Source organism: Dermochelys coriacea, chromosome 11 (assembly GCF_009764565.3).
Source record: "Dermochelys coriacea isolate rDerCor1 chromosome 11, rDerCor1.pri.v4, whole genome shotgun sequence".
Taxonomy (NCBI): domain Eukaryota; kingdom Metazoa; phylum Chordata; order Testudines; family Dermochelyidae; genus Dermochelys; species Dermochelys coriacea.
Window position 1 is genome coordinate 17,067,161 of NC_050078.2, and position 102,020 is coordinate 17,169,180.

At 41.6% G+C, this 102,020-nt stretch overlaps 1 protein-coding gene across 6 annotated transcripts; it reads left to right on the forward strand.

The window, feature by feature from the left end:
- Window positions 1-22,230: 22,230 nt before the first annotated feature.
- On the forward strand, window positions 22,231-85,165 carry SLC35F5 (solute carrier family 35 member F5). 6 transcript variants are annotated; one of them, XM_043505019.1, is made up of 19 exons: window positions 22,233-22,376; window positions 24,049-24,117; window positions 26,691-26,765; window positions 37,203-37,285; window positions 37,727-37,818; window positions 42,332-42,476; window positions 48,635-48,778; window positions 54,232-54,294; window positions 55,164-55,245; window positions 56,541-56,731; window positions 58,704-58,785; window positions 60,590-60,677; window positions 62,160-62,224; window positions 62,611-62,715; window positions 64,988-65,147; window positions 75,075-75,165; window positions 83,289-83,443; window positions 84,402-84,490; window positions 85,079-85,165. In XM_043505019.1, exons 5-18 carry the CDS (start codon window positions 37,772-37,774, stop codon window positions 84,481-84,483), a joined length of 1,500 nt encoding a protein of 499 aa, XP_043360954.1. In that variant the 5' UTR covers window positions 22,233-22,376; window positions 24,049-24,117; window positions 26,691-26,765; window positions 37,203-37,285; window positions 37,727-37,771; the 3' UTR covers window positions 84,484-84,490; window positions 85,079-85,165. The 6 variants fall into 6 exon arrangements, 5 of the variants coding, with proteins under 5 accessions (XP_043360954.1, XP_043360956.1, XP_043360955.1 ...); XM_043505021.1 differs by having other exon boundaries at window positions 62,160-62,215; XM_043505020.1 differs by having other exon boundaries at window positions 42,335-42,476.
- Window positions 85,166-102,020: the final 16,855 nt, after the last annotated feature.

The following is a 102,020-nucleotide window of genomic DNA, read 5'->3' on the forward strand; positions in this document are numbered from 1 at the left end:
TCCATATAAATATGAATTACGCATTAAATGCAGAAGTGTATACTGCTTGGTTCTGTTTCTGAAGCACCCAAATGCAAGAGCAGACAGATGTAGCTGTCTCCCAGGAGTACATTTTGTGAATCATGTACTCATTGTGGTAGCTAAGTATATGCATTTTTTTTCCATTGGTAAAAAGCAAGTAGCTCTTCTTACAATAAAAAAATTCCCTAAAAATAAGTGGGAAAATAATAACAATAAGTTTTAAAAAATTTGGCAGTGTCCTTTTATTAGTTATTTATAGCACTGCCATATGCTTCACATTAGACATAGAAAGACAATTTCCCTACCCCCTACACCCAAAAAAACCTGTACAATCTAAGAAGTCAGGGGGTCAATTATGGCAGCTTTGCCACAAACCTGTGTTTTATCACCATCGTCAGCAAATCCCAAAGGGATGTGGCCTCCTTGGAAATTAAGCACCACCTTGATCGACCTCTTGCAAAGTGCTTAAGGTGGCCTAGTTGTATATTCAATTTATATCCATCACTGGCAATTTTCTCACACCACCAAAGCTTTTGACACCCACATGATTGCCAGCCATGTAGACACATTCCTTGGTACACATGCTTTGAAATTCATTGGTCTGCCATTCTAATAATATGTCCACCCCAAGAAAACCTCTGAAACCAAACCAGTGCTGATGAAGGCAGTTGCTGGATTCGGTTTTGAATATCCTAATTTCTAATCCTGTCCTGCCACTTGATGTGGAGCAGCTGATGAAAATGACAAGACTCATCCATCTGGGGTTCTTCAGCCCTCCTCTGTGCCCACATTTCACTTCTGTACAGTAGAGTTGGTGTAACTGTGGTTCTACACATCTACAGCTTTGTAGCAAGCTTGATGTCATGACATCCCCATGTGGGTGGAATGGTAACTGGGTTCAAATAATAGTTCTGGGGAGGTTTTGGAAGTGGGAGAGAGCCTGGCCTGGTTTCTGTCTCATTCAGGGCCTCCTGAAGGTATGGTTCAATGGGACCATGTGCAGTGGCTTGGGGATGGGGAACCTATCCCAAGTGTCTTTCCTACCTCACTGCTAACAGCTGCTTTCATAGTCCCCATGTATTCTCAGGACAGTGTCCGTTGCTGTTTCTTGAGAACATTTGGGTGCTGCCAACATTTTCCTGAAGAAGGCAAGTAAAGGGAAGGTAAAATTGAAGGTTTTTAAGGGTTAATATCGCAGAAAAAGCAGAATGGAATTTCATGGGTAAAGAAAAGGCACTTCTATAGCCTGAGTGCTGACTTCCTTCCAAATATCAAAGGAGACTGTGACCCAGGGAGCAAAATAGTATCCCTTGCAAGTACTTACTTGATCACATTTTGCTGTAGGGACTTTTGTCCAGGAAAAACAGTGAAAGCATGATAACTGACTAATAGCTCTAAAGCATCCAATATCCTAACATAATGGTTCCGATTAGTCTACATAAGGCACTTTAGAACTACAGCTGAAATGAAGAAGAAATAATAAAAAAGCTGCTATAAGAGTATATTGATTATTTCTTTTCAATAATAGTGCCATTTACTAGTAAATGTAAAATCAAACCCACAAGCACTTACTTTAATGCAGTCTATGGAAAACGTCCAGTAGTTTTCTTCTGTTGGTCTAAGCATTTTCTGTGGGTTGACAGCACAAAGACGAGGAAAAAGTAGAGTAGCTTATGTGGAAAGTGATACAAATGTAGCAAATAATTCCATTGCAGTCCTTTCCTATCAGTTTATGTGTTGTTTCTCTGGTCTGAGTCTATATTAAAAATGACATTGCAGAAGAGCAATGATATTGCATTTTCCGTTTTACTAAATGACAATGGGATTTACATGCAAAAAGCCAAAAGCACAGATTTTATCTGTATACCGAGATGTCTTCGTGTTTACAAATAGAGTATGTGTAATTTGCAGCATTTTTCTCAGTACCTTGTGATATATTCTAGGTTCCTCTTTTTGGAATACAATGTAAAGTAGGGGTTGGAGTCCTGCAGCTCTTGCTCAGGCAAAACCTCCATTAAAGCCAATGAGAGCTTTTCCAAGGGAAAAGGCTGCAGAATTAGGCCCTTCAGCTGTGAGCTGAGTTCTTATTTTTATTTAATCAATTCTTCAAAGTTTTGAGCACTCTGGCCCCAATACAGCAAAGAATATAAGCATGTGCCCACCTTTTCAGCTTTAAGCCCTGTATGGTTGTATAGTAATAGCATGATTTTGATGTTCATTGCCAAAATCCAGACGGACCAAGCTGGACATAGTTGCTGGATATGTGTTTTTGTGGCACTGTTAAGCCATGATACAGTGGTATCTAGACTATTTTGGTGGATAGGGAGAAGTTACATATATACCAACTTTAGATGGTAAAAATGGATGGTATTTATACGAAAATTATCCAGATTCAGAAGGATATTAGTGCCAAATTAGAGATGTGTCCAGACCAGATTTTTTTAATGTAATTGTAGAAGTAACCCTTATTTCTATTTTGATGGTACAATTTTGGGAGTTTGTCTCAGGATTTTGCAGGATCCAGATACCAGAGCCAAACTTTGGCAGTGTTGATGCCATTATTAAACTGGATGGGATGCTTTTCAGAGTCCCAAACATGCTGGGCCATTCCCCTCCAGCTACTGACCTCCTCTCCGGGATACAAAAGGAGTAGCTATGTGTGTCCAAATACAGATTCAGGCCCAAAGAGCAAAATGAAGAGAAAGATGCAATGAATGGAGAAAAGAAAGGCATTAGAAATGTATCCCTGGAATTGCACTTTGTGTAACAAGGTGCCACTGCTGGATGGTGGGGAAGCACTGTGCAGATATACATGAATGATAATTTTTGGAGCACGGATGTGTACCTCTTATGATCCAACAGAGTGCTAGCTCAGAATTTAACAGGCCCAGGTTCAACTGGCTCTGCCATGGACTTCCTTTGTAACCCTGGGCAGGTCACTTAGTCTCTTAGTTTCCTGTCAGGAAAATGGCAATAATAGTACTTTACTACTTCATGAGGTGTTATGAGGATAAGCACATTTAAGATTATCTGGTGCTCAGATACTATGGTGATGGAAGCCAAATAAGTACCATATGTAGATTTTGAGAGCTACTTCATACAGGTCCAGAATTTGTCCTTTTTGTAATAAAAATAAAGTAATTAGCAGGAAGGAGAGCAGTTATTATCTTTATTATCGGTGTGTCCACAAGTGGAATATTTAAGGAGTATATCATTTTGGTATCTAATCATTATTTAGTAGTTTGTCTTGGATTTAGAAAAATCAGTTATTGTTTAATTCTATCAGAAATACATACAAAATTTTTACAACCCACAAATTAACCTTGGTGCAGGGATATGTTCCCAAAAGACGACTGAATACATTCCCTTGCTAACCTACAGCTTTTCTGTTTGTATTATTCCTCTGCAAGCTCAATGATTTGCAATAGTGGAGAACTCCTGGAGTCTGTTTGACTCTGTATGTGCCTGAGATCTCCAGACAGAATGTGCAGTTTGTGATCACTGAAATCAAAGGAACAATGACATTGGGTTCAAATGCAGTCCTAAAGACAGGAATATTTCACTACACCAGCAAAGCAGAAATATGTTCTTTCTGTTATAGAACCTCACTTTTCCTGGAACATTTGAAAATAAAACACCTTCCTTTTTATTATTAGTTTATAAGAAAACATGTATATACAGCTAAATATTTACACAGTGCCATGTGCATTTTGTCTTTCTGAAACAAATGTTGATGAAGCCAATAGATTATTTCTTCCAAAATATTTAAAATTAAAAATGTTTAGTGTGTGTGCATACATTGGAGAGCAGGGAGGGTGTGTGATCAAATTTTACTGAAATTCATACTATTTTAAAAAAGATTGAATCTCATTTTAATATACTTATTTCCATAGTTGCTTGCCTTTAGTGACTGATTGGACTCTTTAGAAATCCCCATTAGTTTTCTGATCATACCCACTTTGAACTAAAATTCCAAAGGCCCAGATCCTCAAAAGTATACAGGTATCTGACTCCAGTTGAAATCAGTGGAAGTTAAAGGCCTAAATAGAGAATCTGGGGCAGATTTCCTATTTGATGCAAGTAAAGTCACTTAATCCAAACTTTTCCCAGGTGGTCACTGAGTATTCCTGATTTTCCTGGATGCGTGATTAAGATACACTGGGGTCTGATTGGCAGGAGTGCTGAGCGCTCACAGCTGTAAGTGAATTAAACAGAAGCTGTGGTTTGAACATATAAAGGACTAATGCTAAGTCTTCTGAAAAATCAGGTACTATACATCTCACATTGGCCACCCAATATTAGGTGGATACTTTTGACCTTAATCTTTCTCTATCTCGGTTCCCTTAATCTTATAAGTGCATTGTGAAAATGAATGCATTAATATTTGTGAAGCAATCAGATACTATAGTGCTGAGCATCACAGAAAAGCCCATAAAGGAAATTTATAATTCTGTCTTCAGAGCAGGGTTTCAACAGTAAATAAGGCACTGGGCCACATATTGCCCAATTAGGAGAAAACAAAATATTGGATTGCTGAGCATTAAGTGAGCACTGTCCACTCTGCACACTGAATGAGGTAGAGGTTTGTGGGGAAAAAAACAGTATGTGATCATGTAATTAAAAGACTGTATCATAATACATGTGTGCAAGGGAGGGGCAAATTAAGGTTGTACTGGTGACCTTAACTCTGGCATTTCCTAATTTTTGAGTACTTGACTTTGCAGCCTTAATAATGTTCTTTTAACATAGATTTGTGTATGTATATGTGTATAATTGCATATCATCTGGACATTCCAAATATAGGAACATAACTGTTTCTAGACTATGAGTTGTAAGACATGCCATATATCACCCAAAAGATAATTTCCCCTAGATTTACAATAAAGTCTAAGTCCTAAATTTGTCCTGATGTCACAATGATTTTCTCTTTCTTATTATGCTTTCTCTAGTCTGTGAGTAAAAATCCTTTTTTACAAAGCTTATTGGAAATTAAGCAACCTGTAATATCATGAAGAAGCAGAAAAAAAGCAGCAACAGGTAGAGTTTCAAGCCAGCCAACATAGGAACGTTAGCAGCTAGTAGAAAGTGAGAAAAGGGCCCAAGACCTTGTCAGAACCTCTAGCAGAGGAGAATATAGTACATCGGACATTGTCATTGCTATTGTATCAAAAATTGTATACTTTAAACAGACGATCAATTATGTGCAGCCTGGAATTTCAAATGTGATTGCTTCCTTACGTGGCAAGAACCTAAAAAATAACATGCAAGGTTTATGTTACATTTTGCTGCATATACTTTATGCAGGATAGCTAGACATCCAATCGTGAGTTTTGGAAGAAGTCCAAAGACCCCAAATAGGGAAGTGGCGAAGAAGAAGTTGATGATACACTTAACCATGCAAACTGAGAAAAACTACATGTGAAGAGAATTTTCTTTTCACTTTATTCCTCATTCTCTCCAGTAAATTTCACACAATATTTAAATAGCAAAGTTTTAATGTCACTGTGCTCATGATTCACGTGTATGTTTGTTGAGACAGAAGGAATCTGCATGCCACTATATCTTTATTCCTTTAGCAATGTTGTCAGGTAACAGATAAGCCTGGCCAACTGGGATGTCCCAAAATGGCTATCAGTTCTTCTCCCTATTTCTGTAATTTTGCTGGCGGTCATGTGGTATCCTTATGGACCCAATGTGGAGCTCTTTGTTTTGTACATGGAGTTCCTTCTGTGTCACTTGCTCAGACTTGCAAGGGAGAAGAGAGAAGTTCTGTCTTCCCTGATCACCTCCTCAGCTGCACAGAGTAGCTCCTAATGCTACTCTCTTATCTCCTTGGCCTGCAGTTCCAACCCTGACACTTTCAGTGGAGCAATGGTAAAATAATATGCTATTTTGAGTCCTAAGGCATCACAGCAACTAAAGATACATCATTACAGCATGGAGAATGAGAGACACAATGGTACACATAGCCCCTTGCACAACCTCCCTCAATTACGCTCCATTCCTAAATTTAAAAGATGGAAAACCCACAAAACCTTGTGTCTTCCCCAATCTTGGCATAACACCACTAGACTTAATATTGTCCCACAATTAATTCCTTTTATAAAGTAAACCTTTCTCTTTCCAATGCTAGGAAATTAGTTATGAATGAGCTGATACTCTATCCCAGGGGTCAGCAAACTTTGGCATGCGGCCCATTAGGGTAATCCGCTGGCGGGCTGCAAGATGCTTTGTTTATGTTGATCGTCTGCAGGCACAGCCCCCCGCAACTCCCAGTGGCCGCGGTTCACCACTCCCAGCCAATGGGAGCTGTGGGAAGCAGCATCCTGCACTTCCCTGCAGCCCGTGCTTCTTCCCACAGCTCTCATTGGCTGGGAATGGCGAATCCTGGCCACTGGGAGCTGCGGAAGGCCGTGCCTGCGGACAGTCAACGTAAACAAAACGTCTCACGGCCTGCCAGCAGATTACCCTGATGGGCCGTGTGCTGAAGGTTGCCGACCCCTGCTCTATCGCATCCGCAACAAAGAACAGAGACCCTGAATTAGTGTCCAAGCATGCCCCTTTCCTGAGATTGGCCTTTATTGATAACAAAAAAAAAATACAATATAACCCCGGCCTAAGGTTCCTCCCCAAACTTGTTTTATTGTGAGAAAGTAAGGAGTATCTATCTCTACTGTTATGGTACAAATTTGAAAATTACATAAGTCAGAGCTGCATTGGGTCAGTTCTGACTTTCATAGCTGATATTTATGTGACATTTTCTGATTTTTCCAAAAAGAATGCACATGCAAAATGCTGAAATGCTACTGGTTGATCTGGGAATAACTATAGCAGCAATCACAGAGGAGGCATATGGTTTAAAGGAGTTGTGGGTGGTAATAAAATAAAATAGCGGAGGATCCTCAGGATCTCATTCAGTATGGTCATGTTCAAAGTGCTCACATTTAGAGCAACAATGCAACAAATAATGAACACAAAGATAACTAGAATCCTCTCTGTCGTATCCTTACAAAGGGTAAAATTCACCCCTGTTCAGAGAGCCAGCACAAACACTATGTACCACCTAATTCCCACCTAAGACCTCAAATTTTCATTCAAATTCATTAAATGTAGTGCTTTTACCATAATGCTGCCACCCTGTGATTGCTCATAGCAAATATACTGTTTGTTGCTCATGTATAAAGTTCCTGTCAGTGAATAAACAGAGTTGCTGCTGGAATGCTCCCAGCACAGCAGAAGGGTGCATGTCTCTTTGCTTTTGGCTGTCTCCTATTTATAACCAATAGACCCCACTTTGTCCACACTGGGAGCAGACTCATATTAGTAACAATCATGTTTACAGTTTGGCTATGATCAGACAATCAACATCTTCTTATGCAGCAGAATGGCTCCTTGTGAGTATTCTGAATTATGTCTTATTTCACTGGCAAAAATAAGCTTGCACTACTACTTGCTTGGTTAGTCTCGCACAGTCTAAACAGCTATGAAAGACTGAGCTAGATACTATTGACAGGTTTCAGAGTAGCAGCCGTGTTAGTCTGTATTCGCAAAAAGAAAAGGAGTACTTGTGGCACCTTAGAGACTAACAAATTTATTAGAGCATAAGCTTTCGTGAGCTACAGCTCACTTCATCGGATGCATTTGGTGGAAAATTTGGTATTTTCAAAGAATTTTCAAGAATTTTTCAAAGAATTGCAGAATCTTTATTACTAGTTATGATGCACAAGCAAGCAAGGCTACATCTTGACTTTCAAGAAACTCTCAAGTTTCTAGGTAGAGCTTCCAGATCTGGCAGTCAGAAAAAAATGATTTGGCTTGTAAAGTGAGCAAAACTGACATAGGCTCATTAAAGGACTAGAAACATATAACCTTATAATCAGGGCCGGATTTACACTTTACATGCCCATAGGCACAGCAACCGCCCGGCCTACAGCAATCTTTGTGTTTTCCATAAAAAATGAAACTCTCCCCTACCTCTGCCTCCCCAGCCCCAGAACTGGCCCTGTTCCTCCCCACAGCAGCCCCTCGAAGCAGGGATGCCCGCCCCTAGCCCCCATCTCCACGGGCAGAGCAGCCCCAGAGCAGCAGGGGTGGCCAGACCACAGCCTCCCCAGGAACGCACGAGTCCTGCCACATATGGTGTTCCCAGCCCTAGCCAGGGCACAACCCACCTGCCCCAGGCAAGGCGCAAGGGGAAGACTGTACCTCTCCCCATGGCAAGCTGTCCCCAGGTGTCTTCTGTCCCTCCTGCAGCCCGGCACAGTAGCTGCGCTCCAGCTCTGCCTCTGCAAGTGAATGGGGCACTGGCTACACCTCTCCCTCTAGCTTCCCAGCACGGGGCGGAGGCAGCAGAGTGGCCGAGATTGCGTACTCCCAGTACCTTCACCCCGCCTGGCTGAGACTCACAGTGCCCCCAGGCAGGCTGACTTGGACACTCACCCTGCTCCAGCCCCACACGCTGGGCAGCCACCAATCCATACCAGGAGCCTGGCCAGGCTGCCCACAGGGGAGCTGTGCCCCCCTGTAAGGCAGTACGAAGGGATGTGGCGGGATGAAGGGAGCATCTCTTTCCCAGGGAAAGTCACTTTTAACTGCATATATATTAACTTTTTAACTTTTAACCTAATTTTTAGGTGTCCCTAGAATGCCAGTGCCCCTAGGAACATGCCTACAGGAAATCTGGCCCTACTTTTGAAGGTATTTTCAGTGTCAATTTTCAGAATATAATGTCAGCGTTAGCATACATGTTCCTGAAGGATTCTAGGTGGTTTCTCTGAACGGTGTTACCAAGGCTATTTTGGTGATTAACTGTGTAAGAATATTTCATAAAATCATGCTAGAGAGTACTTAGAAAGAGGTACCATATGGCATAGTTGGGCTAGGACAGTTCTCAGAACAAAATTTCTGGTGGAATTTTTTTTTCAGGGAAATTGTACTAATACCCGTCTAGCAATAATTGTATTTAAATATGGTTGAGGCTAGAATAGTTTTGCTCCCAATCTTAACAAGATCTTAGAAGTTCCCTTTTTATTTTGGAATGATGATGAGAAAAGAAAGGAAGATACATTTTAAGGCTGTGTCTACACTACAAAATCTAATCAATTATCCATGCCCTTGTCCCCTTCAATTAATGTTGACAGTACTGTAATTGTATTTCTGGTGAGAAAAGTTCAATCCAGTTTAACATCCTTTGTAAGAAATCATAGTTAACCCCGATAGAAATGTTTTGTCAAAACAGGAGTTGAACTCAGTTTATACTGTCTACATCAACAGGAAAACCACTGTCTGAGTTGGTTGGAACAGCCATATTTTATTCTAATTGTGAAACACAGTAGGATTTTCTAATGTAGACTAAGCCATATTGTTGAGGCCTTTTAAAAATTAGATATTCTAAATCATATTCTTACATGCTGCATGATAAATATAACGTTAAATACCCACAATAGAAAGGGTTTGCATCCCCACTTGTACCAAAAATAAATCCAAAAATAAAAGGAAATTCAAAAGGATAAAAGGTATCTAAAGCAAAGTTAGATGTTTTTAAACTTCAGGAGCAGTCATTTACCATAAGAAAACCTCCATTGCATGTTGTGTTGTTACAGATTGTCATAAAGAAAACAAAATAATGGTGTCTCCAGACACAATTTTCCATTATCCTATTGGGACCTGTAGTGGGGGGTGCCCCACCCCCAGGCAAGATTGGGCTACAACAGGCCAGAGCGGCTATGCGGAACAGCAGCCAATCAGAGAGGGCCTGTGGGGGAGCCAATCAGTGCCGAACCAAGGGCAGCCAATCAGAGCCAGTCTAGGCTCTATAAAGGCTGTCCAGGAAAGAAGCAGTTAGTCTTTCCCTGATCTTCAGAAGGGAAGGTCTGTCTCCTGAGCTAAGGAGACCAGCACCTTGGACAGTGTAATGCTGAGCAGGCTCAGGGGAGCAGAGGAGAGTTCCAGCCTGATACCTGTCAGACTGTGGACCCTGACCAGAAGGGCCTAGAGGGTTCAAGGGGTCAGAGGGGAAGTGACCCAGGGAGGATGGACAGATGAGGGGAGAGGAGGAGGGTAGAGAGGCTGCCACTAGAGGGTCCCTGGGTTGGGACCCAGAGTAATGGGTAGGCCTGGGTCCTGCCCTTCCCCCTGGTACTGCACCTGGCCATGGAGGAATGGCTGTGATAGACTGCAACTGCTCCTTGAGCAGAGAAGCTAGACTTTAGGGGTTGTGGTTGGCCACTGCAGCAGGGGTGAGTTGAAAGACTGCTGTTAGCTTGCCCCCCTGCCACACAAGGGGGTGAGGATGGACTAAGGGGTACTGTCAGAGGGCAGTGACCGGAAGCAGATGTTGCTGAGCAGGGAGCAATGTAGGTCCCAGGGCAGCAGAGCAAATGATGGGCCCGACACCATGCATCGAGGGTGCTCCGCAGCGGTCGAGAGCTAATTCATGGAGTGACTGTCAGGAAGCAGTGGTGAATTGACCCCTCTCATAGGGCCCAATAAGTGAATGACCAGTCTAATTAACTTTAGAATGGTCTTCACTAATGCCCTACATCTCTTTTTATAATAAGTCATTGCTGGAGCTGTGGGAATAAACATAGAAGTATGTGTTTCTTTGTTTCTCATGTTTATAAGCCTTTCTTATGAGGATATTTAAAAACTATCCTGAAACATCTGCACCTACACCAGGGGTCGGTTACCAATAACTGAGGGGTCAGATTTTGATTCATTTTGAGTAATAAAGTATTTGCAAGTAGTCCCAATGAAACCAATGGAACTAATTGAGGAATAACATGCCCTTCATCATGAATAAGGATATAATAATCAGGCTCTCCAATATGCCTCAGAAATATAAGATCAGATTCTGCATCCTTATTTATCCTGTAAATAGCCCCATTCACTTGTATGGGGCTAGCTACAGAGTAAGGTGCTCGGCATGAGTAACAGGATCAGAACTGGCCTCTGATCTAAGGCCTGGTCTAAACTATGGGGTTAGGTCGAATTTAGCTGTATTAAGTCGATTTAAAAATGACTGCGTCCACACAACTAACCCCCTTCCGTTGACCTACAGGGCTCTTAAGTTGACTTCCCTACTCCTCCCCGACAAGGGGAGTAGCGCTAAAATTGACCTTGCTGGGTCGAATTTGGGATAGTGCAGACACAAATCGACTGTATTGGCCTCCAGGAGCTAACACTTCCATTGTGACTGCTCTGGACTGCGCTTTGATCTCCGATGCACTAGCCAGGCACACAGAAAAGCGCTGGGAACTTTTGAATTTCATTTCCTGTTTGGTCAGCGTGGCGAGCTAGATAGTACAGGTGATCATTCAGTGCCCCCAGAATTGTCGAGGGAATCGTTTCTATGCTCCTATCATCTCCATCCCTGAGGTTATCACAGATTAGAAGGTGGAAAAAATGCACTCACGTTTTCCAAGCTCATGCAGTCCTCTCGCACTGATAGGGCACAGCTTATTGAATGCTTCCATGCATTGGCAGAGGCCAGGAAAGAATTAAGTGAGCATGAAGAGCGGAGGCAGGACACGATGCTGAGGCTAATGGGGAGCAAACTGACACGATGAGTCTCTTGGAGCTGCAGGAAAGCCAACAAGAGCACAGATTCCCCCCCCCCCCCGCATCCCCTGTATAACTGCCTCCCAATGTTCCGTAGCCTCCTCATCCAAGAACATGGCTGGGGAAGGCTCCGGGCACCCAGCCACTCCACTCCAGAGGATGGCCCAAGCAACAGAAGGCTGCTTATTGTAGCCACGTTAAAAATCAAACTGTTTGAATGACCATGTCCTTCCCTCCTCCCCCACCCCACCTGGTCACTTTATTTTGAAGAGGGGAGGGTGGTTGGCTTACAGGGAATTAAAATCAACAAAGAGGGTGGGTTTGTATCAAGGAGAAACACACACAACTGTCACGCCGAGGCCTGGCCAGTCATGACACTGGTTTTCAAAGCCTCTCTGATGCTCAGTGCACCTTGCTGTGCTCTTCTAATCACCCTGGTGTCTGGCTGCTCAAAATGGGATGCCAGGCGATTTGCCTCAACCTTCCACCCCATCATAAATGTCTTCCCTCCCCCTGTCTTACTCTCACAGATATTACGGAGCACACAGCAAGTAGGAATAACAAGGGGAATGTCAGTTGCACTGAGGTCTGACCTAGTCAGCAAATGGCACCCGTGAGCTTTTTAACGTCCAAAGGCACATTCAACCACCATTCTGCACTTGCTCAGCCTATAGTTCAACTGTTCCTTACTACTGTCCAGGCTTCATGAGCCATGGGAGCAAGGGGTAGGCTGGGGTAGGTGCTGACCGCAAGGTGCTGCCCGCTGGGAAAGCAGCCTGAGGCAGAAGCTTCCAGCTTGCATGATATTCCAGGCAGGACTGAATTTCCATGAGATGAAACTTAAGGAAGAGAATGAATCTCTGGCTCCCGTTTGGTGCTCTAAGACGAGAATAGCCATGTCTGTCCAGGCACCCCTGATCGACCTCGCTGAAGTCTGCCAGGAGATGTACAATGGCTATCAGTCCTACTGCACCATCTGCCGCGAAGGCAAGGAGCTGCTGCTGTGTAGCAATGCAGTACCATATCTGCCAGCAGGATCCAGGAGACGTATGGTGACCATGACCTGAGCAGGCTCCATGCTTACTGTGGTATGGCATTTGCACGGGTAACCCAGGAAAAAAGGCACGAAACAATTGTCTTCCATTCCTTTCACGGAAGGAGGTAGGGAGGAGGGCCTGATGACATGTACCCAAAACCACCCACAACAATGTTTTTGCCCCATCAGGCATTGAGAGCTTAACCCACAATTCCAATGGGCAGTGGAGACTGCAGGAACTGTGGGATAGCTACCCACAGTGCACTGCTCTGTAAGTAAATGCTAGCAACGGTAGTGAGGACGCACTCCGACTTAATGCGCTTAATGTGGCCATATGCAATTGACTGTATAAAATCAGATTCTAAAAATTGACTTCTATAAAAACCTAATTTCGTAGTGTAGACATGCCCTGAGGCCAGATTTTTCTCAAAACAGTGATCAGTCACTCAAGTGAGTAGTATCATTAGCTACAATTAAACTACTCGAGTAACTTTGCACCAATGTATGCAAGAGACTTGAAATCTGGCTACAGATTGCAGGTAGCCCCATTTTATGCTCATTTCCACAGACTGTGGTTTTTACAGATTGAATCCAGAATTTACAAAGCTAAGAATTGTCAATGTCTGATTTTTCATTCTTTTTTAGTTTTGCATGGTTAAGCTTTTGGTTGGTTTTTAAAGTTGTTTTTATTTATATACTGAAAATAATTGGATGGCAGCAATGTCACTATATTTTCAATTGTGGAAAATCGATTACCAATTAGGATACTTGTTTTTCTTGCATACTATAAATCAACAGTAAGGAGACTGAGGCGACAAGTGTGATGTCACTTTATAATAATACTATTGATTAATGTTTAACTGTGTTCCATAGCATACAGGACAGAATAAAACACTCTCAATCCTAGTTTCAGTTCCTACAGTTATGAAGATTGAGTATCAAGAAAGCTAATTTTTGTTTACTAATCCCCATGCTCTATGCCTCAGAGAAAGCTACATAGCCAAAACTGTTTGCATTGTGTGCTTCTTGTGTGTATTGTAATATTTTTCTTTGTTGCATTTCATGGTGAGCATTAGTTTTATTTAAAAAAAAAAAACCACACACATTTTTGAGCAATGATGTTTCTTACCACTTTGCCGTGTAAGGCAAAACAGATAACCTGTACCCAATTTAACACAAATCAGAACCTGGGAACTCTGAAAGGTACACCAAATCACCTGCAGTTTTTTTTCTTTTTCTTTTTCCATTAGGGTTGATCGGTCAGTGGACGTTAAGCACATACTGAAGTGCTTTACTAAACACAGATGGAATTATTCACATGCCTTTTCCACAATTTTCCACAAAGTACAGAAAAGTTCTTCCATAATTGACAGGGAAAGAATCCTGGAGTGCATCAGTAGAAAGAACCATGGGATATGTCCCCAGACATATATGGACAAGTGCAGAAACAGCGAGGACACAGGAACAGCTTTGCTGTGGGGATTCTTACTTCTGGGCTAAAATATCCTGCTCAGACCTTACTGACAATCACCCAGATTAACTTTGCAGGGAAGATATACCTTAATGCCCTGATCTAACTCCCACTGAAGACAACTGCAGAACTTTCATGAATAGAATCAACAGGAATAAAACCCATCACTTTTTATTACTATTAAGATAAAATTGTCATTCCAGTTTCTAAAACTCACTATTGATAAAGGTGTTTCCATTCATACAAGGATTATAGTGTTGTTGTGATGTAGAAATACTTTTACCTTGGCTGGATATGCAGTGCTGTTTTTATGTTGATCTCTAAAATGTAATCAAATGTTGTTCACAGTTAAATATGAAGTACACAAAAATGCAGTACAGAAATTGCCCTCTTTTCATGTACATTCCAAGTAATTTTGCCTCCCAAGAATGCTATTCCCCAATCTTTAATTCATTCTCAGCTAAAACTGAAATAATTTTATAAAGAAAAAATGAAGCATTCAAACAAATTTTAATGCAGTTTAGACATCATGTGAGATTTTATGATGGGAAGCCAAGAAGTTCACTACCAGCTAAAAATGTAGCCGAAGTCCTGTGACCTCTCCAAGGGTATGTCTATACTACTCGCTGGGTCAGCGGGCGGCGATCTATCCAGGTGGGGTTGATTTATCACATCTAGTCGAGACACGATAAATCGACCCCTGAGTGCTCTCCCGTTGACTCCTGTACTACATAGGCACGAGAGGCGCAGGTGGAGTCTACGGGGGAGCAGCAGCAGTCGACTCACCACAGTGAAGACCTCACTGTGAGTAGATCGAAGTACGTCAACTTCAGCTACATTATTCACTTAGCTGAGTTGTGTAACTTAGATTGATCCCACACCCCTAGTTTAGACCAGGCCTTAGTTGCAAACAAATGCAACAACCCTTTGATCCATTTTTTTTTTCAAACCCCTGAAGAACTACAGCTTAAGTGTTTCATCCTGTGAAGGGGAAAAGTTTGGCACTGCAACTCAAACTGTAGTTTTCTACTCTTTGCATGCTTCTCAGACAGAATTGTTTTAAAACAAAACATTCACAGGTTTGCTTCACCCCTGCTGCTGCAGGGCAGTGCAAATTGCATACCCTTCTGAAACCCTGACAAGGGAACACACATCTGTGGAATGACAGGTGTTCCCGTCATTGATGCCTCCACTAGGATTTCTATTATGAGAAAGGCAGTTTTAATTTATGGCTGAGGTTCTGCAAGATGGCTAATCAGAGGATGCTGAGAATACGCTAGAGCAACCTTCTCTCCAGGTGCCTGGCTATGCCCTTGTACTTGCCAGTGCCCTTCAGTTTAGCCACTGTATTCACCAGCTGCAGGGCACCTAGCAGAATAGGACCTGTGGGCATCTTATGCCATGACAACTCACCTCCCCCTACAGGTGGACTTTCCACCACCAAGGTCCAGGGCACCGGGGCCTTCCACTAGTGGTCAGCTATAGGAGCTTCAAAACAGTGGTACAAAGCTACTGTAGTGCAGCTATCTGGTCCCCTACTCTTTTTCCTTAGTGTATGCAGCTTGATTGTGATATAGTTGGAATATTCATCTATTGTTTTAATAGATATTATCAGTAATTTCAATATATCTATACTATGAAATAATAAAGATGACATTAGGCATCACTATTAACAGGCAGTATGTCTAGTGATTAGATCAGGAACTGTGAATCTTAACTCCTTGGCTCTATTCCTGGCTTTGCTACTTACTGACCTTAGGTGAGTCGCATGCTTTCTGAACCTGAGTTTGTTTTTTTTTTCTTCTGTAAAAAAATGTTGTAAGGATCTGTGCAAAACCTGGAAAAAATGCTTTATTAAAGTAGATGCACATTTTTTTGTCAGCTCATTTTACATTGTTTTCACGTTCTCACGATTTCACAAAAAGCACCTTTTCAGGAGTCCACACTTTTTCCAGATTGCCTTGGGAAATTCACTTCTAACTCAGTGTCCATGCAAAATTTTGAGCAGTCAAAATTTCATGTGAAAGTACCATCCCAGTCATTTTTGGTAATTTTGTCTTGAAGGAAGAACACAGTGGGGGGATGGAGCAACACACAATCATTCAGCCACACATTTTAATTACTCAGATTATAACTACTGTGGCTGTAACGGAGAACATAACTTGTTGCATTTATCTCTATTTAGATTGTAATCAGATCAGGGACTGTCTCTTACTATGTGTCTGTATAGCACCTACTACAATTGGGCTCTATCTTGTTTGGCACCTGTTGGTGCTACTCTACTACAAAATAATAAGTACAGAAGTTTTTCTTAAGTAGGAAATAAAGGATCAGGTGAAGAAAATGACAGTTTGACTGATACTGAAACTTTCTTAATGTCATTTCTTTTTCTTTTTTTTCTTTCTACAAAGTAGTTTTAGTTTGTACACAGGAAATCATTCAAGGTCCATAATAACATTAATCCAGGAGGCTATTTTGATCAAATGTTACTTTACAGCTTTTAATTTAAAATTTGTATATAATTGTAATAGTTAAACTGTAGGAAAGACAAAATAGATAGCTTGTGAAGTGTGGATGATCTGATGTCTACTTTTACCACCATACAATATGCATGAAATTAGCTTTTTGAAAAATTGTCAGTAGCAATTCCTTCCCCCATGTGCAAAATTTGAAATGATTTCCTAGAAGATTTTAAAGCTGCCTTTGCCTTCCCACTCAATTTGCTATAGTTGAATTTTTTAATAAATTACATTTTTTTAAAAAAATGAATCCTGAACAAGATGTTACTTTTCATTAGTCACTTTCCAATTCAACTGTGTGAGGTTATCAGTGTTCATGCTATAAGACCAGTTCCTTTCTACAGTAAATCAGTATTAACTCATTCTAGTCATTGCAGATTATCTATCGAGAGAAGAATCTGGCTCTCTATCTAACTCTATGCTGGTGTACTTTTTTTTTTTTTTTAAAGGACAGACACTTTGTTTTTAATAGTTTCTGATTCCTTTTGTGTCTTGTCTAGAAGGTGCATTGGCTAGTGGACAACTTTATATATTTGAAAGCTAAACTTTAGGTATCAGGCACACTGGCATTTGTACTGATAATTAAACAGATGAGTCCTGTAATATTTTGAGGGGGAAGTTGTTTCTTTGGTTTTTACATCACATTATTTTAAATGTGACTTGCAAGTCACACACACATTTAAGTCCTATCTTTCTTCTCTGGTCCTGTCTGTAAATTGTTCTGCATTGAGTTTTCTGTTACCTCTTTTATTTCCCTCTGCTTCTCACTCATCTGTATCTTTCAATCTAACACTATTCTGAAAGGATTATGAAAAGGGCCTATGTACTGGTTCCCATCTCTTTCTCTCTTCCATCAAAGCTACTTGGTTCATTCTTTTGCTGAAAGGTGGTCAAAGCAGACTAAAGAGCCAGTCAGAGCTTCTACTGGGAGCCAGAGGTAGTGCCGCGCCATGGGAGTTCATAACACAACAGTGCTACAGTAGCACAGGCAGCTGACCAAATATTTCCTAGAACTGGTAGGAATTTTCCTCCAAACCAGGACACTCCTGATAAATCCGGGCTATATGGTGTTCTCCTAATTAAATTTCACAAACTATCATAAATATAAAGGGAAGGGTAAACACCTTTAAAATCCCTCCTGGCCAGAGGAAAAACTCTTTCACCTGTAAAGGGTTAAGAAGCTAGGATAACCTCACTGGCACCTGACCAAAATGACCAATGAGGAGACAAGATACTTTCAAAAGCTGGGGGGAGGGAGAAACAAAACTTCTCTCTCTGTCTGTGTGATGCTTTTGCCGGGGACAGAACAGGAATGGAGTCTTAGAATTTAGTAAGTAATCTAGCTAGATATGCGTTAGATTCTGTTTTGTTTAAATGGCGGAGAAAATAAGCTGTGCTGAATGGAATGGATATTCCTGTTTTTTTGTAACTTAAGGTTTTGCCTAGAGGGATTCTCTGTTTTGAATCTAATTACCCTGTAAGATATTTACCATCCTGATTTTACAGAGGTGGTGATTTTACTTTTTCTTCTATTAAAATTCTTCTTTTAAGAACCTGATTGCTTTTTCATTGTTCTTAAGATCCAAGGGTTTGGGTCTGTGTTCACCTATGCAAATTGGTGAGGATTTTTATCAAGCCTTCCCCAGGAAAGGGGATTTACGGTTTGGGGAGGATTTTTGGGGGAAAACATTTCCAAGTGGGCTCTTTCCCAGTTATGTATCTGTTAGACGCTTGGTGATGGCAGCAATAAAGTCCAAGGGAAAAAGGAAAATTTAACCTAGGATGGTAAAAATAAGTTCCCCACATCTGTACCCTAGAGTTCAGAGTGGGGAAGGAACCTTGACACAAACATAGAGGGCAGGTTTCAGAGTAGCAGCCGTGTTAGTCTGTATTCACAAAAAGAAAAGGAGTTCTTGTGGCACCTTAGAGACTAACAAATTTATTTGAGCATAAGCTTTCATTAGCACACGAAAGCTTATGCTCAAATAAATTTGTTAGTCCCAAACAAAGAGGGCAGATTCTCTGGTCCACTAAAGCCCCCTTTTTCCATGTAAACATTGTAAACTGGCATTACATTAATGGATAGCCAGTGGAGAATTCTCCCAGCACAAGGGAATTCTTAGATTCCAAGGCCAGAAGGGATCATTGTGATAATCTAGTCTGACCTTTTATATAACATAGGCCATAGACCTACCCCAAAATAATTCCTTGACCAAATTTTTTAAAAATGCATCCAATCTTAATTTAAAAATGGTCAGTGATGAAGAATCCACCTCAACCCTTGGTAAACTGTTCCAGTGGTTAATTACTCTGTTAAAAATGCACAGCTTATTTCCTGTCTGAATTTGTCTAGCTTCTACACCTGCCATTGGATTGTGTTATACCTTCCTCTACTTGATTAAAGAACCCATTATTCAATATTTGTTCCCATGTAGGTACTTACAGACTATAAGCAAGTCACCCCTTAACCTTCTCTTTATTAAGCAAAATAGACTGAGCTCCTTGTTTATCGATGATTAAAGGATTAGAAAGCATGCTTTACATTCCTGTGGCTCTTCTCTTAACCCTCTCCAATTTATCAACATCCTTCTTGAATTGCGGACACCAGAACTAGACACAGTATTCTAGCAGCAGCTGAACCAGAGCCAAATACAGAAGTAAAATAACCTCTCAACTCCTGTTTGCGTTTGAGGGATTAGCTCTTTTGGCCACAGCATCACACTAGGAGCAATGGGAACTTTGCCAGCAGAATCAACTCTATTGATTCTTGTACCTGCCGTCCCCGTAGCTGTTTTAAAGATTGTGTCAGAGGGAGACTGTTGGCAAGACTGGTACTAGGGAGGAGGCATGGTGGATTAGAGCTCACTACACCTAATCCTAATCTAGCATGTCAGGGTTGACTCTGAGGTTCTAACTTGTGCCGGCCAGGCAGCTCTGAATCAGGAAACTACAACTGTTCCTCTGTGGCTCTCCCATTCAATTCTGTCTGGTGTTTGGAGAGGAGAGAAGAGGCTACATCCTCTAGTGTCTGAACTCTTGGAACTAGTCTTCTAATAGACAGGTAAAATTGCTATTTGCTACCACTTCCCATTCTTTCAAAATTGTCTAGATTAGAATTTAGGCTCATTCTCATTGCTAACATTTCAGTATAATACTGAAACAGGGTGCAGAACTGCTGGTTGACACGACAGCTTTCAGAGAAGATATTAAGGCATTGTTCCTTTTTGCCTATCTTAGTTGGCATCCAAGTGGAAATCATGGATCATATGAAACTTGAGTAGGAGATAAGACTAATGTCCTGGCCAACTTTCCATCTCACAATAAGAAAGGTTGTAATGTTCCTGCTTGCATAAGCTATTGCTGAGTATATAAAGGTTGCTCCACTTGTCAACATGACTGTTGCAGTACTAGTATTTAAAGCATTGAAATGTCTTGATTTCAAAAGGTGCTATATCAGTGGGTCAGAAGAACAAATTTCAATTTTTAGATCTCTTAATTATGCTATTGTTTCTGCTCTCCCTACATCTCTGACTTGTTAATAGTCTATTTGCTTGCTTGGTCAGAGGGCTTCTAAATACAAGGATTGTTCACCATTCGCTAGTTTAACTGGAACATCTTTTATTAGGGGATTCTCTTGCTATATGCTAATAGTCCAGTTTTGCAAATGCTTGATACAAATTAGGTCTTAAGTACATTGAAATCAGCAGGACCACTCAGTCTTAAACACTATCCCTAGTAAGTATTTTCAGCAAGTTTGTAAAGCACATTGACTGAGTCAGTATTCCTGATACCATAAAACAATGTCTTAAAGGCAAAACTTTTATTTATTTAAATTTATAAAGCACCTACCGTATAAATCAAGTAAAGTTATATTGCTGAACCTTAGTTTTTAGCTAAGAGTATAAAGTCTTCCATTTCTTTTATCATAAGTCATAGACTGTAGGCTTTTCAAGGTAAGAACTGAATTATGTGTTTTGTACAGCATCTAGACTAATGGGAGTGCAGCAACATAAAATTAATAAAGAAGGTAGAGATTGGAGGAAAGAAAATGATTAGGTCATCTAGTCTATCTCCCACATATTGCAAGGAAGTGTATAAAAGGTATGAACTGAAGTTGTACTGTATCAATTTTATTTTTATTAGACTTTGGGTTATACTGTTAATATTTTTTATATTTATGTATTTATTAAGCTGCTCTACTACAAAAGCAATGAACAATGCCAGTTGGATTCTGAAACGCCACAATACACAATGGGCAAGTTTTAACAATAAAATACCGTTCTTCCACATACTGGGCTGTAAATGAAATCCGACATCCAATTGCAAATTACCAGTATAGTTGTTTGTAGTATAACCATTTGACCCTGTTTTGTCTTTGTAACATATGTTACCCTTTGCAACAAACTTTGTCTACAGAGGACATATTTTCTTAAAATCTCCCACCATTATCACTATACATAAACTTTCCTGGAGTTCGCAACAGTAGAACTAGCTTTTATTGGAGAGCAGCACAATAGCAGCTCAGACCTTTTCTGAGCTGACGGATGCCATCCTGATTTTAATGCAGGTGGTCAGATGTGCCATTGCTAGCATCAGTGCAACTCCCCTAGGGGTAACAACAGTGGAGAACTATGAGGAAAAAGCCTACTATAGATGACTGAAAAGAAAAAGAGTACTTGTGGCACCTTAGAGACTAACAAATTTATTAGGGCATAAGCTTTCGTGAGCTACAGCTCACTTCATCGGATGCATTTGGTGGAAAAAACAGAGGGGAGATTGATATACACACAGAGAGAACATGAAACAATGGGTTTACACCGATGAAGCGAGCTGTAGCTCACGAAAGCTTATGCCCTAATAAATTTGTTAGTCTGTATTCGCAAAAAGAAAAGGAGTACTTGTGGCACCTTAGAGACTAACACGGCTGCTACTCCAAAAAGAAAAGAAGTACGTGTGGCACCTTAGAAACTAACAAATTTATTAGAGCATAAGCTTTCTTGTTGTTTGTTTTTGTAAATAATATGTGCCCAACAAGCAGCGGAATGAAAGAGGATGGGCTTTCGTTGGCAAAAAAAATTTGAATAAAAAAATTATTAAAGACTCTCTTCTTTTCCAAAGGGATTTTTCTTTCAGGTCTTAGGGGCTGCCCGTAAATTACAGCATTTTTCGGGGGGGGTGGGGGGGCGGAGGTGACTTTCAAGGCTCGCGCCCACCCTTGCCATGGGGCCTAACGCTGAAACAAACACACCCCGTTACAGGACACCCCGCTCCCAAGGCTTTAGGTACTTTACAGCCCGTTGAGCGCAAATCTCGGCTGTGCTCTCCATGGGCCCGGGCCCCCCTCCCACGCCGCCTCCCCTCTCCGCCCCTCTTTCCCTTCCCACCCCACCTGCTCCCGCCCCGCCCCACCCCACCCCTCTGCACGGCCCCCCGCGGCGGGCCGCTGCCTCTAGCGGAGCGCCCGCGCCCGCGCCCCTTCCGCCTTCCTCCCCCGCCCCCGCCCCCGCCCCACCCGTCACCAGCGCCTCCTCTCGCCGCCACCGCGTCGGCGGGTCTGGGAGCGGCAGCAGGCCGGCCAGTGGCTCTCCGAGCAGATCGATGGAGGCCCCGCGCGGCTGGCCGGGAGGGGGGGGGGGCCGCTGGCTCTCGCTCGCGGGCTCTGGGATGGATTTGGCGCGGCCCAGCTGCGACGCCGCAGCCGCCACCATCTTAGAGGAGAGGAGCGGGCCGCATCTCAAGGGGTCTTGGGGCCGGGCCCTGCCGCACACAGGTACCGGTGGGACCCGAGCAAGGGCTTCCGGCCCGGAACCCAACGGGGAACCGATGCCCCGTGTCCGGGGCGCCCCGACTAAACCCTGGCCTGGGGTGTCAGTGGGGAAGGGACCAGCCTCTTCGCCCTCTCGCCCCCCGTCCATGAGTGAGGGTGGGGGCGGTGCCCAGCCTGCCCCGTGGTTGTGTGAAGAGTTCGTCTTCCCCTGACCGGCCTCCCTCTCCGTGGGCGGGGGAGGGGGGGGGAGACTCGTCGCCGCCTTCCCCCACTGTCACCTGCGTGGGAGGGGGGGAGCCCTTCCTTCTGCCCCCGGGACCCACTGGGTGGGGGGCTTAGCTTCCCTTGCACATCCACTTTTCGGGGGGGGGGGGCTGTCTCCTCTCCCTCATCACCAGAGTAAGGGGTGGGGTGGGGAATGGGGGCGCCTCTCTCTCTCTCCCCCCCAGCCTGAGGGGGGGGGGTGTGCGCGCGAAGGAAGGGAGGCTATCTCCCCTCCCCCCGTCCCCAGAGTGGGTGGGGAGTGGGGGCGAAGGGCTGTCTCATTCTCTCCCACCTGATTCCCCAGAGTTGGGTGGGTGTCCGCCGAGGAAGGGGGGCTGTCCCTTTCCCTCTTCCCCGTCCCCGGAGTGGAGGAATGGTGCGGGGGAAAGGGAACTGTTTTCTTCTCTCTCCCCATCCCCAGAGCAGCAAGGGGTGTGTTGGGGGTGGGGAGAGAAGGGTCTCTTCCTTTGCCTCCCAACTGTGGAGTGGGAGTTTTTTTGGGGGGGGAGGGAGAGGTCTCCTGCTTCTCTCCCCCCCCCCATCCCTAGAGTGAGTGGGTGGAGGGGGAAGGAAACAGAACCGAACCCCTACTCTGGAAGCGTCTCTCTAGAAATGCAGCATTGTGCCTGTTCCCGAATGTGTAAGGCTACCACAGTTATGAGGGGGAGGAGTACTTCTGGAGACTGTGCTGGACTTGATCTCACCATTGCTGTGTAGTTGTCTACTCCACTGCAAGCTGATTTCTTTTGATCTCCTATTAAGAAGGATTGGACGGATGATTTCCAAGAAATGATTACATGTTTCTGATAATTCAGTAGCTGATATTCTTCCTCGTGTGTGTATTAAATGCATGATCCAGCATGTTATTAGGGGACACCATTGATCAGATGAGAGGTAAAAGTGAGGTCCTGAGCGGTTATTAAAGATTCCCTAGTACTTTTCACAATTGTGAGTGAAAACGCCTGATGTTTGGGCCAAATTCCATTTGGGTAATTTATCTTCTTCCTAACTAAAATTTCTCTGTATTAATTTTATATTGTACATGTCATATTCAAAATTGTTGTGTAATGTTACCAGTTGTCTGTTTTGCCGCAAAGGTGTCTGCCCTTCAGTGGTAGGTGAAGTTGTATGTGTGTTAGGTTTGTCAGTTAGATAGTAAAGTTTTAGGATTCTTCCATATGGAAGGTGCTACGTAGCCACAAGTGTTCTGTGTGATCTCTTCCTAATGCTTGAACTTGTGGAGTTCATGGTCGGTTTATTCCAGTAATTGTCAGTTAATAATTAAACACACCATGTAATATACCATTTCTATTCACACTTGCAAATTACAATATAGCTGAAAATTTATGTTTCTGACACTTGTATGAGAATTTAGATATATTTGTTTACAAGTATTCCTCTTATTCTTTAGATACTGGGAACCAGCTCTACTATTATTTATATACAGAACATTTTGATGTCATGGAGGTACTGTTTTCAAGTGAGTATTGCCTTTTGTTGGACTCCAGACGTCTCATGACATAAAATAATTGAGCTTATTTTAACTAATTCAAAACATAATGTATGTATTTTGGTCTTCTATTTTTTAATTAATTTTTATTTGGGCAGGTAGACCAGTGACAATACTCAGCACCAGCATATGAGACTTGGGTTCTATAACCTGTGCTTTGCTTCATGATACGGAGATTTTTGCGGAGGAGTCTACTCCTTTTATGAAAAAAGAAAAGGAGTACTTGTGGCACCTTAGAGACTAACAAATTTATTTGAGCATAAGCGTTCGTGAGCTACAGCTCACTTCATCGGATGCATTCAGTGGAAAATACAGTGGGGAGATTTATATACATAGAGAACGTGAAACAATGGGTGTTACCATACACACTGTAACCAGAGTGATCGCTTTAAGGTAATATCACCATCATGTGCCAGCAATGCCCCTCTGTCATGTACATTGGTCAAACTGGACAGTCTCTACGTAAAAGAATAAATGGACGCAAATCAGACGTCAAGAATTATAACATTCAAAAATCAGTTGGAGAACACTTTGGTCTCTCTGGTCACTTGATTACAGACCTGAGGGTGGCTATCCTTCAACAAAAAAACTTCAAAAACAGACTCCAACGAGAGACTGCTGAATTGGAATTAATTTGCAAACTGGATACAATTAACTTAGGCTTGAATAGAGACTGGGTGTGGATGGGTCATTACACAAAGTAAAACTATTTCCCCATGTTTCTTCCCTTCTCCCCCCCCCCCTCCCCCCGCGTTCCTCAGAAGTTCTTGTCAACTGCTGGAAATGGCCCACCTTGATTATCACTACAAAAGGTCTCACCCCCTTTCCCCCCCGCTGGTAATAGCTCACCTTAAGTAACCACTCTGGTTACAGTGTGTATGGTAACACCCATTGTTTCATGTTCTCTATGTATATAAATCCCCCCACTGTATTTTCCAATGAATGCATCCGATGAAGTGAGCTGTAGCTCACGAACGCTTATGCTCAAATAAATGTGTTAGTCTCTAAGGTGCCACAAGTCCTCCTTTTCTTTTTGCGGATACAGACTAACATGGCTGCTGCTCTGAAACCTCTTTTTATGGAGTTTTCTTTGAGTAAGGACTGCGGGATTAGGCCTTTAGTGATTGCAATATCACTCGGAAAGTGTCCCACCCATCTGATTTAAAAATTGCCATTGTCTTATTTGAAGGAAGTCCTCACAACCCCCACCTGCTATTCCTCTGTAGTATGGTGATTAATTGTTATGGAAGTGAATTCTTGAGGTAGTAGAAAGGACAACAAAGAAAACCTGTATGTTTTAAAAATTATTTGCACAACATGCACCGGTTTGTTCTGCTTTTGACTTTTGTGCCATCAAATGAAAAACAGTGAGACACGAGTTAGTCAATACAAAGGCTGACCATTTCTGTATAATCTCCCTGAAATTGGTACCCTCAAATTTTTGTGTGTGTTTGTCCTGGCTGACTAATAGGTATTTCTAGAATTGGAAGAATGGCACTAAAATGATTAGTCAGTCTACTTCTATTAATTGTCTGGTTGTAGCTAAAACATAATTTCTGTGGTCTTCATCATATGACACACATACTTCACCGGTGTGAGTGAAATAAGAATCCACTGAGGCCAGTATCTTTCAAGTCTCTTTTGGCACATTCCCGTATGAGAACAGGCAGTGTTCAATTAGTTGGTACATTTTAAAGTTGTTTTCATGTTGGCCCACATTGTGTTGTGGGTGCAAAACTGTGAAGACTGAAAAAAAATTAAATCTGTTGTGATTGAGCTGCTGTCCAGGTGCCTTTGTCAGGGACTAGCTTTTACATAGAATATCTGTAGTATATACACCGGTTTAGCAATTTTTGTGTTCGTAAAACAGTTTCCCTTATGATCAACAAGCTATTTGGTTACTTCATATTCTCACAGATATCACATTGTTCTGTTTTCACTATTAAATTGTATTACAAATTGAGAATGGTGATAATCTTTAGAGAAACATGTGGTGCTAATGCGGCTTTGCTGTCAGCGATGATGTGACTTCTTGCAAATGAAACAACACTTACAGGATTACACATACTTACTACACTTCTAAATGCACTTTTGACATATGTATCTTAGTAAAAACGGTGTTCTACCTTTTGTGAATTAACATAAAGCCATTCCAGCCCATTGATCCAAATGTAGGTAGCCAAGTAAAAATATATTTGAAATAATTTTAAATGTCCGGGGGTGGGGTAGCATCTTTGATTGGACCAACTTCTGCTTGAAAGTTTGTCTCTCTCACCAACAGAAGATGTCCAATCAAAGATGCTTCATCCACTTTGTCTCTCTAATATCCTGGGGCTGATGCAGCTACAATAACACTGCATACAATAAGGATATTTATGTCTGGGAATATCAACTGTTAATGCGAGTATCTCTACCTAAAATTAAATGATTGAGAATAGTTTAATGGGGGGGGGGGGAGACACCACTGAATTGGGATTTTCACTCTTCACAAGGTGTTTGAAAGGGGTGTTTTAAAGTTTTCGTTCCTTTTTGGCTTTCTACAGAAGGCCTGCACATAACTGGCTGAAAAAAAAATGGTTCCACAAGATGACAATCTCAGCCCTAATATGGCGTAAATGGTAAGGAAAACTATTTTGTGTCTAGGCTACTATCAGCCTCTGTTGAAAAGTGTTTATTAACAAAGGTGGTTTTGAAGCCTATTTAACTGTTACTGCAAACATGACGTATAAAGGAATTCTGATTTTTGTTTCTGATGCAATGAACCAATGTCTGGAAGTTGAAAGCTAGACAAATTCAGACTGGAAATAAGGTGTACATTTTTAACAGTGAGAATAATTGGAACAACTTACTAAGAGTCATAGTGGATTCTCCATTACTGAAAATTTTAAAATTAAATTTGGATGTTTTTCCAAAAGATATCATCCAGGAATTATTTTGGGGAAGCTCAGTGGCCTGTGTTTTAGACAGATGAAATACATAGATGATCACAGTGGTCCCTTCTGGCCTTGGAATCTATAAAAATGTCTTAGACAAGCAGTATGTTTTGCCCCAAATAACAAAGACAAGAGGGACATTCAGTACAATATTGAAGTATATCTTTTGTTTAATTGTGTTCGGGTTTAAAAAAACAATCAACCAAACAAAAACCATATGATCTGTTGCATGCTGTCACTTCCATCTCACAACATGCATACACCACAGGAGCCTTCACATAACCGGGCAGGAGTGTTGGACACATTCTGTGAGAGGAAAGGAGTACTTGTGGCACCTTAGAGACTAACAAATTTATTTCAGCATAAGCTTTCGTTAGCTACAGCTCCGATGAAGTGAGCTGAAGCTCACGAAAGCTTATGCTCAAATAAATTTGTTAGTCTCTAAGATGCCACAAGTACTCCTTTTCTTTTTGCGAATACAGACTAACACGGCTGCTACTCTGAATTCTGTGAGAGGGCTGCAATATATATTTAATCTTTGTTCTTGGCCCTGATGTCCAAAGGTAGGATGCTAAATTGTCCTCAGATCCCCAGTGGATTTCTCACTGACGATAATAGGCATTGAATGGAGTTGTAAGTGCTCAGAACCTTGTAGGAATCTAGCTCAAACACAGGTTTGCACAGTGATAGAGAGTAGAATATGGTCCTTATGCAGTAACTAAATTGTTAGCCCAAATTCTGCACTGTATTACATGGAGTACAACTCCTGTGCACTTAAATGAGAGCTAAAGCTGTATAACTGTGAACAGAATCTACCCTTCGAGTAAACTGTTGCATTCAACTTCAATGGGTTGTGGATGGAAATGATAGAGGGCAGTTTTGGGACCAGTGTCTGTTTTCCCCCTCTGTTTGGTCGCTGGTGTGTTCAGTTACAATTACTGCTATTGTGTGTATAAATCACATAAACATAAAACTGCAGCTGTATTTATTTAGCTTTAAAGTAGTAGATGTGTCATCCTAGCTGTATAAATGAGGCAGTTCACACCTCTCAAATTTATGTAAGGGGTCCATCCACAGTGCAGCTGAGAGGTGAATTCTCATCTTGGGTAGTCGTACATGCACTAGTGTTGCAGCAATGGCATGGGTGGTGACTTGGGCTACTTGCTTGAGTTCAGCCCTAACCAAGATCTTAGATATGCATTTGGTTGGCTAGCTAGAACTACCATCTCTACCATTATAGCCTCACTGCTATTTTTAGCATGCCAGCTCAAGCAGAACTGGGGCATTTGCATCTGCCTGAACTGGGTATTACACCTCCCAGCTGCAGTGTAGACATAGACTAAGACAGGTATGTCAAATTATGTTCTGCAGAGTCTGACTCTGTTATGCGTCTGGAAAAATAGTAAAGGTGGGCAAGATGTTTGATACTACTAGCATAGGTTAATGTAGTTCCTGTGCGTGTATATGTGTATAATTATTTTAACCTATTAAAAAGATTTTGCTTTCTGAAGTGCCAGCCCCTGTCTGCCACAGGGTTGCATAGTAAATGTAAAGTGACCAGCGAGTATAGTGTGCATGCTAGGTCACTGTGGGTCGCAACCTACAGTGGATCTGGTCTCTCTGACCTCTAGAATGCATAAACAAATAAGGTTTTCATCTTCAAAGTAAGCTGCAAGTGCCTCTGAGCCTGGCTTATTAGAGTCATTCAGCATATGTTGCATGTCTTATTCCTGGGGGGAATTCTGTGCCAAAAATTAAAAATTCTGTGCACAATATTCTAAAATTCTGCATATTTTATTTGTCAAAATAACACAATATGATCACAACAGTTTCAATTATTTTGGTTTTTATTTCAAAATATCTGTTAGCAAGTGTGTCTGTTACTTTTGTGAATTGGCATAAAGCCATTCCAGCCCATTGACCCAAATGTTTTTGACAAATAGATTCCTTACTGGACATACGAATACAGAACTTTGAGTAATAATTAGGGTTGTCAAGCCATTTAAAAAAAGTAATTGCGATTAATCACGCGATTAAAAAAAGTAATGGAATACCATTTATTTAAATATTTTTGGATGTTTTCTACATTTTCAAATATATTGATTTCAATTACAACACAGAATACAAAGTGTACAGTGCTCACTTTATATTTTTTTCTTACAAGTATTTGCACTGTAAGAAACAAAAGAAATAGATGAACTGAAAAATACTAATACAAGTACTGTAGTGCAATCTTTTTATCATCAATGTTGAACTTAGAAGTGTACAATTATGTACAAAAAACTCCTGCACTCAAAAACAAAACAGTGTAAAATTTCAGCACCTACAAGTTCACTCAGTCTTACTTCTTGTTCAGCCAACCACTAAGACAAACAAGTTTATTTCAAGGAGCTGACTGAGGAGATATCTGAGCAATTATCCTTGAGAAGTCATGGAAGATGGGAGAGATTCCAGAAGACTGGAAAAGGGCAAATATAGTGCCCATCTATAAAAAGGGAAAGAAGGACAACCCAGGGAATTGCAGAACAGTCATCTTAACTTCTGTAGCCAGAAAGATAATGGAGCAAATAATTAAGCAATCAATTTGCAAGCATCTAGAAGATAAGGTGATAAGTAACAATCAGCATGGATATGTCAAAAACAAATTATGTCAGACCAACCTGATAGCTTTCTTTGACAGAGTAACAAACCTTGTGGATGGGGGGGAAGCAGTAGATGTGTTATAACTAGATTTTAGTACAGCTTTTCTTACTGTCCCGCATGACAGTCTCATAAACAAACTAGGGAAATGCAACCTAGATGGAGCTATTATAAGGTGGGTGCAAAACTGGTTGGAAAACCATTCCCAGAGAGTATTTATCAGTGGTTTAGTCATGCTGGAAGGGCATAATGAGTGGGGTTCCGCAGGGATCAGTTCTGTGGCTGGTTCTTTTCAGTATCTTCATCAATGATTTAAATAATGGCATACAGAGTACACTTATAAAGTTTGTGGACGATACCAAGCTGGGAGTGGTTGCAAGTGCTTTGGAGGATAGGATTAAAATTCAAAATGATCTGGACAAACCGGAGAAATGGTCTGAAGTAAGTAGGATGAAATTTAATAAGGACAAATGCAAAGTACTCCATTAGGAAGGAAGGTTTCAGAGTAGCAGCCGTGTTAGTCTGTATTCGCAAAAAGAAAAGGAGTACTTGTGGCACCTTAGAGACTAACAGATACAAAATGGGAAATGAAGGAGTACTGTGGAAAGGGTCATATGGACCACAAGCTAAATATGAGTCAACAGAGTAATGCTGTTGCAAAAAAAGCAAACATTCTGGGATGTATTAGCAGGAATGTTATAAGCAAGACATGAGAAGTAATTCTTCTGCTCTACTCCACTTTGATTAGGCTTCAACTGGAGTATTGTGTCCAGTTCTGGGTACCACATTTCAGGAAGGATGTGGACAAATTGGAGAGAGTCTAGAAAAGAGCAACAAAAATGATTAAGGTTTCAGAGTAGCAGCCGTGTTAGTCTGTATTCGCAAAAAGAAAAGGAGTACTTGTGGCACCTTAGAGACTAACAAATTTATTAGAGCATAAGCTTTCGTGAGCTACAGCTCACTTCATCGGATGCATTTGATGGAAAAAACAGAGGAGAGATTTATATACACACACACACAGAACATGAAACAATGGGTTTATCATACACACTGTAAGGAGAGTGATCACTTAAGATAAGCCATCACCAACAGCAGGGGGGGGAAGGAGGAAAACCTTTCATGGTGACAAGCAGGTAGGCTAATTCCAGCAGTTAACAAGAATATCAGAGGAACAGTGGGGGGTGGGGTGGGAGGGAGAAATACCATGGGGAAATAGTTTTACTTTGTGTAATGACTCATCCATTCCCAGTCTCTATTCAAGCCTAAGTTAATTGTATCCAGTTTGCAAATTAATTCCAATTCAGCAGTCTCTCGTTGGAGTCTGTTTTTGAAGCTTTTTTGTTGAAGGATAGCCACTCTTAGGTCTGTGATCGAGTGACCAGAGAGATTGAAGTGTTCTCCAACTGGTTTTTGAATGTTATAATTCTTGACGTCTGATTTGTGTCCATTCATTCTTTTACGTAGAGACTGTCCAGTTTGGCCAATGTACATGGCAGAGGGGCATTGCTGGCACATGATGGCATATATCACATTGGTAGATGCGCAGGTGAACGAGCCTCTGATAGTGTGGCTGATGTGATTAGGCCCTATGATGGTATCCCCTGAATAGATATGTGGACAGAGTTGGCAACGGGCTTTGTTGCAAGGATAGGTTCCTGGGTTAGTGGTTCTGTTGTGTGGTGTGTGGTTGCTGGTGAGTATTTGCTTCAGATTGGGGGGCTGTCTGTAAGCAAGGACTGGTCTGTCTCCCAAGATCTGAGAGAGCGATGGCTCGTCCTTCAGGATAGGTTGTAGATCCTTGATGATGCGTTGGAGGGGTTTTAGTTGGGGGCTGAAGGTGATGGCTAGTGGCGTTCTGTTGTTTTCTTTGTTGGGCCTGTCCTGTAGTAGGTGACTTCTGGGTACTCTTCTGGCTCTGTCAATCTGTTTCTTCACTTCAGCAAGTGGGTACTGTAGTTGTAGGAATGCATGATAGAGATCTTGTAGGTGTTTGTCTCTGTCTGAGGGGTTGGAGCAAATGCGGTTATATCGTAGCGCTTGGCTGTAGACAATGGATCGAGTGGTATGATCTGGATGAAAGCTAGAGGCATGTAGGTAGGAATAGCGGTGAGTAGGTTTCCGATATAGGGTGGTGTTTATGTGACCATCGCTTATTAGCACCGTAGTGTCCAGGAAGTGGATCTCTTGTGTGGACTGGTCCAGGCTGAGGTTGATGGTGGGATGGAAATTGTTGAAATCATGGTGGAATTCCTCAAGAGCTTCTTTTCCATGGGTCCAGATGATGAAGATGTCATCAATGTAGCGCAAGTAGAGTAGGGGCATTAGGGAACGAGAGCTGAGGAAGCGTTGTTCTAAGTCAGCCATAAAAATGTTGGCATACTGTGGGGCCATGCGGGTACCCATCGCGGTGCCGCTGATTTGAAGGTATACATTGTCACCAAATGTGAAATAGTTATGGGTCAGGACAAAGTTCTGCCACCAGGTTAGCCGTGACAGTATCGGGGATACTGTTCCTGACGGCTTGTAGTCCATCTTTGTGTGGAATGTTGGTGTAGAGGGCTTCTACATCCATAGTGGCTAGGATGGTGTTTTTAGGAAGATCACCAATGGACTGTAGTTTCCTCAGGAAATCGGTGGTGTCTCGAAGATAGCTGGGAGTGCTGGTAACGAAGGGCCTGAGGAGGGAGTCTACATAGCCAGACAATCCTGCTGTCAGGGTGCCAATGCCTGAGATGATGGGGCGTCCAGGATTTCCAGGTTTATGGATCTTGGGTAGCAGGCAGAATACCCCAGGTCCTGGCTCCAGGGGTGTGTCTGTGCGGATTTGTTCTTGTGCTTTTTCAGGGAGTTTCTTGAGCAAATGCTGTAGTTTCTTTTGGTAACTCTCAGTGGGATCAGAGGGTAATGGCTTGTAGAAAGTGGTGTTGGAGAGCTGCCTAGTAGCCTCTTGTTCATACTCTGACCTATTCATGATGACGACAGCACCTCCTTTGTCAGCCTTTTTGATTATGATGTCAGAGTTGTTTCTGAGGCTGTGGATGGCACTGTGTTCTGCATGGCTGAGGTTATGGGGTAAGCGATGCTGCTTTTCCACAATTTCAGCTCGTGCACGTCGGCGGAAGCAGTCTATGTAGAAATCCAGTCTGCTGTTTCGACCTTCAGGAGGAGTCCACCCAGAATCCTTCTTTTTGTAGTGTTGGCAGGAAGGTCTCTGTGGGTTAATATGTTGGTCAGAGGTGTGTTGGAAATATTCCTTGAGTCTGAGACGTCGAAAATAGGATTCTAGGTCACCACAGAACTGTATCATGTTCGTGGGGGTGGAGGGGCAAAAGGAGAGGCCCCGAGATAGGACAGATTCTTCCGCTGGGTTAAGAGTATAGTTGGATAGATTAACAATATTGCTGGGTGGGTTACGGGAACCATTGTTGTGGCCCCTTGTGGCATATAGTAGTTTAGATAGCTTAGTGTCCTTTTTCTTTTGTAGAGAATCAAAGTGTGTTTTGTAAATGGCTTGTCTAGTTTTTGTAAAGTCCAGCCACGAGGAAGTTTGTGTGGAAGGTTGGTTCTTTATGAGAGTATCCAGTTTTGAGAGCTCATTCTTGATTAAAGGTCTAGAAAACATGACCTATGAGGGAAGATAGAAAAAATTGGGTTTGTTTAGTCTGGAAAAGAGAAGACTGAGAGGGGACATAACAGTGTTCAAGTATGTAAAAGGTTGTTACAAGGAGGAGAAAGAAAAATTGTTTTTCTTAACCTCTGAGGATAGAACAAGAAGCAATGGGCTTAAATTGCAGCCAGGGAGGTTTGGGTTGGACATTAGGAAAAACTTAGTAACTGTGAGAGTGGTTAAGCACTGGAATAAATTGCCTAGGGAGGTTGTGGAATCTCTGTCACTGGGGAAATTTTTAAGAGCAGGTTAGACAAACCTCTGTCAGGAATGGTGTAGATAATACTTAGTCCTGCCATGAGTGCAAGGGACTGGATTAGATGACCTCTTGAGGTTCCTTTCAGTTCTATGATTCACATTTGCAGGAGATAATGCTGCCTGCTTCTTGTTTACAATGTCACTTGAAAGTGAGAACAGGCATTTTCATGGCACTGTTGTAGCTGGCCTCGCAAGATATTTATGCACCAGATGTTCTAAAGACTCATATGTCCCTTTGTGCTTCAACCACCATTCCAGGGGACATGCACCCATGCTGATGATGGGTTCTGCTCTATAAAAATCCAAAGAAGTGCGGACTGACGCATGTTCATTTTCATTATCTGAGTCGGATGCCGCCAGAAGAAGGTTTATTTTCTCTTTTGGTGGTTCAGGTTCTGTAGTTTCTGCATTGGAGTGTTGCTCTTTTCAGACTTCTAAAAGCCTGCTTCACGCCTCGTCCCTCTCAGATTTTGGAAGGCACTTCAGATTCTTAAACCATGGGTCGAGTGCTGTAGCTATCTTTAGAAATCTCACATTGGTACCTTCTTTGCGTTTTGTCAAATCTGCAGTGAAAGTGTTCTTAAAATGAACAACATGTGCTGGGGTCATCATCCAAGCATTAGCATGCATGAGCATTAGGTAGGATAGAAAAACAATATAACATGAAATATGTGGCAGAATGTGGGTAAAACAGAGCAAGGGACATACAGTTCTCCCCCAAGGATTTCAGTTTCAAATTTAATTAACGCATTATTTTTTTTAACAAGCATTATCAGAATAGAAGCATGTCCTCTGCAATGGTGGCCGAAGTATGAAGGGGCATATGAATGTTTAGCATATCTGGCACATAAATACCTTGGAACGCCGGCTACAATAGTGCCATGCCAACGCTTGTTCTCACTTTCTGGTGATGTAAATAAGAAGCAGGCAGCATTATCTCCCATAAATGTAAACAAACTTGTTTGTCTTAGTAATTGGCTGAATAAGAAGTAGGACTGAATGGACTTGTAGGCTCTGAAGTTTTACATTGTTTTGTTTTTGAGTGCAGTTATGTAACAAAAAAAAAATCTACATTTGTAAGTTGCATTTTCACTATAAAGAGATTGCACTTCAGTACTTGTATGAGGTGAATTGAAAAATACTATTTCTTTATCATTTTTACAGTGCATATATTTGTAATAAAAATATACACTTTGATTTCAATTACAACACAATACAATAGATATGAAAATGTAGAAGAATATCCAAAATATTTAATAAATTTCAGTTGGTATTCTATTAACAGTGCAATTAAAACTGCGATTGTGACTATTTTTTTAATAACGATTAATTTTTTGAGTTAATCCTGCGAGTTAACTGCGATTGACAGCCCTATTTCATAATTTATTTAAACTACAATACAGAAACATATTTCCTGCACCCATCAGAAGCCGGGCAAAGGCTTAGTAGTGTCAGGAGTAATGGAGGAGCTGAGGGAGAGGGAAGTAATTGCTGGAAAGGAGCCTGGGAGTGAACCTGGAGGGCAATTGGGTATGGGTGGGGAAAAATAAGGAACTGTTTTGGGGGGGGGGTAGGGAAGGGATTGTTAGGGACTTGGGGACCCTCCCCCATGCTGACCCCAGCCTCTCCCATTCAATCCCTTTGTGTCCCTGCATCCCCACTCAACCACTCTTCTTCCCCCTGCTCATGTGTCCCTGTACTCTCTCTCAGCCATCCCGTCAACATGTGACCCACTCCCATTCAGCCCCTGTCCCAGTCAGTCCTCCCACTAGCCCTTCTGAACTCCAGTCTGTGACCCCCCCATATGACTCCCATTCACCCCATGTGCTCCCCTTTGTCGCCCCCCCACCCTCCCCCCCATATTCCATGCCTCCTTACCGGGATCTGCAGTCATGGCGCTGTAAGGAACGCAGCCTCTCCTCTCTGTCGGCTGCTACAAGGAGCCAGTTGTTGGTCTGCTCAAGTGCCCCAATAGTCCCTGGTGGGCAAAAGGTACCTCCTCTCCAGCAGAATGTATTTTCTGTGGAGGAAAAGAAACCCTGCAGGTCTAAGAGCCTGAATTTGCACAGTGCTGGGCAGTCAACTTCGATGGAGTTTAGTGGGAATTAAGGGTGTTACTTGCTTTGCAGGATTGAGCCCTAATTAGTGTTGATTCTTCTTTATTCACTTTTAAATGTAACTTAGAGTGGTTGGAGAGCATCAGTTAAACTGCGAACAGGAAAGAACAAAAGCTAGTAAGCCTTGCTAGCTAGGGGGTACACCCTTGGCAGGTATTCAAGGTGAAATGTAGAGTTGGAGGGAAAAGTTTGCTCTTCGCTGCTCCCTCTTTTTAAAATACAATTGGGGACATTCATCGACGCAAGGTATCATTGAAGCCAAGAGCATAATCGGATTCAAAAAAGGATTATGCACTGACATGGATAAGGAGAGCATTAGGTAGGATAGAAAAAAAAATTGAGAGAGATTCCTTTGTTTTAAAGCATAAGATGTCTGAAGTTAAAATGAAACTTTCTCTATGGACTGTTTACTCAGATGCATCAATTACAGGATGTTTCACCTTCGAAAGCATCTGGTACTAGCCACTGTCTGAGATGGGATGCCAGATTAGATGGACCAGTGATTGATTGAGTGCAGCGATTCCTATTATCTATGATGTGAAAAGCCTCCCCAAATACAATAAACTGTTTTTTGTTGAATATTTTAAGCGGGGAGGGATAGCTTAGTGGTTTGAGTATTGGCCTGCTAAACTCAGGGTTGTGAGTTCAATCCTTGAGGGGGCCGTTTAGGGATCTGGGGCAAAAATTGGGGATTGGTCCTGCTTTGAGCAGGGGGTTGGACTAGATGATCTCCTGAGGTCCCTTGCAACCCTGATATTCTATGATTCTATGACTCTATGATTTTTGGAGAACCTGATCAGTGATGTGGAGAGAGAGTGATCGAGTCTTTCATGAAAAAGGAGCTATAAAGAGGAAAAACTTTGTTTTTGCTACAGTTTAGGCTTAAAATAATAAACTTAAAATATATACATGCTTTTCCAAATTGTGTTTGAATCTGAAACATTTTTAAGTAAGGACATTTGTTATACTTAAGAATTAAGGTTTTCTCCTTCATGCTATTACATATCTTATGTAGTTTAAATATTATTATTAAGCCCAAGCAGTATGTTCAACCCTGTACAAGACACTGATATCAGTACAGTCTCTGCACCAAATGTAAGACCCAAAAAACAAACCACACTAGGAGAACCAAAGGAAGGAGCCAGTGTAATTAAACTTTTTGAGAAAATTGTTTTCATTTGTGGATCATTAAGAGGGATTTAAATAAGCGAAGGGTTGTGCTCCCACACCTGATGCTGTTTTCACCTTTATGCTCTATATTACTAATGATTTTCAAACCTTAAAATATGGACTGAATTGTTTATATTTGCATCTGTAACATTTAGGGTTTGGGAGTTTTGATATAGCGATATAATTTATTGTTTTCTGTTTAGGAAACTTATTATTGAATGAACATGTATATATTACACAGTATTTCATATTTTATTTTTTTTATTTTAGGAGACAGCTTTCATCTTGACAATGGCAGCTTGAAGTCTATAAAAGTCCAAGCATTTATTTTGTTTTTAAAAATTACTGTGCAGGTATGTAAAATATAAATCTCGGCAGTTTATTTTCTCAACGTTCTTCTTTATTTCAGCATGTTGTTCTCAATGTGGGGAAACAAAATACTGCATATTTTGACTTCCTTTTTACAAATATTCATGATTTAAAATCTGTTTGCATATTGTGGAAAAAATTGAAATAGTAAAACAGTTTAAGATATCCAGAATCCTTATTTTCTCTTCACACACTTTGCATTCCATATTAAATTTTACAAACTTTAATAATGCTGTAATACATTGTGCTATAAGATGTCTTATACTGAAGATATAGAGACGAATCATGGGTTTGATATTGAGGATCAGAACAGATACTCAGGACACTGTCAACTTTCGGTCTAGTCAGTATTGCACCTGTCTGGAGTGCAAACTGAGACTTCACAATCACATTTTCCTTTTCAGATTTTTTTTTTCTTGTTGCAGCATGAAACACAGAAAACAATACACTGCCATATAGGGGAAGTGGAGATGATAAATACACACATTGCTGTCAAATGCACAAGAAAACTGAAAAGATAAATATTTTTTCTTTAATTTCTTAGTTATGATGATCTTGGCTGTTTAATAAGTATTGAAAAAACCCTTCAGACATAAGTGTTTTTTTTTTTTTAGGTTAGTCATTTTAAGTGACGCCAACATGAGTAAAAAGCAGTATATGTATTAAAATGTATCCATAAAATATAAACCAATTCAGAGAACTTGTGATCTCTGAAATATTAGATGATTAATTTTAGGGGTAAATGCTGCCCTCTACTATTCTCTCCATCAGATTCCAAATGCAGGAGAAGTGGGGTGGGTCTGATACGGAAGAGTAGGGCAAGAGGTCGAGAGACTACAAGATGATCTGTTCCAGCTGTGTGCTTTGGAGCAGCAGGGGTATCTGGGATGTGACTAAGTAGTATGATGGCTGAGGGTCAGTGGCTCCACCATTTAGTGGATTTACTGGTTGTTCCTAACCCCAGCAAAGCAGGTATGAGAGAGAGCCTTAGGCTACAGTAGCCTTCAGGCTTCACTAGAAGCTTGAGAGCCACTCTTTTACCAGCTGTCAACCTGGGTGTCGGAGAAAATTCCTTCCCTCTGACTTCCTTGAATTCCTTCACACACAAGTCCTGTTTGGCCTATACATTATGCAAAGGTCTTGGCCCTAGAATATTATTTAAGATAATCTTCTTGGCCCAGTGTTTTCAACATGTATTGTTTTCACCTCTTCGAATTCCTCAATTATTTTCTCCTTCACCACCACATTTAAATAAAAATTTCTGGCCCTCATCAGGTCTTCTGTAAGTGGGTTCCTACCTGCTTTATCCACATTTTTCTCTCTTTTGTGTCAAGCCCTTCCTTCCATCAACCATTCCAGTCTTTATTGTCTTCCAGTTTGCTTCCATCACAAACAACTGCATGCTTTTTTCAACCATTCTTTTTGTAGAGAACACCTATCCTGATCTTCCCTGAAAATTCACTGCATATCTCTTGGATCCTTCCGCAAGGCCCTCTACTTATGGGGAAATTGCCAGTTAATAATGGCTATATGGATTGCCCTCAGGGACTTCTGATATTTATCTTAATTAATTGTCTGTCTTAAATCAACAAAAACATAGCTTTCTGGCTGTGCACATATCTGGCCTATTTAAAAGCATGTTCTTACTGCATCATCTTCACTTACTTATTACTTCTGCTTATTTGTTACACCCATTTTTTGCATATTAATTAGATGTTAAGCTCTTTGGGGATGGGAGAACCTTTTATTCTCTTCAGCTTCTAGTATGATGAGGCCCCAATCTTGACAGGAGCTTCTAGGCATTACTATAATACAAATGAATGTTGTTAATTATTTCTGGGAGCACTAACAATTGACATTTCAAACAGGTGAAGAAATGATCCATGTCTTGCTGACAGTCTAAAGACAGACATACAAACACAGGGTAGGGGAAAGGTATACAACATGTGCTGGCAACAGATACAGTATAAGTGGGGCTGGTAGCACTGCTTGTTTTTTAAGTTACCCAGCACTTCCCATTATTAGACCCTGGTTTCAGTTGCTAGGTCTAGGAGCCGGTGAAGGAAGAATAGGGTGCAAGAACAGGTGATTGGGAGAATTGAGATTGGATGAGGATTGGAATGGGGGAGACTTGGGACTGGCAGGACAAGAGTAGAACTGGAAACCAGTGGGGTAGAGGCAATATATAGAGGTGAGGGAAGATAGATGTGGCAAGGAGCTGAGGTGCATGGGAGAACTGAAACTGAATGGGCAAAGGGACTGGCATAAGTAATTGGGAGTTGAGGACACTGAGGTTGGGTGAGAAGCCTGGGGAGAGGGAGCCAGCGGGGTGGGGGAATGTGGGCAGGTGATGGGAGGCCAGAGACAAGGAGGAGAGACCAGGGAATGGACTGGCTGGGCAGGAAGACTGGGAACAAGGAGTTGGGGTGGGGAAAGATTGGAAATGCCTTGACAAGGAGACCTGGAACTGACAGGAATTAGAAGGGGTGGAGCTAGATTTACTGGGCAGGGCGATTAGTATCAGAAACCTGAGGAGTGGAGACTCGGTATAGCTTCAGTGTCTCTCACCAAACCTCAGCTCCCAGCTTCTCTAGCTGAGGTTTTTTTGCCCTGCTTCATTCTCAGCCCTCACCTGTTTCTAGCCCTCACATGGAGACATCAACAGGGTCACCACTCCATCACTCTCCGCCTTCAGCTCTCTTTGGTTCTCCCGCTCAGAGAGCCAGGAGACATCTCCCTTGGCTAGTGTCAATCTTCAGCCCTCTCTGGTCATGGCTCTCTGGCCTGTGGAAGTTTTGTAAGTGACCACCCAACTGCCTTTCTGCTATCACTAGCCTTATCTGGGTCCACTGCACAGCTTGGGAACTCTTTTTCTAATCCCTCTTTCGGGGATATTCCCTCCCTCATTCAAATTTAGGTTTGCTCTTCTCCTGAGTGCTGTCTCTAGAATTTGGATTCTGAACTCTTGCCTTTGGTTGTCACTCATTTAAAACTTCCAGGGGCATCCCTGCCCTCCTCATCACACCAAATTAGGGCACAAAGCTGGACTGAAATTGGAGAGGGGCCAGCTACCTTATTTCACTATTTCTTTCAGCAAAGCAGGTTGTCTTGGTTTATTCCAGAGTCAGGGTTTGCTACATAAAAGTTAATGAGTTAGTAGTTCAATTCAATAAGGAATCCTTACTATTACAGCTTTTTATTCTAACAAATAGAAAGGAATTTTAGGTATTCCATGACTAAATCTCTTAAATACATTTATTTTCAGAATGTGTATATAGAAGTGCAAGTAGAAGCATAAAGCTTGCTAAATCAATATCTCTTACCAAGGTCCACTAGCGAGTATTTAACTTCTTTCTGGCAATAATAGTCTCAGGTATTAGACTTCCTGTTCAGAATCTAAAGAAAACATTTTGTCATCCTAAATTGATACTTTTTTAAATCATAAAACTTAAGGTCTTGCTGAATTTCAGGTCTACTGATGGGCAGTCTTAGTGCCACCTACATCTATAGATTTAGTTGTATAATAAACTTGAGTCCCCCTTCTGCTCACCTCGGTGAACGTACAAATGTGTGTGTATTGCTGGCATGGTCAAGATAAGACTTTGTTTGGAGTAAGACTAATGCAGCTTGTGATTTCAAAGGCATCTGTAGCAAGGTTTAGAAAAGGTGGGTTGATTTCTCTCCCTGCCATTTAAAATACCAGTATGATATTTTCCAATATACCTTCTTCAACTTCAATATTTATTATATACAGAAAAACTGTTAAAACTATGTTTCAAGGGCTTGACTGTGAAAGCTAAAGTTAGGAATTTGCAGTGACAGCCGGGGACTGGCCATGCAGTATTTACTCTGTTGCCATGTATATCTATCCTGTGCACTGAAGGAGGCAGGGTATTGTGGGGGAAAAAAATAGTATGTGATCATGTAATTAAAGATGGTACAATGATGCATATGCCCAGGGCAGCAGAAATAAATTTGCATGAGCAGCTGTATGTCTAGCATTTTCTGACTGGATTTTGCAGCCTAGATAATGTTTTTAATGCCCTTATTTAACCAGCATGCTCATTCCTGTGCATATGAGCAAGTATTGCCATAGTTCAACATTTAAACCCTTTTATACTTTTGGTATTCTAGTAAATTGCTCATCTCTTCCTTATACTTAAGTCCTGATAACGTAGATCTTGTCAGTACCAACTTGGGTAGGAACTTTTAAATTTGCCAGAGGTCCTCTGTGTGTTAACTTAAACTTGTTTTGTCTTGAAATTTCTAGTAGACATGTCTGCATGTTCTCCTGTTGATTTTTATTTGTTTTAAATACATCTGTACATAAGTCATCTTAATGTCCTTTTATATTACACTCCTAGCAGAAAGCTAGGACAGGTCTACAGTACCACTGAAGTCAATCTAACTTACATCACTTGGGTGTGAAAAAGACACCCTTCTGAGCAATGCAAGTTACAGTGACCTAAGCGCTGTGCATACCGGCGCTTTGTTGGCATAGAGTGTCTTCACCAAACGTGCAGCTGTGCCGATGTAGTACTTCTTTCTAGTGTAGACCTGCCCCTAGTCTACAGTGGTTGTTTTGATAGCTAGATATTCAGTATTCATGCTGTATGAATAATTGACTTTTTTGGTTCCGGGGAAAACCCAAACTGGATTTTTTGCTGAATTGAAAAGTTTGGAAAAAAAAATTTTTTGGGGTCAATTGAAACATTTTGTTTAGATTTGGGGCATTTTCAACTTTTTGTCTTAAGAGCAAAGGAAATTTAAAAACAAAGAGTCTAGATTCACAAAACCATTGAGATTGTTGGGCCCCTCTTATACCTTATAGCCTAGGATCTGGGAAACCTGTATCAAGTCCCTGCTCCAGAACAGTGACTGTAACCTGGGTCTCTCAATAGCATATTACACAGACTTAATGTCTGTTAAATGCTACTGATGGCTTTTTTTCTTACTTTCCTTTATATTTATATATACTATATTTATATTCACTATCTATAACCTGTATTTTGTTCTGTATTGATGTTTAATAGGTTACAAATGGTGTGGGTTTTTATCATGAACCGAATGAGCTCCCAAAGCAGTTCCTCCACTCAGCGTAAGCGAATGGCTCTTGGAATTGTCATTCTTCTACTTGTTGATGTGATATGGGTTGCCTCCTCAGAACTCACTTCTGTAAGCATTGTTTCATGCTTCTTATTTTTAAAAAAGGGGAGAATAATATTACATAGACATTTTTGAAGCTCTGATCACATTTATACAGAGTTTTACTTGACACATTATTTTAATGTTAAGGGCGAAAAAAATCTGAATCCTCCAGGTAGCTAAACAGTACTATAAGCTATGTGAACTGAGAGCTATGAGCCAGCATAATGTAAAAGCTATTGTATTAACTATGGAGGATATTGTTTAATCTAGAAATTGTCACTATCTTGAACCAACAATCATCAGAGGGGTAGCTGTGTTAGTCTGGATCTGTAAAAGTGGCAAAGAGCCCTGTGGCACCTTATAGACTAAGGGTATGTCTACACTACGAAATTAGGTTGAATTTATAGAAGTCGGTTTTGTAGAAAGCGTTTTTATACAATCAAGTGTGTGTGTCCCCACACAAATGCTCTAAGTGCATATAGTCACAGAGTGTGTCCACAGTACCGAAGCAACCGTCGACTTCCGGAGCTTTGCACTGTGGGTAGCTATCCCGCAGTCTCCACCGCCCATTTGAATTCTGGGTAGAAATCCCAGTGCCTGATGGGGCTAAAACATTGTCGCGAGTGGTTCTGAGTACATATCATCAGGTCCCCGTTCCCTCCTTCCCTCTGTAAAAGCAAGGGCAGACAATCGTTTTGCACCTTTTTTCTTGAGTTACCTGTGCAAACGCCATACCACAGCAAGCATGGAGCCTACTCAGCTAACTGTCACCATGTGTCTCCTGGATGCTGGCAGACGTGGTACTGCATTGCTACACAGCAGCAGTTTATTGCCTTTTGGCAGCAGACAATACAGTATGACTGGTCGTTGTCGACGTAGTCCTCGGTACTCTTTTAACCGGGCGCCTGGGCAAACATGGGAGTGCCTCAGCCAGGTCATTTCCCTTGTTTCGTCTCATGGCGATTGAGTCCTACCAGCAGTGCACTGTCTTTTAATCTGCAGCCAGCAGAAGATGATGGCCAGCAGTCATACTGCACTATCTTCTGCTGAGCACCCAGGAGGTGACGATGGCTAGCGGTTGTATTGCACAGTCTGCTGCCAGCATGATGTATAAAGATAGATGAAGTGGCTCAAAACAAGAAATAGACCAGATTTGTTTTGTATTCATTTTCTCCTCCCTCCCTCCCTCTGTGAAATCAACGGCCTGATAAACCCAGTTTTGAGTTCTATCTTTGAGGCGGCCATTTAATTTCTCGCAAAGCCACCCCCTTTGTTGATTTTAATTCCCTATAAGCCAACCCTGTAAGCCATGTCGTCAGTCACCCCTCCCTCCGTCAGGGCAACAGCAGACAATCGTTCTGCGCCTTTTTTCTGTGCAGACGCCATACCATGGCAAGCATGGAGCCCGCTCAGATCACTTTGGCAATTAGGAGCACATTAAACACCACACGGATTATCCAGCAGTATATGCAGCACCAGAACCTGGCAAAGCGAAACCGAGCGAGTAGGCGACGTTGGCGCGGTTACGAGAGCGATGAGGACATGGACACAGACTTCTCTCAAAGCACATGTCCTGGCAGTGTGGGCATCATGGTGCTAATGGGGCAGGCACGTGCGGTGGAACGCCGATACTAGGCCTGGGAAACAAGCACAGACTGGTGGGACCACATAGTGTTGCAGGTCTGGGACGATTCCCAGTGGCTGCGAAACTTTCGCATGCGTAAGGGCACTTTCAAGGAACTTTGTGACTTGCTTTCCCTTGCCCTGAGGTGCAAGAATACCAAGATGAGAGCAGCTCTCACAGTTGAGAAGCGAGTGGCAATAACCCTGTGGAAGCTTGCAATGCCAGACGGCTACCGATGAGTCGGGAATCAATTTGGAGTGGGCAAATCTACTGCGGGGGCTGCTGTGATGCAAGTAGCCAACGCAATCAAAGATCTGCTGATATCAAGGGTAGTGACCCTGGGAAATGCGCAGGTCATAGCGGATGGCTTTGCTGCAATAGGATTCCCTAACTGTGGTGGAGCCATAGACAGAACCCATATCCCTATCTTGGCACCGGAGCACCAAGTCGGCGAGTACATAAACCGCAAGGGGTACTTTTCAATAGTGCTGCAAGCACTGGTGGATCACAAGGGACGTTTCACCACATCAACGTGGGATGGCCAGGAAAGGTACATGATGCTCGCATCTTCAGGAACTCTGGTCTGTTTCAAAAGCTGCAGGAAGGGACTTTCTTCCCAGACCAGAAAATAACCGTTGGGGATGTTGAAATGCCTATAGTTATCCTTGGGGACCCAGCCTACCCCTTAATGCCATGACTCATGAAGCCATACATAGGCAGCCTGGAGAGTAGTCAGGAGCTGTTCAACTACAGGCTGAGCAAGTGCAGAATGGTGGTAGAATGTGCATTTGGACGTTTAAAAGCACGCTGGCGCAGTTTACTGACTCAGACCTCAATGAAACGAATATTTCCACTGTTACTGCTTGCTGTGCACTCCACGATATCTGTGAGAGTAAAGGGAAGATGTTTATGGCGGGGTGGGAGGCAAATCACCTGGCTGCTGGTTACGCACAGCCAGACACCAGGGTGGTTAGAAGAGCACAGGAGGGTACGGTGTGCATCAGAGAAGCTTTGAAAACCAGTTTCATGACTGGTCAGGCTAGGGTGTGAAAGTTCTGTTTGTTTCTCTTTGATGAAACCCCCCGCCCCTGGGTTCACTCTACTTCCCTTTAAGCTAACCACCCTCCCTACCTCCCTTCCATCACCACTTGCAGAGGCAATAAAGTCATTGTTGCTTCACATTCGTGCATTCTTTATTAATTCATCACACAAATAGGGCAGTCCAGGAGGGGTAGTGGAGAAGGGAAGGAGAAGGCCACACAGCACTTTAAAACTTTAAAACTTATTGAATGCCAGCCTTCTGTTACTTGGGGAATCCTCTGGGGGTGGAGTGGCCAGAGGCCCCCCACCATGTTCTTGGGTGTCTGGGTGAGGAGGCTATGGAACTTGGGGAGGAGGGCGGTTGGTTACACAGGGTCTGTAGTGGCGGTCTGTGCTCCTGCTGCTTTTCCTGCAGCTCAACCATATGCTGGAGCATATTAGTTTGATCCTCCAGCAGCCTCAGCATTGAATCCTGCCTCCTCTCATCACGCTGCCGCTACCTTTCAGCTTCAGCCCTCTCTTCACCCCGCCATCTCTCCTCCCGGTCATTTTGTGCTTTCCTGCACTCTGACATTGTCTGCCTCCACGCATTCATCTGTGGTCTGTCAGTGTGGGAGGACAGCATGAGCTCAAAGAACATTTCATCGCGAGTATGTTTTTTTCGCCTTCTAATATTTGCTAGCCTTTGGAAAGGAGAAGATCCTGTGATCCTTGCAACACATGCAGCTGGTGGAGGGAAAAAAAAAGGGACAGTGATATTTTAAAAGACACATTTTATAGAACAATGGGTACACTCTTTCACGGTAAACCTTGCTGTTAACTTTACATACATAGCACATGTGCTTTCGTGCCAAGGTCGTATTTTGCCTCCCCTCCACTCCCCCGGCGTGGCTAACAGCAGGGAACATTTCTGTTCAGCCTTAGGCAAACAGCCCAGCAGGAACGGGCACCTCTGAATGTCACCTTAAGAAAAGCACCCTATTTCAACCAGGTGACCATGAATAATATCACTCTCCTGAGGATAACATAGAGAGATAAAGAACGGATGTTGTTTGAACGCCAGCAAACATACACTGCAATGCTTTGTTCTACAATGATTCCCGAGTACGTGCTATTGGCCTGGAGTGCTAAAGTGTCCTACCATGGTGGATGGAATAAGGCTGCCTTCCCCAGAAACCTTTTGCAAAGGCTTTGGGAGTATATCCAGGAGAGCCACGAATGCCAGGGCAAATTAATCATTAAACATGCTGGCTTTTAAACCTTGTATAATATTTTAAAAGGTACACTCACCAGAGGTCCCTTCTCCGCCTGGCCGGTCCAGGAGGCAGCCTTGGGTGGGTTTGGGGGGTACTGGCTCCAGGGTGAGAAACAGTTCCTGGATGTCGGGGAAACCCGTTTCTCCGCTTGTTTGCTGTGAGCTATCTACAACCTCCTCATCGTCTTCCTCGTCCCCAAAACCTGCTTCCGTGTTGCCTCCATCTCCATTGAAGGAGTCAAACAACACGGTTGGGGTAGTGGTGGCTGAACCCCCTAAAATGGCGTGCAGTTCATCATAGAAGCGGCATGTTTGGGGCTCTGACCCGGAGCGGCCATTCGCCTCTCTGGTTTTCTGATAGGCTTGCCTAGCTCCTTAAGTTTCACGCGGCACTGCTTCGGGTCCCTGTTATGGCCTCTGTCCTTCATGCCCTGGGAGATTTTCACAAATGTTTTGGCATTTTGAAAACTGGAACGTAGTTCTGATAGCATGGATTCCTCTCCCCATACAGCGATCAGATCCCATACCTCCCGTTCGGTCCATGCTGGAGCTCTTTTGCAATTCTGGGACTCCATCATGGTCACCTCTGCTGAGGAGCTCTGCTTGGTCACCTGCAGCTTGCCACACTGGCCAAACAGGAAATTGAAGTTCAAAAGTTCGCGGGCATTTTCCTGTCTACCTGGTCAGTGCATCTGAGTTGAGAGTGCTGTCCAGAGCGGTCACAATGGAGCACTCTGGGATAGCTCCTGGAGGCCAATATCATCTAATTGCGTCCATAGTACCCCAAAATCGACCCAGCAAAACTGATTTCAGTGCTAATCCCCTTGTCGGGGATGGAGTAAGGAAATCTATCTTAATAGCCCTTTAAGTCGAAAAAAAGAGCTTTGTCATGTGAACGGGTGCAGGGTTAAATCGATTCAACCTCAATGTCTAGTGTAGATCAGGGCTAACGGACGTATTGGAGCATAAGCTTTCGCGGGTGAATACCCACTTCGTCGGATGTATGACTGCATACATGAAACGTGCATGTGTCTTCACCGAACGTGCAGCTGTGCTAATGTAGTACTTCTTTCTAGTGTAGACCTGCCCCTAGTCTACAGTGGTTGTTTTGATAGCTAGGTATTCAGTATTCATGCTGTATGAATAATTGACTTTTTTTTTTGTTTTGGTTCCAGGGAAAACCCAAACTGGAATTTTTGCTGAATTGAAAAGTTGGAAAAAAAAAAAAATTTGGGTCAATTGAAACATTTTGTTTAGGTTTGGGGCATTTTCAACTTTTTGTCTTAAGAGCAAAGGAAATTTAAAAACAAAGGGTCTAGATTCACAAAACCATCGAGATTGTGGGGCCCCTCTTATACCTTATAGCCTAGGATCTGGGAAACCTGTGTCAAGTTCCTGCTCCAGAAGAGGATGTAGTCATGCATCCGACAAAGTGGGTATTCACCTGCGAAAGCTTATGCTCCAATACGTCTGTTAGTTTATAAGGTGCCACAGGACTCTTTGTCACTTGAACCAACAAGTATTTTTATTTTTTAGTTAGGGAATCAAAACCTGATTTATTTATTATTATATCGGTTAAAAAAAATGCCAAGTATTGCCACAGGGAGCAGGTAATCTAGTTATATCCTTAAAAGTTAGTCTGTATAATGAACCTGTCATTCTAACTTTACACTTCAGATTTTATGAAACTACTGCCTGTAGCCTGTTAGGGAAAATTATTATGGCTATATTTGTTCCCATTCTGAAAAATCAGCAATGTTGCTGTTAATAGACTAAAAGACTATTATAAGTAGTTAAGGATCACTATTGCTTAATTGTGGTTTTTAAACAATGCTAACATGTTTACAAATGAAGATTGACTTGATACAGCTTTGAAACTTTACCAAGAGGAAGAAAAATGTTGCTTTTAACCATCTTGATTTAAATGAAACAAGCACAGAAACGGTTTCCTTACCTTGTCAAATCTTTTTTTAACTTTTCCTTTGTTTTAGTAGTTAAACACAGTACTGTATTTTTTTTTGTTTTTGTTTTGTTTTTGTTTCCTCTGCTGCTGCCTGATCGTGTATTTCCGGTTCCAAATGAGGTGTGTGGTTGACCAGTCAGTTCGTAGCTCTGGTGTTCATAATTCTGAGATTCTATTGTATGTATTTTGACTTCACGAAGACCTGCTGGGCTGATTTGGCCTTGAAAAGCACTGATTAATTGAGAAGTCACATGAGTCATTAGTAATTATGAAGACTATAACTATTTATTTTCATTCTGCAGTATGTTTTTTCGAAGTACGAGAAACCTTTTTTCAGTACCTTTGCAAAAACATCCATGTTTATTCTATACCTCTTGGGATTTATTGTTTGGAAACCATGGAGGCAACAGTGTACACGTGGATTTCGTGGAAGGCATGCAGCTTTTGTAAGTATTTTTCAATCTAATAACCTACATATACACAATAATTCAAAGTTTTAAAGGGGAGGGGAATTGAGGGTTAGTGTACATTACTTTGCTGATAGTGATATTGGCAAGGCTCCCGACTGGAGATGCCCATTATGCCAGAAAAAATTCTTTACCCAGCATAGTTAAGCCACCACCCTGAACATTAGTTTTACTGGCAACAACAATTTTGACATTATAAGTTGCATCTACATGGGGTTTTTTTACTGTCATATCTGTGTCAGTTAGAGGTTTGGTTTTGTTGGTTTTTTCCTCTCCTCCTTGTCTTGCCTGTCAACATAGCTATGCTGGCAAAACTTTGTAGTATAAATCTGGCCTTACAATAACTTAAGCTAAACTCCAGATGTTAAGTGAATCAAATACTGATTTCATTAAAATACCATTACAAACTGAACAGACAGAAATGGTAATTGCAGGTTGTACAATTGAGTCTATACCTGGAACTCTATACTTTAACATTATGATTTGTCACTTTTTATATCCAGTTTCTTCAGATTAATTCTGACTAGCATGTTTAGAGACTACAATCGCCCTTTTTTCAGCTCATGTTCAGGAACTTGGTAGAATGAGTTTTAGTTTTCTGTCACCAACTAAATGTATTTGTAGGGTTTTATGTTGTTAAACATCTGTGTAGACAAAGACTCTGCTCACGTTATGGTGGGCATGTTTTACATTCAGATTTGGTGTTTGATATTAAATTCAGTGTCTAAATTGGGGTGGGCAAATATTTTGGCTCGAGGGCTACATCAGAGTGCAAAACTGTATGGAGAGCCAGGTAGGGAAGGCTGTGTCTCCCCAAACAGCCGGCCCCCTGACCGCCCCCTCCCAGGACCCCGCCCCTAACCACCCCCAAGGATTCCACCCCCATCTAACCTAACCTCCCCTGTTCCCCGTCGTCCCCCCCAGAACCTCTACCCTATCCAATTGCCCCTGTTCCATGATGGCCCCCCCCAAGACCCCACCCCCATCCAACCCCCCCTGCTTCCTGACTGCCCCCCAGGATTTCCTGCCCCTTATCCAACCCCTCGGCCCCCTTACCATGCCGCTCAGAACAGCATGTCTGGGAGCCATGTCGGAGCCAGATACACTGCCATGCTGCCCTGCATGAGCATGCTGCCCGCGTGGCGGTGTGGCTACAGGGGAGGGGGGACAGCCGGGGAGGGGCTGGGGGCTAGCCTCCCGGGCCAGGAGCTCAGGGGCCGGGCAGGACGGTCCCGCGGGCTGTAGTTTGCCCAACTCTGGTCTAAAGACTCTAAACTCTCATGAGAGGCTTGGAACTAACCTCATGTTGCAAAGGCATAGAAGCAATTCCAGAGGAAATTCCAGAAGACTAGAAAAGTGCTAATAAAGCAGGCAGAATCACCTGGGTAACTGTATGTCCATTAGCCTGACATCAATCCTAGGCAAAACAATGCAAAAGCAATACAGGATTCAATGGATAAAGAATTAACAGATAGGAATATAATTAGTGCTAGCTAACATGGTTTTGTGAAAAATAGGTCTTGTGAACCCTGATTTGAGTCTTTGAGATGACAAATGTGGTTGATAAAGGTAACAGCATAGATGTAATGTACTTAACTTTTGTAAGGTGTTTGACTAATCGTGCAACATTCTGATTAAAAACAACTGTACTATAGAAAGAGAGCACACATTAAAGAGATTAAGAACTACTAACTGATCTCTCAAAAAGTAGTTGTCAATGGAGAATCATCTTTGAATGGGGTTGCTTTTAGTGGGGTGCTGCAAGGTTTGCTACTGGATGTGACGACATTCAACATTGTTTTCAGTGATCTGGAAGTAAATATAAAATCACTGGTGATAAAATTTGTGGATGACACACAGATGGGCAGAGTGGTAGATAATGATGAGGACAAAGCAGTCATACCTATTCATCTGGATGGCTTGGTAATCTGGGCCTGTTCCAAAAAATGTATTTGAATATGGCCAGATGCAAAGTTATGCACTTAAGAACAAGGAACACAGTCCAAAACCTGCACAATGGGGAATGATGTCTTGGAAAAAAGTGATTCTGAAAAGGATTTAGGGGACATAGTGGACAAGCAACTGAACATGTGCTCCATATGCAATTCACATTAGATCTTTTTGCCAGATGCGTGACTGTAGGAACAGTGAAGGGACTTTACCTCTGTATACAGTGTTGGTGAGTCCTAAATAAGAATAATGCATACCATTCTGGTGTCAACATTTTAACATGTCAAAAAACTAGAGAATGCTCAGAAAAGAGCCACAAAAGTGAAATGAAAGCTGGAAGAAGTGCCTTCCTTAAAAATCTCAATCTACTTAGTTTATTGAGAGGAAGATTTGAGAGGTAACTTGACTATGGTGTCTAAGTACTTTCTTGGGGAGAAAATACTGAGTATGAAAAGGCTCTTCAATCTCTGGAGAAAGGCATAATAAGAACTAATGGATGAAGCCAGACAAATTCATTTTTAACAGTGGGTGTGATTGACTGTTGGAACAAACTACCAAGGGATGTTGTGAATTGTTCATCTCTTGATGTTTTTCATATCATGACTGTATGCCTTTGTTGAAGATACGCTTTAGTTCACTACAAGTTAGTCGATTTAGTGCAGCAGTAACTGACCTTCGATACACAGGACATCTGACCAGATGATTTAATGATCTTCTTCTGGTTTTATAATCTATGAAAGAAGTAAAAATAGTGCATAAATCTCTCTCAGATTAATTTAAATTTGAAGAGTAGGTTTTGGTGGAATAGTGTAGATCAGGGGTCGGCAACCTGGCACGCAGCCCATCCGGGTAATCCGCTGGTGGGCTGTAAGACATTTTGTTTACATTGGCCATCCACAGGCATGGCCCCCTGCAGCTCCCAGTGGACGTGTGCCAAAGGTTGCTGACCCCTGGTGTAGATCTAGCTAGAGTTCTTCAGTCTTTCTGGCTGTTTCCTCTTAGATACAGGGAGGGACCAAGAGAACAACTTCATTTATTTGTTAAAAACACAATAGATTTTTGTTAGGTAAACGATACGTTCCACTGAGTCTGGGAAATATAATGTCTTTTGGGGCTTTTTATGGTTTTAAAAAAGTTTTGACATTTTTGTTTTTGGGTGCTTTTTTGAAATGTGCTCTGTATACTGTAACTATTCATTTTTCATCACTCATTTTAATAATGTGTAGAAAGGATCTAGTGCTTGGGAATTGGTTTTATACTTGAAGATAGGATAGACTTGATACTCTGAAGTGAAAAATGACCTGGCTAGCTTAGAAAGCCATTGATGGCAGCATATTTCCGAAGTACGATGTAGAGATAGGATTATTGCATTAAGTTGGGGGTGAGGCAAGTTTTTCTTGGGAGCAGGGGAAGAAGGTTATTTTGTAACTGAGTAATTTCATGTAAACATCTTGTTACCAGGGTGGATTTGATTTAAATCAAATTGATACAAATCGCTAGTCAGGAAGACTTGATTTAATCATGGATTTCTACATAAAAGTGCATTCTTGTCAGTTGTTATAACCTTAATACATATTCTTCACAACTCACAGATAGCTGTAGGTTTCATTTTTAGAAGGTACACACTATAAATTTTCAAAGTGATTTATTTTGAAAATTTTTCAGATTAGTTTTACAGCTATATCAGAAAATGAATGAATGTTTGGTTATTTCATTTATCAAAGGTAATTGAAGCAGATAGTTCACCTCCCAATGACTTCATAAGTCATAAATATCTCCAATTCAATAGTCGTTAATTTGGAGGATTTCCTTGCCATCCTGTATTAGGAGAAGAACATCACCGGACAGACATTTAAATTGTTTTATTTAACGAAAACAACATTATGTATTCTGGATTTTTTTTTCTTCAACAGCAAACATAATACTTTAACAAAAGAAGCATATGAATTTAGTTAAACATTTCTTTTTTTTAAAATCAAGGTTGTTTTTTGTTTTGTTTTTAACTAAAAAACAGTTAAGTAAAATTTAAACAAACAAAAATTAAATCTACTATGTCAGCCAGGTCAACATGAAAAATTTAAAATATTGGCTTCTGCAGCAGACTTCACCTTCATTTTCCTGTTTGTTCATAATCTAGAAAAGAAGAACAAGCTTTCCTGCTTTTTCAGGTCCCAAATGATTTCTCAATTTGGAATTAATTAATTAACTAATGGGAGCTGCTGGAAGCGGCGGCCAGTACGTCCTCGGCCCGTGCCGCTTCCAGCAGCTCCCATTGGCCTGGAGCAGTGAACCGTGGCCACTGGGAGCCGTGATCGACCGAACCTGCGGACGCAGCAGGTAAACAAACCAGCCAGGCCCGCCAGGGGCTTTCCCTGCACAAGCGGTGGAACAAGTTTGGGAACCACTGTTCTAGACTGAGCACTGAGTCCCCTTGGGTAGATAGAAAGATTAACCTAAATCTATATAGAAGCCAGTGGAATCCCATAAGATTGGGTCCCTAATCCATGAACTATTGGAACTCACTTACAAAATTTTTCTTAAACATTACATGAATGTTGTCTCGTACTATAGAATTCAGAGTAGCAGCCGTGTTAGTCTGTATTCGCAAAAAAGAAAAGGAGTACTTGTGGTACCTTAGAGACGAACACATTTATTTGAGCATAAGCTTTCGTGAGCTACAGCTCACTTCCTCGGATGCATTTGGTGGAAAATACAGTGGGGAGATTTATATACACACACAGAGAACATGAAACAATGGGTTTTATCATTACTCTCCTTACAGTGTGTATGATAAAACCTATTGTTTCATGTTCTCTGTGTGTGTATATAAATCTCCCCACTGTATTTTCCACCGAATGCATCCGATGAAGTGAGCTGTAGCTCACGAAAGTTTATGCTCAAATAAATTTGTTAGTCTCTAAAATGCCACAAGTACTCCTTTTCTTTTATACTATAGAATTAGCATTCATAATCCCTATTCCATGATGAGATATCTTTGAGCTATAACATGTCTTAATTAAAGTTATCTTTAGATAGGTTTTTTTCCCTCATAAAGCATTTTATCAAAAAAAATCTGATTTAAATAAAAATCTGACTTTTTTTTTTATTTTTATCCACCTTGCTTGTTACTAAAAGCTGTACTATTAGACATTTGACTGTTTTAAAACAATGCTTTGTGCACCAACCTTAACCAACCTAATATATTTATAGACTTTAAATTCAATAATTCCTTCAGCATTTCTGATAATAGTTTGTGTGTTAAGCCAGTAGGGAATTGCTCTTTGCAGAACAAGACCTAGTTTTACTGTTGCTGATCTTCTCTGCTGGCTTGTAAAATATTAATAACTTTATAGTTATTTTTCCTTTTCAGTATTTTGTGACTAAACTATGGTAGACTACCATGTAAACATTTTTTACTTAGGATTTGATATTAAAATTTTACAATGACTTGTTAGAATTTTAAATGTAAAATCTCTCACTAGTTTGCAGATGCTGAAAGTTATTTTGCTGCTTGTACAACAGATAACACTGTAAACAGTTCTTTGGTAAGTCCCTTAATTTTTTTGTATGATTAAGACATCACTATGTTTGTCCATTATTTCCATCCTATCCTAAAAATTGTACACTTAAATTTGCAGGCATTCAGGAAATAAGATTAGTTACATTTCTCCTTTAATCAAAATGACTGAAAAGCATTTAGTTAAAATGGCAGTAATGTGTCATGAAAGAAATAGTGCTACGCACAGTGGGAGATGTGGGATCTCTCTGAAATAGAACATATTAATTGAATTTAGATTGGACTATGAAAGAAATATCATAGTGTGTCATACAAGGAAAACATTCCCAGGTTCAGTTCAATTTTTGCAAAGCCAAATGTGGAGAGCCAGTGATAAATCCAAACAGCCTTCAAATCTAAGGCCGTACAACAGTGATTCAGCTGGAGGTGAACACATTAACATATCATGATCTCACCTTACAACTTGAAAGAGAAATAAACTCTCTGAAATAAACTCTAGCCAGGTTTACCATATAGGTGATTTTTGTCAGTCTTCATTTTTAAATCTTGTTGGGACTTGCATGGTGGTTGCTATATTTGGACTGGTCTAAAATATTAGCTTGTTAGAAGATTTTTTTTTTTTTAAAAAAAAAAGGGTTTACTTAATGGATTTAAAATCTATTCTAATATAGATTGGTCATGTATTTTTATGTGTTCTAGAAAGTTGAAATATCTTAGTAGTAGTGAAAAGACTTGGTAGAGCGATCGTGATACTGCTTAAAAATTCTGACTGTCTTGCTATTTCATGGAACTTGTTTTTCCTTTAGTATTTTGTTTCCAGGTATCCTAAGATAAGTTTTGCTAACAATTTCAATGTTCTGTTTAACTGCATATGCTACTTGTCCTGCTGCATTTCAGAGTGAACCTTTGTATGTTCCTGTAAAGTTTCATGACTTACCAAGTGAAAAGAGTGGCAATGCTAATAGTGATACTGAAAAAAGTGAGTAAAGACTTCAGAATTTCAAAATGCTCTTTGGTACAGGGACTATTTTTGTGTCTGTATTGCCCCTGTTGTGGTTGCAGAGCTAGCTCCACCACTATCCTGTTCCTGATCTCTGTGAGCAAATCCCCTCGGGTGTCTGGCCTCATTCCTTTACCTTTCCTGGGGTGGAATTTTGGGATTTCTCCCCTCCCCCCCACCTTTAGAGTTGGCCTAAACTTAAAAGTAAGGTTAACAGCTACGTTGGTCAGGGTTTAAAAAAAACCATTTTAATGGATAGCTGGGCATATTGTCACTACTACAGTAATAGGTGCTATAGAAAAACCTAAGACACTGTTGTAATAGTATTGTTTATTAAATGAAAACAAAAACAATCTAACTCTTGTTTGTATATAAAAGTTACCTGTCTGATATAACTATTAGATTCTTTGACCCATTCTCCAAACCTGAATAATTCTCCAGATTCCTACTGAAACTTTGAGGATCTGTGTAACGCTCCTACTCTCAGAATGCTATATTGCAACCTTTTCTTATAGTTTAGCATAACTGTATGGGGTACTTTATACTGAGAAACACTAGCCAGACTCTTCAACAACACAAGATAGTTCCTCTTGCCTAGGGACTGTTTTTGTTGCCTCTGTATTCCCTGCTTGTCTAAAGAGCAAGAAATCAGGTGAAATCCTGGCCCCAGGGTGAAGTCATTGACTTCAGAGGGGCCAGGGCACCATCACAGGACTAGAAAATGGAAGTTCAAATCATTATCACACTGTCACTGAGCTCATTCTTTTGTTGTTAACTTAACCACTACTTGTGTTGTGGAATCTTTTTATTAGTTTAAATTGGTACAGGCAACATTGTAAGATCAAAAACATGACTTTAACATTCCCATGCATGCAAATTTGTGCAATTTTTAACATCTGATGTTAATTTCTTTAAAACAAAATTATTAGAACTTGAGCTATTGTGCATTATTAAAAATACAATGTGCATACAAAGTAGAGGGAAAAATAAAGTAACAGGCTTCATTGTCAAGTTTCAAAGGAGTTACTCTGAACAGACCATAATAATTATTTAAAACAATTATGAGGTCCTTTTTTCATAAGTACCCCATTAAGTGGCATAAAGACTATTTTGTTAAAAAAAGAACTAAAGCAAATCTTTTGTTGGAGGGAGAAGCTTCATGTCATGACTTGTGAACTGCTGTAATCAATGGGATCAAACATCACTTCTTTTTTTTTTCTGTGTAATAGAGTGAAAAGTTGAATGATCATGTGCCACTTTGTTTTTTCCTTAAGTTCCCAAAAAGCCTCGTGTAAGGTTCAGTAATGTTATGGAGATTCGACAACTCCCATCAAGCCATGCATTGGAAGCAAAGCTGTCTCGCATGTCATATCCAACTGTTAAGGAGCAGGAATCAATATTAAAAACTGTAGGGAAACTCACTGCAACGCAAGTAGCAAAAATCAGCTTTTTCTTTTGCTTTGTGGTATGTCCTTTGTTCTTTAAGAAAATTATTATGTATAGCTACAAATATCAAACTGTTCTACATAGTAATGAAAATGAACTTGTATTTAACTTTGGAGTGTGGTCTATTTTTTCAGTGTTTTTCTCATTTTATGTATATATGCTAAATACAGTATAACTTCTCTGATCTGCACTTCCCCAAAATGCAACTCTGAACAGTACAGTGGGTTTTCAGTGGCTTGCATTTAATTGTAGCACAGGTTCTACTGCTGGCAGGGCCGTTGTAAATTATGTCTTACTCCACTCTTCAGAATGGATGTGGTAAGTCACTCACTAGTCTTGCCTGGGCAGAAATCCAGGGTTACTTAAACACCAGCTGTTGTTTCTTCCTTGTATAGAGGAGTGGGGCCGAGCCCTGAGTGTACCCACAACTTTGTGGATATAGCATGTAGAACTGCCTTTCAGTTTCAAGGTGGAGAAGGAGAAAGGACTTGTAAATGCAGCTGTTGCTCTGCTCTCTTTTTGTGGAACCTCTTGAAAGCTGCCACCACATTATCTGTCTCATCCTGTGGCATTATACACAGCCATGCAGTGATGTGAAGATGTTTGTCTTGTGGCAGAGGATATCCTCAACTCTCCCCAATAAGAATAGATAGGGCTGCAAGATGTCGTTATCCTCATCAGCACTGGTCATCTTCACATACTTCTGCAGCAGTTCTCAATGTCATGGAAACACAGAGATGAGAGTGGCATGTTTCCTAAGAGCCAGGACTGAAGAGGAGGGTAACAAAGCAGTGGTGGCCCTTCCAACAGTGGCCCCATTGTACTGCTAGAGTCATTTTATTTAAATTTAAATAAATCTGGTTAAGAGCAAGCCACACATAGCTCTTAGGCCAGCAGGAGATACTTCATGGGTATAGCGGCTCAGGAGGTGGCTTTAACTGGTGTACTGACCAGAGGAAAGTGATCTGACAACCGGAATTTCTTGAGATGGATGCATGTATTGAGAAGATGTCCACAGAATTTAAAGGAAAACTAGTTGTATATTTCATGTATATGAGGGAGATTGTTACTTTATAATCTTTTTAAGATTTATTTTCTATTTATGCATATGTACTTAAAACTGTCTGGAATAAGATTGTTTCCTTTTTGTTTACGAACAAATTAAATGATACTGCTCTTGCTTTTGCAGTTGCTTCTAAAAGGTATCTTGGCTGCATCTACTTCTGTATTTTTCTTCTTGGTCATCATTCAAAAAGTAAACTCTTTTTGAAATAATTTTTGGGAGAATGGTAGCTTCACTAAGAACATCTTTAGGATAACCTTATTAATGAGCTCTTGCCCAAGACATGATCTAATATTTACTGTTTTACAAAGGATTTTACAAACATTTAATTCTCACAAAATACCTGTGAGATAATTGGTCTATGTATTTTATTATCTCTATTTTGGAGATGCTTGTTTGTTTATGTACTTAAGATGTTTTAGGACTCCAGTATATGAATATGAATAAGTGAGATGATAGTTAATTTAACCTTTTGAGGTTTATGGAAATAAGTAGTTTCTCTTAGTTTTTGAAAACCATTTCAAAGTGATGACTTCAGACTAAGTTGTTAGCTTTTTGGTTGTTGCTGACTTGCAGTTGCCATTTTCACTGATTTATCTCTAGTGTGCATTTTTTTTAGAGTCTGCAATAATTGCTTTATTGTAGATGCCGCTGAAACTGTTCAAGTTGCCTGTTTTCACCTCTGCTACTTAATGCCTCTGCCTCTTCTTAATAACAATTAGAAATTGATATTGTTATTTATAAGGCAAAAGGACTTGTGTGAAAGCCTTGTCCTGATTGATTTTTGTGTATGCTGGTTCAAGTGATATCTCTGGTAAATATAAAAAAATCTAAAAATTGTAGGAATTAATGCACAGGCAAAACAGACTGTTTTAATACCTTTTGTGATTATCCATTTATTCATTAAACTACTTTCCTTGTTCTGCAGTGGTTTTTGGCAAACTTCTCTTATCAAGAAGCACTCTTACATGCACAAGTTGCAATAGTTAATATCCTATCTTCAACCTCTGGTAAGATATGAAATGTGCATTGTAAGAGCTAGTGAAATAGCTGTTTATAAATTAAAGCTCTTTTTGTTATACTAGCACTAGTTCATTAAATTGACTATTATGTGCGTCTTTGAGAACGTAAAGTTTAAAAAACAAACATGATAGCTTAGACGTATTCCCTATATTGTTGGAAATTATTTTACTATCTATGTCTTACCACTTTGCAACTTGCATTCTTTTGTCTTTATATAGCTCTGCAAGTACCTTACATTTTTATAGTTAAGATACTTTTTGGACTGTAGTAGTTGCAAGGAAAGCTGAACTTTTAGGTGGCTGCAACTTACTGTTTTAAAAAAAAAATTTAAAAAAACCTTCACATAGAGAAGAAATTTTTGTTTTAAAAGTGAGCTACTTTTCTAGAATGCTCAGCCACACCTGAAATCGATGTACTGGATGCTCCTGACTATGAGAAGGATATTTTAAAAATTTTAGATTTATTACTTTTTTTCTTCAGCAGCTCTTGTGAAATCTAAATTTGAAATAATGCATTGAGCAGAACTTCGAGCATGCGCTGAATCTGAAACCAACAAAATTTTCTTGGGTTTTTTGTCTTTAAGCTGATCACGATTGCAGTTTCTATACACTCTTAAGTTTTAATTGGTATGAGAACAATAATAAAATTTACAATGTAATTTTTTTTTTTTTTTAATGGGCAAGGGGAAAGCAGTATGCCCCATAGACTATATGTAGTGAGTATTGTGGATGTGATCTGAACCAAATGGCCCAGCTGCTGTGCTGCAAAGAGCTGGTGATAATATGACAGGTCTGGGCTACAATAGCCCAAAGAAGGGTGGGAGTGAAAGTAATTTCAATGAAGGCTCTGCTGTATGCCCTGATACTGGTCACTGGAAGCATTAAGGATATAAATCTAATTTTAATTTTGTGAATTTTACACATGCAGATCTCCTTTTAAGAAAAAAAAAATCTGCTTTTGAACTGAAAACAAACAAACAAAAATGTAGCACCCTTTCAAGTTTGCAACATAAAAACAAAGGTTTCTTTTATACTGGAAAATTTGCAGGGGATGTCATAATTAGAACCAATCAATTCCACTGTTTGGAGGGATGAGAAGAAGTACCAAGCTACAGTGTTTTTAGGAAATGGTTAGTCCTGCCATTGAAGTGTCTTAATTTAAAACTATATGAGTGCTTTTTTTGTGTCTCATATTTCTATTGACTCAAACCGTAATCTGTCTCTACTATGGACATCAAGTTCTCTAAATAGGTTTTTTTTGTTTTTTTTACGTGTTCAGTGAGACTGTCTAATTTTATCATAGCATGGCAGACACAATTGCTCCCCAGTTTTGCTTTAATGTGTAATTAGATTTAGTCTTTCAAAGTTGATACTTACATTTATCGCAACCCAAAAATAGTGCATTGCTTTAGTTACTGCTATTTAAAAAGTGTAGTTCCAATATACACTGGTTTTGACACTAGCTGATTTTTTTAAAAAAAAGACTTAATTGAGTTTATTTCCTTTGCATGTTTAAATTGCAATCTTTATTTTTGTTAAATGTATTTTTACTTGTCTGGGGCATAGATTTTGAATTTCAATTTAGACACTGTAAACATTTCAGCAATACAAGAAAATTAGAGACAAATCTACGTACTAATTCTGTTGTAAAAATTCAGATTAAAAGTATGGAAACTAATCTGAAGTGATTAGACAACATTTAAATTAAATTGAGATAGTGGTAGTACAGTTTATTGAACAGGTTAGTAATAAAGCTTGAAAAGATGTTACACCTTTTTATTTTCTCTTACAGGACTTTTTACCTTAATCTTAGCTGCAGTGTTTCCAAGTAACAGTGGAGACCGGTTTACCCTTTCCAAACTGTTAGCTGTAGGTTTAAGGTAGGAATATGAACTCTTAATCTCCAACACCCCTTTTCTGACCCTACTCCTAAACAAGCTGGTATTTTTTTAAACTGTTTGAGAGAGTTCAATTTATTTGGTGAAGAATGTTATTTCAAGAGTAGCAGATCTTGGCAAGTTTTTTAAAGAAAATGAAATATAGAAGAGTGTCTGTTTAAAATTTCACTTTTTTTGACAGCTGTTCTGACCAGGAGTCTCCTCCCTTTAAATCAGAGGTTCTCAACTCTGGTCCAATGCTTGTTCAGGGAAAGCCCTGGCAGGCCGGACCGGTTTGTTTACCTGCCACGTCCGCAGGTTCGGCTGATCGTGGCTCCCACTGGCCGCAGTTTGCCACTCCAGGCCAATGGGGGCCGCAGAAAGCAGTGCAGGCCGTGGGATGTGCTGGCCACCCTCCCCGCAGGCCCCATTGGCCTGGAGCGGCGAACCGCAGCCAGTGGGACCTGCGATTGGCCGAACCGGAGGACGTGGCAAGTAAACAAACTGGCCCAGCCCGCCAGAGGCTTTCCCTGAACAAGCAGTGGACCGGAGTTGAGAACCACTGCTCTAAATATAAACCTTTTGTTAATAGAATTCCCTATATGCTAGTTACTGAAGACTAAGTAACCGAGGATTAAGGTTAAAACACTGCTGGAACCTTGTGGTGGTACTACTCTACTCTGGAATGACTTGTTTTGCTATATATTTTCACTTGAACCCATTTTTGGGTCAGATGACTTAGGGAGCTAATTTGAAGTTCAGCTAATTTTGACTTTCTTTTTAATGTTTGTGTCTGAAAGTTGTGTGCATGATACTTAAGTAACTTCTAAATATTTAGATGGGTTAGGGTATGGGTAATCTGGTTAGTTTCACAGTTTTGTTCTGCTATCATTCAAAACTCTCAGCTGTCAGATTTTTATAGATCTGCTCTGGAGTTTTTTTTTTCCTTCTCCACTATCGTCAGTGGAGTTTTGGTAAAGTATATAGTATATGACAATGGTGATATGCTTCAGATTCTTTTGTTTTATTAGTCAGATTGAATCTCAACTGTAATGGGCAGGGCATCTTTAAGCAATTATATTTTAATCATCATTTTAACCTAATTTAAGATAAGTATAGGATTTGGTTATAAAATTATTTGATAATTAATACTAAAACATTTTTCTTATTGCTAGTTAATTTTAGATTTTGTTTTAATGCAGCTGGAAAGCATTAGATGTTTAATGAAACTTAATATCTCATGTCAGCCTTGTTCTCACAAAGGCCTGATCCATAGTTCAGTGAAGTCAGTGCAAAGAATCACATTGATTTAATTGAGCTCTGGAGTAGGCCTTAAAGCACAGATTCACCAAAAGCTGGGTTCAGTCTAATTACAGACATCTGAAAACGGGTGTCTTTATTTGTTGCTGTGCGTGTGTGTGTGAGATTTAATTAAAAAAAAAAAAATCTGTGGTATGCCTAATAGTTGATGATGATTTTTCCTAGCATTGGCGGTGTAGTTCTTGTTAATCTCTCTGGGTCTGAGAAATCTCCAGGAAGAGGTACAATAGGTATATTAAATATTTTTTAAATTTATTCTGCAAATTGAAATACCAAGATAAATGTAACATGTTGGTTGATTTTTTTTTTAAACTGCTCAAAACTACAGGGTGGGAGAAGGAAATGTTGTATAAATCTGTCATGTATTAGACTCTGGAAGACTAACTGCTGAAAGTGGCTTGTTTTGAGGAATGCTTTTTATTAAATACCCTTTCAATATATGCATGCAGAGGGTCACATCTTCATAAGTTTCATTCATTTTATATAATAATGGATTCTATAGTAAACTATTACAATTAGAAAATTCCCCAGTAGAGGGATTTAAGTATAATAGTCAGATTCATAACACTATGCCTAACCCATTTTGTCTTCAAACAATATTTTTCATCTTTTACAGGTTCCCTGTGGTCTCTTGTAGGAGCAGTGCTGTATGCTGTCTATATAGTTATGATAAAAAGAAAAGTAGACAGAGAAGATAAGCTTGATATACCAATGTTCTTTGGTAAGAACAGCAATATTGTAATATAGCAATGACTATATTGAAAACAAAACTTTCATTTACAGAATGACTAAATCCCTTGCTCTTCAGGCCCCAATCTTGTAAACACTTAAACATTCATGTAAAGTTAAGCATATATGTGTTTGCAGGTTTAGGGCTTTAATCTTTGAGTATTGTCAGTACTAGTCCATTCTTAGGGCCTGATCCTGAGAAGTATTGAGCAGCAGCTCTCACTGTAGTCAATGGGAGTCTCAGGTGCTTGACACATCTCTGTGTAAGGCCATCAGTGATAAAATGAGTGACCCTCTGTTGCAAATTCCTGTGATGTATTTTTATATTGAATAAAAACTGGATTGGTATGCTGAAATTTTTGTTGTAGTGCAGGTTTTGTAGTGAGCAGTTCAATATGGTCACTCCACTTTGCAATGCCATAATTTCTGAAGTCCAAATTGTAAACCAGAAACCATATATTGTGCCATAGAGTCTTACTAACCTTCAAAAATATAGTGTTCTGTCCCTGCCTCTGAGCAGACTTAATAGCAAAGTGCTACTAGGAGTTTTCATATTAGTAAAATTTCAAATGTACTAATATATCATGAAATACAAATAAAACAAAATGATGAAATAAATGACCATAGTACATTTATGTTCAGTTGCTTGCTAATTCACAGAAATCAGTAATTTGCAGTGAATCTTCCAGTCTTTGTGCTAATTAGTGAGGCTTTAAGAAACTATCTGCAAAATTAGTAATCTGCAAAAATATCTACAAAAAGTGGAAACATGGATGAATTACAAAGGAGATGGACAAAAGAACGTTATAAGCATATAGGGACAAAATTAGAAAAGGGAAGGCACAAAATGAGTTACATCTAGCAAAGGACATGTAGCAATAAGAGGAGCTTCTTTCAGTACATTAGGAGCAAGAGAAAGATGGAGAGTGTAGGTCCACTACTTAGAGGGGAAGGAGAGCTAACTAATGCCATCAACAAGGCTGAAGCGTTTTATGCCTCTTTTGCTCAGTCTTTATTAAAATGGTTAATTGTGACCAGATACTCAATACAATCAATATTAACAACAAGGGGGAAGGAACGCAAGCCAAAATAGGATAAGAACAGGTTAAAGAATATTTAGATGAGTTGGCAGGGCCTTATGAAATTTATGATAGGGTACTTAAGGAATGAAATGACGCAATCTCAGAATTGTTAGTAATTATCTTCGAGAACTCATGAAGGACAGGTGAGGTCCTGGAGGACTTCAGAAGGCCAAATATAATACCTGCCTTTTAAAAAGGGGAATAGAGAGATCGTAGGAAATTACAGACCAGTCAGTCTAATTTTGATACCTGGAAAGATGATGGAACAAATTATTAAATAATCAGTTTGTAAGCACCTAGAACAGGGCTAGTCAATAGGCGGATCGTGGGCCAAATCCAGACCATCAGATGCTTTTGAACGGACCCTGAAATCATTTTACTTATTGTTTTTTTAATTATTATTTTCGCTGGAGTCTGGACTGTGACTATACGTTCACAAAGAAATGTGGACTTTTTTTTCCCCAAAGTTTGATCTTTTAGTTCTCTTTTCACATATAGGCAGTGACAACCTATTTTCTCAGACCCATGTTTTCTTCTTAAGACTCGTGTAACTGTCCAATGCACCCCTGTTTTAAATGGACAGTTGGATTCAGGCAGGAGCTCTTACTGACCAGTGTCACTTTTAAAAAGTCTATGATAGAGCTTTGTTGTTGGTTTTTCTTAAAAAAAATAAAAATAAAAATAAAAACATGTTTTATGCCTTGTTATAGCCCTTCTTTCATACTGTGACCCTATGTTGGAATTGAAAAAAGCTGCAGGAGTCCCTCCCAATAGTTCTGGGACCATTTAGCTATTAAAAAAAGATGGTAGTTGTGACACCCTGGATTCCCCATGCTCTAGATCTTCCCTATTGCTAGTATAAATTCTTTCTTGTTGGAATCTTTTTAAAATAGAAGATTGCTTTACTTGTGGAAAGCCAAATACGCATTCTGAACTTGGGGAACTACTAAAAGCCTAGAAGTGTCACATATTGTAAATATTTAAAGTATTGTTTGCCATTTTCAGTTAAAGATTCCTGTATTCGTTTCCCCGGGAGTAGGAACAACCTATTAAGATAGTTTTTCTGCAGCTCTTGCCACACATTTGGACTTCAGGGGAAGCCAAGTAAGGGGAGAAGGAGGTAAATAAAAAATTATGATGAAACTGAAAGGAAACCAACATTAATTTGATTTTTATGTTCAGGTTTTGTAGGCCTCTTTAATCTGCTGCTGCTCTGGCCAGGTTTCTTCCTACTTCATTATACTGGATTCGAGGCCTTTGAGTTTCCCAATAAATTGGTATTGATGTGCATTGTCATTAATGGCCTTATTGGAACAGTTCTGTCAGAATTCCTCTGGCTGTGGTATGTACTGTTTACTTCATACAAGTTGTCCTCTGATACATTATTTAAAGACTGTAAGCTGCTGAGGTCAGAATGATTAGGCTGTGTTTTTGTTTTACAGTGATCTGTAAAGGCAGTCTGAGTTAAAAGAAGTCATCTGATGCATCATAAATTATGGTTTAAGAGCAGTTAGCCTGATAATTGTAAAGAGAAAATGGCTCGAGATTATAGAAAGAAACAAGTGTACATATTATTTAGAACTAAGAAGAATAAACCCAGTAGTTATAAAATTTTTATATTGTTCGCCAATTATAAAACTATTAGAGGAAAGATGGCAAAATTTTGAGGATCCTGTTTATCCTGAAATTGTAGTTTTCTTGTGCTGATTTCTGCTGAACCAATACACTTACCAAAAAAAAAAAAAAAAAAAGGTGAGCATTAATCATCTTGGATTATCTGAGTTTACATAAAAACTATTATTTAAATTCCAGACTCTTGAAATATACTGGCAATGCAAGAATCATATCCAGTAAATTACATACTTCCATAGTTTAAAAGTTTAACTAAATTAGATCTTTGAAAAATGATTGTACTGGTATCTTATTAGCTTGCATTAATCACTAGGAGATGAATTGCAAATTATCAAGTCAGTAAACAAAGGAAATCTAGGATGTGTATCATGGATGAGTAACAGTAGGAATTGGGTCAATAACAGTAGGAATTGAACCAGAGACTTCTGGGTTTAAGACCATGGTCCTCTACCGCATGAGCAGAAGAACTAGGATCAGAGGTTCTTCTTTGAGTACTTGTTCATGTCAATTCCATTAGGTGTGTGCGTGCCACGTGCATGACAGATGGAAGATTTTTCCCCTAGCAGGTAGGGTCGGCCTGGGCACCCCCTGGAGTTGCGCCTTCATGGCGCCCAATATAGCACTCTGCCAACCCATCACCCCCTCAGTTCCTCCTTACTGCTAGTGATGGCTAGCTGGAACTTCCCTCACTCTTGCTTCTCCAAGCTAGTGTCCTGCTGTATTTTGTGTATAGTTAATAGTTTTTGTCTTAAGTTAATACTAATAGTGGCGTTAGTAGGCTAAGTTTTCTTTTTGGAGGTCCCCATGTTTCTTTTCTTCCCCAACCACCGGGGCATGCCTCGGACTCTGGGGTTCGAACCATGTGGTCTGCAGAAAGTTGATGCCAAAAAGTGGCCTGCCCACTTCTTGTTTGAAGTGCCTTGGCAAGAGTCACCAAAAGGACAAGTGGCGCATTTGTAAAGGGTTTTGGCCAAGGACCCTGAAGGATCGCGAGCAGAGTCTCAGACTTATCTTCATGGAGGCAGCTCTCAGCTCGCAATCCGCAATCCAGGTCAGCAGAGCAGATGCTGAGCACCGCCTCCTCTGTGCGCAGCGCACTGGTGGCGCACAAGTCGGCTCCTAGAAAGGAAACTAAGGACTCCCGGCACCAATACAGCGCCGAACGTAAGACTTCTGGTAGGTGCCGATACGTATTCCTGGTGACCCAGAAGAAAAAGAGGCAGGAGAGAGGGCTCTCTCCCCCTCCTAAGCCTAAGGAAACAGTGGCAGGGAGACCTCTAGCCCACCCAGACCCACTACTTTGGGTCTGGCAGCTCCCAGGGGCTCGTCGACTCCTGCCTCGCAAGGGGTCCACTTGAGTCCAGCCTGCTACCGTTCTCTGGACCGTCATTGCCAGGACATTCAACTCTCCTCCACTCCAAAGACTTTTGAGGCAGTGCAGGACCTTATTTTCCTGACTGCTCCGCCTTCTCCAAGGAGTGACAAGGCATTGGTGATAGCCAGACCGCCTAATCCATCTAGAGGCAAGCCAGCAATGATGTCGTGCTGCTCACCATCTCCAACGCACCACTCCCCGGTGCCGGCCGCCCACGGGGGGAAATCGCATCAGTCCCCAGAGGCTTGGCACCGCTTTTCGGCACCATCCAATACTGTTCCTCTGTGGTCTTCTTTTTTGAAGACCTCGGAGTCCAGCAGCAGGAGGTCTAGATCTAGGGGACACCGCCAGCCTCCTCCAGCACCGTGGCCACTTCATTGGCAGCCACCAACTCAGTAACTCTTTTGGACTCCCTGGGCTAACCATCAGGCTAAGGGTCAGGACCAGGCGTAGAGATCCAGATCGACATTGATTGCTTCAGCATTTGTCATCCTTTTACAGCAACTGATACTGGGTCGATCTCCATCGATGACTCCTGCCTGCCACTTTGAGCTCGGTGCCAGCAGCCTCAGCACCATCCACATGAGCACCGCCACCCTCTTGGCACCGAGGGCAGTGATGAGGGCCATGGGCCAGTGTTTTTGTTTTCGTTCTCGTCCTCCCCAGATGACCCTGTTGTGGGCATGTCAAAAGCCCCGGCCTTGGAGGATAGTAGGGTCCTGCAACAGTTGTTGCGCAGGGTGGCCCAGAACCCGGGGATCCAGGCAGAGGAAGTGGTATAGGATGAGGATCCCATGGTGGATATCCTCACCCCCTCTGGACCCTCGCGTATCGTGTTGCCACTTATTAAAACTATAAGGGACAGCACAAAAACTTCGTGGTAGACCCTGGCCTCCTTGCCCCCCCCACTGCAAGTAGGAATGAAAGAAGCTATTTCGTCCCCTCAAAGGGGTACCAGTACTTGTACGCTCACCCTCCACCCGATTCCCTGGTGGTGGATGCTGCGAACCAAACGGAGTTCCAGGGACCCTCCCCTGAAAACCGGGAGGCCAAAAAGGTTAACTTATTCAGGGGGAAAGTATACTCTATCTCTGGTTTGCAGCTCCTAATTGCAAACCAACAGGCCATCATTAGCAGATACTCTAACACCTGTGGAGCGATGGACAAGTTTGCTGAGCTGCTACCACCAGACTCCTGTTCTGAATTGAATGCCTTGGTGGAGGAAGGCAAACTCATTTATAGGGCTTCCTTGCAGGTAGCTCTTGATGGCGTGGATGCAGCCCCCATACCATGGCTATGGGGGTGGCCAGGAGGAGATCCTCTTGGCTCCAGATCTCTGGACTACCTCACGAAGTCCAGCAGATCATCCACAACCTACCTTTTGAAGGTTAGGCATTGTTTTCTGAAAAGACAGAAGACTGCACAGTTTAAAAGACTCGAGGGCTACCCTCAAGTCCCTGAGTATACAGTCCCGCCACACAATGCAGGCATTTCAGGCTGCAACCTCCTCCGTGGTTTTACCAGCAAAAATGACAGGGTGGTTCCTGTAGGAGGAATAGGAGTGGCAGGAAGTAATTGTACCTGTCCTCAGGCCAGGACTCTGGCCAAACCAAGCCTTTTGCGGGCTAGAAACAGTCCTTTTGAAGGCGTGCACGAGGATGTCGTACCAGATCAAGAACTGGATCTGCTCCGCCTTACTTTTTTGTCCCGACTGTCCGCTTTCTACTGTGCATCGTCCCATATCACTTCAGGCCTCTGGGTGCTCCACACATAGGGAGGGGATACTCCATCCAATTCTGTGCCCTCCTACCCTTCCACCTCCCTTCCCCGTCCCTCTGCAGGGACCCTTCTCATGAGCAACTCCTTTTACAGGAGTGCACTCGCTCCTTTTGCTAGGGGCAGTGGTAGAGGTTCCTCAGGAGCAGAAGGGCAAGGGCTTCTATTCCTAGTATTTCCTAATACTGAAAACCATTGGAGAGCTCAGGCGCACCCTAGATCTGCAAGAAATCAACAAATCTGTGAAGAAACTCAAATTCCACATGGTCTCTTTAGCCTCCATCATCCCTTCATGGGATCCAGGAGACTGGTATGCCGCCCTCGACTTGAAGGATGCTTACTTTCACATAGTGATAACTCTGTCCCGCAGAAAATACCTCAGGTTTGTGGTGAACACCACCCACTACCAGTTCACGGTCCTTCCATTTGGCCTGTCAGCTGCACCTCGAGTATTCACCAAGTACATGGCAGTCATGGCTGTGTTCCTGCACAGGTGACGGGTACGGTGTTGCCATACCTTGATGACTGGCTGATTAAGGGCTGATTCAGGACTCGAGTAGAGAAGTTCCCTTCATAAGAGCATCTTACGACAAATTGGGCCTGCTACTGAACAAGGGAAAATCAAAGCTGTCCCTGATTCAGAGGATAGAATTTGTAGGGGCAGTACTGGACTCAACACAGGCCAGGTCATTCCTTCCCGAAGTGAGATTTCGAGCCCTAGGTGATGGCATTCAAGGTCTCAGACAGTTCCCCACCACCACAGCACAGAACTGCCTGAAACTTGTAGGACACATGGCTACTTGTACCTACATAGTACTCTGACTTCGACCTCTTCAGTCATGGCTAGCGTCAGTGTATCAGCCAGCCCGAGTCAGTTTGTCCAGGATTGTAACCCTGCCTCCTCCGGTACTCCTGTGGTGGCTCACTCCGCAGGTAGTACGTGCAGGGGTCCCCTTCACCAGCCCTCAGCCATCCATCAGACGCGTCAGACTTGGGCTGTGGGGCACATTTGGGAGACCTCGGAACACAAGGCCTCTGATCTCAGGCAGATCTCTCTACACATCAACGTTAGAGAGCTGAGAATGGTACGCCTGGCATGCCAGACTTTCCAAGCCCACCTAACAGGTAGATGTGTATCAGTCATGACAGACAACACCACGGCGATGTTTTATATCAACAAACGGGGGTGCACGCTCCTCTCCCCTGTGCCAAGAAGCACTCATGCTGTGGGACTTGTGTGTAGAGCACTTGATACACCTGCAAACATCGTACCTCCCTGGAGTTCAGAACGAGTTGGCAGACCATCTCAGCAGGTCATTCCACGGCCACGAGTGGTTTCTTTGCCCGGATGTCGTGAACTCAATCTTCCATCAGTGGGGCTTTCTCCAGATAGACCTGTTTGTCACGTAACATGACAGGAAGTGTCAGCAGTTTTGCTCCTTCCTGAATCACAGCCCGGGCTCCATCACAGATGTGCTCCTCCTTCCCTGGGGAGGCCATCTCCTATATGCGTTCCTGCCCATCCTTCTCATTCACAAGGTGCTCCTTGAGATGTGAAGGGAAGACGCTTCAGTGATATTGATAGCTCCAGCCTTGTTCTGTCAGCATTGGTACACATCACTCCTGGAAATGTCCATGGAAGCTCCAGTTACCTTGCTGCTCTTCTCGGACTTACTAACTCAGGATCACTGCCGTCTCCAACATCCGAACCTCGAGTCGCTCCACCTCACAGCATGGAAGCTCCATGGATGCCCCCTGTGGAGCTTTCTTGCTCTGATCAAGTCAGACAAGTTCTCCTTGGCAGCAGGAAATCCTCCACGAGAGTTACCTACCTTGCCAAGTAGAAGAAATTTTCAGTCTGATTGGCGCAGCACCATTCGGCGCCGATGCTCGCCTTGGTGCTACTTATACTGGACTATTTTCTCCACCTCCAGCAGCAGGGACCCTCTGTCGTAAATAAGGTTCATTTGGCTGCCATCTCTGCCTTCCACCCAGGCTCAGAGGGACTGTTAGGGGGCTTATTTCTTCACCCGCTTACTTCCCTGGTCCTTCTTGCATGAACAGAGAGCAACAATACCCGAAGTCCAAAAGTGCAAACAATTTGATACTTATTGGGGTGAACTTCCAGCAAGCATAATTCCAGTTTCCTTCCTTACTGTCCCTTTCCCAGCTCTGACACCACAGAGCCTTACACCTGTGTCTCTGTTTCCATTCCTGCCCTTAGCCAAACATGATTCCAATTCCCCCCCATTACCTATTCCCATTTCCCCCACCCACCCACTTCCTGATTGACTGCAGACTGTATAGTAAAACTTGAGTTCTGCTTAGCTATACCTTAACCAATCATTTTCCTGAAATTTAACTAACCAATCCTAACATATTGTAACATGATTATGCAATCATTATATACCACCACCTTAATTAGTTTACACCCAGCAAAATTAATTATACAGCAGACAGAAACAATCACAGAACCAGACAGAGATTACACAGACAGACAATTGCGAAATGGGGACTACAGTGATAGAACAAACACAGAAATGAGGATTTCACATCCCAGCTATTGATAAGTGAGTTTTTGCCAGACGGGATGCTATCAAACTAAGTTTCCTTTTACATCTTCTAGGCACTTCCCTTTCTCTTGGAGGCAATAGGCATCATCAGGACAGGATTGTATTCCTAACAGCCCAATAGCATCTTATTTCAATGTGATTAGTTTGGAATGTGAGGATGTGACCGGTCGCTTCCCAGCTTATGGCTGCCTCTGTTGCTTAGCCAAAGGCCTTAGCCTAAGAACAGAGCCTCAGATTGTCAAAGTAAGAGAAGGACCTTGCACTGGCAGATAGTGATTTTGATTCTTTTATACCTCTATAACTAGCCAAGTGATAAGAATTCTTAGAGTATAGGCCTTTACAGACAGGCCTGAATATCTATATCCTAAAAGGGATGCTTGGTCTTTGCCAACCCGTTGGCCAGCTGTTTCCTTAAAGGTCTCAACAGGCTATACCAGCTGGTCTGACAGCCTGTTTCAGCTTGGGACCTCAATTTGGTCTTATCCAGACTTATGGGGTCGCCGTTTGAGCCTTTGACGACGTGCTTCCTGTTCTCTCTCCCATACAAGGTGGCATTTCTGGTAGCAATAACCTCAGCTAGGAGGGTGTCTGAGCAGGGCCCTAACATCAGAGCCTCCTTACACTGTATTCCATAAGGACAAGGTTCAGCTCAGGCCTCACCGGCTTTTCTCCCGAAGGTTGTCTCCCAGTTCCATATCAACCAGGACATCTTCATCCCGGTGTTCTATCCTAAGCTGCACTTGACTGGCAGGGAGCAAAGGCTTCACTCATTGGATGTCTGCAGAGCACTAGCTTTCTACATCGAGAGAACTAAATCATTCCAAAAGTCCGTCCAGTTATTCGTGGTAGTGGTGGACAGAGTGAAATGTCTTCCTGTCTCTTCTTGAGATTTTTGTCATGGATCACATCCTGCATCTGTGAGTGCTGCAACCTGGCAGGGGTGCCTGCTCCTTTGATCACTGCGCACTCCACCAGAGCTCAGGCCTCTTCAACGGCGTTCCTGGTGCAGGTCTCCATCCAGGAAATGTGCAGAGCAGTGATCTGGTCCTCCATACACACTTTGACCACGTGCTACGCAATCACCCAGCAGGCCAGAGACAATATGGCCTTTGGAAGAGCAGTGTTCCAATCAGTTGACTACTCCGCCCCACCTCCTGAACTTGGGCTTTTGAGTCGCCTGATTGGAATTGACATGAACAAGCACTTGAAGAAAGAATGGTTGCTCACCTTCTCATAACTGTTGTTCTTCAAGATGTGGTGTTCATGTCCATTCCAATACCCTTCCTCCTTACCCCTCTGTCGGAATAGCAAGAAGGAACTGAGGTCGGCAGGGCCCTATATTGGGAGCCATGAAGTTGCGACTCCAGGGGGCGCTCAAGCAAACCCTACGGATGCTGCTAGAGGAAAAATTTTCTGGCTGTCGTGCACGCAGCACGCACACACCTGATTGAATGGTCATGAACAACACATCTCGAAGAACAACAGTTATGAGAAGGTGAGTAACTGTTTTTTGTGTCAGGCTTCTGAACTGAGTGGCCTAGTCATTGGACGGTGACTGAGCCACACTGTGAAGGTTACACATGCATCACAGCGTATAGGCTCTTAGTATTTTGATAAGTTTTCGTTTTAATTGACAGGATATTTTGGAATATTATACACCATCTCGCTAATAAGAGACATCTCTCTAGTGATGGGTATTAAATCATTTGCTGAAAAATGAAGCAAGATTGCTAAATTGGAAAAAAAAATAATTGCCAAAGTGTAGATTAGAAAAATATTCTTGTGTTGTAACACTTGTTTGAGCTGAAACCATTTAAATGTTGAGATCCCAGCTCCTACATTAAGCTAGTGATTTCATGGCAATGCAGTGAATGAGAAATCTCATTTTGTCCCCAAACTCTCCCTAAAATATTTCTAATTCCAAAGAATCTTAGGATTCTTTGAGTTAACATCAAATGTCCTTTTACTCATGCAATAGTCCCAACAAGACCACAGTTGTTTTTGCTTTTTTAATTACACTTTTATGTGCGTACAACATAAATGCATAAGCTGAAGAGCCAAGTGGCAGATTTTGAGTCTTAATTATTTGTTTCTTCATATTTGTAGGTTTGAATTAAACTTTGTACTCCTAAATTTCTGTGTGGTTGAATTGCTTCTGTATTTGGAAGAACTTAAAGTTGGGTCATAGAAAGTAGCTACCAGTTAAAAGTGTTGTGAACAGGAGCTGGAAATTTGGATTTGTGCATTTAATTTTGGGGAAGTGGAGAGTCCCTTTTTTGCTGCTTTATGCTCTATAAATAAACAAGGCCTAATATTTGTTTGCTTCCTCTCTCTGCCCCCATCATCCCGTTCAAGTATTTTTTCTGCCTTTTTTTTGGTTAAGTTCACCAATATAATGTCCAGTCTAGTCTATGTTTTGCTGGAAGCCTCTCTGAGAAGGACCCAGTGGCTTGGATTGGGGGTTCTCTCATTCCTTAATTGAAGAGGCATGTGCATTAAATCTTTACCCAAAAGACTTTTCCAACTGTTTGTTCAAACTGTTTGAGTTTAATAGATGTTAACAAAAATAAAATAATTTTGTGATGTGAATAAAAATCACATCCCCTTTCAGTTAACTAGGTTTCATGTGCATAGCTTCTGTGATGTCACTCCTACTAATTTTCTAGTTATCCATATAATTACATAGGAAAGACTTAACTCAATTTTTAAAAATAAAATAAAAAATATTGATATTCTTAAATCTAAGGTCTTGTTTAAAGTTGGTAATTAGTATTGGTCAGATAACTGAGGGAGAGGGGGTTGTTTTCTGTGGAAAATTTCAACATTTTGGCCAAAAAACTGAAAATCTTCAGCTGAAAACAGAAAATTTTGGTTTGGTAATGTCACTATGGTACATTTTAAGAGATGTAGTCTGTCTGGTAATCTGGCCCAGAGAGGAGAATGGGGTGGTGAGGCATCTGGACTACATCTCTGTTGAGGCAATGTGGTAGCATTTCTGAATAAAATCTTTGCATTTTTCAACCAGAATCTTTATTGGTGTGGAGATTGTTTGGTTGTGGGGGTTTTTTGGGGTGTGTGGGAGGGTAAGGTTGTTTGTTTTTTAACAGGAGGTCAGTCTGTGGAAAGTTATTGGGGTTTTTTTGTTTGATATTTACTAGAAAGGTCAATTTTCTGTTGAAACAGTTTTGATGGAAAATTTTGACCAGCCCTAGTAATTAGGAAGTTAAATTAAAATAGAAAAAATATATCTGGTGCCCTCTTTGTTCCTTGATGATGGAGCTAAAGAAACAAAAAAGGGTACAAGTTCTGGGTTTTTTTCCAGATTACCCATAAAACTTCCTAATTACTGATTTTGATAGTCCACAAGTATCTAATACCATTAGACTCATAAATAAATAGGTAATTTAGTTTAATGAACAGTAATGACTGAAGTGGGAAAATAAGCATTTACAGGGTTATTAAATCGGTGATTCTTTACATGACAAAGCAGAATACCTCTTAGGAAGGTATCTGTTGTCAAGCCTGGTTTTACATTTGGGATCATTGACTTGATGGATCATAGTGTTTAACTTACAGCCTTTCTTAGTATCTTACATGCTGTTAACTTGATACCGAAATGGCTCAAACTAGGCAAGCCTTACTTTAGATCTTTTGTTGGGCCAATAATTTGTGAACCTAAAGAATACTTCAAATTCACAGTAATTCCAAGAAATGTCTTATTTAAAATATATATATATATATCATATGGCTCAGTCACTTTCACATTGAAGGTGTCCTGCAAAGAACTTTTGAAAACAAACCTTATGGCTTTACACTTAAAACAAACCTTAACTAACAGATAACCTTGATTAAATCTCTTCTGCACTTTAAAGTATTTGTCTTAATTTTTAAATAAGACTTTTATATTTTTTAGGGGCTGCTTTCTTACCTCATCACTGATAGGCACACTTGCGCTAAGCCTTACAATACCTCTGTCCATAATAGCTGACATGTGCATGCAGAAGGTAATGTACACTTGATTACTGATAAGATTTGAGCATTATTAACAGGCCTAAGTAGGTATCTTTTAATGCAATGCCAGTGTTAAAGCTGAATGTACACAATGTACAGTATTTTCCTATTACTGTTAATTATCAAGACTGAATTGTCTGTCATCCTTCCTGTATGTATCTTAATCTTGTTTGTTACTGCATACTTAATTTATCTCACTGAAATACAACTTCAAAAAAAAGTAATTTAAATCACCAAACTCTCCCACTTCAGTTCCCTTACCTGTTCTAATCATTTTACTAAACCTGTAGAACATCATGTAACAGCATCCTTAAATAGCAACTTAATAGTGTAAAATCCTGTTTGTGGCCTGTATATCTTGAAAATATTCGGTTAGTGATGTAAAAAACCTGTAGGTTAATGTCTGCAGAAGATGGACAATTTAAGGCTTAATCCTAGATTTTATGAATACGATAAACATTAAATTAAATTTGTAAATGAAGAGATCCCAATTAAAAAAACAAACTCCTTATTTCCATAGGTATTGTGTCATAGAAGTTAATAACTGTGAGAGAGTACTTCATGTGATTAAAATAAATATCCGAAAATAGTGTGTTTAGAACAGAAATGAGCCACAATTTTTCATTTGTATTCCCTCTCAAACTAAATTGTCTAAATTTTTGTTGAATAGTCTATTAAAATTAGATCATTTTTGTCATGATTGTCATATAAAATGTAGCTGTCTTTCTGAATATTTGACTGTAGTATTTTATCAATGGCAAGGAACCCCAAATTCTTAATTTGTTTATATGAATTATAATCTGCATTTAGTGTTCTCATAACATAGGAATGAGGGGTCATCAAATCAAATAAATAGGCAGCAGATTTAAAACAAACAAAAGGAAGTATTTTTTCACACAATGCACAGTCAACCTGTGGAACTCCTTGCCAGAGGATGTTGTCAAGGCCAAACTATAACAGGGTTCAAAAAAGAACTAGATAAATTCATGGAGAATAGGTCCATCAATGGCTATTTGCCAGGAGGGACAGGGATGGTGTCCCTAGCCTCTGTTTGCCAGAAGCTGGGAATGGGTGACTGGATGGATAACTTGATGTTTACCTGTTCTGTTAATTCCCTCTGCGGCACCTGGCATTGGCCACTGTCAGAAGACAGGATACTAGGCTAGATGGACCTTTAATTTGACACCGGTATAGCCGTTCTTATGTTCTACGTGTCGTAACAATTAATATATACATACATGTTGAGTACTACTTTGTCTTCATTTTCATTCTTGTTTTAGTTGACTCAAAGCGCTCCGTCTTACAGGTTTGTTTTTCTGTTTCCTAAGATCATGGGCTCTTAAAACTTTGCTGGTGCTCCTAATGTTGGAGCAAATAATTATTCCGTTTTGCTGCAAAGTCTGACTGTAACAACTGAGATCACTTGATCTATCTCTATAATACCTGTTTAACTTTTTGGAATAGCTTTCAAAACTAGCACAAGTACTACTTGTGGGGGGAGGAGAAAGCATACATTGTGCTTAAGTGATGTGCCTCACAATTTTTTAAATTATTGTATATGTTATCTTTCTCACCTGTATCGTTAATTCTTCTTTGTACTCACCAAAAATATATATATATATATGTGTGTGTATATATATATATATATATATATATATATATATATATATATATATATATATATATATGGATATTGATCAGGTGCCTTTTGTACTTATCAAAGGGAAATCATGAAAGCTTCCTTTATGTTCTGACAAATTTAAACAAATGACAGCAATGACTAACAGTTAGTTGTATGTTGCTAAATAAGTCGGAAATTCTCCTTTCCCTTAAATAATATTGAAATGGTTAAAGTTCTTTGGTTTAGATGGTAAACCCAAAAATGAATCAGTAAGCAATACAATAATTTAAAAGCAGCTTAAACTTACAGCAATTCCCAGCTTAGAGGATCTGGACTCAGTTTGTAGACTGGATTCCCTTCACCCATTGATGGCATGCAGCAGCTATTAAATGCAACAAAATAGTCTAAGGCAGGTCAGGAAGTGGACATATACTCTATTTCATGGGTGGGCAATCTTTTTGGCCTGAGGGCCATATCTGAGTACGGAAATTGTATGACGGGCCATGAATGCTCACGAAATTGGGGGTTGGGATGCAGGGGGTGAGGGCTCTGCGGTGGGGCCAGAAATGAGTTCAGGGTGCAGGAGGGGGCTCCGGGCAGGGGGTGAGGGCTCTGGCTCTGGATGTAGGCTCTGGGGTAGGGCTGGGGATGAGGGGTTAGGGGTGCAGGAGGGGGCTCTGGGCTGGGACCGAGGGGTTTAAAGGGCAAGAGGGAGATCAGGGCTGGGGAAGGGGGTCAGGGGTGCAGGCTCTGGGTGGCGCTTACCTCAAGCATCTCCCAGAGGCAGCGGCATGTCGCCCGTCTGGCTCCTACGTGGAAGCGCAGCCGGATGGCTCTGTGCGCTGCCCTGTCTGCAGGCGCCACCCCTGCAGCTCCCATTGGCCGTGGTTCCTGGACAATGGGAGCTGCGGGGGCAGTGCTTGGGGCGGGGAAGCATGTGAAGCCCCTTGGCTGCCCCTACACCTAGGAGCTGGACGGGGGAAGTGCCACTGTTTCTGGGAACTGCGCGGAGTGGGACAAGCCCCCGACCCCACTCCCCAGCTGGAGCGCCGGAGCAGGACAAGCCCCGGACCCCACTCCCTGGTGGAAGCTCAAGAACCAGATTAAAATGTCTGGAGGGCTGGATGCAGTCCCCGGGCTGTAGTTTGCCACTCCTGCTCTATTCAGTTGAAACTACACAAGGAATATAGGTAGGCACAGTCACCTAAATTCTACACTGGGCAGGTCTTTAAGGGTGAACTCACTTATTCTTACTGTGATGTCACAATATATTTAGTTCCAGAAACCTGTGCATATTAATATTCCAAATGTCCTGTATTAATTCAGTCTGCCAGTTGCTGATCACTCTACCACTCTCAATGACATTTCTTTTCTTCTGAAGCGGGGTCTTTAATCCAGCTTGACTCTGGGTAGTTTGAAATCTCAAAAGATCAAAGCTCAAGCACAAAGATGATACATAAAAGTACACTAACAATTCCTTATGGACCCCACAAGAAATATTACTTGGATCAATTTATACATCATGTAGATGTCTTGAGTGAACAAACAGGTTTCAGATGTTACTTGTGGTTGTTCAGTTTACGCTACATTTTTACCACAGGCTTATTTTAAAAACTAATTTATTAGCTCATTAGGTAACTTATTACAGTAGTTCATTAAATTGCAGTTTTTTACATTACTTTTGAGATATTCTTTTACTTGCTTGTAGAGGGTCTGTCCCCATTCTGATACTTAAATGTGGGGAGAATAAAGCTGGTCACAAATTTTTCACAGGGAAAATTTCCATTCTGATGAACAATTTTTTTCTTTGTGCATTTTTTGTGCATATTATTGTTTCATTTTGATTTAATGTCCCTTTGGGTTTTTTTGAATAAACTGAAAAGCTTTGGTTTTTGGGGTTTTTTTTGGACTTTAAGGGTTTTCCCCCCATCTTCTCACTTTTCCCCTCTACTGAAAAAAAGGGGTAGGAGTGTGTTGGTGGATCGTGAGCCAACTTCACCTGTCTGTGTTTGAACACTTTCCCCACTCTTTCCAATTGGAAAATGAAGTGGAGTTGTGGTAAGAAGCAGGTGTCTTTTCCTGCTGAGGAGGGAAGAGTTCTGAAATGTGTGCAATCTTTTGAATATCACGGTGCTGTCACCTTGTCTTCAAAATAATTACATTGTCACTATAGTCTTGGCAAACCATTCAGGTGCACAAGGATATTAATGTGTTCCTCACAATGTCTGGGTCACATGATTTGCATGATAAAAACTTGAAAATGTAGTCTGTTATTTCAGTGACATGTACCATTGACCAATGTTCCTTGTAAATCACATGCACGTGAGACTGTGTGTCACAAATGATGCCGCTCGCAAATTCCTCTGTTCCTGGGGTGGGCATTGTGAGAACTGAAGTAATGACTAAGGGCTCCCCAGCTGTAGGGTGTGGAGGTGACAGTGGGACCCAAAGGGGCTGGAGCAGCTGCCATGGCACCCTGAAATGGATTAGAGCTGGGAGCAGCTACTCTGGGCAAGAGAGCTTCCCTGTCTGGAGCAGTTGCCTCTACTGCTGTTCTGGGTCTCCTTAGCTCCTCTCGCTTCCCAGGGAGAGCACCCACTTCTCTCCCTGGCACCCTAACCCTCCACTCTGACCCACTGCCCTTGGCTCACCCCATCCTTATGCAGAACACAGCTTCACATTTCTCTGCTGCCTCTGACACCCCCACTCCGTCTATCTCTGACTCCCTCATTTCCCTGGTCTCCATGCAGAGCACTCACCATGACCCCCCCCATCCCCAACATGCCGACTTGCTTCCACTCCACAGGTAGAGCACCCAACCGAGCACCCAACCAAGCACTCCCTTCTGTGCCTGAAACCCTGAGGGTTATCTTGCTCAAGGACAAAAATGTAGTTCTCGGTGAAGTTTGTGATTTGCTGGACTGGAATCAGTTTTTATTTTGTTGTTTTCCATTATATCACGTAAGGCTGACTTTTTCACAAATCTTATTTTTTTTGGACCTTGGGTTCAGCAACATCTGTATGTGTTATGAAGTCTGATGTAGTAACATTTTATGTGGGCCACTGTTTTTGTGGTAGGCTATTTTTAAAAGGCCTTTCTTCATATGAAATGCCGGTCGCCACAAGAAAAGAAATGACTAGCATTAAGATGGTTGAATTCAAACTTGTAGTGGAAGCAGACATGAAATATGATATATTTATATATATTTTCTATTTTGGTAGAAAGTGAAAATGTTTTCAACTTTAGGTGTACAGAAACAACAACTAAAATCAATTATTTCATGTGAATAAGCTTAAGCCTAATTGTCTTGGTCTTGAAACTTAAGCAATTCATATAAAAGACATAAACATTGTACCAATAATATAAAAGTAAATAAAAAGTTCTTCAGTGAATCAAAGTAACTCTTCTCCACAAAAACAGGAAAAATTTCACTCCAGTGCATGTAGGCAGCTATATTTATATCTTTGAAGTGCAAATGGCTCTCAAGCTTTTTTTATTATTATTTTTCATATTCTGAGGCAATTCGTTTAAATTTAGTCGCGGCAATGGTTGAATTAACAGGAATCCTTTCTTGTAATTCCCAGAAAACTGGAACAGTTTCTTCTCTGAACTATAAACCCAAATAGATTCTCAACCTAGTCCTTTAAATAAATAGAATTTATTCTGTATAAGCAAAAAATACACAAAATCACTGCAGCATCTGAAATGAAAGAGATGGCATTAAAGCAATGTTGCGTGACAGATGCGAGGCACACTAATGCAATGGCAACACAGTTTCTTTTAACTTGCTAATTATTTTTATGGCACTCATCACTATAATCTGAACATTTGTACTGTATCTGTTTGACATTTATAATATTAATAAGCCCAAAACATTTAATAACAAATCTCATTTATTTTACTCGCTCTCATTTCACTTGCTCTTTCTTTTCCTTATTTTAATAAATCTTTATCTTCCTCTGCTTTCTCCGCCTATCTGCTGGCAACATCTGTCTTAATCCCAGTCCCCTGTACATGTCCACTCCTTTTCTTCCTGCCTTCCCTAACCTTTTCCATCCTTCAGGCACAACACCCTCTGACCTTTCTTGCTCTTCTTTTCCTGCTCCTTGTGGAGTTTCCTGTTACTTTTATTTCTGACTATTATCTCTTCACTCTCACTGAAAACTGCTGCTGCCTCTAGAGTCTGCCTTTGGTTACCCTTTTATTAGCAATCTGTCTCCTCCTCCACCTCCTAATAGACATTGCCCCTGAGAAAGGTGGTAATGGTGTAGGGGTCTTTTCAGCTTCAAATTGCACTCTTTCTAGTTCATTTTCTCTTCACATGGCTGTCTTCTACCATCCAGGTTTCTGTCTGCCTGTCTTTCTCACACCTAATTAACACCATTCTGATGTGACCTAGGCAGGCTAGGTCTGTCTTTGGTTTTAACTTGTGGCTGGATGAGTGCTGAATTCTTCCCTTCCTTTCCCTTCAGTGCCTTTTATAATTGAACTGGTCTGGATAGAACTAGCTCAAGGGAGCATTCCCTCTGAAGCTGGGTGCTTCAGGTTGGCTGTGTTCCCCAGGAGATTTGTCTCTTCCCCTAAACACAGAAGCTCTGAGGAAAAGGGAAAAAAGGGAAAAGTACTAAAATATAAGACATTTGTATGCTTTAGACCTTACAAGTCAGACTTGTTGCAGCTAGTAATAATACTAGTTATTATAAAGCACTTTTCATCCATAGATCTCAGTATGCTTTAGGAAGGAAGTTGGTATCATAATCCCCATTTAACAGATGGAGAAACTGAGATGTGGAGCGTGAATAGACTTGCACGAGGTCAACCAGCAAATTAGTGACAGTGCCAGAAATTGAACCCAGGTCCTCTTAATCCCTAGTCCAATGGCTGTCCCCCATGTTTTTAATGTACCTTTTAAGATCATTTAAACATTTATTTCAATTGTTTGAAGCTAAGCTCAGTTAGAAATTAATATGGACACTAATCAATTCTAGTAACTGCAGATACAGATTTCTAAGAATGAGGTGTTGTCTGTACTCATCAAAACCCCAAGATTTCCTATCACTGTATGACTTTATTTTTTTTCCACAAGGGGGAGCCTTGTCTATGGTTAATCAGCTTTTTCCAGCTAAAAAGAAGCTTTATACAGACCTTATAATTTCTGTTTTGAAGCTTTACATATGTAGTAGACATTCCAGATGCTCAGGCTAACTATTACTACCCTAGAGTCAGCTAAAATCTCGTTCATCTAATTTATGGCTGACTTTCAAAACAGGTGAGCAAATAACTTAATAAAAAGTGCTGTACTTCCCCCCCCCCCCCCCCACACACACACACAACACACACACTCAGAAAGAACAAATTCTTGTTACTTCCAAAATTATTAGCTTCTCCATATGCTTTATTTGGCAGACAAAAATCAGAACTTCTTTGCTAGGATCACGTCCAAGGATTTTTCTCTTCAGTTGTTTGTTTTTGTTTCTTTAATGCACATATCTCTGAATATCTCTTTAAATGAGCATTTGGGGGCACAAATTGCCCTGAAATATTTGGTTTTTTTCCAGCTAAACTGTTGGTCAGAAATTCAAATTTAAGTGGAGCAGATATGTTGTTTTGTGACATTTCACTTGGGTTGTCCAAACAGTTGTTTCAGGGCTTGGAAAATTCGCTTGCCTGCACATCTTTGGAAATTAAACTTTCATGGATTAGTTCCATCAACTTGTACAGGTGGGTGGAGAAACAGAGTGCTTCAATTTTTCAGCAACCAGATATAATTTAGGAGAGCGGAGATGGACGCCTATTTTCCTAAGACTGATATGGAAGATGAAGTCCCCAAAAGAGGATTTAAAGACCGTACCCTAGTATGAATCCCAGCACATCTCTTTCCATGCCTGGGAGGAGTGTTGGCTTTTCACCTGAATGTGGATCCACATCAGCTTTTAGCTAGAAGATGTAGTCTCTTGATATTCTGTACCTAGTAATACTTATAAGGTCCATGAGTGAATGAGTAAGGGTGAGATCATTTGAGAAACTAGAAGAGAGAACCATGTTACCGGGAAGAGAAGGGGAGGAAAAATGTGGGTGGAGAACCCAATGTAAGGAGGTAAGGAAAAAGGGAATTGAACACAGTGGGTGACTGAGGACACGATGAACCAAGAGATCTTATAGAAAATGTTAAAATGCAAAAGCTGTAACATTGGTCAGCATTCAAAGGAACTGAGACCCAACACAGTTTACAAATAGATTTTATTTTTTTCTCCAAGTGGAAATGTCTCATAAATACATATCCTGACACTATTGTAGCAACAAAGGAGGTAATAAATTACAAATTCAGTTATCTTTACAATCTTGATGGAAGTTAGACACTTTTAACAATAACAAAAGTAGACACTTCTCAATTTTATGGCAGTTGTCACAAATGAAAAAAATCCAATGTTAAAAGAAATTACTATTGCACTTTGTTACATGATGGATAAATTATATTCATGCTCTAATTCCAGGTGCAGTTTTCCTGGTTATTTTTTGCAGGGGCAATCCATGTATTTTTCTCATTTTTCATTGCAACTTGCTTATGCCATTACAACAACTGGGATCCAGTGATGGTAGGAATCAGAAGAATTTTTGCCTTTATCTGCAGAAAGCATCGAATTCAGAGGTATGATCACCTATTGTAACTTCCCTAACTTTTCATTCTATCTTCCCTACCTCTTTCAGAAACCTCAGAACTCACACCCAGGGTTTTTGGCTCCCTCCCTTCTCCTTCTTTAAGAGCTCCTCATTGACTGTTTGATTAATTACCAGTGTAATTCTTTATCTCCATTCTTGCCCTAATATCCAGTGAGGGCAGAGACAAAGTTATAAAAATCCCTGTGACAGGATTGTCTGTCCTTAAAGGGTCAGAGGTCTGGGTCCTGCCAACCCTATTCATTAATGAGGTGCAGCTGAAGGGTGGACATGTGTTCCTTATAAAGAACTGGGCCATCAGGAAGGAAAGGTCGGCAGAGGCTGCAAGGAGTCCATAGGAAGGGGAGGCAGTGGGGGGGAAAAGCCTCCTGGGAGAAGCCCTGGGAAGAGGTGCAAGGAACAAGGAGGAATCCTGCAACAGGCCTTGAAGCAGGACGGAATGAGAGAGGCAGAGGGGAAAATCCCCTAGTACTTATAGCCCAGTGGGGGTGGAAGAACTGGTTTGTTTGTTTGTTTTTTTTTAAATTTATGTTTGGAAAATAAAACTATGCCTGGAAAGAGACTTTGGGTATGGCAGTGGAGTTTTCATGGGCTGGGGACAAGCCACCATCTTAAAATCCCATTGTACTAAAAGAAATTTTTCTGCAATGAATATACTTTACAGTTTTGGTTTTGCCTAATTATTGTTTCCATAGTGTTTGCTATATTTCCGAGGCACCAAATGGCTATCTATAGATCTTAATTATGATGACTCTAGTACAGTATATATAATTCACCGAAGTATTTAGTTTTTTAATGAACACTACTCAAGATACTATGTAAGTCTCTTTTATATAGCATTACCATCCTTACTGTTCATGTCTCCTTGTTACAATATAACCAGTCTTAGATTTTCTGTAATTACACAATGAATTTGATACCTCTTTCAGAATGCCAGAGGAAAGTGAGCAGTGTGAAAGCCTCATCCCTATGCATAGTGTTTCTCAAGAAGGAGAAAGCTGCTGTTCATAGGCAATAGGTATGTCTAACACATAAACTTCAAAAGATGCACTGAATACATTCAAACTCTAAGTAAATTTTTTTCCCTCTTGAGGTTAACACCTTACAATGGACTTGCTTAATTATTCCATTACCTTCAATAGCTTTACCTGTTTTATTAACTCTCATTTGCATGAATTAAAGAAGGAGCTCATATATGTTAGCAGTCTGCCAAAGAGTCATGGAAATTTACCGGTGCAGGCACAACATTTACTCACTCGCCCTTTATCCCGATAGATAATCTCCCTTCAAATAAATAAATAAAGCTGCTCTCCCTGACAAGTGAGTGTGGAGAATTTTGCAAAGCTAAAATAACTAGAAATGCAAGCTTTAGAAAAATGTGGTCATTTTTTCCATATTCTAATAATGCCTGTTTGGCCTTGAAACAAAATATAGCCCAGCTCTACAATGTATTTGCAATCTATTTTTCATCATTCTTCATGCGCAATTTCAAATACGTTTAATACTATGACTGGAAAAGGTATGGAAAATGGGAAATGTAGGATCAAAATTAATGCAATTAATTCCTAATGCATAGCATTAATAATTCTGTTTTCATTTTTTTCAGTTTAAAGATGGATTCATACTCAGCAAAGAGACAATCTCCTGAAAAGTCCATAAGGAACCATATTTCAGTGCCTATTCTACATTTGGAGAAAAAATTTCAATTCTTTTGAAACTCCTAAACTTTTATTTTCCCATAATTGCCTGTCTTCATCTAGTTCTATCAATGAACAATTTCACTATGTGCATATCACTACAACTATAGGAAATTCCAGTCCATCTAAACAACCAACCTGCCTTATAGAACTCAACTTGAAATTACTTGACATAATCAAGAAAGCAAATGCTGGTCTGGTGATTTATTTTTTGTTTTTGTTTTCACATTTTTGTTAAATGCTGGACAACAAGTTCAAAAATTACTTTAAAAATGAATACGTTAATAAATCTGCAGGTCGTCATTTCTTAAAGGCTTTCAGATGAAAAAAGCTAAATATGTAGGTTACTCGTAATAGGTACGGATTAACATTTTTGTTCTATAAAGTCTATTTGAATATTAACACATGAAATTAGAAAAATATCTTAATTTATTAAATAAGTACATTTTTGCAACTGTCGGAGCAAGATGTATGCAAGTTTCTGGAACACTACATATATTGCTTTATCCCATTTTAAAACTTGTAATAGGAAAGGGTGCTTTGTGTTTAAAAATCTGTTATGACCTAACGATCTGAAACTTTTAAAGAAGTGTTAGTATAAAAAGTTTATGTATTTTTAAAGGTGGTAATTATCATAAATTTGGCTGGACAAGCACTTGTTGTAAACGTTCATAATTCAGAATCTCTCTTTTTGAAAACTTAATAGTCAAAATAATTTAATATGTAAAATTGTAAATAATTCCAAGATGCCATGTGCACAGCTGCTTATTTGAGGGGGGAAAACATCAGGTAGACTTCTAAATTTTGTAGTTACTATCTTGTCTCAATTGAAATCTTCCAAGCAATTTTAAAGCTAGAGATAATCAAGTTGACTTCGTTTTCCTAATTATTGTGTAATGTTAACTTTCACTGGGACCTGAGTTTTCTTCCCTACTGCAATGCTGCTGTTCTGTTTGATGCTGCAAGGTAATGAATTAATAAATATATTCACAAGAATCCTGCCAATAGTCATTGCCCTCTTCAAAAAGTAAAATTTGGTAACTTTGGCCCAGGGGTATTATTTACTAATTCATTTTGTCTTTTAGTGAATTGTAATGCTTATAAAGAGTACAGATGGACTTTCAGTCAGGGTGACTAAAACCTCCAGATACTTACAAAACCTACAGCAACATTGTAAGCTTTCTCATGCTGCTCTGCAATTTGTCTCATCCGATTCTGGAGGAACTGATATTTTTCTAGGGATAAATGTCCATTCAGTCTTTGATCTCTATATTACTCCCACCAATAAGGATACTAATTGTGGAAATGGTGGTGGTGATTTGGTGATGTAAAGAAAAAGCTAGTCTAACTAGACTGTATTAAGACCACAGACTTGGATAAATGTTTAGAAGGATTAGATTTTAATTTATTCAACCCCCAAAACAGTAGATATAGGGAGAAGTCCATTGTTAATTGAAATTTATAGAGGGTAAGTTAAAACATAGGCTATTGCACTTGCAGGCAAATATACATTTCTTTATTAAAATACAAATATTTTTCTGGAGTTTATATCAACGATTGATCACTAAACTATGAACAAAATTTATCTGAGACCAACCTTTTTCAAAGTAGGGGCATGAAGATAGGACCTGAGGTTGGGATTTTCAAAAGATTTATAAGCACAGTCCCATTTGAAATCACTTAGATACTTTCAAAAATCCCATTTTTTTGGTCCCAAGTCCATATTTAGTCACCTGTCCTTTATACTCCTATTTTTGAGCACTTAAGCCAGAGTTCCTGATCTCTTACAGAAATGGAGGTCAATAAAAATTGGAAAGAAATACTGATGATGTACATGAAACTGAATGAAAAATAACGTTCAGTTCTACCAAACTGCATTAGTTTTAAACAGTCTAACTAAAAGTGAATGTCTGTCGATTACCCATGAGAAGACAGGAACTTTTAAATGCTGCAGTTGAACTATTTTTATATATGATCTTGGGTAGAATTTTTTGGCTGTTTGGCAAGAGGAGAATTCTCCTGATAAGGTTAAAAATGGTTTTTAGGAAGCAAGATAACTCCAGAGAATTTAAGCAGAATCCTTACTAAGAAAAGCCATTAATTAAGGCATAGTGCAATGGAATGCAAATAGTTGTTCCCTTAAATAATGATTACATTTTCAGTTAATATTTGGCTTCTGTCAAGTTTGCCTAATTAATGCTCAACACTAAATCATGTACTCTATAGCAGCGAGAAGGGTAAGGATTGTGACATCTGCAGAGATAAGCCTAGCAAAGCTAATTTTGCTTTCCAATAGGCATATTGCTCTGTTTTCAGAAGAAAACTAAGGTTCATTTTTGAAATAAATTGCCCATGACCCATAGTTGTTGTACTGGGCTGTAACATGCAACTGTGGACCAGAATCCTTATTTAACATTACAAAACATGACAAAGATGTGTAATCGATCATCAAATCCTTGGTTAGTTTATAGAGTTTTACATAGCAGTTTTAAATTGTGTAGAGAAATACATTGTGCTGGAAAAAATGAACATTAATACATAGGAGAACATCTTATCTCTGTGCCTCCTAAGGACATTCAAATAACTCTATGTTTATGTTTAAACAATTCAGATGCTGGGACCTCCTCACTAATTTAAAAAAAATTATATTTTGAGAAATCAGATTTGTTTAGTGTCATGATATAAAGTGTTAGATATTATAAATTACTTCAGCAATCTTCTTATTAGTGTGTAGCATTCTGGAGAGTGGAATGTAAAATACAAAACAAATTATTTCCCTGAAAGGCCGTAGATTTTTAAACAATTGTGCCCCAGCATTATAAGAGATATATGTATTAGAGTATTATTTACTAAAGTTATATATTGTTACATTATACCTGCATTTAATAAGAGGTAATGAGATTTTTCTATACCAACCTGTGATTTTTAGTACAAGAACATCTTTTATATCTTTTTTTTTTTTTGTTAGAAAAGTGATTCATGGAGCTTTCTATAATGGTTGCTAGGTAAAGGCACAAGAGATTTAGCTTTTGAATCTCAGGTACTGGTGCAATAGTGGCGACATGTTGAATAATACTCTTCTTGTTTTGTTTTTGGGTTTTTTTTTTTGTTTTTGTTTTTACATGACATGACATGCAACTGGAATCAGTTTCTTGTTACAGTAATGTGAAGAAGCTGTCTCTCCTGGTAGAATTCTCTTTACCGATATGTGCTACCATAACTTGTTTTTTTACTCTTTAATTGGAATGTCTTGATTTTGATTTATTTTCTGTAGGAAGTGTATACACCTTTAAAAAAAATTCTCTAACTTTTAAATTAATCATACTTTGAATGTTGTTGCATACTTAAAGAGCAGTGATTTACCACATATACCTACATTATAGAAAAACAATGCCATATATATAGTGCTGTCCAAAAATTAGCTCATTTACTGCAGCATCCTTATCAGGCAGCTAAATAATTATCCTCATTTTTACATATGGAGAAACTGGTACAGAGCAAAGTTAAGTGATTTTCTGACTGCCCCAAAATAAGTCTTGGAACTCAAGAGTTGAATGGGAGTAACAATTAGTCTGCTACACTATACTGTGCAGTCTGGTAGACAGTAAATAAGGGTTTAGTTCTCCTGGCTATATTCAACTGGATCTGTTAAATACAGAAAACTGTATTAACCCTTTTACTGCTAGTGGCTGCTGCAATCTTTAGCCTAAATCCAGAAAAGCACTCAAGCACTTACATAACCTCTAGTACCTGAGTAGTCCCTTGGTAGTTGCACACAGACTTAGGTGCTTTGCTGGATTGGGGCCTTCAGCAGTATTTCCCTTAGAAATACTAAATGCCCTTCAAAGAACAGTTAAAACCAGGGTATTGCATGTGATGCATGACATACTGTGTGTGCTGTTATGTGCATCACATACCTCATATTACACAGCAGACTAGAAGTTTAAAATAGTAAGAGCCTGAAAACTGAGTTTCCTTGCCTTATGCAATTGCCATTCTTCCTGTTTATTTATCCCCACTGTGCCTAGGGGATAAATTGCTGTTTAGTGTTGTGATTCTTTATAACACCCTGTTTCCATTGTTTATAATCATTTTCGAAAAATTCTCCTTTCAGTTGAGTTTTGCCATTCGTGGTCTCTACATAGTCTTTTGGCTTGGGAAAAATTAATTGAATGAAGTGTTGAGCCTATTTTAAGTCACGGAACAAGGGGAAAGTTCTTAATTCCAAGGTGGGTTTATGCAAACAAATAGCCTTGGTGAATAATTATTTTTGCTAAGCATTTCTTTAGACGTAATGAAGTAGTGGCTATTTGAAAATGCCCTTTGAAGAATGCACAGTAGGGGGGAAAAAACCCACCTGGATCTTATGTAGCAACCTAAGCAGGCTGTAAGCATAGGCTGCAAGTTTATATGGGCCCATATTGCCCGTGCTCCACCAATATTCAGGAACGCGGGTCCGGCTCTACCAATGTTTGGGCTTATATTTTCCATCGGACGGACCGGGGCCCTACACTTCAGAGGGACGCGGAGTCCAGAGCAGCCTGGGGGATTAGTGGGGGGCCTGGAGCTGGCAGCGGTGAGTGACCCGGCCCCAGCCTGTCCCGCTCTGCCTTGCCCCGCCTCTTCCCCTCCCTGCTCCACCTTCTGCTTGGACCCGTTCTGGGCACCACCAGAAATTATACAAACCTGGTACCCCGGCTGTAAGTGGATGGCATGCATCTGTGCACATCTGCATAAGTATACAGTGTTTTTTAACAAGCATTGCTGGTCACAGACGGGCTAGTGTCTCAACTAATGATCTGGAAACTTTTCTAATTTCTGAATTTAACACAAATAAGACAGGCAAATGCAATGCAATCCCACCCCACCCCCGATCATTAACGCAATGCTAGTACTGAGAAATAAGATACACAAAAATCAGAAAATAGCAGAAGTTAAGGTTTCTTTTGCAGAACTGAGTTATATGACCATATTGTGGTCCTGTTACTTTTTCTTTCACTTCCAGTGTAAATCCTTACTATATTATCAGTTCTTTTAAGTACTGCATAACTGAATATGTAGTTGTGCAACTTGATAAGAGTTATTGATGCAGTGAAAACCTTACCTTTTGATATTTCTTTGGGAGGTTTTTTGCCTGTTTGTTGTATTTTTTGTTGGGTTTGGTTTGGTTTTTCCAACCTTGTGTTGCAGTAACACTAGTTCTTTGCACTTTATATAATATCATAGCATGATTTCTCAGGGAAATGTGGATGATCTTAAGCAGCTTATATCCAAGGAGGTGATTTGAAAATGAAGCAGCAGCCCTTTGTAGGCTTTTATTTGAACATTGAATATAGTTTTCGTATTTTGTTTCCTTTGACTTAGCTCCTTCATCCTGGTTCTTTGGATAAGGATGACAGTAAAAGTATACTTCCCTATTGCTCTGATTTTTCAGAAATATAATTCCTCTGTTATACTTACCCAGTTTTCTTACATAGTTGTACTGTGCATCATCTTTACTGTATGAAATTATATTGAAATTAATAGGACTCTTGCTCTGATTTCAAAGCTGCCCTTTTATCCATGGTAGTATCGTGATGCCTAGCATTGAGGGTTAAACAGCTCTGCGGTATCGCATACCTAGTTGAGGTTTGTACTCTGATTTCAGCGCACAGTGCTAGTATAACAGTATTCCCATGAATATGTTCCCTACAGTCAATGGGGTTCTTCTTCGAGTGCTTCTTCACGTCCATTCCACATTAGGTGTGCGTGCACCCCGTGCATAAGCATCGGAAACTTGTGCCATGCGCTGCAAACCTATGCCAGTTAGTGACCCCCTTGACTCGTGTCTACGTTGCTTGGGGGATGGACATCAAACTGAACAGTGTAGGATTTGCAAGGCGTTTAAGCCAAGGACAAGGAAAGAAAGAGACTTCTGTTTAAAGCAACTGTTGATGGAGACTGAATTGCAGCCGCCGGGCTCGGAGTGCCCGATGCCGGCTCAGGCTTTCTCAGTGCGTAGTGCCCCAGAGCCGTCGAGACCCAGCACTGGCTAAGCACAGTAAACCGTCGGCCCCAGAGTGCTAGGCTAAGCCCCGGCACTGTTCGTTTTCCCCGGTGCGGCCCCCGGCGCAGCCGAAAGGAAGGCGTGGTTGTTCCCCGCACAGGAAGCTGGCACCTCCCAAGGCCCCGAGCGCTGATAAGAGTGGGAAAGCCGTGGTCCCAGCAGCACAAGCCCTACCGAGCCCAGACCTAGGTGAGGTCAGTGTGGATGATGGGCTCAAGGGCATAACGGAGCAGCTCTCTACGCTAGGACCTCATCGAGCTGTCGGCAGCAAGCCCCCTTCCGTATGGGAAGAACCCTTCGGCACCCATGCCTTTGGTGCTGTTGAAGAGTAAGCCAGCAATGGTGTGCTGCTCGAGGACACCATCCCAGCACCGCTCCCGGAGTTGGTCCTGGTCGAGCTTCGGCTCCGGGGACTCTCTAGCAGCCCAGAAGGAGATTGTGGCGCCGGCAGCGGGTCGGCACGAAGAAGCATCGGAAAGGGCACGCCGATCTCCGGCACCACCCAGAGACTGGCACTGGGAGGAGTTGAAACGGTTCTCGCCAGAGGACTCCTGCAGACCATCCCAATCCAGATCCCAGTCCTGGGGATACCGGTACCGCTCCCACTTAGCCAGGAGCTGCTCATTCTCCCACCGGTGCAGATTGTTGGCACTGCCATGGCCTTCGCAATCAGCGTCGCCACAGTCCGCCGCTATAGCGACCTGCACCGGGCCCCAGACAACAGGGACTTTTAGGGGAGCTGGCAACCCCAATGGGGGCTGCCAGGCCATTGGCCCTTCTGGACCCCCAAGTCTATCAGGAGCCCCAAGGGGCCCCATCCAACGCAAGTTACTTGGTGCAGCGGTCCCAGTCCCCGCACCAACGCCAGGCGGTGCTGGAGGCTACAGTATCCAGGCCTCCAGTATCCCCCCAGCATAAACCGGAGAGACCAGCACCGAGCCCAGTGCAGTCCCATGGACTCCCACCCTGGCCTGAGCCGGAGGCCCTCCCATGGGATAAGGGGAACAGGAGAACCAACCAGAGAGGGTCAAGCAGCAGCTAACTTCCTCGTCTTCCCCCCGATAAGGTGATGGCGGGTACAGAGATGTCCGGCGCTTCACCAGTAGACCATAGAGCCCACCAGGAATTGCTGTGCAGGGTCGCCCAAAACTTGGGGTTGCAGGCCTAGGAGATGGTTGAGCAGGAGGACCCCATGGTGGACCTTTTGAGCCCCGAAGGTCCATCCAAAATAGCGCTCCCGCTCATTAAGACCATTCAGTCCAACTACAAGACTATATGGCAGACCTCGGCCTCCTGTGTTCCAACGGCCAAAGGAGTGGAGCGTAAATATTTTGCCCCATCTAAGGGCTATGAGTTCCTGTTCTGCCACCCGAGTCTATGCTCCGTAGTGGTCTCAGCGGTAAACGAAAGGGAGCGCCATGGACAACAGGCCCCGGCCCCTAAGGCCAAGGAGGCAAAACGCCTGGACGTTTTTGGCAGAAAGGTGTACTCATCTGGGGGCCTTCAGTTGAGGATTGGGAACCAGCAGGCCATCCTCAACAGGCACAATTTCAACTCCTAGGCAGTGGTGGGGAAGTTTAAGGACAACATCCCACAAGGTTCCCAATAGGAGTTCGCAGCCCTGGTGGACAAGGGCAAGGCAGTAGCCAAGACCTCTTTCCAGGCATCCCTGGATTCAGCAGATGCAGTGGCTAGAACAATCGCGTCAGGGGTGGTCATGAGGCGCTCGGCGTGGCTCCAGGGGTCAGGCCTGCCGCCTAAGGTCCAGAATACACTCCAGGACCTCCCCTTCGAAGGGTCCAGGCTCTTCTTGGACCAGATAGACACAAGGCTGCATAGCCTCAAGGACTTGCGAGCTACACTTAAGTCGCTGGGTATGCACACCCCGGCGACCCAGAGGAAGCCCTTTAAGCTGTAACCTCCCCCTCAACGCCAGTACCAGCCTCGCCATAAGCATGAGCCTTACCATAGGCGAGGCAGGGATAACAGGCGACGGTGCAACAACAATAGTAACAATAATGTGCCAGGCCAGAACCAAGGCCAGCACAAACCCCAGCCGGGCACTAAGCCAGACTTTTGAAGGTGCGCTCAAGGACAGCGTACCAGACCAGTCACTGGATCCATCCCTTTGTTTCCTGAGCCGCCTGTCCCGTTTCTCCCATGCGTGGTCCACCATTATCTCAGACCATTGGGTCTTATGCATGGTGCGGAACAGGTACTCGCTGCAGTTCGCCTGCCTCCCTCCCTCCTTCCCTCCCTTCCCCGTCCCTTTTCAGGACCCCTCTCATGAGCATCTGCTAGAGAAGGAAGTCCGCTCACTGCTAGAGGTGGGAGCGGTGGAGGCTGTGCCGCACAGCCTGAGGGGGAAGGGGTTCTACTCTCGGTGCTTCCTCATCCCCAAGGCCAAAGGGGGCCTTCGCCCCATCCTAGACCTGCATGGGCTCAACAAGTTCCTGATCAAGGCCTGGTTCCGCATGGTCTCTCTGGGCACCATCATCCCTTCCTTGGATCCAGGGGACTGTTACGCTGCCCTCGACATGAAGGACGTGTACTTTCATATCACCATCCACCCAGCACATCGGCGGTTCCTACGCTTCACCGTAGGCCAAGAACATTACCAGTTTGCGGTTCTCCCGTTCGGTCTAGCCGCGGCCCCAAGGGTGTTCACGAAGTTCATGGCGGTGGTGACTGCTTCCTTATGGAGGCAGAGAATCTGGGTGTACCTGTACCTTGATGACTGGCTTCTGGGGGGCCAATTCGAGGCGGAAGTGCGGGGCCATGCGGAGATGGCCCTGAGATTGTTCCGCGAGCTGGGGCTCCTGGTCAACATCCCCAAGTCCACGCTTGTACCCACGCAGAGTGGAATTCATAGGCGCGATCCTGGATGTGGTGCAGGCCAGGACAAGCGTTCTGGTATCCCCATTCTGGGCTATCCAGCAAGTGGTGGCCTCCCTGCACCAGTTTCCAATGACAATGGCCAGCTGCTGCCTGCGGCTGCTGGGCCACATGGCAGCATGCACACAAGTGGTCAGGCATGCCAGACTGAGACTCAGGACTCTGCAGGCGTGGCTCGCTCGGGTGTACCGCCCAGGCAGGGACCTCTGGACTTGGTAGTGACAGCCCCAAAGGACGTACTGGACTCCCTGCTGTGGTGGCAGTCCCAGCCTGTGGTTTGCGAAGGCATCCCCTTTGCCGCTCCACAACCGGACCTGACGCTGGTGATGGGTGCATCAGACCACGGATGGGGGCTCACCTGGGGGACCTCATAACGCAGGGGTTGTGGTCTGGAGCAGAGCGGTAGCTTCATATCAATGTGAAGGAGCTTGGGGCGGTTCGTTTTGCCTGCCAGACCTTTCACATCACTCTGAGTGATCACAGCGTGACAGTTCTGACAGACAACACTACTGACATGTTTTCTATAAACAAACAGGGTGGGGCTCGTTCCTCGCCACTCTGTCGCGAGGCTCTCCTCCTCTGGGCCCTTTGCATAGCACAAGCAATTCACATCGAGGCATCCTATCTTCTGGGGGTACGAAACGAGCTGGCAGACTCGCTCAGCAGGTTGTACCGCATGTATGAGTGGATGCTCAGATGTCGTACTTTTGCTTTTCTGCAGGTGGGGGTTTCCCGAGGTAGACCTGTTTGCCAACGCCCAGTGCCCACGGTTCTGCTTGTTCCAGGGCCAGAGCCCAGGTTCACTCACAGACACGTTTGCAGTCCTGTGGAGAGGGGGCTTGATGTATGCCTTCCCCCCGCTCCCCTTGGTGCACAAGGTCCTACTCAAGGTGCACAGGGACAGGGCGGCGGTGATCCTCATCGTCCCAGCCTGGGCCCACCAGCACCGGTAAACATTGCTCCTAGAGCTGTCAGTGGAGGTCCCAGTAGTCCTGCCCCTACACCAGGACCTCATTACACAGGACAGTGGATGGCTTCTCCCCCCCAACTTTCAGTCACTCCACCTGACGGCATGGAGGCTCTGTGGCTAAACGCCCTGGAGAGCCAGTGCTCCCTTCCAATGCAGCAGATTCTGCTTAGCAGTAGAAAGCTCTCTACCAGGGCAGCCTATATGGCCAAGTGGAAAAGGTTCTCGTGTTGGTGTGAACCCCGACAGGTGCAGGCCATCCTGGAGTATCTCCTGCACCTCAAGCAGCAAGGTCTAGCCCCGTTCTCACTCAGAGTGCACCTGGCGGCCATCTCCGCCTTCCATCTGGGGTTCTCGGGGGGCTCGGTGTTTTCCCACCCAATAGTAGGACGGTTCCTTAAAGAGTTGGAGAGGGCGTTCCCCTACTCCCGCCCATCAGTCCCTCCATGGAACCTTAACCTGGTCCTCTCTAAACTCTTAGGACCCCCTTTCGAGCTCCTCGCTTCCTGTTCCCTCCTCAACCTTTTCTGGAAGGTGGCATTTCTGGTTGCCATTACCTTGGCCAGAAGGGTGTCCAAACTGACGGCCCTCACCTCTGAGCCACTGTATACAGTATTTCACAAGGACAAGGTGCAGCTCTGGCCGTACTCCAGCTCCCTAAGGTGGTTTCCCAATTCCATTTGGGCCAGGTCATTTGTCTGCCAGTGTTCTTCCTGAAATCCCATATGGACCCGAGTCACCGCAGCTTGCACACCCTGGATGCGCATCGAGTGCTGGTGTTCTATTTGGAGCGCACCAAGCCCTTTTGCAAATCCGCGCAGCTGTTTGTAGCTGTAGCCGAGAGGATGAAAGGCTTCCCAGTGTCGGCGCAGCGGATTTCGTCTTGGATTGCAAGCTGCATCCAGGCGTGCTATGAGCTCGCAGGTGTTCCAGCCCCAGCGGTCATGGCCCACTCGACCAGGACGCAAGCAGCGTTCCTGGCACAGGTCCCAATCCAGGAGATCTGCAGAGCAGCCACCTGGTCCTCGGTGCACATTTTTACGACCCACTACGTGGTCAACCAGCACACCAGAGAGGACGTGGCAGTTGGCAGAGCGGTCCTCTGCCCAGTTGTTCCATGACTCCTACCCTTCTCTAGAGGTAAGCTTGTGATTCACCTAACGTGGAATGGATGTGAACAAGCAATCGAAGAAGAAAAAACGGTTACTTACTTTCTCGTAATTGTTCTTCAAGATGTATTGTTCACGTCCATTCCACCACCCACCCTCCTACCCCTCTGTCGGAGTCACTGGCAAGAAGGAACTGGAGGGGGTTGGGCTGGCGGGGGTATATATGCACGGTGCAGTGACGCCACTCAGGAGGCCCCAACCGCTAAGGAGGAGCCGCTAAGGGAAAAAGTTTCCGACGCTCATGCATGCGGTGCGCACACACCTAATGTGGAATGGACATGAACAACACATCTTGAAGAACAACAGTTACGAGAAAGTAAGTAACCGTTATTTTGCAAAGTAAAGTACAGTCAGATTGTCCTTTCAATTTTTTCTTCAGCAAAGTTGCTTCCCCAACTAATTTAGCTCTCTAAAGTAAATGGCAGTCTTTCCATTGTTTTCCAGTGGGTTTTGAGTCAGAATTTTATTGAAATAAGGCTCTCACAAGCAGCTTGATCTTTCTTCTTACACAGTATTTCCATGTATAATATATCTCTGGAATAGTCTGTCTTTAATAGGATTTTGCATAGTATCAGCCAATGCGACTTGATGCAGTAAAAAATGTAGTGACCCTACCATTCTAACTGTTCACTCAAGCTATTATTCTCTTGTACTCAAGACAATAGCAACTTTATTTAGAGACTTGGGTGTCTTTGGCTCCAGTTGTTATAATGTCAGGCTCTAAATCAGTGGTGTAAGGGATCCTATCCATTTCTGTAGGATTTATCATTTATTTTTAGAAGGATTGTCAGTATCAACATCAATATATGTGCGCTTGTGGACTTAAACCTCTAGTCCCTCTTAACAGATTTTTCAGTATGGCTGCTCTGTTTGCACTTGGATCAGTATGCAGCAGGAAGTTTGCTCATTGCTTTATGCTACTGAGATTGTATTGTGCCTGCAGCTGTTATCTTTGCATTGGCTGCCTATAGCAATGTGACTGACGCTACTGGGGTTCTTTTAGATTTTAATAGTGTGACCCTGGTTGCATTCAAGCCTTGAACAGATGAACATCTGCATTTGCACTACCTGCAGTTTAAGGATCCCACCTTTGCATGTGATGTTATGCTTTTCTTGTGATGGAAAGGTTCTTATAGAATGGCAAATGTTAGTCCTACGTTTATTACTTTCCTTACCAATCCCTGTATCTCCCTTTTAAAAATTACTCGTGTATTCTTTTTAGGGCCTTAAGCATATTGGCAAGGAGTGTGGTATGAAGTCATTGCTGAGTATGTCATAGAGTAAAGATGGCTGTCCATTATAATAGAATGGTCTCTGATATTAGAATGCAGAGATGTTCGTACAGTTACTGATCCACAATCCTACAGTTATTTCTCAATTATACAAATTCCTATTCTCAGTCTGAGGGGAATTAGTCAGTCAGCATAGTGTTACATCTACAATATGCAGTCCTTGTGTTCTCATTGACATAGCTCTCAACATTTTACAGCTTTAGCAACCACCTTGGCTGCTTCCTTTTCCGGTCCCCTCCATTCTTTTATCCTACACACTGCTACTCTATTCATTTAGTCCTGACCCACTGCCTATTGCTTTGGAGAAAGGCTTGAGACCCTTGCACAATGAATAATTGAATAAAAATATTAAATGAGGTTTAAAAGCTTCCTTTACTATTACACTTCTGTTTCTCAAGCTGAAGGAGAGTAGAAAGTCTCCTCCAGGAAGTTGTGAAATGGGAGAGGAGGAAGGAAGACGATCATTTAAAATAATGTAAAAACAGCACATTCATTGGAAGGAGCAAAACTTTGTTGAGCCGCTGGACAGTTAGGGCTAGAAATTTCATTTAACTAGAAAATTTACACGGGGAGTTTTTTGTATTTATCTGATTTGAATATGAAATGACTAGGATACAAAACTGTGATCTAGTTGCTAGTAAATACCATGCATATTAAATTCAGAAATTAATTGCCAGTTGTGATGCAATCGATACACAGCTATATTAAAAGTAGCCATTTTTTGGTCAGTGTTTCATTGACTTCTAAGTAGAACATATTGAGTTAAGTGGGGAATTATGATTTTAAAATTCACACAGTATAGTACAATGAGTCTTGAAAGAGATACTTTGATATCGGAGGCTTTTGGGGTGGAGGTTTATGGGGTGGTCTTTAAACAAATATATTTTGGAAATCATTATTTTGTCTATAGAGGTTGGTAGGTTTTAGAAGTTTAGCATTTAAAGATGAGAAAAACCCATGAGATTATTAACTGTAACATATAGTTACAATGCTATGTAACAATGCTCATTAGAGCATTAACATTTTGTACTAAATTTCAGCGCTCTTCATCATGAAATGAATTCAGAAATCAGGATTCTAAGGCAGACAGCCCTGCAAAACTATAGTGAAACCACTAGGTTTTACTGATGAAAATAGTGTATACTTGTACAAAAGTGCTTAAAGTTTCCAGACTCTTTCTAATAATTCAAAGCACAGAAAGTTCCAGGTATACATCTTGTATGAAATATTTGTGCTGCAAAATTTTTTAACCCATTTTCCTTTGAGACCAGAGCCTCAATTGCTGATCACTGATGCATATTGCATTTGCACATAAATGAATCCTGGTTTCAAAGGGTTTTAAATCTTGATCTATTTTTGATAAATAGAAGTGTAGCATTTTATCTGATTTCCATTCAATAACAAAAATATGCATGCAGAAAAGAACATGTAACCATGATTTCCTGAGTGATTATAAACCCAAGAAAACGTCAGGATGGCTGTAGTAATTCTGAAATGAAGACGCATGTCTCCTTAGGAACTGGAAGGTAGTCCCCTACTTTAGCACCAGCTTGTGCTTTTCATTTCACTAGTATAAATCTGGAGTAGCAAAGATCAGAACTCATTAGTCATTGGTTCATGGCAAGCAAATATTAGCCTTAACATGGAATTCCATAGTCTGACACTTTATTCATTTTCTTAGGGGTTTTGGTGAAGTAAAAAGTATAGCATAGTATTTTTTAATCCACAAGAATTAAAAACAGATTAAACAATGAAATATTTTAGAACTTGTACAGGCCTAAAACACACAAATTATAGGCATATATTAAGAATTTCAGACACTGCTTATTTTTTAGAAAAATCAGTACATGTATGATTATTTGAAATATATATTATGATGAAAATGGGAGAAAATAGTATTGATAGAGATTTACATTTGGATTCTTTTTAATATCCAGTACCAAATCTTATAAAAGGGCTAATGAAAAAGAAAACATCATGTATTCTAATGAACTGCTTATGTAATACAATCAATTGGTGTGAAATTTGTCTTATATATTTCATATTTATTGTATGTCTGTAAAACAAATTAAAAATTGTCTTGTTTTCTTAACAGAAATAAGCATTTGGTCACAATTTGTTTTTAAAGCCAGGGTTCCCAAACTGTCAGTGTCCATGATCATGGACATCTGGCTAGTAATATGATGCTAGCTCTTCTTTTTTTTCCTCCCAAGATGGCAAATCGCATTACAAGTATCCACATTAAGTATTTTTATAATACTAATTTTCCATATAAACCATTGCTGTGGGTAGCACAGGTTGCTTGATCATTACAAGAAAGGAGGTAGTTTTCCCACTGATAAGTGGGAGGGGGAAGGTAAAGTGGTCTGTGAGATGTAACTTTTAAGGTGTGTTCTAAGCCTTGAATAAGCTTAATAAGCCCTGCTTAAATGTGTTTCTACAAACTGAATCTCTGGATGAAAGTTACATTGCTGATATGGACCCTTCCATGGCAGTTGTTCCTTAGACCAGGCCTGAATTTGACACATCTTGGTTAAAGTTTTATAATAAGGAAAATTGGCACCCATCTTAATTATCTATATACCATAATCTGGGTTCCAATATAAATGATTTCTCAAGTTTGATAACACCTTTATCTCTTTATCCTTTATCACCTTTATCTCTTCATCGGAATGCATCCGATGAAGTGAGCTGTAGCTCACGAAAGCTTATGCTCTAATAAATTTGTTAGTCTCTAAGGTGCCACAAGTACTCCTTTTCTTTTTGCGAATACAGACTAACACGGCTGCCACTCTGAAACCTTTATCTCTAGAACTCAATATGACCTTTCAAACCGCAATTGACAGTATTTACCAGCAGTAAATTAATAAGATTCCAGAGTCCGTTATGAGTTTTAATGAGTCTTCTTTGGAAGAATAACATAATAGTGAAAAGTTGGAGGGCAAACTATAAATGTCCACTCAATTATTTTAAAAAAAACAAAAACAAAGTGAATCAGAATGTCTTGATTTGCTCTGAGTCAATCAGGATCCCATATGCTTGTAATTGGGTCTCAAACTGGACTGATAAATCAGGTAGAAGGTAAATTGTTACTTTCTCAAAATTTTAGCCAGTTTTTTGTTCATATCCTGAGATGGAATTTTCCCCTATACTTTCTTCAATATCGTGGTTGGTCAGTAGGGGGAGCTACTGTAGTACATATCCACTACTTGTCCAGTTTTCTGAAAGTCACCTACACAAGAAATTAGACAAAGTGGGTGAGGTAATATCTTTTATTGGACCAACTACTATAGTGCATACTACATAAATGACCTTAGCAGTACAAAGATCATGACTCATCTGTTTCTGACCCTTTGTTTTGAAATTAATCAGCACTACATGCTGAGCTTCATCCACGGAGTTGAGCTTTCATAGATTTTAATTATTTCTTAAATCTTCTGTGAATTGTAGGCTTTTACCTAAAGATACTAGAAAAATTAATCGTTAAAAATGTTTGTTTTTTCTAAACTTACTGAAAGGGCTGAATTCAGCCTTCTGATATTACCTGTACCTGCACTCTACTATACCTGAAGTCAATTTTGTTGCAGATTTTGGCATCAAGATTAAACCGGGGTGCCGGAACGGGAGTCCAACAGGTCACGGCTCTCCCACTTTTTCTCACAGACCCAGCACCCTGCCCCTCCTCTTCCCCCAAGGCCTCATGCTCTCCCCCCCTCCCCCCGCCACAACAAAGCCAGGAGCTGGAGCCCAGGCCAGGTAAGATTGGCTTGGGGAGCCGCAGACCCTCCATCTGCCCAGGGTGGGGTGGGGAGGGCTGAGAGCAGCCTCCATCTCGAGTCCCCACTCCCACCCAGGGCAGATGGAGAATCTGCAGCTGACCACAGGTGACCAGACGGCTCTTTGGCCCCCAAGGCCTCGCCCCCAGACTGGAAGCTGGAGCTGGGTTGGGGCAAGAGCCTTGCAGGCAGCTGTGAGAAGCTGCAGACCCTCCACCTGCCCTGGGTGGGTCTTCAGGGGGCCAGGGACACAGGCCAGGAGCTGCTTGTGACAGGTTCAATCACAGAGACCCCCCCTTGGGACTGTCACCTGATGTGCTGAAACTGCCTCTGAGCCTGTTTTCTTTGCCAGCATGGGACTCCAGAACCCTGTCTTGTTGAGCCAAACACTCAAGCCTGCTGCAACACAAACCCAGGGTCTAAACCATGCCCCCAAAGTTGCAGACCTAACTGAAAACAGCAAGTACTCCTGTCTCCAGCACCCACCTCCCAATGGGATCCAAAACCCAAGTGAATCTGTTTTACTCTGTATAAAGCGTATACAGGATAAATTCATACATTGTCCATCCCTATGATACTGTTAAAGAGATATGCATAGCTGTTTGCTCCCCCAGGTATCAATCACTTAGTCTGGTTAATTAATAAGTGATTTTATTAAGTATAAAAAGTAGGATTTGAATGGTTTCAAGTAATAACAGACAGAACA

Excerpts from the sequence above, each read along its gene's own strand:
- SLC35F5 (XM_043505019.1), top strand. The coding sequence starts at position 37,772 with ATGATAAATACACACATTGCTGTCAAATGCACAAGAAAACTGAAAAG. Across the intron at positions 37,819-42,331 it reads TGCACAAGAAAACTGAAAAG|TAGGTTACAAATGGTGTGGG; the intron begins ATAAATATTTTT and ends ATTGATGTTTAA. Across the intron at positions 54,295-55,163 it reads ACACTGTAAACAGTTCTTTG|AGTGAACCTTTGTATGTTCC; the intron begins GTAAGTCCCTTA and ends GCTGCATTTCAG.